The 144,179-nt window shown below is 41.2% G+C and overlaps 8 protein-coding genes and 1 long non-coding RNA gene across 10 annotated transcripts; 2 read left to right on the top strand and 7 right to left on the bottom strand.

The window, feature by feature from the left end:
- Window positions 1–19,051: 19,051 nt before the first annotated feature.
- On the bottom strand, window positions 19,052–29,206 carry tap2a (transporter associated with antigen processing, subunit type a). Its single transcript, XM_083981649.1, has 12 exons — window positions 28,666–29,206; window positions 27,978–28,092; window positions 27,755–27,885; window positions 27,265–27,470; window positions 22,855–23,052; window positions 22,617–22,745; window positions 22,006–22,191; window positions 21,681–21,854; window positions 21,134–21,293; window positions 20,775–20,911; window positions 19,294–19,555; window positions 19,052–19,259 (listed from the first exon to the last, which is right to left on the bottom strand). The coding sequence occupies exons 1-11, from the start codon at window positions 29,171–29,173 to the stop codon at window positions 19,358–19,360; spliced, it is 2,142 nt and encodes a 713-aa protein (XP_083837775.1). The 5' UTR covers window positions 29,174–29,206; the 3' UTR covers window positions 19,052–19,259; window positions 19,294–19,357.
- Window positions 29,207–30,929: 1,723 nt separating this feature from the next.
- On the bottom strand, window positions 30,930–33,097 carry psmb9a (proteasome 20S subunit beta 9a). Its single transcript, XM_083982494.1, has 6 exons — window positions 32,872–33,097; window positions 32,691–32,758; window positions 32,361–32,492; window positions 31,690–31,819; window positions 31,388–31,529; window positions 30,930–31,237 (listed from the first exon to the last, which is right to left on the bottom strand). The coding sequence occupies exons 1-6, from the start codon at window positions 32,920–32,922 to the stop codon at window positions 31,110–31,112; spliced, it is 651 nt and encodes a 216-aa protein (XP_083838620.1). The 5' UTR covers window positions 32,923–33,097; the 3' UTR covers window positions 30,930–31,109.
- A 269-nt stretch (window positions 33,098–33,366) lies between these two features.
- On the bottom strand, window positions 33,367–36,093 carry psmb12 (proteasome 20S subunit beta 12). Its single transcript, XM_083982493.1, has 6 exons — window positions 35,963–36,093; window positions 35,468–35,538; window positions 34,959–35,090; window positions 34,734–34,863; window positions 34,173–34,317; window positions 33,367–33,786 (listed from the first exon to the last, which is right to left on the bottom strand). Exons 1-6 carry the CDS (start codon window positions 36,008–36,010, stop codon window positions 33,659–33,661), a joined length of 654 nt encoding a protein of 217 aa, XP_083838619.1. The 5' UTR covers window positions 36,011–36,093; the 3' UTR covers window positions 33,367–33,658.
- On the top strand, window positions 36,082–38,768 carry psmb13a (proteasome 20S subunit beta 13a). Its single transcript, XM_083982490.1, has 8 exons — window positions 36,082–36,190; window positions 36,416–36,506; window positions 37,008–37,105; window positions 37,531–37,671; window positions 37,819–37,934; window positions 38,026–38,084; window positions 38,268–38,419; window positions 38,568–38,768. Exons 1-8 carry the CDS (start codon window positions 36,129–36,131, stop codon window positions 38,677–38,679), a joined length of 831 nt encoding a protein of 276 aa, XP_083838616.1. The 5' UTR covers window positions 36,082–36,128; the 3' UTR covers window positions 38,680–38,768.
- A 487-nt stretch (window positions 38,769–39,255) lies between these two features.
- On the top strand, window positions 39,256–44,538 carry psmb8a (proteasome 20S subunit beta 8A). The gene is made up of 6 exons (XM_083982755.1): window positions 39,256–39,609; window positions 39,900–40,044; window positions 40,572–40,683; window positions 41,691–41,820; window positions 42,695–42,899; window positions 44,346–44,538. Exons 1-6 carry the CDS (start codon window positions 39,460–39,462, stop codon window positions 44,432–44,434), a joined length of 831 nt encoding a protein of 276 aa, XP_083838881.1. The 5' UTR covers window positions 39,256–39,459; the 3' UTR covers window positions 44,435–44,538.
- Window positions 44,539–45,997: 1,459 nt separating this feature from the next.
- LOC310993554 lies at window positions 45,998–47,540 on the bottom strand. Its single transcript, XR_014595743.1, has 4 exons — window positions 47,409–47,540; window positions 47,280–47,297; window positions 47,066–47,150; window positions 45,998–46,851 (listed from the first exon to the last, which is right to left on the bottom strand). It is a non-coding gene; the product is annotated as an uncharacterized lncRNA (long non-coding RNA).
- A 624-nt stretch (window positions 47,541–48,164) lies between these two features.
- Window positions 48,165–71,615, bottom strand: LOC310993818 (major histocompatibility complex class I-related gene protein-like; the record flags this gene model as incomplete). The annotated part of the gene is made up of 4 exons (XM_083982297.1): window positions 71,449–71,615; window positions 61,830–62,096; window positions 48,781–49,059; window positions 48,165–48,544 (listed from the first exon to the last, which is right to left on the bottom strand). The coding sequence occupies exons 1-4, from the start codon at window positions 71,504–71,506 to the stop codon at window positions 48,165–48,167; spliced, it is 984 nt and encodes a 327-aa protein (XP_083838423.1). The 5' UTR covers window positions 71,507–71,615.
- Window positions 71,616–74,764: 3,149 nt separating this feature from the next.
- Window positions 74,765–111,689, bottom strand: LOC310993989 (major histocompatibility complex class I-related gene protein-like). Of its 2 annotated transcripts, none has more exons than XM_083982487.1 (8): window positions 111,527–111,688; window positions 110,624–110,890; window positions 101,790–102,068; window positions 101,083–101,391; window positions 99,662–99,772; window positions 76,763–76,780; window positions 76,603–76,631; window positions 74,765–75,474 (listed from the first exon to the last, which is right to left on the bottom strand). In XM_083982487.1, exons 1-8 carry the CDS (start codon window positions 111,576–111,578, stop codon window positions 75,454–75,456), a joined length of 1,086 nt encoding a protein of 361 aa, XP_083838613.1. In that variant the 5' UTR covers window positions 111,579–111,688; the 3' UTR covers window positions 74,765–75,453. The 2 variants fall into 2 exon arrangements, with proteins under 2 accessions (XP_083838613.1, XP_083838612.1); XM_083982486.1 differs by lacking the exons at window positions 74,765–75,474; window positions 76,603–76,631; window positions 76,763–76,780 and adding exons at window positions 98,482–98,507; window positions 99,093–99,164; window positions 99,309–99,374 and having other exon boundaries at window positions 111,527–111,689.
- A 7,367-nt stretch (window positions 111,690–119,056) lies between these two features.
- Window positions 119,057–122,843, bottom strand: LOC310993409 (class I histocompatibility antigen, F10 alpha chain-like; the record flags this gene model as incomplete). Its single annotated transcript, XM_083981753.1, has 4 exons — window positions 122,762–122,843; window positions 120,765–121,031; window positions 119,994–120,272; window positions 119,057–119,400 (listed from the first exon to the last, which is right to left on the bottom strand). The coding sequence occupies exons 1-4, from the start codon at window positions 122,811–122,813 to the stop codon at window positions 119,057–119,059; spliced, it is 942 nt and encodes a 313-aa protein (XP_083837879.1). The 5' UTR covers window positions 122,814–122,843.
- Window positions 122,844–144,179: the final 21,336 nt, after the last annotated feature.

Raw genomic sequence — 144,179 nt, forward strand, 5'->3', positions numbered from 1 at the left:
GTGATCTGAAACACAAACTGCACAAATGCAGAAAATATTTGATCATAGGCAAATAATATTAGGCAAATGTTTGATTCTTGTGTTTTATACTGTGCCGAGGGATCAATTCACTGAATAGTGAAAGTGATAGATAATGATAGTGATAGTGATAGTGGACACTGAACTGTGATATCCTGTTTGTTATAGGCTATTGAATTTGTATGACAGGATCTTTTCTACTTAGAGTGGGTTTGGCCATATAGTTTATTGTGAAAAGGTCTTGCGATATTCTTTCTTTTTTAAGGACATTGTGATTTTGTTATGTGGTGGCAAAAAATGTTACTTCATTCAATAAAGAATTAAAGGAGCATTATCGCAAATACAGCAGTAATAGCATAAAATAAGCTGACATATGTAAAAGATGGGTCGGGGGGAGCCATAACTAAATTTACAAAAAAAATCGCCAACAGTATAGTGTCCATGGGGCAAATGCAGCATTTGTCTTTGTTATGATCCAAGCCGGCCCGGCGCTTGCTGCGTTAAAATGCACTCGGAACTCGCAAATCCGACCTCCGAACCGGACAAATATGCAACAGTAAGTAATGTAGCAGTGTTAGGCTGCTCACAGTCACTGAATCGCTGGTAGAACACTTTGTCTCCACGTCCCTGTGTCTTTCTTCAGCTGTCCTCTCAGCGTTATTAAGGAGGAGGACGTTTCAGTTGTTGTTGTCGTTGTTGTGGTTGTGCGCGACGTAGAGCTGCCGCTTCCACTAGCAAGTTTTCTTTTTCCCGCGATTGCACGTTCATTCAGCCTGGTGAGGGAGGAGGAGGGAGGAGGGGGGGGGGGGGGGGGCTAAACGAGGCTCCTCTCTCTCTCTGACAGCTGCCCACTTGTTTATATCTGATAAGCTCCGCCTGGCTCCATCTAGTGGCCGAATTTTGCGATAATACTCCTTTAAAAAGAATATCTTCACACGTCAGCTGTCTTTCTTGAGTTTTAATAAACATTCATGAATGGAGTCACACAAACAAACACAACCGGACAGCAGCACAGTGAGTGAGTGAGTGAGTGAGTGAGTGAGTGAGTGAGTGAGTGAGTGGCCTGAAGATGTTTCCCAGGGCCACAGTCTTATCGTTCCAAAACACATCTAGACAAAATACAACACTACTCTCTCATGGGATTGTCTCCATCCTGAGTCTTCACCTGCTCAACCTCCCCAAGCCCATGTCACTAACTCACAGCTCTGTCTCCACAGGTCAGAAGAACAGCACATATCATTAGAAGAAACAAAAAGCATCCACATAATGTTGTCTACATGTGTTCTCATCAGTTCACACAGAGGTTTCTTACACAACCATATAAGGTGTACTGTTACTTCAAACAGTCTTTGGTTACACAGTCTTGCATAGGCATATACATGAGTTATATCAACATTTCCCATTACAGTTATTTATATCATTTTATAATTTCAATGACCATATGTTCCAATTCTATTAAGTTCTACTGCAAATTAAAGCATGCACAGCAACAATGTAGGCATTACTCTTTGTTTGCATGTGGACAAGTTTGTGCAATCTGGTCAAAAAAAGTCTTTATAGAAGATTAGACATATGTTGTACAATCTTTTGAATGTGCTGCGTTTATTGAAAGTCGTGCGTTTGTGCCTGTGCCCTTTTGATCATTGCACTTTTGTTTTCTTGTCTTATTCAAGGAGTTGTAACTCATCTGCTAATGGTTAAAACTATGACAGGAGGTGTTAGTTATTACCTGTTGCATGGTGTCTAACATCTCCACTTAGTCCACACGACTCTGTGGAAAAAGCAGTAAAAGAAATGAGAAATGTCATTGTTCCTGGAAAGAGATCATCAATCATTTTGGCCATGCAAAACCATAGAGTATGGTTTAACAAAATGCACAGAATCTTCTGTCATGTTATGTTTTGCTGCCGTATCTTTATGAGGAACTGGGCTCTGAGCTCCATCAGGAACAGCCAGACCTTTAAACTTTTTTAATTAGCTTTTAATATATCATTTGTGTGTGCTCTATACTGTTTTCTGTGTTTTATAGGCTACTGTCTCTGCTGTTTTGAACTGAATTACAATATAAATTGCTGTAGCCTATTTTGTATGATGATTTTTAAACTCTCTTTGAGCATTTGAAAAAGCGCTAATAAATAAAAGTTATTATTATACAGGCAGGAGAGCTGGAAGGAAGGAGGGTTGGTGGATTACGTCAGAATCATTCTCCTCTGACTCATCAGCTGTGCTCTACCTCTCTCTCTCTCTCTGTGTGTGTTTTTCTTAGCGCTTGGCTGCACCAGCTTGTCACATGACAACAATCGGCCCAGAAACGGTTGCCAAGGAAGCTCCGTCCCTCACAACGCCTCAGCCCTGAGTCATCGGCTGCCAGAGTTTCTACATAAATGATAGTAAAGATGAAAAACAACTCCAGAATCACACTTTGTTGGCATCAGCCTGGTGTCATGAATAGATGCTCCATATACTGTACAGATTTTGTGAATGTTACGTGTTGTGCGTGGTTGTCATGTTTGTATAACTGTGTCCTATATCGAGGACTCGGCTCATTCACTGGTCCATCGCTGTGTCTGCTGAGTCGTCCTTAGCAACAACAGCTCCTTTGACAACTGATGCAAGCTGCACTTTTCAGACACACAGCAACACTGTGCATGTACAGTTCCTCTTCACTGGTGTTGTGTTGTTGTGTTGCCGTGTCCTGAACATCACACTCTCTTTGAAAAGTTGTCATTGCTTAAGCCTAAGCATTCAGACATTCATGCCTCCAACACACAAACACACACACAGTTAATATGTCAACAATGATGCATTATTAGCTCTACAAAGCTTAAAAACACACATGACCCATAATGTGTGCCTCAATCTGTTATCATCATATTAACACTAAGCATTTAATCCTCAGAAAACACAGATTCCTAAAAGATAGTTGCTTTATGAAAGTCTATTTTCATCACAGCAGCTTTATGTATGCAGTTTTATTACCTGTAGCATTTGAAATACATCAGTCACATGCCTTAGCCTACATCTAAGTAACACTGAAACTAGAAACTAGAAAATGAAGTCAGGAGGAGAAACACCACATACAGCTGTGTGTAGTAAGCCTATGTGTCTTTTAGGAACTGGTTAATTGATTGCATCCTTTCCCAAGGTGGCCATTACTATGTGCTGTGTTTTTTCAGAACAATTCCCATTTAATTTAATTTATTTGTTTATTTGTAACGGGACTCTGCATATTCATGAACATACAAAATGTAAATATGCCAGATTTAGCTCTAAAGATAATTTCCATCTGCAGTCCTGTGGTTCACACTAAAACAACATCAGACAATAAGGACAAAACAAAGCACAACATGGTACACAGACGTTTCCTGTGTTGTGGTATAAACCTGTGAGGAGGCGGAGCTTCTTAGACAAACAGGTTCAGTTCAAGGTGTCTTTTCTGAGACACATCATGACTTGATAAATTATTAAAACACATTTACTATGAGAAATGTTGTATCGAACCATAAAAGGCAAGTCAAGAAACATAGAGACACAGAGCGAAGTCCATTTGAAAGCCAAAGCTCGTGGGCTCACAGTTCCATGAAGGAAACTACCCAAATCCAGGTCAACAACATCTACTTCATTATGTAGTCATGCAAAGTGAGTTGTAAATGTGTGAACCTGAGGAGGAACACTTGGTTATACTCTCAAAACAGGAAGCAGAGAGCAGGAGGTGAAGATTTATTCACCTGAATGGAAACAGACTTTCTCTGGACGTAAAGAGAGTTCAAGAGTAAATCTGTAGAAGTTTCTTTTCTTTTCTTTTCTTTTTTACAGTTTACAATGTGTTTTCCTCATGTGAAAACCTGCACCAGCTGCTCCTCTGAATGCTGAAACAGATAAAATCAACAAAGATGATCACTGACATGAAATGAGATTAACATGCTTCCTAATCCTGTGTGTGTAATCTCTTTGGCAGCATATGTCTCTGGGCCTTCGGCTGCAGCAACTGTTTGTCTTGTGTTCAGGTCAAAATAAAAGAGTGAGACAAAAAAAGAAAGAAAGAGAGAGAGAGAGAGACACGTGTGCATGTGTGTTCCTGCCGGGCTCAGGTGTGAACGTCTCTTCATCCCCCTGTTCCTCTTCCTGTTCATCTCCTCCTGTGTAAAACATCTAACTCAGAAACCGTTGGAAGTCTCTAATCACTGCAGCGTGTCTCTCAAATCCAGCCTGGTCCCTTCATCCTCACAGGAGGAAACACACAGAGAAAACACAGGAGGAAACTGAAGAGGAGCGACTGGTCTTTGTGCATAATTATAAAACATGATTTCACTTTCTGAACATGTTACACAGGTAAATACTGGGCTGGTTTATTACTTTAAGCCTGAGAAAAACCACTAACCCCACACAGTGATTGCATTTCCTAATACTACCAATAAATGTCAAACATTTTATTAAAACCTTTTTAACTAAATGTACACATCAGTCCATTCACGATAGGTGTTTTCACATAATTTCTAAAGTTAGTTAATAGCTTACATTTTAGAGTAAATGTTGGATGCAATCTGGCATCACTCACATTTCTATTTCTTTTTTTAAAGTCTGTGTCATAGGTGAGGTAAGCTGCTGCTGCAGTGTCATCGCTGCTGACGGGTCAAAGTCTTCTTCCCAGAAACAAGATCATCACAAACCTTTTTACTGGAATTAAGATGCTTTTGATGACGGATGATCATGTATTTAGGTATTAGGGCCTAATTTAGCACAGCATTAGAAAAGAACATCTACCCATCTCTATAGATTTTGGTGGCATCGTTTTGACCATAGTAACTGCCAAGAAAAAGACACAATAATTGTGTTGTGCAGGAGCTGAGTGAGCCCTCCACCTCAGTGTGTAACCAGACCATAAACTGTATAAAGAACCAGACTCAACTCCTGGTTTAATGTGCCATCTACTGGCCGCTCCACGTCACTGCCTCTCTGGTTAATCAAATATATTACATTGTGCTGTGTCGTCATCTAGCGGCCACTGGGCTGAACTACGTGACAAAAAAGTTTGCTCCTAGTTTTCACAGTGGAGTTCCTAGACTCTCGGTCATTTCAAATTGATGTGAAAGTTTTGTTTTTACTTCTAATTTGAAGATAAAGGTCTAAAGAACAAATTTGGCTCGAGTGTCAAGATACCAGATTGGAATAAAAAATTAAAAATGCTCAAAAGCGAAATTATTAATCTTTGAGAAATGTCTTAATTTTCACACAATTGCTGTGTAATATTCTTTTTTATTCCCATTTTAGACGAATGCTGAGTGAGGAATCAACTGGAGTTGAAATATTGATGTTTTGAATATTCTGATAGGCTATGGAAAAAAATCAAAGACGGCTGACAATTTCTTTCTTTGTTTCTTTCTTTCTTTGTTTCTTTTTTCTGTTTTTAGGATTATGCTTAATTTATATCCCATTGAGCCTAGAATTGTGATTTGGTGACTATGTTTATGTCACAGTAAATAAAAAATGTCGCTTTATTGCATTGTGTAATTGAGTGTAATTGTCAGATGTTAGAAGTCGCCTCATCAATCTGCAAGATTGCTTGAAAGACACCAAGTCCTGGACTTCCTCTAACTTCCTGCATCTAAATTCAGATGAAACAGAGGTTATTGTGTTTGGACCTAAACATCTCAGAGACACGTTTTCTGATCAGATCGCTACTTTGGATGACATCACCCTGGAGTTAGGAAGAGAGAGCACATCTCTCCCACCTTAGCTTCTCTCCACTGGCTTCCTGTAGGATTTAGAATAGACTTCAAAATCCTTCTGCTGACTTATAAGGCTCTTAATGATAAAGCTCCAACCTATCTGAAAGAACTAATCATTCCTTACTGTCCTACCAGAGCACTCCGCTCCCAGAACGCAGGTCTGTTAGTGACTCCCAGTATCTCTAAAAACAGACTGGGAGGTAGAGCCTTCAGTTACCGGGCTCCTTTACTGTGGAACCAGCTCTCTCCATGGGTCAAAGAGGCAGACACTCTAACTACATTTAAGTCTAGACTTAAGACCTTCCTTTATGACAGGGCTTTTAGTTAGGGCTGGTTCAGGTAGCTCTGAACCATTTTATAGCTACGCTGCTATAGGCTTAGACTGCTGGGGACACATCTGGTTCATGTCATTTCCTCCTTTCCCCTGCTTCCAAACCAGTCTGTCCTCACTCATGAACCAGTCTGCCACCCACTACTCTCATTAAGCCAGCCTGCTCTCCCTGCCGTTCCCGTATATGACCCAGCCTGCACCACCATCGGCTCTCGTTTACAGACCAATTCCATCTCCATGTTTTCCATATTCCATGTTGTAAACTGTTTTCTTACAACATCTATTGCATATCTGTGAGGGATCCCTCCTCTGTTGCTCACCCTGAGCTTTCTCCTGGTTTTCCCTGTTAAAAGGGTTTTCCATGGAGTTTTTCCTCAGTGGATGTGAGGGTCTAAGGACAGAGGATGTTGTTATGATGGGATGTAAAGCCCTTTGAGACAAACAGTGTATACAAATAAACTTGCCTGGCCTTGCCTGTCAAGATCATTTAATTAAAAACAAAAACAAAACAAAACAAACACTATGTTTAAGCAAGGTCTATGATCTGTTTTCTATTTATGTGGATATGTGCCAGTACCAGACAAAATGTTGCTTATGTGGGCAATGTGCTTAAATTAATTACTACTACTGATCCTGAATCCATACATTCCTCCTGGACGATCCAATCAAAAGTTACAACAGTTAACATATCTTGGTAAGGCTGGTGGGGCTTTGGGAACCAGTGACCCCCCCCTAGAGGCCAATTTCTAACCTGCACATCAGAGATTTAATTCAATTCAATTCAACTTTATTTATAAAGTGTATTTCATGCACAAGTCTGACTCAATGGGCTTCACAACAGGTATATAATATAGCTACAAAAAACATTCATAAAAAAATCAATTAGAATTCAATTGGATAATGCAAGTGCAAATAAACAATCATATGTACACACACTTCAACTTGCACATGCATGCGCACACACCCACACACCCACACAACCACACACAACTCAACAGAAGGCTGTCTAAAAAAGATACGTTTTTAATCTGTTTTTAAAAATGGCTACTGATGTGGCATGTCTAACCGTATATGTCCATGTGTCTAACTGTATCAGGCAGGGTGTTACATTTCTGTGGGGCATATACACTAAAAGCTGCCTCCCTTTCTTTAGCCCTTTGAGACAAACTGTTTGTAAAAACGGGCTATACAAATAAAATTGCCTTGCCTTTAGATCTGGTGTTTGATTTGATTTGATTTATTCGGATCCCCATTAGCTGGCAATGCCAAAGCTAATCTTCCTGGGGTCCATACAACATATTTGCAGTGTATCAATGCAATTTATGTCCTATAAATGCAATCGATGTCCAAATACAACATAAAACACACACACACAAAAAAGCAGCGGCACGTAGAATTTACACATCATAATGTCAATACCATAGACTGTAAAAAGAATACATGTCCACATATATATTGGTCACACAATTGTACTGAGATGAAAGCTTGTCCACCATTCACCTCTCCATCAACCTCCACCAGGTCGGGTGGACAGAGCTGATCTTTGACCTTTGACCTGTTTGTCTGGTCTCCTCCTGTCTGTAGCTGAGATGCTGCTGCTCCAGTAGATGATGCTTCATGTCACCACAGAGGGTTTCTATACACTATTTGGTAACACTACATAATACAGCCCGCGACTTAGAGCGTACCTACCGCTCTCTTTCCACATAGGTTGCCCCTTATTTCACACAAGTACTGAGTAACTGCGGCTCACTTCCCCCCTTGTTTCCCCCGTGCATTTACAGTGTAACTAGGCTGCATCTTAGCGCGTAACTCCGGTTAACTTACATCCTGCTTTACACCAACTTCCACACAAGTACAGAGTAACTCTCGCTCACTTCCCTCACGGTTTTACAGTATAACTAGGCTGCGTCTTAGCACGTAACTCCTGTCCTACTTTACACCAAATTACACAGTAACTCTCGCTCACCCCGCCACTATTTCCCTGCATTTTACAGTATAACTAGGCTGTGTCTTAGAGCGTAACTCCCGTACAATTACGTGCTACTTTGCCCGGACTTACAGTGTAACTCCTGGTCATTTCCCACCAATGATTTTAACCAATATTAGAAATTAAATAGTCTACTGTACAATATGAGCACAATAGTTACGATCCATTTTTTTGTTGTCAGCAGGAAAATGTCACCTCTATTCCAGAGATTTATTATTAATTAATTAATTGTATGGTTTGGAATACTGAGAAATTGGTATAGAGCATGGAAATTGGTCAATAACAGGCTGGCTGGTAGCAAACTTACCTCTCTAAAATGCACGAAAGTCTAGTTCTGTCATCCAAGGGCAAAACACAAACTATACAGTAATACATCCACAATAATGAATCATTCAGAGATAGAAAATGTTTTTATTATTTATTCTTTATTAAACAGAAAACACATGACACATCCACATCCATGATCATTCATAAACTTTAATGCAAGTAGATCTTAATTTCCCTGTAAATGAGCACTGTTATCCTGTCCTTAGTGTGCAAATACACTGTAGTTGTCCTGGAGTTACCCAGTAACTACAAGGTAGCGGGCTGTATTATAAAGTATTCTTTGTTATTCCCTCCTTAGTGTGCAAATACAGTCTAGTTGTCCTGCGACTACACTCTAGTTGTCCTGGAGTTACCCAGTAACTACAAGATAGCGGGCTGTATTATAAAGTATTCTTTGTTATTCCCTCCTTAGTGTGCAAATACACTGTAATTGTCCTGCAACTACAATGTAGTTGTCCCGTAGTTACCCAGTAACTACAAGGTAGCGGGCTGTATTATAAAGTATTCTTTGTTATTCCCTCCTTAGTGTGCAAATACACTGTAATTGTCCTGCAACTACACTCTAGTTGTCCTGGAGTTACCCAGTAACTACAAGATAGCGGGCTGTATTATAAAGTATTCTTTGTTATTCCCTCCTTAGTGTGCAAATACACTGTAATTGTCGTGCAACTACACTCTAGTTGTCCTGGAGTTACCCAGTAACTACAAGATAGCGGGCTGTATTATAAAGTATTCTTTGTTATTCCCTCCTTAGTGTGCAAATACACTGTAATTGTCATGCAACTACACTCTAGTTGTCCTGGAGTTACCCAGTACCTTCTACTACAGCTGTAACTACTGTCTAAGTAGAACCAGTAAGTTAGAACACAGTTTGTTTCACGAGATAACATCATCTGAAAGTACAGTAATACAAAGACAAAACTAACTGAAGTGTCCCCGACCCTGACATCATAAAATAACAGATTTCTACTGGCTTTTGTTATTTACATTAAAGTTGAGTTTTGTTCCTTCTGTTATAAACTGTTTAATTTAGTTTTGATCCATCTGTCTGGTCCTTCTAAGTCTAAAATAGTCAGTCAAGTCAGTTTCATCTGACAAAATGTACTTTCTAAGTTAGAAGAGTCAAGTTGAAAAGATTGTTGTGATACTACTATCACACCGGAGTGTGACACTCAGTAATGGAGAATGGATGGGCTCCTCCATAAAAGGTGATCTTGATCTTGATCCAGCTCCTTGGGCCAAAGCAGAGATCAGGGTCATGGGTGGCGTGCCATCTCCCTCGTCAGGCACCATTTTCATGGCATCTCAAAAACCTCACCTGTGTAGAAACATAATTATATATTGTATCATCAACTTCATCACATAAAATGCATCACTGTAAAACAAAGTGAGAAAATTAATAACTTTGAACGGTACAGTTTTTCTCATCATGGAATACTTAATCCCGGTTTTACCTTTCACATCATGAATCATTAGCCTTTTAAACCATAACTTGTGATTTTTAAGCATATAAATCAATTACAAATTATACATATTTTTTTCTTTAACTATTGAGTAATTATTTTAACCATTTAAAAATCTTAAATTTTACAAAATCAATGCTATTACCATACTGTTTCACAACTGTAGGCTGCACCAGTACATTAACTGTTAATATTAGTCTTGACTGTATTCATCATAAGTTAAAGCAGATATCAGTGGAATGTTTTTGTTAATATAAGTCCTAAATAGTCCTATTTTCCGTCAGCAATCACTTACATGAAGTATTTCAGCCTAAACACGAGTCTCTCCGTCACTCTGCTCTGCTGTAACCCGAGGAGAAAATTTTCCTTGTGGGATACAAGTGTTATCCAATGAGGAGAGAGAACGGCATGAAGGGCTGTGTGTGCAGCCAAGGGATGCGCGTGAATGTGGTGACGTAGCACGAGGACCAATTGATGCCTGACAAGGGCGGGGGCTGCTAACTCATGGTGCGTTCAAAGAAACTCGTACTTTGTGTTTTTCCTTCCTGTGAAGTCATACCAGTTCGATCTGGTACGAGTTCACGGGTCGGAAGTTATGAGTGGCCGTTATAGGGAACTTTCACAGACAACAGGATGGTAAAAACACGAGCTACGGGTTACCTGGAACGCTACCAAGTCGTAGTTGTGACTTGAAGCTGTAACTTACGGTTTCAAAAGCCTGCCTTGAACGCAGCATTAGCCGAAACGGCCGTGAAGCTGATATCTGCTTTAACATTCATGACCAACAGTAACGTTAGCTAATGGAGCTAATGTGGACAGTACTAACACAAATACAACCTCAAAGCAAAACAACCGCAGCACTTACAGTTGCCGGTTAGCCTGGTGCAGGGGAAAACACACACTATTATCTTTAGCACAAGCTAACATTGCTAGCTGCGTTAGCATAGCTACTTAACTCACCAAGAGGTTGATAACACGGTGAAACTGCCGTCGCACAGGTCCTGGGTTCATCCCTCTCGTCTCAAGGGGTGTTTGCTCTGTGTTTATATCAACATATCACATCGTAGACATTGCATAATTTCCCTCATTTCTCCACTTCGTCTCCTCCTGTCGTCCCTGCGGCGGTGTCAACAAGCTCCGTCCTCGCTGTGAGGTGGGACTTTCTACCTTCTCAACAGGCAACCAATGACAGGTGAGCAGCTTCTGGTCTGACCAATGACAACAACTACGCTGCTCATCATTGATCACATAAGTTGTCAATCACAGTCACTCACCTTTGACCATCTGTCATTGGTCAGACCAGAAGCTGCTCACCTGTCATTGGTTGCCTGTTGAGAAGGTAGAAAGTCCAACCTCACAGCGAGGACGGAGCTTGTTGACACCGCCGCAGGGACGACAGGAGGAGACGAAGTGGAGAAATGAGGGAAATTATGCAATGTCTACGATGTGATATGTTGATATAAACACAGAGCAAACACCCCGGGAGACGTGAGGGATGAACCGAGGACCTGTGCGACGGCAGTTTCACCGTGTTATCAACCTCTTGGTGAGTTAAGTAGCTATGCTAACGCAGCTAGCAATGTTAGCTTGTGCTAAAGATAATAGTGTGTGTTTTCCCCTGCACCAGGCTAACCGGCAACTGTAAGTGCTGCGGTTTTGCTTTGAGGTTGTATTTGTGTTAGTACTGTACACATTAGCTCCATTAGCTAACGTTACTGTTGGTCATGAATGTTAACTTATGATGAATACAGTCAAGACTAATATTAGCAGTTAATGTACTGGTGCAGCCTACAGTTGTGAAACAGTATGGTAATAGCATTGATTTTGTAAAATTTAAGATTTTTAAATGGTTAAAATAATTACTCAATAGTTAAAGAAAAAAATATGTATAATTTGTAATTGATTTATATGCTTAAAAATCACAAGTTATGGTTTAAAAGGCTAATGATTCATGATGTGAAAGGTAAAACCGGGATTAAGTATTCCATGATGAGAAAAACTGTACCGTTCAAAGTTATTAATTTTCTCACTTTGTTTTACAGTGATGCATTTTATGTGATGAAGTTGATGATACAATATATAATTATGTTTCTACACAGGTGAGGTTTTTGAGATGCCATGAAAATGGTGCCTGACGAGGGAGATGGCACACCACCCATGACCCTGATCTCTGCTTTGGCCCAAGGAGCTGGATCAAGATCAAGATCACCTTTTATGGAGGAGCCCATCCATTCTCCATTACTGAGTGTCACACTCCGGTGTGATAGTAGTATCACAACGATCTTTTCAACTTGACTCTTCTAACTTAGAAAGTACATTTTGTCAGATGAAACTGACTTGACTGACTATTTTAGACTTAGAAGGACCAGACAGATGGATCAAAACTAAATTAAACAGTTTATAACAGAAGGAACAAAACTCAACTTTAATGTAAATAACAAAAGCCAGTAGAAATCTGTTATTTTATGATGTCAGGGTCGGGGACACTTCAGTTAGTTTTGTCTTTGTATTACTGTACTTTCAGATGATGTTATCTCGTGAAACAAACTGTGTTCTAACTTACTGGTTCTACTTAGACAGTAGTTACAGCTGTAGTAGAAGGTACTGGGTAACTCCAGGACAACTAGAGTGTAGTTGCATGACAATTACAGTGTATTTGCACACTAAGGAGGGAATAACAAAGAATACTTTATAATACAGCCCGCTGTCTTGTAGTTACTGGGTAACTCCAGGACAACTAGAGTGTAGTTGCAGGACAATTACAGTGTATTTGCACACTAAGGAGGGAATAACAAAGAATACTTTATAATACAGCCCGCTATCTTGTAGTTACTGGGTAACTCCAGGACAACTAGAGTGTAGTTGCAGGGCAATTACAGTGTATTTGCACACTAAGGAGGGAATAACAAAGAATACTTTATAATACAGCCCGCTGTCTTGTAGGTACTGGGTAACTACGGGACAACTAGAGTGTAGTTGCAGGACAATTACAGTGTATTTGCACACTAAGGAGGGAATAACAAAGAATACTTTATAATACAGCCCGCTACCTTGTAGTTACTGGGTAACTACGGGACAACTACATTGTAGTTGCAGGACAATTACAGTGTATTTGCACACTAAGGAGGGAATAACAAAGAATACTTTATAATACAGCCCGCTACCTTGTAGTTACTGGGTAACTACGGGACAACTACATTGTAGTTGCAGGACAATTACAGTGTATTTGCACACTAAGGAGGGAATAACAAAGAATACTTTATAATACAGCCCGCTACCTTGTAGTTACTGGGTAACTCCAGGACAACTACAGTGTATTTGCACACTAAGGACAGGATAACAGTGCTCATTTACAGGGAAATTAAGATCTACTTGCATTAAAGTTTATGAATGATCATGGATGTGGATGTGTCATGTGTTTTCTGTTTAATAAAGAATAAATAATAAAAACATTTTCTATCTCTGAATGATTCATTATTGTGGATGTATTACTGTATAGTTTGTGTTTTGCCCTTGGATGACAGAACTAGACTTTCGTGCATTTTAGAGAGGTAAGTTTGCTACCAGCCAGCCTGTTATTGACCAATTTCCATGCTCTATACCAATTTCTCAGTATTCCAAACCATACAATTAATTAATTAATAATAAATCTCTGGAATAGAGGTGACATTTTCCTGCTGACAACAAAAAAATGGATTGTAACTATTGTGCTCATATTGTACAGTAGACTATTTAATTTCTAATATTGGTTAAAATCATTGGTGGGAAATGACCAGGAGTTACACTGTAAGTCCGGGCAAAGTAGCACGTAATTGTACGGGAGTTACGCTCTAAGACACAGCCTAGTTATACTGTAAAATGCAGGGAAATAGTGGCGGGGTGAGCGAGAGTTACTGTGTAATTTGGTGTAAAGTAGGACAGGAGTTACGTGCTAAGACGCAGCCTAGTTATACTGTAAAACCGTGAGGGAAGTGAGCGAGAGTTACTCTGTACTTGTGTGGAAGTTGGTGTAAAGCAGGATGTAAGTTAACCGGAGTTACGCGCTAAGATGCAGCCTAGTTACACTGTAAATGCACGGGGGAAACAAGGGGGGAAGTGAGCCGCAGTTACTCAGTACTTGTGTGAAATAAGGGGCAACCTATGTGGAAAGAGAGCGGTAGGTACGCTCTAAGTCGCGGGCTGTATTATGTAGTGTTACCCACTATTTATGCAGTTTTTAAAGTTTTTATGTTCTACATCTGCAGATCAGAGTATGTGTTGTAATAATGACGCATCAGTCGGAGCTAAATGTTTTATGTTGTTGTTGTTTTGTTACTGTCTCATAGTATCACTGTTCTTACATTTAGTATCTCTGTCCTACATAACTTGTTGTACGTCAAATGAACTGTCACTTTGTGGTATGTCATTGCGTTATGTTGGCTTATTGTCTCTATTCTTTCTTCTTTTGTGTCACTGTTGTTGTAGCTATGTGCTTTTATTGTCTATATTCTAATGTTGTACTCCCCCTCTCCCTTCCCCCTTAGGTCTTCACCTCCTACCAGGCCATTGCCTTAATAAGAATGTATTCTTAGCAGTTCTTGCCTGGTAAAATAAAGGTTTACTACTACTACTACATTCACTTCTCATTTGATCCCACTTGGTGGCACTGGAGCTCCATCACTGAGACTTCACCGTGAGGATGCAGCTCAGAAACTGCTTCACCAGACTGGGGGATTTACAGGAAACCACGTGGTGGTCTGGTTTCACCATGAAGCTGTTGCCTAACATGGGCTCATGGGGTGCTGTTGCTCTTCCCATTTCTCTTCACTACAACTCTATTTTAAGTAAATGCCATGTCACCCTCCCTCCCTGCTGCTGCTGACCTGGTGTAACCTCAGTGTGACAAAGGCGTTTGTGGTGGAGAGAGAAGAGTCCTGTGACTGACGCTCAGCTGCTTCTCCCTGTGAACCAACACTTTCATTTCTCTGTTGTAGAAACTAAAACAAGACACGAAGCCTCTGTAGTTCACACGCTCTGCTACTGTAATACAGAGTAGACCTGTATAGAGTTTATACAGTATCATCTGGAGGCTCATCAGTCTTTACTAAAACCAGTTTAAATCCACTCTGTGTCTCTGTGACAGCTCTGTCAGTGGGTTTTTATGTGGCCTCTCCTCTCACGTTCCACTGGTTTCCTATGTGCACACATCACAAGAGCTCTGAAAACACTGATGCATAACAAGACAGTCGATAACCACTTCTCAACCCACTGTGGTTTCTGTTGTGTGTCGGAGTCAATTTCAGCACAGTCTTTTTTTTTATTTTTCTTACTCTGTTTTCACTAGATGTCAGTGAAGAGCAGAGCTGAACGCTGCAGCCTTGAGGCTACCGAGGCTTCTGATAATCCCGGGACTTTCTACCAAACGGCCAGGCTCACCGCTTCCAGGAAATCACATGGTTGCTGATAAAAATGCCGATCACAACCAAACGTGGTGCTGTTGCTCTGTCGTTCAGCTCAGGGCTGTGTGTGTGTGTTTTCTTTTCTTTTCTTTTCTTTTTTCTCAAATCTAATGGGATTTCCCTCCACTGATCATGTGGGTGGGTTTGGGTTTGATCGAATGCTTTTTTGGGGAAACCACACATTAACGGCCTCGTGCCTCAGAAGTGATGAGCGCTGGCCAGGGGAAGTGAGGGGATTCACAGGATCAGTGGGGCTTTACCTGACTATAAAACAATATAAAGTGACTGGTATGTGGTTTCTATCGCCCCAAATAAAACAATATAATATCACGTGACTTATCAATATCAGCTTATTCCTCAAAATCAGATTATTCAGGCTTTTTCATGCAGTTTGTTTGCCCACTCATATTTCAAGCACCAGTCAAACAGAGTGTAATGAGCTGAGGAGAAGCTACATCGGTGTCGTCTTTGCTGCTTCAAGCTGCGTCAGTTCATCTATCACTTTTAGTTTAGAGAGGAGAAGCCACGTGAGTCTGATGTTACAGTGAAGCTGATCTGTTGAGTCTCTCCGTTTCTGGAACAAGCAGCTTCTATGACGCTACACACACTGACCCTCTGTGTTATTGTCTCAGTGTTACACCAGGGACAGGAAATACAATATAAAACACACATTAGGCTTTGATTTTTATTTAGTTACTGCTTTGACCTACTTAAGGTGTGTGTCTTTATTTTATTGTATTGTATGTAACCTTTATTTAACCAGACAGAATCATTAAGAACAAGAGGCACAAGCTTCTTGAAGGGGAGGGGAGAGGGGGCTGTGAAAGAAAAAGGATTGGTTAAAGAACAGTAGCACAAAGCACAACTATACAGACATGTAGCAGGATGTCAGAGACAGCACACAAGCATGCTGGCTATGCAGACAAACAGCAAGAGAGTGATAGGGACAGAAAGGGTTAAACAGCTCTACAGGCAAAGCAGCAAGACAGAGAAATATAACAACACACTACTACTGCAAAGGGTTCTTAGGGAGATTAAATTGAGAGAACATAAAAACAGGGTTAATAGCAAAGATTATTTACAACATCATAACACAAAACATAAAGACAGAGTTATTTGCAACATCATATCACAAATAAGGCCAGCTCCACCATTGCTACCCCCCAGGACAGCGTGGAGCAGGTTGCAAACATGAGGATGTTGAGGAAACTAAACTCCATCCTGAACAACGACAGGCACCGACTCCACGGTTGAGGCCTTCAGACTGAGCTCACACAGCAGCAGGATAATCCCTCCCACATGTAGAACTGAGAGGAACCTCAAGTCTTTTTTACCAGCTGCCATTAGGCTTTTTAACTCACAGTAATCATGTGCATATGCCATTTTGGTTTCTCTTAACTTCTGTAATCATGTGACAGTGTCTCTCCCTCCTTTTTAAAATCTTATTTTAGACCTTGCTACTTTAACTTCTTTTTAAATCGCATTTTAGACCTTGCTGCTCTTATTCACTGACATAAGTTTGTAACGGGTTCTGCAATATTGTGATTATTGTGTATTTTTGTGCATGATGCGTGTTTGTGGTCTTGTGTTGTCTTCCGCTGCTGGTAACATTGTAATTTCCTGCAAAGGATTAATAAAGTATCTTTAACTTTAACTTTAAGGAGCTTAGGCCAACAGCAGCAGGTATGGGCGCTCAACATAGAGTACAGGCAGACTGAGGGAGAGGTTGGACGGTAGGAAAACACTCTGTTTTTACTTTACTTCCTTTACTTTCACTGGAGCAGGTGCAGGAGAGGAGAGTTAGGTAGCCTAGGACACCTGATTTGAATCTTGATCTATTAAAGCCTGATAGAAGGAAAAGATATGACATTTGAAAGGACGTATTTGCTGCAGGTCAACAGCCTCATGTGCCACATTAGTGTTCATGGTTAAAGGCAAACTGTTGCATATCATTATGGCACATGATCAAAAGCTGAGAAATGTAATCTAAGCCTCCACCTCAGTGAGAGAGAGAGCGCCAGAGACCAGAAGATTCTTGGGCGTCGCTTCGTGTTTATCGTTCAGGGTTTGGCTGAGTCAGGCTGCACCGCCACCGAGACAGAAAGTGAAAGAATCAGAGACGGGACTTTCCAGCCCGGCGGCGGTGGTGTGGTGCAGTCTGGTGCTGGACTGGTTATGCAAACAGCACAAACAGCCATAAACACACACACACACACACACACACACACACACACACACACACACACACACACACACACACACACACACACACACACACACACACACACACACACACACACACATGCACATACACAGTGTTGTGTATGTGGGTTCGTGACGATGACTCTGCTCTGGGTGAACACATTAATAAACCCACAGGTTGAGTTCACCGTCTTCTAGTTGCAGCTTAACACCATGTTGTCTGAGCGCTGTCGGACATTTTGTGTCCTGGTTGGTTTTGCCTAAGATGGCTGCTGCTCTGCATCTCTACGTTCACCCCTCCCTCCTCTGTAATCACCACAAACACTGATGGGAAGCAGCCGATGATGAAACAACAGGTTTAGAGACAATGAATAATAACTAATTAATTAGTTCTTCCGGGGGATTTTCACAAGGTTTTAATAACACCAACATCCACAGAGGAGTCAGTTATCTTTAAGTTGATGGTAAATGATCAATATTCATGTAAAGTTGGTGAACATTAACACACACACACACACACACACACAACAATATATACAATGTAATGTGAACTAAGGCCATGCAGGCTAAACCTACACAGACACATGGACTTGATGTTTTGAGTGTGTAGGTTAATGTCTCTCTGCAGCTCAGATTCAGATTCAGATGCAGAGAAAATAAGTTTTTAAAAATCTTGTCGCCATTCGAGACCACGAGGACCGTGCGACCTTAGCCGCCATTTCATGTCTGCAGCGTGGAGAGGAGACGACAAAATGGCGACTTGATGGTGAAACTGAGCCCGATGTGTGTCGATAGAGGGAGTTGGTGTTTTGACAAAGAGCTGCACTTCACTTCACTTCACTTCACCTTTGGTGTTTGTGTGACACATGTCACCAGGCAACTTTCCAAAAAGTTTCACCGCCAAAGAAAAAAGAAAAAAACAAAGTGCAGGTTGTCAGGGACTTTCCAGGTGAAGTCAGACAATAAAACTCCACCTGCTGTGTTTTAATGCAGCACAACAAAATGCAGCCTGACGGCCTGAAACCAGAAATAGAAGAGACACGACGCAGCGATGTGCGATCTGAAAAACCAAAAACCAGTTTGACATATTTGTAATGAATGCTCTAACCGTAGTTATGTTTTAACTTCACTGGTTTCTCTTCTTTCATCCCTCAGGACTCAGAGCTCTGTACTCTGCTTTTTATTATTAAACTGTGTTTAATGATGTCGTAGCTTTTAGAAAAGACTTCCCAACCAACTCATATAGTTTTTTGGTTGTTTTTTTTTACACAACACCACCACACTTGGTCTGAACCTTTTTTTGCACGTTTATTCACTGTTTATGTAATTTGAATGTGAGAGAGAGAATATTACAAGGACTTTATTACATAAAAAGCAGAAGTAACATATCAAGTTAAAGCTTCTCTGATGTGCTGGAGTTAAATGAGGTCATTGACTATGATCCAACATGTTATGATGCTGCTGATCAATATTTGATTTGGAGCAGACGTATAAAACAAACCTTTGGTCTGTCTGATCATAAATAAACTTCAAAGATCAACTGAAGGTTTCAGGTCAAACTTTTATTATTCACAACGACTGAACAAACACAAAATAGAAACATCTACATTAAAATTAACTCAAGTGGTTTAGTTAGTCAACAGTCTTCAAAATAAACAGAACAACTGACCACAGAGTCATGAAGGTGCTTTTTTTTTAATACACAAAAACATTTTTCTTTCTCTTTATATAAAAATCAAAATGTAATATTTACACAGATTCCTGCTTCTTATCCCCCGTTTCCACCAGGTCAGACAGTCATATCACTCCTATCAGACAGTATCTATATATCTATATCAGTCAGTAGTTCCCCTCTCAGCTCAGTTTCCCTCAGTGAAGCGTTTCTCCACCAGTTTGTAGTAACTTCCCTTCAGCTCCATCAGCTGCTGGTGAGTTCCCCGCTCCTCCACTTTGCCCCCGTTCACCACCACGATCTGGTCCGCCCTCTCGATGGTCTTCAGCCTGTGGGCGATGACCAGCAGCGTCTGGTCGGGGCATCGGGCCAGAGCCTGCTGCACCTGGGGGCAGGATGGAGGAGGAAACGTTAAAAAATATATATATATAGTGCAATGAGGTGATGTGTTACGTATAAAAAAATAAAATGAGATGTTAAATATACTCCAGAAAAAAACACATCTTGAATGTAGCGTGTATGAGGGAGAGTTTAAAGGGATAGTTCAACATTTAGTCAAATTGGCCCATTGCCATAACCCCTATAGTCATAGCAGTAGGTTTGTTACCTTTAATTGTTGGTGCAAGCTATTTTTAGAACGGCGGAGCAGAGCCGTGAGCTGCTCAGAGCTACGCTACGGAGGCTCATTATGGGATTTCTTGGTTTCCCTCATCAAACTTAGTTGTTTTAGAGGGAAATGCAGAGACTGTTGATGAAAAACTGTCCCTGAAGGCAACGTGCATCGGCGGTTTTGCATGTATTTCCCTCTAAAACAACTCTGTGTGGTAACGTTGTGTTATTATCTCATAGCGTGGTGAATGTGCAGCTCACAACTTGTCCACCAGAGCGTTGTGGAGTTGTTGGATTGTGTATTTGATGAGTTTGATGAGGGAAACCAAGAAATCCCATAATGAGCCTCCGTAGCGTAGCTCTGAGCAGCTCACGGCTCTGCTCCGCCGTTCTAAAAACAGCTTGCACCGACAATTAAAGGTAACGAACCTACTGCTATGACTATAGGGATTATGGTGATGGGGGAATTTGCCAAAATGTTGAACTATCCCTTTAAAGGAGTAAAAATCAAAGTGAATATGATTCATTCTTTTGTGAGTATGGACAACTTTATCAACAAACTAAATCAGATTAGACAATAAAACCAGATTAGATCCAATTTCTTCTTGTTTGTCATGACTCAGTCTCCGTTTCTACTGAGCACTGAGAGGTTTTTACTCTAAATGTCTCACAGACTTCATTCGCCTCATGCAACAGGTTCTGCAGTGAAACTATGAGCTACATGAAGCTGTGTCCTACTTTATCAGTGTTGACATGTAAATAGCTTTTAAACTGGGTGTTCACAGAAACACATGAGTCATTATTAGTATTTTTTTGTGATGTCTGTCAGTCGTATCTCATTTATCCAACTAGAAACTAGAAAACCTGCAGACGACCATTCAGGGATTAATTGGCAGAGTTCTCAGGTCTTCACATATTAATCACTATTTGTCTTGGTGTAAAAATGACCTGTATGAAACACAGATAGATAGAAGTTGTGTTGAACTGTGCTCTACCTTGTTTTCACTCTCCGTGTCCAGAGAGCTGGTTATCTCGTCCAGAATGAGGACGCTGGGTCGTCTGACCAGAGCGCGAGCGATGGCGATCCGCTGCTTCTCACTCTTAGACAACTGACCACCTCCCTCACCCACCTCTGAGGAATGGATGACATCACAACAATCAGATCAGACCTTTAACATTAAAGGTTTTTAATTAAATGAAAGAAACAAACCAGTGCAAAAGAGGAACAGTCAGCACAAAGCCTTCAATAAATACATGTGTATTTAGGCTTTATTATGCATTATGATTAAAACAGTGTTTGAATAAAAAGTTGTTTCCCATACTTAGGTGTGTAATAGCAGTTGAAACAGTTTACCTGTATCGTAGCCTTTCTCCAGCTGCCTGATGAAGTCGTGGGCGTTGGCATTGCGTGCAGCTTCCTGGATCTCCTCCAATGAGCAGCCAGCGAGGCCGTAGGCGATGTTGTCTCTGACTGAGCCGGAGAAGAGAACAGGGTCCTGGCTCACCACCGCGATCTGTCAAACACACGTTTTATCAGCTTCAATTAATAAATAACCCATGTTACTAAAGTAAAAATCAATTAGATATATGATTAAAACCTGATAATACATGTATTTATCAGACTTTTACTATGTTTTCTCAGTATTCTGAGCTTAAAAATGATTTTTATTCTATTTTGTTGAAGCACCTAAAAAACAAAAAATGCCATTTCTGTTTATTTTTGATGGTCATAAGTCTAAACAGTGATCTGGGAGGAAATACTGAGACTGTTTAAGACTCTCTGCTTCTCTCAAAATAGGATTCTCCTCAAACTGTTTAATGTTCAAGTTGCATTTTAAAATATAAAATGATTAACACCAATTCTTCAGAGCAGAAGCTCCAGCTCCATCACCATGACTGACCTTCTTGTGGAGGTAACGGTGGTCGTAGGATTTCAGTGGTTTGTTGTCCAATAGGATTTCTCCGTCCTGTGGGTCGTAGTATCGCTCCAACAGACTCACACAGGTGCTTTTCCCTTCTCCAGACGGACCCACCAGCGCCGTCATCTGACCCGGCTTCAGCTCCAAGGAGAAATCCTGAATAAGGAGATTAACGATAGTGTAACTGAAGAATCAACATACATTTATGGTAACTTTAAATACTTAAGCTTGTGATTTCCTCCCTCCATGAACAGTCTGAGACCAAAGAACCCGTCCACTCGTCTCCTACCTGTCCCTCAGATCTCACCTGCAGCACTATTTTGTTGTTTGAAGGATAGGAGAAGTTGAGACTGTTGAAGTTGACGCGTCCCGTCAGCTGATCAGGTTTGAGTTTTCCATCTGTGCTGACTTGAGGTTTTCTGTCCAGGTACTCGAACACTTTCCCAGCAGCTCCCACCGAGTTCAGCATGTCCCCAAAGATGTAGATGAGAGTCTGGAGGACAGGCACAGGACAGTTATCTATCTATCTATCTATCTATCTATCTATCTATCTATCTATCTATCTATCTATCTATCTATCTATCTATCTATCTATCTATCTATCTATCTATCTATTATCTATCTATCTATCTATCTATCTATCTATCTATCTATCTATCTATCTATCTATCTATCTATCTATCTATCTATCTATCTATCTATCTATCTATCTATCTATTATCTATCTATCTATTATCTATCTATCTAATCTGAGAGAAAGGCTATGGTCACTCAGATAACCACTCTTTGTCACATGTCACACGTTACAGTAAATCATTTCAACATGCTGCAGAATCTAAACAAAAAACGTGACACCTATCAAGTGAATATTCTGGGATGCAGGTAAGGTTATCTATAAAGTATTTTCACTGATGATACCCTGATGTTCTGCCCAAGGTTTGAATGGTAGAGGATGAAGGAAACAAGACTGCCGGTGCTCATCTGTCCACTCTGGATGAACAGCCTGCCGTAGTACAACACGAAGACCTGCATTCCCAGTTCTGTCAACTACACACACACAAACACACACACATACAAAGGATTAATGTTGTTAATTAAGGTGAAATAAAGAAAAATAATGAACAGCACTTCTTCACACAATAAATGATCTCCTCACCCTTCGTGCGAGCAGGTAAACAGCTCTGACCGTGTCCCGGTGAGTCTTCAGCTTGTGTTTCTTCATCAGCTGGACGTCAAAGCGACAGGCTTCATGTTTTTCTGCGTTAAAGCTCCGTACCACACGAATACCAGACACCACCTCATTCGCTACCTCATTTGACAAAGCCATCGAGTCCTGAACTGCCAGGGACAATCGCTGAGGAGGGAATAACAAACAAGGGAGAACTTTCTCACTCATCTAAATTTGAATGTTCATTTATAGCAGTATCAGACAGAAAATGATCCCTACACTTACAGTATGAGGATAATTTTATCTTTTAAAATTGAAAATTATTGGCAAATTTGCTGAGAAAAAAAATACATTTCCTTTTTGTTTTTGGAGTAATATATGGCTCTGATCAGTACAATCAATAGCTTAAAATGCAGCTTCTGTTTCTGAGAATGTGTCATTAGGGTCCAGAAACGTCCGACCCCAAGCCAGATTTACTCAACTCCAAGGACATGTGCCCCCCCCCTCCTAGGGGGGGCACAATAAGCGTTTACATTTAAAAACTTAAAAAAGTCCTACCAAACCAACGGTTCATGTTACCGTTTTGCAACTTTCACCAAACTGTAGCCCCAATACTGCTGAAACTGCATTACAAATTATGAAGTCCATCATTGCTCAATTGACACCAAACTTGCTACAGAGCATCTTCAGACTGTCCTCCACAAAACTTGTTTCTCAGATTTTTGATTTATCAAAGATTGAGGCTACAGTGCATGAAAACGTTTGACTATAAACAGTACTGTAAACATATAGTCATCCAATTCCTGCTAAATCTTCCTGAAAAAAATTGACAATATTTTAGGGATGTCACGAATACGATTATAGATTTTCTTGGTACGATTATTGTCAGAGAAATAATCATGGTATTACGATTATCACAATTATTATGCATTAATTAATTTCCCAACACTATGTATGTGTAAAACCAAATACAGTCTAAATAATTACGAAGCTATAGTCCTCACTGCAGGCGACCCTGGTTCGAATCCCACACCGAGCGGCCCTATCCTACGTGTCATTCCCCCCCTCTCTGCCTCTGTCTCTCTCTCTCGACTCTCCTGTCAATTAAAGGCAAAAAAGCCCTTAAAAAAAAACATGGTTACAGTAATATGGTGTCAAATTATAGCACCCTGGTGGCTCACCTGGTAGTGTGCTTACCATTTGGTCGCAGTCAGAGCTTAATGTTGCATTTGAAATAACTGAGCAGAGAAATACTTATTCTAATTATAGCTGCTGCGCAGCAATGGGTCGGGTCCGGGCTATTTTTTGGCAAATTTAGGCAAATTCTGAGCAACAAACAGAAGAATAAGAAGACAGGACAGTTGACCTTATAATGTTCAATTTGCACCAGTTGAGGATTGAACCCACAACTTCTAGAACCAAAGACTGTTGTCTATCGCACTGAGCTAATTGACAAGTGGCAGTTCAACAGTGGCTTCACAAATTGAGTAAGCCATTCACTGTTGTGCAGGAAGATTTGAAACCACTGTGAAAAATAAATCAGTTTTTGAGGTCTGGGGCTCTACTTTCGTAAACTAGCACAGGCGGAGCGGATCAGGCCTGCGCTTCGCGTTCGCTTCGCCAACGAGGCGTGTCCAGGAGCAGTTTGCAATTTTCCTTCGAAACGCAGCCGAGCGCATCCCGCCTACTTCCCTCCCACCGGCGCAAATGGCATAGAGGGAGGAGAGAAGGCATGGAGTGGGTTTGACACAGCCGAGTCAGATCTTCACCAATCAAATGAGCTCCTCTCCTCGCCTTTACGTTTGATTTCACCGTGGAAGAGGGAGGCAATTGACTGTCCAGCTCGCAGTGCGCACAAGTCACCAAGACCTCACAGGCAGGTTTCCACAGTTCCAGGCACATTTAAATGCAATTAATAATCACAATAACACCTATTTGAATCAGCACATACACATATCTATATGGATTGTCCCGTCACACTGATGACAGATCAAAGGCTGTCGGCATGCGTAATGGAAACTCAGCCTGACTGAATTAACACAGATGAAAGATGACGATGGATTACTGCTGTGTTGACACTACACACTGCCGTTGCGATTATCTGCTATATTTATGTATTTACTTATTGATTTATTGAGCCGCATCGTCACGCGACCATAACAAATAAAACTGAAAACAAATAAACCATCATCTCTCAACGCAAGTGAGACGGGAGGAAACTGATGTTCTGGTCCGGTCCAAGCTGGCAGTGTCCGGTCGCGCGAACAGACCTCACGGGCTGATGATGCAAAAGTAGTCTGGGAGGGAGGAGGTTGTGATGTTATCCAGGTTTGCTCTGACAGATTGAGAGCTGTTGCCCAGTAAAAAAAAACAAAAAAACAAAACACACACACCCCTTTTCCATTAATAAAGACACTCATATTTAGTAACCTATATTTAAACACGTGTGCACAGATCACAACATAAACAAACAGCTGTGCGTAACGGAGGCATCACGGAGCGTCTCTGTTTTTCTTTTTTCTTTAGAATTTACCTGAGATGGGAGATGTGAATATCTGCTCACTATGGTGCCGAGGCTGATTGTGGTTTGCTGTGAGAGATGATAGTTTATTTGTTTTCAGTTTTATTTGTTATGGTCGCGTGACGATGCGGCGCTGGCACCTAATAAATCAATAAGTAAATAAATAAATAAATAGCTGATCATCTGCAACGGCACAGTGTGTAGTGTCAACACCTGCTCTTGGGACATCCACGGCTGTCCCAGTCCCTCCCTGGTTTCATCTGTGTTCATTCAGTCAGGCTGAGTTTCCATTACGCAAGCCTTTGATCTGCCATCAGTGTGACGGGACAATCTATATAGATATACGTGTATGTGCTGATTCAGATAGGGTTATTGTGATTATTATAATAATAATAATAATTATTATTATTATTATTAATTGCATTTAAATGTGCCTGGAACTGTGGAAATCTGCCTGTGAGGTCTTGGTGACGTGTCTGCACTGCGCGCTGGGCAGTCAAATTGCCACTGCGCTGGCTGCGCTTCGCCTTGCGCTGAGATTAGACCAGGTTGGAGCTGGCGAGCTTTCGGCGCACTCTCCGCGCGGTCTATCGGCAACAAATTGTCACTGCGCCACGGTGAATCTGTCGACACCTCCCCCTGCTGCGCCACCACTCCCATCTCAGCGCACAGCAGTCTGCCAATTTACCGAATCCGCTGCGCACCTTGTTGCACTGGAGGAAAATACCACTGCGCCAGCTGCGTCAGGGCTCGCCTCGCTGCGCCCCCCTGAGTTGCGCCAGGAAAATAGGGCCCCTGGATGTTTAAAATGTCACTCTTACATTGGCTGCAGTTGTTCCCATGAGAGCAGAATTCAAAATGTTCTAGAAAATTCAGTTTTTGAGATAAAATTCTGATATTTGCCAAACTTCATCAACCATGACTAGGGATGCCACGATTACTTGCTTTCACAATTAATTGCGGTATTAAATACCGCAATTAATTTATCGCAAAGATTCCTAAATACTGTCACTTTCAAAAAAAGATTATGTCGGACCCATCTTGACAAATGTGGCGCCAAAGCAAAGGTAAATGCACAGATACTGGTCCAGTTACCTAATGTAACATTGAATTGGTAGGAATTTAAAAGTTTGGATGTCATTTGTAATTAAAAAAAACAAAACAAAAAAAAGATTAAACTAAACTTAAACACTTGGTAAAGATGACAGTTAATTCCCCTGGGGAATATAATTTGTCCTTTATTAACCCATTGAAAGTTACTTAGATACTTAAAGCAGAAGTAAGTGATATTTTTGTGTTAATATAAGTCTTAAATAGTTATATCTTCCGACAGCAATCACTTACATAGAGTGTTTGGTCTGAAACACGGGTCTGTCAGTCACTCTGCTCTGCTCTGAGCCCAGGAGAAAACTTTCCTTGTATCCTACAACCTTTATCCAATGAGGAGAGAGAATGGCATGCAGGGCTGTGTGTGCAGCCAAGGAACGCCGTGAATGTGGTGACGTAGCGACGAGGACTGTTATGGTGCGTTCAAGGAAACTCGTAACTCGTGTTTTTCCGACCTGTGAACTCGTACCAGTTCGATCTGGTACGAGTTCACGGGTCAGAAGTTACGAGTGGCCGTTATAGTGACTTTCACCGGTAAAACAGGTCGGAGAAACACGAGTGGGTTGCCTGGAACGCTACAAAGTCGTAAGTTGTGACTTGAAGCTGTAATTTACGATTTCAAAAGCCTGCCTGGAACGCAGCATTAGCGAAAACGACCGGACCACTTACTTCTGCTTTAAAATATTTTGTGTAAATAATTAGCCTCAACACATGGGGCGGGTGCTCTACCAACTGAGCTAAACACTGCCCCATATTAACCGTGTTTTTACCTGGTAGTGTGCATCGTAGATGTTCTGAATGAGGCCGGTGATGGGCGTCTCCATCAGTACGAAGAACGTGAGCTTCCACGACAGATTCATCATCAGGGAGATCATACCCACCGTCTTAATTAATGTCCTCAGCATCACATTGATATTCAGACACACTGTTCTTCCCATCAGAGTCGTGTCCTTAGACAACCTGGAGGTGATTTCACCTGCACACAAAGTTAATGTAGTTTACCTTCTATCCTGTCCTGTTCTGTCAGGTTTTTCTTTGATATTCACTTCTGAATGGCTTTAATCTGACTATGTCTTTTATCTTATTCTATAGGCTATCATTATGTCCAGCAGTTACATTCGTCTTGTCAATCATGCCTTATCCTGTCCCATTATGTCCTATCATTATACATAGCCTACTGTCCAATCTTGAATAACTTATTTTGTCCTTATACTGCACCATACAATAATAAAACAGCATTGCTGTGTATTAGAGTCTTACCTGTTTTTATGGTCTCAAAGAATCCAATTTCCTGTTTGGTCAAAGCCCCAAACAGCTTGACTTTAATTCTGCATGTGTAGGAATTGATGGCACAAAGTAAGAGACCTCCTCTGCAGCCTGCACACACAGAGCTGAGGAAACAGAGAAACTCAGTTATAGACATCATCAGTGATCCACAGACACATGTTGCTATTGACTGCAGGGAAACAGTGTGCCACCATACCTTCCTACAGAGTACAGCCCCATGAAGAGCAGTGCAGATATAAATTCACTCTGCAGGTACTGACCCCCCAGGATGTCAATGACTCTGCCGGTGTAGAACGGGATGAACATCTCACCTGAGAGACACACACAGGTACATACAGATGAAGATACATCAGACACACAACATCACATTATAGAACAGAATAGAATACTTTATTTGTCACTATACCGATGAACAGTGAAAATATGTGTGGCTCTCAGGGCAGGCGCAGCAGACAGAATTTAAAGTGTTTTGTGCAAAGAGAGTCAGTGCAGTTCAACAGTCCAAAAAGAGTAGGTACTCATGTATTACATGTGTGGTGGGGAGTTGTGGATATTACCGCTCTTGGATTAAAAACTGTTTTTTGATTCTATTTATTTTTGTTTTGATGGCCCTGAACCTCTTACCAGATGACAGAGGTTCAAAGAGAGAGTGTGTCTTTTTAGAGTCTTTTTTGAACAGAACCAGAGTTACAAATTCAATGTTACACATGTTACATAATGTTGATATTCCAAATGTGAGACTCAAAATTTTATTTCCACTGTGTTCATAGCTCATATCTGGACATATTCTGTGATTATCAGTCCATTTTCATAGGATCACTATCATCATCACCACCACCACCACCAGCAGCAGCAACAGCAGCAGCAGCAGCACTTGTACTTACATATAGCAGCCAGTGACAAGAACACGAACCCTCCCAGCATCAGCGGGTAGTCTGGTCTGCAGAACCGGAGGACTCTCATAAACAGCACTCTGGCTTTCTGTTTCTTCTCTCTCCCAGCAGCAGCCTGGTCGCTGTCCGGGACTGTGACCTCCCAGAACAGCGCGGCAGCGGCCGACGCGGCGCTGCAGAGCACCCAGCAGCGGATCCCCAACATGCGGCCACACTGGCTCTGCTCCTGGTGCAGCAGCCTGGTCCCGGTCTGTAGCACCGCGGGCAGCAGACTGTGCACCGCTACAACACGGAGCAGCAGCGGTGTGAGGTGTCCCAGGCTGAGCACACACACCCCGGTCAGAGCAGAGCTCCGCAGAGCCGCGGACACCCAGGGACCGCTGATGTGTCCAAACACACCGCGCGTCACCGCCAAGCCAGACGCGTAAAACAGGGACAGGTCGACACAAAGAGCCAGAGTCAGAGCTGCGACTCTGGTGAAGAGTTTGTTTTCTGCCATTTCCCAGCAGCAGTCGTCCTCGTCTGACCCGCTCCACCGACACAGCGCACTTTTAGTTCTCACACTTTCAGTTTCATTATCTGGCAACAGCAGGGGCTTCCCTGAAACACACACTAGCTACAGATCAACACCAGACACAGATCACTGTGTTTAGACACTGAGGTCACACTGATGAACTGTTTCTAATTTTGAGAACAACAATCACCACCACCACCATCATTGTACCATCATCTTCCTCCTTTTTAAGCCTTTAAGCCACCTTAGCTTAGCTTAAGCTTAAGTGCATGGCTGTATAGCAAAAGAAAGTTAATGTAAATGTGGTCTCACACAAGCTGTGATATTACATGATCAAAATCACATGACATCTCAAATGTCCAATCATAGATTTGGGAGGGAGAGCCTTCAAACCGGAGGCACCCTGTGTGAAGACCACCAAAATGCTAGTTACTTAGGGTTTGGACAAAAATAATGTTAAGGCCATAATTTATTTTAAAAATATATATATATATTGCAATTTTTTGTCAAAATGTGTTTATAATATGTTGATGCATTAAAATATATCTTAATGTGGTGTAACCATTCTCAATATTTAGAATTTTGATCAAAATTTCTACTGTCCCACTTTAGGAAACATGCTTTCCTAATGTGGGACAGTGCTTTTCCAGGTAAAACTAATAGGTTGAACAATAACAATGGTTGTTTACATGGTTTTATTGTTATAATGCATTGTTTTGAATATTTTACAACAAAAGAAAATTATATTTATTAACTGGAAGTGGTCATAATACTGTTAAAGGGGTAAATGGCTCAGAATTTTTTTCTTTCTTGTTTCTAAATCTTGTCTTTTTTGATAATGTTCATGAAAAATGTTTGAGTTTAGAAGTAATCAAAGGATAGCACATTATTGATTAATTAAATTATATTTCAGATCACAGTGGAAAAAAAGAGTAAGGCAATGAGACAAAATCGAACAAATTCACCCTACATATTATCTACATCACTCGTTCATTTACAGTTAGCCTACCTATAACACTGTTTTTATTTTTTACTCTGCAACAGGGGACCAACCAGTCCACTTTATCTTGTCTATAAATCCTATGGTTAAAAATAAAACTATTGTCAAGTGCAGGAAAAGAGGAGAAAAGACCCTTAAATCAGAAGTCAGTGATCCGGTGGTTTTGTCTAACTTCCTGTCAGCAGATGGAGTTAGCAGTCCCCGCCCTCGTCCCTACGTCACCACATTCAGGCGCATCCCTTGGCTGCACACACAGAGAGGACTGCCCCTTTATGCCGTTCTCTCTCCTCATTGGATAAAGGTTGTAGGATACAAGGAAAGTTTTCTCCTGGGCTCAGAGCAGAGCAGAGTGACTGACAGACCCGTGTTTCAGACCAAACACTCTATGTAGGTGATTGCTGTGGGAAGATACAACTATTTAAGACTTAGATTAACACAAAAATATCGCTTACTTCTGCTTTAAGTTGTGAAACAGCTTTGACTTTCACTTTTTGGTGACATGTTTGTTATCAGAGCGAATTCCTCACTCACAGGGGCCAATGATCATGTTCAAGAACAGTTTCTCTTCAAAGGCTTTAAGAAGAAGTTCTGCAGGTTCAGGTAGCCTACTCAAACAAGATGTATTTATTCACTCTGCAACTCATTTGTTTGAGTTCTAATGATGAACCAAAAACTCAACTGTAGCCAATGAGCAGCAGTGTGGATGTGTGTGAGTAAAATAAAAGCTCCATGAACAGGAAGAGAGTTTTTTTCCTTTTATTAAAATGATTAGTAAAAGTTTACAACATCTTCAGTTTATAAACTGAGTTAACAGGTGAGTGAGTCAAATAATGAGCCCTGGATTATGTGAGGGAAACAAATAACTCATTACCCTCCTCACAACAGTGTCTTTACACTACAGATGAAAATGCTAGATATTGATCACTGATCAAAGAATGTAGGTAGGTGATTTCCCAGAATAACTTTCTCCTCTGCACTGTGCTGGTCGATGGTGACCAGGTAGGCCACGCCGCCGCTAGAGCCGTCACGGTTCATGGCCAGAGACAGAGCTGCAGGAGGGAGAAGAGGTGAGAGGAGAAGACTCAGGCTGACTCTTCAGTTCTTATGAGACAAAATGAAATCAGAATAACTGATTCAGAGACAGGACAATGAATACGTTTCACCATCCAACAATCTGTGATAAACCAAAAACAACTTACTGTTGACCACAAACTGTTGACACTCCTCTCTGCTCATGTTCCTGCGATACTCAGCATCAACAAACCCGTAAACATAGGAGCTGCCGGAGCCGCCCACTGCAAAAGGCTGCCTGGTCAGCAGGCCGTTCAGCGTCGCAAACACCTGCAGAGGAACACAGCACATGGTTGAATCAACCATGAACAGACATTTATAACATCAAGCATGTTGGCTTGATTAGACCCTTTATAACATGAGCTCAAGGTCAAACTGAGCAGAAGCTGCAGAACCAGTCATCTCCATGTTTCTCCATGTGTTTCCTGACCTGTCCTCCATCTCTCCGGTCCCAGCCGGCCACGATGAGATGAGCCGACAGCTCCTCTTTGTACTTGTATGAGATGTTCTTCACCAGAGTGGCAGCAGAACGAACCTGAGGGTCCTCACCGATCTCCATACTGACAGAGGGAGACATCACAGAGCAGAATATCTTTTAAAAACTGAAAGACAAAAGCAGCATGCACTGTGTTTTTTGGCACTTTTAAAGGCTGATACATCTATCTATCTTTGCTGGGTTCGGGCGGCTTCTCTGCTCCACTTTGTGCCGTCTCTACTGTTGTGGAGCAGCGCACATGCATTGTCCAGCTTCAGTCCGACTAAGGTGTTTACATGACGGAGAAAATCCAATTCCAATCGCATTATCTGGGTGTCTTAATCGGAGTTCTCCAACTCTGATTTCAGTCGGACTAAGGTGTTTACATGCACTTCAGTTGTCCAGTTATAGTCGGATTAAGGCAATAATTCGTTTTTTTCAAGTGTCATGTAAACGTACTGACAGAGAGAGGACATGCAAACACCACACAGAAAGGCCTCAGTCCTGGCCTGGGGATCTAACGCTGAACCTTCCTGATGTGCTAACCACTGTGCCACCCAAGAATAAATGTTAAAGATGAAAACATAATAATATGAAATTATACCACGAGTCTGTGGCCACTGTACCTGTGGACGTCCAGCTGGTAGTTGACCATCTCTGCGATGGTCTGAGCGTCTGCAGCTGATCCAGACAGAGCACAGTAGATCTTCTCATGGAGAGGAGACAGTTTGTTCATCACCCTGTTCACCACTGATGCTCTGGATGGAGGGATGAGGAGAGGAGGTGTGACTGACAGGTCATCAAGTATTAAAATAAAAGCTCTGACTGGTGTAACGTGGAAACTAACACATAATAGGTCTATAAATACAGTAGGTTACATATACTTCTGTCCAGGTTTATAAAGGTTTATAAATTCTGTCCTACAGGTCCATCAGTGTCAGTCAGCACCAACTCACCCCGCTGACACCCGGGAGTCAGAGCCCAGTACGACTCCTCCATTAAACTCCACGGCGATAATAGTGGTCTGAGGAGGAGAAGACATTCAGAGTCAAGACTTGTTCCGCAGCGGGTCACACAGCATCAGAACCAGGACCAGGACTCTCTGAGACACAGTAAACCTCGTAGACTGCTACTCACCCCGGTTTTCACCTCCTCAGACAACCACTGCGGCTCCGCTTCTCCCAGCATGTTGACGCACCGACACCGACTCTGGATCAGATCTGATCTCTGTCTGGAAAAAACACGGTTGATGTCGTTTCTTTGAGCTCGGAAACTTTCTTTATTCCTACACAGCTGCTGTTTCTGCTGAATCTATTCTACATCCAACATGAGAAAGACTCCATTTTGTTCGAGTTGAGATCGAAATCGAAAGTTAAATGTTCCCTCCTCTGCAGTGAGCAACACACACAGGCGCGCGCGCGCGCACACACACACACACACACACAGGCGCGCGCGCACACAAACAGTTAAGAGGAGAGTGCATCAGGCTTATAAATGCCTCACTCAATAATTGTATGTAAAATAATGAAATGATCATAAATACATTATAACATTTTAATTACTATGACATTTAAATATATATATATTTTGGAGCACAAACCTAAAATAAAGAAGCACAGAGAAATCTTTGGAAAACATTTTGCTTTATTTCACATGTTTCCTTGAGTTAAAAACACATAGAACACACAGAAGAACCTAACTTTATAGTGGGAATGATTTCAGAGGTGATAGTGGACTTTAGTTTGTGTCCAAACATGAAAACACAGACACACGTAATCACAGGTTTTTCATGTGCAGGAACAAACTGCAGATTCACTTCTGACTTGTTCTTCAGGTGAGTTCATGTGTTTGTACATTAGTAATAAAGTTGTTCCTAAATGAACCCACATAATGAACAGCTGCATCACATCCAGGTGAATCTGTGTCACTCATCATGGAACCTGGGCAGCTTGTCTCCAGGGACAACCACATGCTCCGCCCCCGTTGCCGTGATCACCACCAGGTGAGCCACGCCCCCGCTGACGTTGTCTCTGCCCATCGCCAGCGCCAGAGCTGCAGAACAGGAAGAGAGGGATGAGGTGAAGGGAGGGGCGGAGGAGGAGAGACAGGAACAACAGATTGATTATGTTCATTTTGTCTTCTTGACAAACAACAGGCCGGAGAATTAATACACAGTAAAGCTGAGGAAGCACCAACACACAGTTAGTGACTTTTACAACTACTGAACCACCAACAAACATGTCACTGTGTTTAAAACTGGTTTCCTGTAACACTCTGTGTCTTTCAGAGAGGAAAAAAAAGCAACAATAGAGATACTGAATAGTAAGAACATAAACATCCTCTGATTGAACTCTGTCCTCTGGACACGAACATCCTGACTGAACAAAGATAAATGTATTTGAGTTTTTTAAATAAGGAGGAAAATAATGTGTCATTACCGCTGGTGGCGAACTGCAGGCATTCGTCTCTGCTCATGTTGGGTTTGTATTTGGCGTCGACGTAGCCGTAGATGTAGGTGCTGCCTGAGCCGCCGATGGTGACAGGCTGACTGACCAACATCCCCCCCAGAGACACCACGTACACCTGCAGGAGGAGGAGGAGGAGGAGGAGGAGGAGGAGGAGGAGGGAGGGAGGACATTAGAGCTGCAGCTACACAGTCAGGTTGACTTAAGTTAAGATTCCTTTATTTGTCCCACAGTGGGGAAATTTACATTTGTGCAGCAGCAGCAGCAAATAGCAACAGGATAAAAGAGAAAGAAAACAGAGTGAAACAAGAGGAATATAAATAAAAAAAAGTGATTAAAAAAAAAGTGCAGTAGCCTATGTGCAATAGTCCAAGTTTGGAGGGGGGGTTACAGAGAGCAGTGCCTGTTGTGCAGTCTCACAGCTGCAGGGAGGAAGGACCTGCGATACCGCTCCTTCACACACTTGGGGTGAAGGAGTCTATCACTGTGGGAGTTTTCGAGTGAGTAAGACTTATAATGCCTCCTCTGACCGACCTGTGGGCCGTTCTTCTTGTCCCAGCCAGCCGTGATGAAACCGGCCTGCAGCTCATCTTTGTTACTGTAACACAGTTCCTTCAGCACCGACGCTGCTGCTATCACCAGGGGAGGACTCTCCATCTGGACACTAGAGGAGGATCAACAGCAGTATGTGTTAGACATGTATATGTCATTTGTATAACATATAAATGCACTGATGCACTGATAAATGCACTGCTGCACCTGTGTAAGGACAGCTGGAACTTAGCAGCCTTGGTGACGGCCTGAGCGTCCGCTAGAGAACCAGCGATGCAGCAGAAGATCCGGTCATGGACCTGAATCACTTTGTTGATGGTTTTAGACGACACATATTCCCTGAAGAGAGGTAGAGAGTTAACACAAACACACACACACCAGCACCACAACATACCCTCAATAAGATAACAATAAAGGTTCAATACAACTGCAGTATGAAGTAGCTTGGAAAGGAAAAATATATATATATTTTAAAGTTTAACATACAGTAAGTGTTAAATCAGATCAGCAGTATTAATTACTTGATACACACAATGTGAAAAAAACCACTAAAAGTGACTGATTTTTTAAGTTTCTAACACTTGAGGTCAGGAGGAGGTTATACAGTATGTACCTCTGTTTATTTATCATCTTTATCATGTTATGAACCAGCCCCTGTCAGGTTGTATTTAATTAGGCTATAAAACCATCTTAATGTGTTGTCACTACATCCTCACCCTCCAATGGAAGCCCTGGAGTCTGAACCAATCACAACCCCCCCTTCAAAGATGACGGCCAGGATGGTGGTCTGAGGAGGAAAGAGAGAGTTACACGATGTTATAGAAGTCAAACATGACAAGAGAAACAATGATAAACACAGCCTACTCATCCCTGCTCATTCATGCAGACTGAGCAGCGCTATGAATTCTGGGACTTGGAGTTCTGTTAAGGAGGGGGTTTCTCTCTGAAAGTGAAAGTGTAGCCAGTCGTTTTCTTTGTTGAATTATCCTGAATAAACTCGGTTAGATATTATACCTACTCTAATACTAAAACCCCTGGATCGTCGTGTCATATGGTAACTTCACTGTGTTGTTTCTCAGGTCGCCTGTAGCCTGCCCTACATCATCACCTGTTCCTACTCGAAGTCGATTATCGATCACTTTATGCTTAAACAGACTTTGGTTCTGGATCAGTGGTTAAAGACCGGAGTGGACCGGTCCGGATTCACTCACCCCGGTGCTGACTCCTCTGACTTGTGAATCCGTGCAGCGTTTCTCCATTTTTCGCTCCAGAATCGGAAGAGAGGAAGACGAAGTGACGCTCGAGCAGCAGCGACCAGGACGCGCACCAGGACGCGCACAGACGCCGCACGGTGCCAGACCCAGAACCAGATCCAGTATGGCGCTATCAAATGTCTTCGAAACTCCTGCTGCCGGGTTTAATTTCGACAACGCAGCGAGGTATGAGCTTCTGTTAATGACTTCTGATCCTCAGACTGCGTCAGTTCAGTTTAAAATGGAAATGTAACTGTTGGTAACTCTGAGCTTTCATCGGGATCAAAAGTGAAAGTAACTTTTTCTGCGTGTTTATCAGTTAAACAATCAAACACTGTGATGATTACATGTTATTAGACCTATAACTAATATATATTGATCAGCTCTTCTCTTTATCTCCCCTGTCTACAGAAATGCTGCTTTAGAGGGACTACTTGGCGGAGGTACACAGACTCCTAAACCTCTGAAAACAGGTACAACCATAGCAGGAGTGGTGTTCAAGGTGAGTATGGAGCTGACAAAGATACACACACACATACACTGACTTGGATGTTGTAGTGCATGGTCTTAATATGGCACTTGTTTGCATAGCAAGTTTATTTAAAAAGTTTAACTTGTAGAAGGAACAGACCTGTGCAAGTTACCTATGTAATGTAAAGTTTACTGATTTTGGCGTGATGCTGTAACAGTCACCAGATGCTCCACAGCTGTATGTGCATCCAAGGCCTGTCAGCCTGCAAAGGAAAAAATGGCACTGAATGAGTTATTCTGCCTAAATATTAAATCCACCAGATAAAAACATTCCTGTGCATTTGGTAGTTTAAATGTCATTCATTAATTTGAAGTTGTAAAGGTTGTATTCCGGAGCGTCATTGAACACAACACAGGAAGCTTTTTTGCTCAAAGCTTTTTCTAAATATAAATGCACAGTGTAAAATGAGTTTATCATGTTAATCTCACATGTTCATGTTATTTGACTACAACACTGTGTTGTGTTGTGCAGGATGGGGTGGTGCTGGGAGCCGACACCAGAGCAACATCCAGTGAAGTTGTTGCCGACAAGATGTGTGCAAAGATCCACTACATAGCTCCAAACATTTAGTAAGTGTAAGAGGAGTGATGGACTCAACCACAGGAAGAGAAAATTACCTTCAGATAGCCTTACTATTCTCATTATTTTTCCTACATATCCCAGAATGCCCTGCAATGACCCAGTATTAAGTATTGAAGTCTGTCACATAAGAATAGTCACTGCAGTAAAGAAAACAGGTTTACGGTGTCTTTTTGATGTGTGAAAACAGTAACACACAGCTGATTACAGATTTATGCAAACTATCATTGCATTGCATTCTGGGTAGTTGAAGCTAATGTGGTAATGAGGTAAATAAATCACACTGTCTTTTTTTAATCATCATTATTGAACATAGTGACTAAATAAAAAGCCATTGCATTATCTCCTCTAAAATCTTTCCCTCACTTTGCTCTTTGTTTTTCCCTTCATCTGCTCTTCCTCTCTCTCTGTCCAGTTGTTGTGGAGCGGGTACAGCAGCAGACACAGAGAAGACCACCGACCTTCTCTCCTCCAACCTCACCATCTTCTCTCTGAACAGTGGGAGGAACCCTCGCGTCGTCATGGCCGTCAACATCCTGCAGGACATGTTGTACAGGTTTGTGTTTCACTCACACATGTACCTGTGTCTGCAGGTGTGGACGAGCTGCATAGATTCAGATTCATGATTTATTGTCTCCGAGGGGAAATTCATTTTCACAATATTAGTTAATCCTGTAAACTCAACCTCTGCTGTACCACTCAGGTATCACGGGCAGATCGGTGCCAGTCTGATCCTGGGAGGAGTGGACTGCAGTGGGAACCACCTGTACACGGTGGGGCCGTACGGCAGCGTGAACCAGGTGCCTTACCTCGCTATGGGTACGTCATGTAACACTGGTCTGTGTGTTTCTGTGAGGATCAGGTCTTTATGTTGATGTGCTGACGATGACTTTACTTTGTGTTCCTGCAGGATCTGGTGATCTGGCTGCTCTTGGGATTTTAGAGGACGGCTTCAAACCAGATCTGGAGGTAAGATAGTTGTCAGTCATCATCATTTAGACACAAACACAAAATGATTTCACCTACTGTTGGACATCTCTAATTGAGTAATTACAGCACAACAGAGCTGATTGAGTCTCTACAATATGCAAACAGTTGGGAAAATGTTGTAAAAATTTAAATTAATCTCTTCCCTGATGTCTCTGAACTCAGCTGGAGGCGGCGAAGGACTTGGTGCGAGTTGCCATCCACGCCGGCATCATGAACGACCTCGGCTCAGGCAACAACATCGACATCTGTGTCATCACCAGACAGGGAGTGGACTACATCCGACCCTACCAGCACTCAGAGTTCACTGACAGCAGGTACACACACGTCTTCATGAGTTTAGTAAATGATACATATGTGAAGGGAAGAAAGAGTTTTTATGTTGAACCTCAAATCAGTGTGATTAAGCATCATATAGAACATAAAAACATATGATCTAAACTCTCTAACTCTCTGTCTCTGTAGGAAAATAAAGTATAAGTACCGTCCAGGTACGACAGCGGTCCTGACGGAGAAGGTCGTCCCCCTGAAGCTGGAGGTCGTACAGGAGACGGTGCAGCGGATGGACACGGCCTGACCCGGGATGTAGCCTACAGTCACATCACAACATTATCACTGCATCACTATTATTACTTAATATTAAAGACAAGTAGTGAAAAATCTCAACCATCAGTCTGATCATCCTGTTTTCTACTCTGCTGCTATGATTCACTGTTGTGAGGAACAGTCTGTAAAGTTACTGCAGCTACAGTGAGCTGTGAGGTTGGAACATGTTTTTACAATATGGAATAAAAAGTGAAAAAAAAGTATTGCCTCATTCTGTTTGTTTCTTTTAATTCTTGGTATTTAATTTACCTGCAGCCTTTAGCCCTGCAGGTCCTGTGCTGCTTGTTTTTTTCTATATGTATAAAAGTGAAATCTCAGTATGCTCACTGAGCTCTGAATCCTTCCCATAACCTGAGCGCTGCATTTCCGCATGGAGACAGATGATGAGACAAACACAAAGCTTTTCTATTGGTCTATTTGTTTCGAGCCATTTTTCATCTTAACATCACAAAGATTTTATTCCAACTTTATTTTTGATCGATTAACTTTTAATTAAGAAAACAAACGTGTATTTAAGGGGGTAACTGCACATGTGTTTTGTGTTGCTGACCAGTTTTCCGTGTCATTTAAAGAAAAGACTGGAGTGAAGTCGTTTTAAAACTTTCACTTTCGAATTCTTTGTCACGCACAAGGAAATTGTCGTCGACGCTCAGCCGCCTTCGTCTTTTTGTAAAACTCAGACTCAGACACCATAGAACACTATAGATTATAGATTATAGATTATAGATTATAGTTAATCAGTCTATACACCATGGCTCTGTTTGATGTCAGTGGGTTTAAGTCTCTTGCTGAGCTCCGCGCGCAGATTCTTCCATCGGGACAGACGCGGCTCGCCGACCGGACCAGCCACTACACGTTTGGGACCAAGACTCAGGAATTCTCTGTTCCTGTGGGAGCTGATGTGAGTATAAATAATGACTTTATTTAGAAACTTAATCTACAACAGGTCGCTACAGGCAACAGGAGCCGCAGCCTGAAGCGTCAGACGCGGTGGCCGGGTCACTTTACGCGTCTGCTGTTTGCTGTGGTGCGCGTGCTTCCTGTCAGATGTTATTGTGCATTAATCTAAACTACCACGAGTTATTGTCCGAGAATATTAGAAAATTATAAATATTTGACTCATATGTTATCTTATGTGCGTGCACGCTCTCACACGCATGTATACTCTCTAACACCATTGTTCCATTGCAGCCCTCAGGGTTTCTCCAGTCCTGTAACAGTGATGGAGGAGGAGTGTGTATTGAGATGAACCACGGCACCACCACCCTGGCCTTCAAGTTCAGACACGGAGTCATCGTGGCCGTGGACTCCAGAGCCTCAGCTGGACGATACTTAGGTAAAACACACAGATGTGGGGAAGCATGGAGGTTTTATTCTATCAGATAGAAGAACAATACAATGCACACAGAATGCAGTTAACAAACAGGTGTACATGAAAGGGAACCCCAAATAAGCAAAAAGGACCCAGGCAACAGGCATCCTCCCACCCACATATCAGATCAGATCAGAAATTGGTTAGAAAAGGTGAAACTGCTACAAACAGTAGAGCAAAGTGGACTATACAGCACATACATGATTTTCTCTCTTAATACTGTTGGAAAAGCTTCATTATTAGATGTACAGGAAAGCAGGAAGTTATAGAGTTACAGAGTGCTAAAGCCCAGTCACAAGTCAAATCACATCAACACACTGTGCATCCTCTCAGAAAATACCTTCTTATCAACTCAGGGAACAAAGATCTCCAGACTCTGCTCTGTAAAACTGAAGTATCATTAAATATAACCAGGTCAACGGCCCTATAAGATGCTGCTACAGTTCTTCAGTCTTGGTCACTAAACATCTTTTTCCAATGTGTCTCCTCAGCGTCCAACGATGTGAACAAGGTGATAGAGATCAACCCGTACCTGCTGGGCACCATGTCAGGCAGCGCTGCAGACTGTCAGTACTGGGAGAGGCTGCTGGCTAAAGAATGCAGGTCTGTCATACAGTTTTAATGTGGTACCATACATCTGTCAGCTCCTTTTGTTCATTCAGTTTTTCAACATATCTTCATTATCAAATATACTATAATATATGCACATCCAGAGGTTCCACACCTACATGCTCAGACTTTCCCAGTCAGGCCTGATGGTGTTTATGGCTGAAACATTTTATCTAGTTCCTGTTGTGCTGCATCTGTCTTAAAGCAGAAGTAAGTGATATTTTTGTGTTAATATAAGTCTTAAATAGTTGTATCTTCTGACAGCAATCACTTCTATAGAGTGTTTGGTCTGAAACACGGGTCTCTCAGTCCCTCTGCTCTGCTCTGAGCCCAGGAGAAAACATTTATCGTATCCTACAGTTTTTATCCAATGAGGAGAGAGAACGGCATGAAGGGCTGTGTGTGCAGCCAAGGGACGCCGTGAATGTGGTGACGTAGGGACAAGGACTGTTATGGTGCGTTCAAGGAAACTCGTAACTCGTGTTTTTCCGACCTGTGAAGTGGTACCAGTTCGATCTGGTACGAGTTCACGGGTCAGAAGTTACGAGTGGCCGTTATAGTGACTTTCACAGGTAAAACAGGTCGGAGAAACACAAGTGGGTTGCCTGGAACGCTACTAAGTCGTAAGTCGTGACTTGAAGCTGTAATTTACGGTTTCAAAAGCCTGCCTGGAATGCAGCATTAGCCAAAACCACCGGATCGCTTACTTCTGCTTTAAGTAACTCTCAAGGAATTTTCTCAAAAATTTCTCAAGGAAATTTAAATCAAATGTAAGTTGCATTCGATTTAAATTTCCTTGAGATAACTATGACCTGGACAAATGAGAATATTCACAGGCTTTAACCCAGATGAAATAAAACAAAATCAAAAGGTAGTTTCCTTATAAACCCAGGGAGAGGATCATCATAGAACTGTGAGTTGAAACTAAACTGGACAATCATGGCTGACTGATTTTCTTATGATTTGATTTCTTCCCTGGTTTCTTATGATTTCATATCCAGGCTGTACAAGCTGAGGAACAACCACAGGATCTCTGTAGCTGCTGCATCGAAGCTGCTGTGCAACATGATGCTGGGCTACAGAGGCATGGGCCTCTCTGTGGGGAGCATGATCTGTGGATGGGACAAATCTGTGAGTGTGTTGGATAATGATGTTCTGCAACATGTATGTTAGCCTGATGGGTGACTCTGAATTGCCCATAATAGGTATAAACATAAGTGTGTGAGGTTGGTTGTGGCGCATTTCCACCAGCACGGCTCGGCTCGATACGGCTCGGCACGGCTCGGCTCGGCTCGGTTTGGTTGTGTTTCCATTACAACTGAGTATAGTGCCGCTGTGACGTCATTTACACGGCGCCGAGCAACGCTCTAAACTCTGTAAATATATAACTTTAGCAACATTTGAATCATTTTCAGGTGAGAAAGTAGTCGTTTAGATCCCCAACGTGTTGAAAATCTGACAGAATACCAGCTGTTTGCAATTTTGTTTCGACGAAGTCGGCGTTACTAAAGCTAGTCGTAGTGAGCAACGCACTTCCGGTTATTTTCACAAAATAAAATACCTGTTGCCTTTTATCATAAGGAAAGCCATTACGATAGAATTGGTGCTTTTACTTTGTAAACAGGAAGTGAACCTACCCTCGCTGTAGCTAGCTTTAAACCGCCGTTTTGACTGCTCTCGTCCCGTTAACGGCATTTAACCGTTCAATATGCCTTACCGGAGAGTCTTGCCAGCTCTGAGATCGGCCTGGTTCATTGTAAAACATTTATTTACTATGTCCTGGTCTTTACTATGTGGATGATGATAATGTCTTCATGTCCCTCAGGGTCCTGGTCTATGTGGATGATGATAATGTCTCTATGTCCCTCAGGGTCCTGGTCTATGTGGATGATGATAATGTCTTTATGTCCCTCAGGGTCCTGGTCTATGTGGATGATGATAATGTCTTTATGTCCCTCAGGGTCCTGGTCTATGTGGATGATGATAATGTCTTTATGTCCCTCAGGGTCCTGGTCTTTACTATGTGGATGACAACGGGACTCGTCTGTCCGGCCGGATGTTCTCCACCGGCTGTGGGAACAGCTATGCGTACGGCGTGGTGGACAGCGGCTACAGGGAGGACATGACGGTGGAGGAGGCCTACGAGCTGGGACGGCGAGGCATCGCTCACGCTACTCACAGAGACGCCTACTCTGGAGGAGTCGTCAACAGTGAGTCAACAATCTACTTTCTTTGAGTTTTAGTGCTGTTGTGTTTTTCTTTAAAGCATTAAAGCAGAAGTGAGTGATATATTTGTGTTAATCTAAGTCTTAAATAGTTGTATCTTCCGACAGCAATCACTTCTATAGAGTGTTTGGTCTGAAACACGGGTCTGTCAGTCACTCTGCTCTGCTCTGAGCCCAGGAGAAAACTTTTCTCGTATCCTACAATTTTTATCCAATGAGGAGAGAGAATGGCATAAAGGGGCAGTCCTCTCTGTGTGTGCAGCCAAGGGATGCGCCTGAATTAGAGGCTGACACGGGAGTGTTTTTTCAATCCCGTCCCGTCCCGCTCTCGCAAAAAAATTCCCGTCCCGTCCTGTTCCCGTTTTTTTCTATTCATCATGTAAACGATTGTGTTGACAGACAGAGACCCCCCCCCCCCTCCCAGCGCACTGCAGGCTGAGTGACAAAACAACTCATCTACGTCTTGTTTTGTTATTTCAATTAGCGATAATGAACGCCCTCCTCGTCCTTTCTCTCTTTTTCTTTCTTTATTTTCTGCTTGTGTGCATCAGCTGTTTAATGCGAGGTGGAGACGCCGCCGCTGCATCAGCTGACTCCTCTGAGTCTGACTGGCGGAAAACGTTTGCCTACCGGTATGTTGATTTACACAGGTTATAGCTACTCCGCTACGTAGCCATGACAGTGATCCCTGAGGGTGTGAAGTGAAGTGCAGCTGCATCAGTCCACACACTGAACTTCTGGACCGTTTTGAGCGCACCATCCTGGCTTGTGCTTCTTTGAATGTCGCGCTTTGACTCCCGGTCCCGTTCATTCCCGTTTACATTTTTTCCCGTCACGTCCCGATCACGTGATTCAAAATAAATTGACTCCCGAATCACGGGATTCACGCGGGAATCCCGAGAAAATGTCAGCCTCTAGCGTGAATGTGGTGACGTAAGGACGAGGGCGGGGACTGCTAACTCCATCTGCTGACAGGAAGTTAGACAAAACCACCGGATCGCTGACTGATAGCTTTAAACATCAGAGAGTTTTTTTTTTTTAAGTATATATTTTGGCCTTTTTGCCTTTATTGGATAGTACATAGTATAGATAGACAGTAAAGGGGGAGGCAGAGAGAGGGGGAATGACATGCAGGAAAGGTCTGCCTGACGCAGGATTCAAACCGGGGACGCCTGCATTGAGGACTGTAGCCTCTACATGGGGCGGCCGCTTTACCCACTGCGCCACGCACCGCCCCAAACATCAGAGAGTTAAAGTAATGACAACTGATGACAAGAGATGCAGATCTCCATCCCTGTCCCTCCTCATTTCCATCTTCTCTCCTCTCTCTCTACTGTCGCTGAATTTTAAAAAATCATTAAAAGGGGAAAAAACAATTTAACATAAACTGAGTTTTCATCTGTGTGTGTGTGTGTGTGTGTGTGTGTGTAGTGTACCACATGCGGGAGGACGGCTGGATAAAGGTGTGTAAGGAGGACGTGTCCGAGTTGATCCATCGCTACAGGAAGGGAATGTTCTGAGTTTAACGTCACCACTGTGATAATGGTTAAATCACAGGTTTTATTTTCACAGTGATGTAAGTTTTTTATTTTGAATAAGAAATAAAAACATTGTTTTCCAGCTGTGTGTGGGTCATGTCTCAAAGTGTTACTAACAGATCAGAATGTAACATGAATGTAAACTGAAAACAGAACAGGGTCAAACAGTCATTATTAAATAAGTAATAGGCCTATATCTTTTGTCCTGTCTGTCTTCTGTATCAGGTCATCTTAGTCCAGGATGATGATCTTGGTTCACTGTATTAACTGATTTGTATGAACCTGTTGAAATCATCTCAGTACAACACACAGCTCCAAATAAAGTCTGTAGTTTGACTCACTGCTCTGTCCTGTCATGACTCACCTGAACTGATGATGTTTCTGTATCATGTAAAGTGTCAACTACTAAATCCACTGAATTTGAAATAAACATTTTCAGCCACTATTAAAAATATTTTACCCTGTGGATGACATGGAAAATATGAATAATATTCTAGTTATTTACATCTTTGCATCTTTATATATTATTATATGTCACAAACCAATATTTCAGCTCAAGGTCTTTAAAAAACATATTTCATCATTTTTATTTCTATGTTGAGTTGTGGAAAAAGTTTCAAACCTGGGGATTTTGTTTAGATTTTTTGCTGTGTGAATGTGATGACAAACATGCTGGAAGTGCAAAACCAGATGGTAAACAATACTTCAGTATTTGTACATGTTTATGGTCTCCTGTCACATACTGTAGGTTGTCAGTGGTGCACAAAGTAATGGGATTAGCTGAGATGTAGTGTTTCCATGCAGAGTTCATCTCCACAGGTTTCACACATGGAGGAAGTTGTGTTCAGTACAATCAAAAATGTTTTTTACTTTACTAGGCTACTTGTTTTTGACTTAAAAACATAAAATACTAACATATTAAATACAATAAACCTGTATGGTAGGAGAGTGTAAGTCTGTTTCCTGTTGTGTGTGTGTGTCACCTATAGCCATAGGGCAGGAGACAGTTGTGATGTCATCAGTTACCAGGCAGGTTTCAGTGCAGCAGGTTTTTTCAGGTGAAAGTCGAAGCTGCTCTGAGGCTGAATGTGTTGACTGAACAGTGTGAGTGTGAGGAGTGGATCTGCTCATTTTACGTGTGGATCAAACAAAAGACGATCTCTATATACGTATACTGTCTATAACCATCAGGAAAAAAAAACATCAGTCTCAGTTTGTGTCTCTCATCCAACCTGCCATGAAGATCATAGGAAAAAAATAACTCAAACATGACAATATGACACAACTGGAATTATTATCACTGAAAGTTTTGTCTTTTTTCTATTTTCACATTTGCTTTTAAAACTGAAACTATATTTTTATCACCATCCACAAACACAATAATTTAACAAAAAGCTCTTCATCAAAGTCATTACTATAATCTATTTGTCATATGTTGAGTCACATTTCCACTTAAATTCTGTTTTGTTTGTTTTCATAATTTAGTTTTACATTTACAGGTCAGAGCTGTTCACTGTGTTTATCTATCGATCACAAAAACACACATTTAGAATTTCGGGGACTTTATTTAAAGGCAAAACAAAAGTACAAAAGGAGTGAAACAGCAGAGCAACTTCATTTAACATTCATTTTTATATTCACTAATTAATTTAACTCAACACAGGAGCTACTGTTCTTTTTCTAAATGTTGAACTCAGAGAAGAAGTCTCTGAGAAAACATGACGAGCTTCAGAGCCTCAAACGTCCCACAACCTTCAACAAGCTCAGCTACAATATCATGTTCACACACCTCAGATTAAAAGTATTATGAAACAAAAAACAATCAAATCTGGATTCATTAAAGAAAACTTATTGAGACATAAATTATTTATAACTTTATGACAATTTAACATTGTTTTTTTTTTATTCGATCAATTTTGAAGAAATATACAAACAGAATATTTACAAGCCTGGAAAATCTATTTTTGTACTGGTGTTTATGTTTTGTGTGTGTGTGTGTGTGTGTGTGTGTGTGTGTGTGTGTGAATATTTAGATCTGTATCATTGATTTTTATTGAGGAAAACCCGACACCAGAGGCATGAAACTGTAAATACAGAGGTTTTGTTATAGAACTAACTGTCTGTGTGAAGAACAACTGTGATGATTTCATTTGATTTTTCAATATTTAATAGTTCAGAGGACTTTCCAGGTTTCTATATTTAAAGGATCAAATGAACTTTAGTTTATTTTTACCATCTGTGTTGATAAATCTGGGATAATAGGCTAGATGAACTTTGTTTTCCAACCCAAAGACACAGAACTTAAAGAATTTATGATCTGAATGATGAATAATCAGTGAATCCCCAGTTCACAGAGGAGACGGTGGTGACTCTGATCCAGTGTAAAAGTCTCCATGAACCTGAAGAGACAAAGAAAGAATATTAGTATACTAAATGACGTTAGTTAAACAAATATCTGAGTTCACTTCCACAGATCATATTTATACATTCACGGGATCATCTGAACCTGAAACATCCAGGATGCAGTCATTTAAGAATTTACAAACTCAAACTCAAATGTGTCACTTTACAGAGGATGAAGAAACAGTGACAGAAGAACATGAAGTAACTCACTGTGTTCAGGCTGAACTGTTTGTCCTTCAGACAGTTGGAGGAGGATTCAGCATCTCCTTGACCTCTGGGTCTTGTTTAGGCGGAGCTGTAAAGTCAGAAACACTGTTAGCTGATGTTCACTCACATCCTCTCAACTGACAGAAAATATAAAAACATTTTGACTCCACAGAGTTCAATGAGCTCAGAGAAAACACAACAGAGAGGTTTTACTTACGAGATGGAGGACGCTTGGCTGGAATAAAGAAGACACAAATAAACACATGAATGACAGCATACTGATACAGACACACTTCAGCTTTTTGTTTAGATCTTACATTATTATGTTTTAGTTTTAGTTTCTCACCACTTTTCTTTTTGTAGATGAAGAATCCAACGGCACCGATGACGAAAGCGAGAAGGACGACCACAGCAACGACGATGATGATCATAGTAGTGGAGCTCTCTGTTGGAGAAACAACAAACCAATCACAACCTGAGTAGATGAAGGTCAGAGGAGAAACACAGAAAACACTGGACACTTCAGTCTGTTAGACACTATTTGTTTATTCTGTTATCAGCTCTTGTTTTTTTCACTGGTCTGTGAATAATCACAATTACTGACCCTCGTCTGCCTCTGTTGTCTTATACATTTGTTCTCATCCCTGTCTGAACAACGAGACCTTCTGATAACCAGAGTCAACTTCATTCTGAGCTGTGAAACTACCCCGAACACCTGGTCAATAAACCTGAGTCCAACTGATATGTTGACTAAAAAAATCTTCATCTGTTAATTCCTGAAAATGTTCTGCCTAGAATTTAATTTCAAAATGATTTCAGTTAAATTAATTCATGAAGGAGCAAAATTAAATGAAAAACATGAAGTACAAAAATATACAGGACAAGAACTTTAAAACTTAAAATCACTTTTTACTCCTAAAAATTCATCAAAGTAACATGATGATCCTGAGGTGTTGATTTAATACAGATGATATTTAGTAACAGGATGAAAGAAACTGACCAATAGAACAACACAAGGAGAAAGAACATGCCTGAATATAAGAACAAGAGTGAAGAACTAATAAACTAAATCAAATGCGTTTCCCACCTTCATCACTGATTCTTACCACTGGTCTGATCTGTATGAAGAAATTAAAATAACAACACAAGAAAAAATATAAACCAGATGAGTGTGTTTCTTACCTCCACTTGGCTTGAGAATTGCACTTTTCTCCAGTTTGGTGACGATGTCCTCGTTCAGTCCAGAGAGCTGAAACACACAGTCGTAGCTGCTGAAGTCTTCATCTCTGACTGATGAGAGGTGGATGGTCTTCTGGAAGGACCCATCATGGTTGGGGAGGATCTCTCCTTGGTCCACGTCCTCATGAAGCTCCTCTCCATTCTTCCTCCAGAACATGACAGCTTTGTTTGGGTAGAAACCTGTAGCGTGGCAGCTGACTGGAGAGGAGGGAGTCTTCTGGAGGAGAGACACTGAGGGGGGGGCTGGAGAGAGAGAGAGAGAGAGAGAGAGAAGGGTTGGAAAGAGAAGAAGTGAAGAGACAGAGGTGGAAAGAGACAAGGGAAACACTGGTGATAAATGAGAGAAATAATAGGAAAATAAATGTGTAAACAGAGTCAATGTGTGTGTGTGTGCTGGTTCATGTTTATTGTTACAGTTGTTTACAGAGGAACCATGAAGACAGTAGTTGATGAAACATCATCAGGTCATGTGACTCTACCTGTTTTCATCAGAGAGCTGCGTCCATAGTTCAGGTACTTCTTCAACCACTCAGGACACTGCTGGGTCAGGTAGTTCTTGTCCTGTGCGATCCAGCCTTTGTTATTGTCCCACTTGTGTTTGGTGATGACAGCCTGTGATGCTGGAGCGATCCATGTCTCTGTCTTCAGGTCAAAGGCTACAAAGTCTTCTCCATCATAACCATACTGATCATATCCAGTGACCTCCTGAGTCTCATCATCCCACTCACATCCGTACATGTTCTGCCAAATATGGACACCTGAGACAGAGACAGAAGTTTGTTGTAAACAGTCATCAACTCATTAACAGCTACCCCCCCCCCACACACACACAAAATCTTAATTTTAGCTTCTTTTGATTATTCAATTTAAAAAGACAAATTTTCATATTAAAGAAACAATAATGTACTTGTACTTTTTTTTTGCTTGATAAAAGATGTAAATAATTTTTTGATTATTGAAATTGCTCATCTCAATCAATAAACTGATCACATTGTTCAACACTATAAATGTATTATATCAGTGTGTAGTCAAAGTTAATCTGATCTAATGTGTAACTCTATTGTTCATGAACACACACTGAGCTCAGTGACATCAGTTTGTTGTTTATTTCAGCTCAAACCAACAGGGACGGGACATATGGAGAGAGTCAGTCTCTGTGTGTGTGTGTGTGTGTGTGTGTGTGTGTGTGTGTGTGTGTGTGTGTGTGTGTGTGTGTGTGTGTGTGACTCCTGAGACTAATTACCCTGTGGACACTAGGACCATGAGGAAACATTCACTCTGATTCAAAGTCAGAAACATCAACACACACAGTAACTGAGCTGCTCATTGAGTTTCTACTTGTTGTTTCACTCACTCACACACACACACACACACACACACTATGGGGTGAAATCGATATCAAAACAACCGGAAAGACGCGCAGCGGCGTGTGTGTGCACGCATGGTTACTTTGTTACGCGTGCGTGCTGTCATGTTCGTGTTCGAAGGATGAGGCCGTGTTGATAGCAAGTAACTTAGTTTAATGTCTCACGTTCTCAATAACATACATGTGGCTCCATGCAGTCTTGCTCTACTCTGTTATATGGTACGGTAAGCTGACTACTAACCAGTACTGCCGCCTAGCGGTCAAACATGTAATAACATCCAATCATAACATCCCCCCTTTTCTAAGGTAAAATGCATTAACATGAATTATCACATTAGCTGTGTCAGTTATTTCAACCATTTCACATTCAGCATAACTCTGCAACACATAAGCAGTATAAACAGTTTATCAGATTGCATAACTCATCTCTAAGCCAACACTAGACCATTTAGAACACATTCACAACATCAATCAATACACATCTTGTTCAACATCTTCAACATGCATATTGAATTTTCTTTGTTTATAAGTTCAGTCTATCAGGCTTTCTGATTTCTCTTGTGGACCTTCTTAACTCAGGTTCGCTAGGAGTAGGTGTGTGAGAGTCAGTGTTACAGTTCATAGTAGGTGTGGGAGTTACCTGAGATTCACCACAGGTTACACTGAGCTCACCAACAGTCCCTTCAGGAGTCTTTAATAGACTGCGACGATTGCGTCTGAGGATTTGTCCATCATCAGTTTTCACCGTGTACGATCGTGGAGCAACTTCTTGCAGGACAGTTGCTTTTGTACTCCATCCATCAGCATCCTCAATCCTGACTGAGTTGTTGGTAGTCAGTGGAGGGAGATGCTTGGTTGTTCTGTCATAGAATGACTTTTTCATCATTTTCTGTTGTCGTAGCTTATGTTCAATCTTTGAGTGATTCTTTTGCTTTAATTTGTCGTTTTGATGACTCGGCAAAGTTGTTCGTAGCTTCCTCTTCATCAGCAGTTCAGCTGGTGATAGGCCGCACTGAAGAGGTGATGCTCTGTAGCTCAATAAAGCCAGATAGGGATCCGAGTCACTGTCAGCTGCTTTCTTTAGGAGTTGCTTGAGAATGTGAACTCCTTTTTCAGCTTGCCCGTTTGACTGTGCATAGTGTGGGCTTGACGTCACATGCTTGAAATCATATTGCTCTGCAAACTTCTGCCATTCTTTGCTGCTGAAGCAGGGGCCATTGTCGCTCACCACGGTGTGTGGGATGCCATGCCTGGCGAAGATAGATTTAGCATGTGTTATGACACAAGTTGATGTTAAGCTTGTTAGTAGCGCCATCTCAGGGAAGTTTGAGTAGTAATCCATTACCACTAAATAGTCTTTACCTCTGAGATGAAACAAGTCCATTCCTACTTTGTGCCATGGTGCTGTTGGCACCTCAGCTACCACCATAGGCTCTTTGCTCTGCTTGTTCCTGTGTTTCTGGCATGTTTCACATTTACTTATAAGTGTTTCAATGTCTTTGTTCAGTCCGGGCCAGAAAACCGTGTCTCTCGCCCTCCTTTTGCACTTTTCGATGCCGAGATGGCCTTCATGTATCCTGTGCAACATGTCCATTCTCAAAGCCTGTGGAATGACAATCCTGCCCTTTTTCAACAGCAGACCATCCACAGTACTAAGCTCACCTCTGACATGGTAAAATTGTGGACATGAACCAGCTGGCCATCCCTCATCCATGTTCTGCATGACATGCTGTAGCTCAGCATCCTTTGCTGTAGCCTCCGCTATTTGTCTTGACTTTGTGTCAGACACAGGCAGTGTAGCCGACACCATGTTCACATGACACTGTATGTCTTCGTCTGTCGCACTCACACTGTCGCCTGTAGTTGCTCTGGATTAGGGCATCAGCAAGGACTAGGTGTTTACCTGGAGTATATATCAGTTCAAAATCATACCTTTGCATCTTCATCATTAACCGCTGAATCCGTGGAGACATTTCATTCAGATTCTTTTTGATGATGGCGACCAGCGGTCGATGATCAGTTTCGACTGTGAAAGACGGCAGGCCGTACACGTAGCTATGAAACCGCTCCAAACCATACGCCAGTCCCAAACATTCTTTTTCGATCTGAGCGTATCGGCATTCAGTTTTTGTCATAGCCCGAGATGCATAGGCTACCGGTTTCCAGTGCTCACCCTCAGCCTGGAGTAGAACGGCACCAATACCATCTTTGGAAGCATCTGTAGACACTTTTATCCTCTTCGTGTGGTCATAAAATGACAACACAGGTGCTGTGCTCAGTGTGTTCTTGAGTTTTTGCCACTCATGCTCATGTTTCACTGTCCATTTAAACTCACAGTCCCTGTGCAGAAGCTCTCGTATGCATGATGTCTTTGCTGTCAGATTGGGAATGAATTTACCTATGAAATTCACCATCCCCATGATGCGTAGCACCCCTGTCTTGTCTGTGGGCCTTGGCATGTTCTGTATTGCATGTATTTTGTCTTTATCTGGTTGGACACCACGTGCAGACAGCTTGTCTCCCAGGAAGAGGATCTCTTGAACGCCAAACTCACATTTACTCTTGTTGAGTTTCAGTCCATACTTTTGTATGCGCTCCATAACTCTGTTCAGCCTCTCGTTGTGCTCTTGGGCTGTGAACCCCCATATGATGATGTCATCAATGTAGACTCGAACTCCATCCAAGCCCTCGATGATCTGCTCCATCGCTCTGTGAAATATTTCAGGTGCTGACTTGATTCCAAAAGGCAGTCTGAGAAAGCAGTGTCTGCCGAAGGGCGTATTAAAGGTACAGTACTTGGTGCTGCTTTCATCCAGTTTCAGCTGCCAGAAGCCTTGTGAGGCGTCAAGCTTTGTGAAGTAGTTGGCACCTGACATTTCACTGATGATCTCTTCACGTGTAGGTATTTGATAATGTTCACGCTTTATGCTCTCATTTAGGTCTTTAGGGTCCATACATATTCTCAACTCACCATTCTTTTTCTTTGTGATGACCAGTGAGTTGACCCAGTCTGTAGGCTCATTAACCTTTTTGATGACTCCTAGCATGATCATTCTGTCGAGTTCTTTCTTTAGGCAGTCTTTCAGTGGAGCAGGAACTCTGCGTGCTGCATGCACAACTGGATGGGCTCCTTCTTTCAACTGTATTTTATATGTGAAGGGCAAAACACCAAAACCCTTGAAAACATCTGAAAAGTTCTGAACAATTGTGTCCATAGAGTCATTTGTTGGGTTTATGGTTGGGATGATGCGATACACTCTTTTCACAAGCCCCAGTTCTTCACAGGCTCTGTCACCAAGAAGTGATTCACGTCCCTCATTCACAACAAAGAAGAATAGGTGGTGCACTTTTCCTTTAACTGTGACACTCAACCTGCATGTGCCCAAACATTTGATTGGCCGCCCATTGTAGTCTTTCAGTCCAGATTCTCTTCTTTTTATTTGTGGCTTATTTTTCATTGCCTTCACATCACACATGCTTATGAGATTTGCTTTTGCACCAGTGTCCAATCTCATGGTGACTACAGTCCCATTTATCATTAGAGGAGCTATCCCCTTATCTTCTGTAGTGACATCATTTACATTGTCTGGCTTATTTATTTGTTCACTTTCACAATTCACCATTCCAACAAAGAACGTGTCACTTAGATCAGGCTCATCTATTAAGTTTACAGTTTTTTCTTTTTTCCCCTCTTTCCGTTTGGAGAAGCATTGTTTAGCAAAATGATTCTTGCCTTGGCAAGTGGAGCATTGCTTACCAAACGCTGGACACTGTCTAGGCTTGTGCTGTGAGCCGCAGCACTTGCAGTTTATCATCACGTCCTCCTGCTGTGCAGGCCGGGTCTGTGTGCGCCGTCTCCGCTGATACGACACTGCTCCAACCGCTGCCGCGCTGTCGCTCTGCGCCGAGGCGACTGCAGGCATCTCGGTGAACGTCCTCACGTGCCTTTGGGACAGCTCACTGGCCTGGCAGATCTTAATGGCTCCTGCCAGCGTCAGCTCAATCTCCCGTAGTAGCCTCTCTCTGACCTTTTTATCCTCCACGCCGAAAACAATCTGGTCCCGGATCATGGAGTCCTTCAGCATTGCGAAGTTGCAGGACTGCGCCTTTAGCCGCAAGTCCGTCAGGAAGCTATCAAATGGCTCATGCTGCCGCTGTGTACGAGACCGAAACACGTACCTCTCGTACGTCTCGTTCTTCTTCGGAGAACAGTGAGTATCAAACTTGCTAAGCACTACATCCAACTTTTCATTATCTTCAGGACTGTCAAACACGAACGTGTTAAATACTTCTATGGCCTGTGGCCCTGCTATCGTTAGCAGCAGCGCTACCTTTCTTGCTTCTGGCTTTGCCTCGAGTCCCTTAGCAGAAACATATAGGTGAAACCGCTGTTTGAAGGTGCGCCAGTTCTCGTCGACGTTCCCCGTCAGTTTCAAACTTTCCGGTGGTTTTAAATCCATGTCGCCCATTCGAGTTTACTCCTGGTACCATGTCATGTTCGTGTTCCAAGGATGAGGCCGTGTGGATAGCAAGTAACTTAGTTTAATGTCTCACGTTCTCAATAACATACATGTGGCTCCATGCAGTCTTGCTCTACTCCGTTCGTTATATGGTACGGTAAGATGACTACTAACCAGTACTGCCGCCTAGCGGTCAAACATGTAATAACATCCAATCATAACACGTGCGTTGTTACACGCAGGTTGTATTTCACGCGTGACAAAAGCTGCGTACGTATGAAGCAGCGTGTGCACATCTGTCAGTCACTGTTTGACAAATTATGTTACACGTTCACACACACGTGCGGTCGCAGATTTTGTTGCTGCACAGCAGGAAGTTGATCTGCACCATGCGCACCACTCTGCGTAACATGACGTGTAATGTAGTTGGCCTTTTCAGTTTAGTCAACCAGGGGAGGCAGCAGTGAGCCAGACTTTGCCTGCCGGACTGGAAATTCAAAAGAAGAAGAAGAAGCAGAAGGAGAAGGAGAAGGAGAAGAAGGAGGAGAAGAAGGAGAAGGAGAAAGGAAAAGACCCATGAGATAATTATATTATAGACAGGAGGAGGCTCAGTGATGTCATGTCTTTTTATGCTCCATGGTTGACACTGATTCTGCATTGATATTTCAATTTCAACCTTCCTGATGGCTCGACAGTTTTGTTACAGTATCTAGCCTATATAATTATTAATAAAGTGTAAAAAAAAAGTGTGTTGCAGCTATTCAGGTGCACAAACCTAACGCACATCTCCAGCTGTCCCAGCAGTTGTCAATGAACTGATTACGTGCGGGGGGCGTGGTTAACTTACAAATGTTTGTATTAATTTGTGTCTGTGTAGGCCATGTGTAAGCAAAGTAAAAGAAACAGAAACAGAACTCTTTCGTTTTTCCGTTTTAAAACAAAAACAGAATAACGTGGAAAATTAAGTCTTTGACTTTTTTTTATTGTTTTGTTATTATGATATTTGGAAACATCGTTCCACAGCGGCCAGGTCCCGGAGCAACTCTCTCCACACCCCCCACCCCCCGGCCGGAACTCCGTGGTCCATATGCCATCCCTGCACCAGAGTTCCCCGGGTCACGCTGCTGATCCGCCCCGCGGAGCAGGCAGCTCGCAGCGGCCTCTTCCTACAGCGGATCGCTCCCTCCCGGACCGGGGAGCGACGTCGCCGCAGCCGCCACTGTTGCTGTGAGCTGCCTGGTCAGCGGGGCGGAGCAGCAGCGTGACCCGGGGATGGCATCTGGACCACGGTCCACAGCGGCTCAGACGCAAGGTGTGGAGAGAGTGGCTCCGGCCGGCCGCTGTGGCCAGCTGGGACACGGATTATTCTCTCTGTCTTCATTGAACAAATAAATCATGTCATGCAACAGCCTATATATCTGTATCTCGTATTGGATCGACTGCACCATCTACTGGATGAAAATGGAACACAGAACAACTAAGTTACACGTAGTGGTGCACACCGGGCAGATCAACTTCCGGCTGCGCAGCAATAGAGTCTGCGACCGCACGCACGTGTGAACGCGTAACAACATTAGTCAAACAGTGACAGACAGACGTGCACAATCTGCTTCATACGAACGCAGCTTCTTGTCACGCGTGACACAGTTTGCGCACGTCGTTTCCGCGTACGCGTGAGCGCCTGACAAAAATGTTAAATCAGCTTCACGCGAGTGTTAATGTGTGCGTTCGCTGAAAAACGCATGAATGTTACACGTGGTCACGTCCAGTTGATAGGTGCGCACGTAATATGAGACGATTGTACCGGCATACGCACGCACACACACACACACACACACACACACACACACACACACACACACACACACACACACACACACACACACACACACACACACACACAAACAGTCAGTCTGCTGCTCTAAACAACATCAACTGTAAAACTCTTCTGATTATTTGTAGAAAAACTTCAAGTTCAAGTGATTCTGATGTTTGTTCTTGTTTAACTTGAATGTAGAATCTGTGTTAAAGTCTTGTAGAGCAGAGGAGTCACATGGTCTCTGTTTCTGTCCCTCAGACCAGCTGATCCTCCTCCACTGGTTAATAACTAACTAACTAACTAACTAACTAACTAACTAACTAGCTAACTAACTAACTAACTAACTAACTAACTAACTAACTAACTAACTAACTAACTAACTAACTAAATAACTAGCTAACTAACTAACTAACTAACTAACTAACTAACTAAATAACTAGCTAGCTAACTAACTAACTAACTAACTAACTAAATAACTAGCTAACTAACTAACTAACTAACTAACTAACTAACTGTTGTTGTTTTAAACTCTGTCTCCGTCTTCTGTCCTGATGATAACCTGCAGCTGGAAACCAGTGTGTGTGTGTGTGTGTGTGTGTGTGTGTGTGTGTGTGTGTGTGTGTGTGTTCAGGGAGCAGCCATGTTTGACTGGAGGCTCTGAACCAATCAGCAGCTGTTTCCTGCTCCTCAACTTGTTGTAATTATTGATGTGAAATGGATCAGTGGAGACTGATGGAGTCTGACACACAGAGACAAACTGTTGATATGAACTAGTGACTGACACACTGTGGTCAGAGCAGAGGAATAAACCTCTGATGTTCTACTTTACTTTTATACATTTACAGCTCAAACTAAGAATTTCTGTCATTATTAATTATATAACATCAATAAAAATCAATCAGTTGGGGCGGTGCGTGGCGCAGTGGTTAAAGCGGCCGCCCCATGTAGAGGCTACAGTCCTCAACGCAGGCGTCCCTGGTTTGAATCCCGCGTCGGGCAGACCTTTCCTGCATGTCATCCCCCCTCTCTCTTTCCTGTCTATCTCACTGTCTGCTATCAAATAAAGGCAAAAAAGCAAAAAAAATATATACTTAAAAAAAAAAAAAAAATCAATCAGTTCATTGATTACACTGTAACACGTCACAAAGTCATGAAGGTGAAATCTTTACATTTCTCCTTTAATCCACCGACACTCAACACTTCATTCATTTATCATTAACAGTTGATTTTCTGATCATCAGGTTCTGTCAGTGGCTTTTCTGCTGATCAGCTGATCGATTGATCCACTGATCGTTGCAGCTCTAAACACACACACTCTTAGAAGGAGTGTGCTGAACACGTGCACAACGACTGTGTGGTCCTTTCTGCTCCAGATGTGGAGTCTTGAACTCAGACTTCACTGCTTCATTAACCAGCTGTTCATCACTTCACTGCTTCATAACCAACTGTTCATCACTTCACTGCTTCATTAACCAACTGTTCATCACTTCACCGCTTCATAACCAACTGTTCATCACTTCACTGCTTCATTAACCAACTGTTCATCACTTCACTGCTTCATAACCAACTGTTCATCACTTCACTGCTTCATTAACCAACTGTTCATCACTTCACTGCTTCATAACCAACTGTTCATCACTTCACTGCTTCATTAACCAGCTGTTCATCACTTCACTGCTTCATAACCAACTGTTCATCACTTCACTGCTTCATTAACCAGCTGTTCATCACTTCACTGCTTCATAACCAACTGTTCATCACTTCACTGCTTCATTAACCAGCTGTTCATCACTTCACTGCTTCATTAACCAGCTGTTCATCACTTCACTGCTTCATAACCAGCTGTTCATCACTTCACTGCTTCATTAACCAGCTGTTCATCACTTCACTGCTTCATAACCAGCTGTTCATCACTTCACTGCTTCATTAACCAGCTGTTCATCACTTCACTGCTTCATAACCAGCTGTTCATCACTTCACTGCTTCATTAACCAGCTGTTCATCACTTCACTGCTTCATAACCAGCTGTTCATCACTTCACTGCTTCATAACCAGCTGTTCATCACTTCACTGCTTCGTTAACCAGCTGTTCATCACTTCACTGCTTCATAACCAGCTGTTCATCACTTCACCGCTTCATAACCAGCTGTTCATCACTTCACTGCTTCATAACCAGCTGTTCATCACTTCACTGCTTCATTAACCAGCTGTTCATCACTTCACTGCTTCATTAACCAGCTGTTCATCACTTCACTGCTTCATAACCAGCTGTTCATCACTTCACTGCTTCATTAACCAGCTGTTCATCACTTCACTGCTTCATAACCGGCTGTTCATCACTTCACTGCTTCGTTACCAGATGTTTAGTTGGTCTAAAGTTTCTCTGTGAGGTTGCTGTTGGTGATGTGAGGTTCAGTCTGTGAGCTGATGTTCCTCTGCAGTGACCTCTGACCTTCACACTGAGTCTGCTCTGTTTCCTCTTCTCTCTCTGTCTGTGTGTGTGTGTGTCATCAATATCATTAACACTACAGTAACTTGGATTGTCAAAATTCATTAAGCTGCGTTCACACCGGACCTTTTGTTTTTAGAACGAGCGACGAGTTTACATGTTAAGTCAATGCAAACGAGCGATGGAGCGTTTAATCGCCCAGGTGAAAAAACGCTGGGGCTCGGAGCGACAGCGACCGAGCGTCGGAGCGTTTTTTCGCTCGAGTTGCTCCCGTCGCTCGAGATGAGAAATCCCAACTCTCCGGCCGTCAGTCACTCGTCGCTCAGCTCTGATTGGCTGCCGTAATCCCGGTGGTGCCGGTGTAAACAGAGACACATGGCAGTGGGCATGACGCCATCAAAGCGAAAATGTGAGTCTGTGGCTCTGTGCCAAATTGACGAGCGTCTGCACCTGAGCGTCGGAGCGTTTTTTTCGGAGCGATACGAGCGACAGCGACAAAAATAAAAGGTCCGGTGTGAACGCACCTTTAGTGAACTGTATCCAGGTGTTTGCAGTTTATTCTACATGTTATTTATGTCAGAAGTTAAATGGAGATTTCTGAAGAGCAAATTGACCAAATCTGATCTGATCTAATATTAGCCTACAGTAATATCAATAGAGGTAACATTCATATAATGTTGATGCAGCACTGATGCCTATAACAACATATGGGGCAATATTTCTAAGTCTCTAACATGCTGTCAACAGGTGAATTATCTACCTGCACAAAGAAGATGAAGTGTGACTGTTGGTGATTTTGTCAAAGAGTGTTTGTCTTTTTTGTTTCTCTTGGCTTCATTAGTTTGACAACAGGAGTCATAAAAATATATTGAATTGTTATTGTGTGAGAGGAACCTGCTGAACAAGACCAAGACCTGAAACCATGATGATGGTGAGATTCTGATACGAGGGGAGAGGATGTTGTTGTTGTTGTTGAGAGAGAATGTTTGTGTTATACAAATAAACTTGTTTTGTCTCATAATAAATCAAATCTTGATGAGTGTGACTAAACAACACAACTATTGTCCTGTGTGTGTTTAATTTAAAAAGATGGTCAGAGCAACAGCACACTGCAGGTTCTCACACACTTCACTTCAGTCAGATACGTATGTCATTTAGGTGTGTGTGTGTGTGTGTGTGTGTGTGTGTGTGTGTGTGTGTGTGTGTGTGTGTGTGTGTCATTTATTTAATATCCCATTGATGTGTTGGATGTGTGTTGTTAATACAGGTAACTATAACTAAAACAAACTAACTAAAACATTGTGATTCCCACGTACACAGATAGATTCACTCTGAACATTTAAAGCTGCTGATTTGTTGAAACCAGTGATCTGAATAAAACTTTCACAGTTTCCTGTCAGTGTAAATAAACGTCCATGTTACAAGAATCCAACAGAAACATCCTGGTTCCCATTCACTGTTATTAGTTATTCTGATCTCATTTATTGGAGGCAATACATTAATAATCTATTATGGGATGGACTTAAACACAGTGGGCCCTAATTTCTTGGCGCAACTCAGGGTGGCGCAGCGAAGCGAGCCCTGACGCAGCTGGCGAAGTGGTATTTTCCTCCAGTGCAACAAGGTGCGCAGTGGATTCGGTAAATTGGCAGACTGCTGTGCGCTGAGATGGGAGTGGTCGCGCAGCAGGGGGAGGTGTCGACAGATTCGCTGTGGCGCAGTGACAATTTGTTGCCGATAGACCGCGCGGAGAGTGCGCCGAAAGCTCGCCAGCTCCAACCTGGTCTAATCTCAGCGCAAGGCGAAGCGCAGCCAGCGCAGTGGCAATTTGACTGCCCAGCGCGCAGTGCAGACACGTCACCAAGACCTCACAGGCAGATTTCCACACTTCCAGGCACATTTAAATGCAATTAACAATAATAATAATAATAATAATAATAATAATAATCATCATCATCACAATAACCCCTATTTATTGTATCTGAATCAGCACATACACCTATATCTATATAGATTGTCCCGTCACACTGATGGCAGATCAAAGGCTTGCGTAATGGAAACTCAGCCTGACTGAATGAACACAGATGAAACCAGGGAGGGACTGAGACAGCCGTGGATGTCCCAAGAGCAGGTGTTGACACTACACACTGTGCCGTTGCAGATTATCAGCTATTTATTTATTTATTTACTTATTGATTTATTAGGGGCCAGCGCCGCATCGTCACGCGACCATAACAAATAAAACTGAAAACAAATAAACTATCATCTCTCACAGCAAACCACAATCAGGAGGTGCGTAACGGAGGCATCCGCGATGCCTCCGTTACGCACAGCTGTTTGTTTATGTTGTGATCTGTGCACACATGTTTAAATATAGGTTAGATAGATAGATAGATAGATAGATAGATAGACCTTGATAACAAATAACCTCCTCCCTCCCAGACTACTTTTGCATCATCAGCCCGTGAGGTCTGTTCGCGCGACCTGACACTGCCAGCTTGGACCGGACCAGAACATCAGTTTCCTCCCGTCTCACTTGCTCTGACAGATTGAGAGCTGTTGCCCAGTAAAAAAAAAAACAACAACAACACACACACCCCTTTTCCATTAATAAAGACACTCATATTTAGTAACCTATATTTAAACACGTGTGCACAGATCACAACATAAACAAACAGCTGGGCGTAACGAGGCATCGCGGAGCGTCTCTCTTTTTCTTTTTTCTTTAGAATTTACCTGAGAGGGGAGATGTTAATATCTGCTCACTATGATGCCAGGCTGCTTGTGGTTTGCTGTGAGAGATGATAGTTTATTTGTTTTCAGTTTTATTTGTTATGGTCGCGTGACGATGCGGCTCAATAAATCAATAAGTAAATACATAAATATAGCAGATAATCGTGTAGTGTCAACACAGCAGTAATCCATCCTCATCTTTCATCTGTGAAGCCTTTGATCTGTCATCAGTGTGACGGGACAATCGATAATAGATGTTCTGAATGTCTATGCTGTAATCTGTAGGTGCTGATTCAAATCTTCTCTTCCACGGTGAAATCAAACGTCCGCCTTGCGCGCGCGGCGGATTTAAAGGCGAGGAGAGGAGCTCATTTGATTGGTGAAGATCTGACTCGGCTGTGTCAAACCCACTCCACGCCTTCTCTCCTCCCTCTATGCCATTTGCGCCGGTGGGAGGGAAGTAGGCGGGATGCGCTCCGCTGCGTTTCGAAGGAAAATCGCAATCTGCTCCTGACCACTCCCCGTTGGCGAAGCGAAGGCGAGGCGCAGGCCTGATCCACTCCGCCTGCACCTAGTTCACGAAATTAGAGCCCAGTGTGTGTGTGTGTGTGTGTGTGTGCGTGTGTGATACAAGTACACTTGAAATTTAACAAACTATAGTAAACAAACATTTTATAATAAACAGTGAAACATAAACAAACCTCCAGTCTGGTTGAAGCGTTGTTTTACTATGTCAATGCTGCCTTTGAAGGTCTGATGGGCACCAACACAGATCTGGGTCTCCCTCTCCTTGTACTGTGGATCTTCTGCTGTGACTTTGCTCATCCAGTCCTGTTTGAGTTCTGTTTCCTTTGTGATGCTGTCACAGTAATACATTGGGGCGTCATCAACCAGACCAACAGACACATACTCGGGGAAGTTTGGGAGTCCAGAAGAACCAGTGTAGAAATACTTCAGAGAGTGAGTCACTGGAAGAACAATTGAAAAAAAAATGACTTCAGTTTCATCATTAAAGGTTTTTTATTTTAATTAATTTTATTTCTAATCACTCAAATGTGTTCTGAATCAAAAATAACTACACAGACAAGAGTTCCAAAAAATCTCTGCCGTGCAGAAAATAAGATTAAAAATACATTATAGATCAGCACATTTTATTTACTATAGTGATGCACGATATTAAAAATTTCAAAAACTTGAGGAAACGGAAAGAGGAACCTGGAGCACACGAGTCACTGGTGATGCAAATAATTTTAGTGCAGAAACAAGACCAACGTTTCGACGTACAACGTCTTCATCAGGGTCAAATGGTTCTGGTGCGGGCTACAAGGCATTTAAATATCCTCACGACTGTGATTGGTTAAGGAGGGTGGGAGTGCCAGCACCTATCACATGGCCGCATACATCAATTCAGAACCAATCAAAAGTGTTAATTTGTTACACAATATACAACTATACAAACATCAATATAAACAATATTTACACTTTCATTAAGCAATAGATCGGTACGGGCAAATGGCACATAACAAGATCACAACGAAAAAGCAACACGGAACACACAGTAGCCTGATACACAACACATAGGCTATAAGAGACAATTAAAGAAAACATGAGAGACTGAGTTCTTCGTTCAGTCCGAGGGGTTCCACTGTGTTGAGGGTGTAAATCCAAAACGCCTCCCTCCTGAGGAGCTTATTGATAATATCTCCGCCCCTCAAGGAGGGAGACATTTTCTCTATGCCCCAGAAACGCAGAGTCGCAGCGGAGCCGTGGTTTGCCTGCTTGTAATGACGAGCGACTGCGTAGTCCATGTTATTGTTCCGGATAGCTGCTTTATGTTCAGCTATACGGACTTTTAAAGGGCGTTTTGTTTGGCCGATGTACACCATACTGCAGGGGCATTTGAGCATGTAGATGACATGTGTGGTACTGCAATTAATAAAAGAGTTTATGGGGTATTTTTTACCAGTCCGGGGGTGACAGAAGTGTTTAGTGTCAGAGGAGTTAGAGCAGTGCGCGCAGTGACCACATCTGTAGAACCCAGAGGGGGGAGCAGGCAGCCAGGTGGTTCTTTGGGGGGGCGGTGTCATTGTGTGGACCACTCTGTCTCTGAGGGAGCGGGCTTTTCTGAAAGAGACAAGGATCTAACCATCTTCAGAAATGCTGAAGGGGGACTTGAAACTACAATTTATAGGAAACCACTAAGCAGAAACACGCTCCTTAGAGCTGACAGCCATCATCCGCAGAAACTTATCAACAATATTCCAACAGGTCAGTTCTTACGTCTGAAAAGAAACTGCAGCACACAGGATGATTTTAATCTCAAGGCGGTGGAGCTGAGCGAACGCTTCTCGAGCAGAGGCTACAGAGATGACGTCATCCAAGCGGCCTGTCAGCGAGCAATGCGCACTGACAGGTCCCGCCTCCTGCAGAAATCCCAGCGGACGCGCACATCCTCACGCCCATGCTTCTCCACAGAATTCTCCCCCATTGCCGGTCAAATTAAACACACCATAATCAAACACTGGCACATCTTACAAAGTGACCCGGCCCTTAAACACTTGTGTGAAGAACCCCCCCTTGTCTCTTTCAGAAAAGCCCGCTCCCTCAGAGACAGAGTGGTCCACACAATGACACCGCCCCCCCAAAGAACCACCTGGCTGCCTGCTCCCCCCTCTGGGTTCTACAGATGTGGTCACTGCGCGCACTGCTCTAACTCCTCTGACACTAAACACTTCTGTCACCCCCGGACTGGTAAAAAATACCCCATAAACTCTTTTATTAATTGCAGTACCACACATGTCATCTACATGCTCAAATGCCCCTGCAGTATGGTGTACATCGGCCAAACAAAACGCCCTTTAAAAGTCCGTATAGCTGAACATAAAGCAGCTATCTGGAACAATAACATGGACTACGCAGTCGCTCGTCATTACAAGCAGGCAAACCACGGCTCCGCTGCGACTCTGCGTTTCTGGGGCATAGAGAAAATGTCTCCCTCCTTGAGGGGCGGAGATATTATCAATAAGCTCCTCAGGAGGGAGGCGTTTTGGATTTACACCCTCAACACAGTGGAACCCCTCGGACTGAACGAAGAACTCAGTCTCTCATGTTTTCTTTAATTGTCTCTTATAGCCTATGTGTTGTGTATCAGGCTACTGTGTGTTCCGTGTTGCTTTTTCGTTGTGATCTTGTTATGTGCCATTTGCCCGTACCGATCTATTGCTTAATGAAAGTGTAAATATTGTTTATATTGATGTTTGTATAGTTGTATATTGTGTAACAAATTAACACTTTTGATTGGTTCTGAATTGATGTATGCGGCCATGTGATAGGTGCTGGCACTCCCACCCTCCTTAACCAATCACAGTCGTGAGGATATTTAAATGCCTTGTAGCCCGCACCAGAACCATTTGACCCTGATGAAGACGTTGTACGTCGAAACGTTGGTCTTGTTTCTGCACTAAAATTATTTGCATCACCAGTGACTCGTGTGCTCCAGGTTCCTCTTTCCGTTTCCTCAAGTTTTTGGTCCTTCCTGAGAGCACCGACCTCCACCTGTGGAGTGGCTGCAGCGCACAGATACTCCTTCCTTATTTACCACTTCGGAGACCACCCAGGACGTTCTCCCTCTCTGTGCTGCTCGCCTCACTGTGCCATAATGACGAGCATATTTGCTTCAATTAATGAAACCACGAACACACGTTCAGAGACTCTGTCATTCACCGATGAACAAGGTGCAAGCATCATTCTACCGCATTCAACGTTCCTACAAGTGATGGAGAAACCTCAACCATGTACCCTCTCCCTCACTAAAGAACTGGAAGACCTAAAGAAAAGAGATACTCGTCTCCTCTGGCACGCAATTACCCTCTCGGAATACTGGAGGGAAAAACGAATCCCACGGGGCTTACGCCTCAAGAAAACTCCTTCTTTTGGGCTCGATGATGCTGACTTCATGAGTAAATGGGAACAAATACTGAATAAGTGCTCTCTGGACCTGATGCTGCTGATCGTGGAGAAAACCAAGGCAGAAAAAGAAAAAACAGACGCCGACATCAAGTTGCTGGAATCACAGATCGCAGCACAAGTCACCACAGATGAGTACAATACCATCACCAAGAATATTGTAACTTCTCTCAAATCTTTTGAAAAAGAATTGCAGAGCTACAAGCTCAGAAAGTTTGAGAGAGACACTAAAGACTATGCTGATGGGAAAATTTATGAATGGAGAGATGAACGCAAGAATCTCCGTCGTCCCCGCCCTATCCATCGTCGTCCAGCCAATCAACGACTCTCCACATCCCTGAGTGAATACGACTCCTCCCAGACCAGCGACGTCGACAGCCAGCAGAGCCACAAGCCTTTTTTGGCCAACACCAAGTCTCACCGCAGCTGGAGAAGAGGAGGAGGACGAGGCGGAGACGCACGAGGAGGGGCACAAGGGGACGCAGGAGGTGTTCCTCCAGAGTTCCTACGTCGCTCCCAACGCAACCGGAGCAGACAGTGATCAACATCTCTGGGACTGAACTAACCACTGATGAAACACAAGTCTTAAGTAAGGGTTTATCCTTTTGTCCCACTAACACTGTAGATCCTTTTAAATTAAAAGTAGACACATTCAAATTTTTTCGTTGTCTTCAGCTCAAGCACTTTTTTGCTCCCAGATCCAGTGTTTTGTCCCATCATGATGTTGTGATAAGAAACTCCACACCTCATGATACAGACCCACCCAACAGAGAGCTTACACCTTTTAGAAAGAAATCCAATTTTATTCCTCATTCCAACCTCAATCCCTCCATCATAACTTATAGCAATTTGGTAGAAAGAGACATAAGCAACATATGTAAAAAAGCGCAAAACAAGAAGACCAATCTAGCACACGCAGAACTGAAATGTCTTAATGATCTTGAGAAGAGAAAAGATATTATTATTCGCTCTGCTGATAAAGGGGGATCCATTGTGATAATGAGCTTTGAAAAATATGACAATGGGATTAAATCACAACTCAGAGATGTCAACCACTATACATCTCTCAGCCAGAACCCATTATCTGACTATAAATCAGAGATCGATTTGGTCCTTAAACAGAGTGTTACAAGAGGTTGGATAACAGAAAAAGAGCATGAATTCCTTTCAGTGAAACATCCGATCTGTCCGGTATTTTATGGTCTGCCTAAAATTCACAAATCACTACAAAATCCACCTCTCAGACCAATCGTCTCTAGCATTGGCTGTCTCACTGAACCTCTGTCGCAATACCTTGATTTCTTCCTCAAAAAATCAGTGCTAAGTCTCCCCTCCTACCTAGGGGACACTACCGATGTTCTTAACATCCTAGGCACATTTAACAGCGACACGAACTTCAGCCTAGTCACATGTGATGTACAAAGTCTTTATACTTGTATCCCACATGAGGCAGGCTTGGAAGCACTGAAATTCTACTTAAATACACGCGCGGATGCGCTTCCTCCTAATGATTTCTTACTCACTCTGACTGAACTGGTCCTCTCCAGAAACTATTTTCAGTATGCAGGCTCTTACTTTTTACAATAGCAAGGTGTGAGCATGGGTAGTTCCTTTGCACCATCATATGCCTGTTTAACCATGGGGTTTTGGGAAGATAAATTCATTCACAATGCGAATAATAATCTATTCCTCTCTAAGATCTTACTCTGGAAAAGATACATCGATGACATTTTGTTTGTTTGGGCGGGCACAACCCATGAACTTTCTGATTTTTTGATGTACATGAACTCAACCACACAGTATCTGCGTTTTACTATGGAGCACTCTAAGGAGAAATTGAACTTTTTAGATCTAACCATCTTCAGAAATGCTGAAGGGGGACTTGAAACTACAATTTATAGGAAACCACTAAGCAGAAACACGCTCCTTAGAGCTGACAGCCATCATCCGCAGAAACTTATCAACAATATTCCAACAGGTCAGTTCTTACGTCTGAAAAGAAACTGCAGCACACAGGATGATTTTAATCTCAAGGCGGTGGAGCTGAGCGAACGCTTCTCGAGCAGAGGCTACAGAGATGACGTCATCCAAGCGGCCTGTCAGCGAGCAATGCGCACTGACAGGTCCCGCCTCCTGCAGAAATCCCAGCGGACGCGCACATCCTCACGCCCATGCTTCTCCACAGAATTCTCCCCCATTGCCGGTCAAATTAAACACACCATAATCAAACACTGGCACATCTTACAAAGTGACCCGGCCCTTAAACACTTGTGTGAAGAACCCCCCCTTGTCTCTTTCAGAAAAGCCCGCTCCCTCAGAGACAGAGTGGTCCACACAATGACACCGCCCCCCAAAGAACCACCTGGCTGCCTGCTCCCCCCTCTGGGTTCTACAGATGTGGTCACTGCGCGCACTGCTCTAACTCCTCTGACACTAAACACTTCTGTCACCCCCGGACTGGTAAAAAATACCCCATAAACTCTTTTATTAATTGCAGTACCACACATGTCATCTACATGCTCAAATGCCCCTGCAGTATGGTGTACATCGGCCAAACAAAACGCCCTTTAAAAGTCCGTATAGCTGAACATAAAGCAGCTATCCGGAACAATAACATGGACTACGCAGTCGCTCGTCATTACAAGCAGGCAAACCACGGCTCCGCTGCGACTCTGCGTTTCTGGGGCATAGAGAAAATGTCTCCCTCCTTGAGGGGCGGAGATATTATCAATAAGCTCCTCAGGAGGGAGGCGTTTTGGATTTACACCCTCAACACAGTGGAACCCCTCGGACTGAACGAAGAACTCAGTCTCTCATGTTTTCTTTAATTGTCTCTTATAGCCTATGTGTTGTGTATCAGGCTACTGTGTGTTCCGTGTTGCTTTTTCGTTGTGATCTTGTTATGTGCCATTTGCCCGTACCGATCTATTGCTTAATGAAAGTGTAAATATTGTTTATATTGATGTTTGTATAGTTGTATATTGTGTAACAAATTAACACTTTTGATTGGTTCTGAATTGATGTATGCGGCCATGTGATAGGTGCTGGCACTCCCACCCTCCTTAACCAATCACAGTCGTGAGGATATTTAAATGCCTTGTAGCCCGCACCAGAACCATTTGACCCTGATGAAGACGTTGTACGTCGAAACGTTGGTCTTGTTTCTGCACTAAAATTATTTGCATCACCAGTGACTCGTGTGCTCCAGGTTCCTCTTTCCGTTTCCTCAAGTTTTTGGTCCTTCCTGAGAGCACCGACCTCCACCTGTGGAGTGGCTGCAGCGCACAGATACTCCTTCCTTATTAAAAATTTCAACCGATAACCGGTTATTTCCTGCTTCTCATTGCCGATACCAATAGCGATAGCTTCTTCTTTTTTTGGGGGGGGGGGGGCTTTTTTGCCTTTAATGTATAGGAGAGTTGAGAGAGAGACAGGAAATGGGAGGCAGAGAGGGGGAATGACACACAGGATAGGACCGTTCGCTGTGGGATTCGAACCAGGGCCGCCTGCAGTGAGGACTGTAGCCTCACACACCAACTGAGCTAAACACCGCCCCAAATTAATATTTTTATATTTAACATAATCGGCTCTAGCCTATCTAACAAAAGCTCTGGCTCTTCAACTTTTCATTTGTTTTTTTCATGTCATATCACACAAATATTTGTGGTCATTTGCTGTAAATAAAAAACAGCAGCAAAAGACACTAATAGGCCAAACATTTACCATATGAAATTAATAAATTAAAAGCACTGACATAATCAAATCATCAAAACAAAAAGTACATCCCTCAAGAAAATTGTTTAACAGAACTATTACTGGTTTATCTGCAAATAACAAGATTCATATTCAAGTATTTACGCATAAGAAATACATTCAACCTAAAGTGCATGAGGAGGTATATGTACATGCGCGGATATTTTACGACTGTACTATGTACTGTACTGAATGGTCTTCAGATAGAGGCCTTTTATTAATACCTAAAGTCAGAACCAAAACTCATGGTGAAGCAGCGTTTTGTCATTACGGCCCACGACTGTGGAACAGCCTTCCTGAAGACCTGAGAGCAGCTGCAAATGTGGACATTTTTAAGAGCAAAGTTAAAACACATCTTTTTAGCTTGGCTTTTGATTAGATTTTACTTATAGGTTTTACTATTTTATTAGTTTTCCTATCATTTTATTGCATTTATCGATTTTTACTGTTTATTAAATGTTTTTTTTTTTTTTATTATTATTATTTTATTTTATTTTATTCTGTATTCATTTTTACTTTTAATCTTTTTAGTCTTAGCATATTTACGGTATAATTTTAGTTATTTTTTATCATTTCATTTAATTATTTTGTTTTATCCAGTCCCTAGTGTTTCCTCACGGCAAATTGTAGAGTAAGATAGCGCTTCAGTTGCCTTCTTTTAAAGCTTTATAAAGTGTGTGTGTGTGTGTGTGTGTGTGTGTGTGTGTGTGTGTGTGTGTGTGTGTGTGTGTGTGTGTGTGTGTGTGTGTGTGTGCGCGAGTGTATCTGCGTTACTTTGGGTTTTTATCTCTGCTTTGTTTTGTCTGCTTTTATTGTGTAAAGCACTTTGTGCTACATATCTTTTGTATGAAAAGTGCTCTATAAATAAAGTCTGATTGATTGATTGATTGAATGTGTGATTTGCTCCAAGCGACAGTGGTAAAGCAGCTGTATATTAACAGCTGTAGAGCTGTTAATACGTCACATTATTACGTTTTAATATTTTTAGAGAACATCTAACCGTGTAGAGAAAACACACACAGGACTGCTGACTTGTGTCATCAGAACATGCATGTCCTGTGAATTTCATTTCAGAAATCTGGTCACCACTGACGGGATACTCGGCCTGCAAACAATTTTCCCCCATTTCCTCATTAATTGATCGGATTTTTTATCGGATAAAATGTACCTATTGGATCAATAAAATATTACGTAATTTTCCCTCAAATTGGCCGATATTTTATCGGTCCGATAATTATTGTGCATCCCTATTTTATTATTGTTAGAAAATATATATTTCGGTTATTAATTATGAAATGGGACAAATATTTGGGTCATGCAACCATGTAGCTGACTTACATTAATAATAATAATAATAATAATAATAATAATAATAATAATAATAATAATAATAATAATGATAATAAAAATAAAAGCCATTTCTAAAACCCAGTGCCATTTTTTTCTAGTTATGAATATCTAAGTTTGAAGCAGGTTGATTATATTCAGATTTGGTCTCTACCTTTAATCAGAAACCACAATGTCCTTTAAATTGAAGGGGAGATTCAGGTGTCCAGCAGCTCATGAACAGTAATACAAGCACTCAATAATAAATAATAATTGACAGCCTTATTTATAAGCCACTGTCTTAAACTGAAGTGCTACATAGCAAGACAGCAGTGGTTAAGATCTAATAACACATCCACAGTCATTTCAGCTTTAGGTGGAATGGCTTTACGATCACTATAAATCAAACTATAGGACAAAATGACCTTAAAATCTATGTTCAGTAGGTCAGTGGCCAGTGATTGCAGTGCATATGTTTTGTTGTGTAAATTTACTGTCACACTAAAAAGTATTTGCAGACTTTCATGTTGGTTATTTATATTGTTTAGGGGGCAGTTTATTTTGCTGCTTCTCCCTGTATCTGTTCAGTTATGAAAAACTCTCTACAGTTTTTGGTAAATATTGTATGAACGATGTCTGTTTAAGTGACTTGAAAAATACAACAATTCATCATGTTAATAATGTCACTGTCTTCCACTGCTGTCAACAGAGCAGAACGTTGGTTTGCCAACAACGCCATCAACTGATAAGAGGCTGTAATTAACATCAAAAATCTAACACTTTAACTGTAACCTTATTTTAAATGATGATACAGATAAGATGATTTTGACAATTCAGTCAGGATTGAAACGATTTGAACAGATTTGTTTAATTGTAGATAAATACTGTGTCAACATATGTGTAGTTATTAGTAGTAATATAGCCTACTACAATATGATTTTCTTTCTAACACGAGCAACTTGGAGATTAGGCAGATCAAGTGTAGGCTACAATCATACGCTGTTTCAACCACACGTTTGTTCTGTTATGTCGTGTTTCCTTCATTTGTCTGATTTATTGTGAGACTTTAGCGCCTTGTCATTCTGCTTCTACTGATCTTGATGGAAACAAAACAAAAAATAAATAAAAAATAAAATATAATAAAATAGTACTGGTCCGGAAAATAAAAAAGTATGAAGGAAAATCTAAATGTATCTAGCCTACAGTAGGCTACGTAAATAGATCGATCATTTTTCTTTCTTACACAATTTACTAATTTTAAAATGATTAACTCACCTGCCGCCGCTTCGTGTAAAGCTATTCCCACAAAAACCAGGGAAATGAAGGTCTTCATTGTGACCGGGAGGATGGAAATCTTCGACAAACAGTTCACCTACTACCAGAGAACTTCTAATATAGACTGGCTCTGCTGCTGCTGCTTAGAACAGCCGAGAAGAAACTGCGTTTGGAGCGGCTGCGACACAGAACTTCAGTGGCGAAGGCGTGACCTGCCTCCATCTGAGCCAATGAGAATTCAGTATGAGCGTCTACGTCACTTAAATCTAGGTAGAACAGACAGAGTGAGGTTAGGAACGAAAGTGAAAGTTAAAGTGTTGATTTCAGAGGAGACACTGGACCTGAGTTAGTGTGTTCACATTATGATCATAACTTCATCTGCTCAGACCAGTCTTCATGTCTGTGATGAACATCTGGGAGGTCAAAGGTCACTGAGTTACAGATCAGAGACTCTGGAGCTTTTAGAGAGACAGTGTGTTTTATTCATCATGTATTGTTGTTGTTTTCCTATGATATGACTGTCCTGACTTTAAAAACAACATCAAATATAAAAACCAAGAGTTGTTCCAGTGATGTGACAGTAAATGTGGTGAAGAGCTCCCTCCTGTGGATCAAAGCTGCAGCTGATGTTTCTCACTGTGAAGGACAAACCAAATACTAACAAGGGATTTATTCTAAATGATCAGTTTGCTGTCAAATACGGTTATTGAAAGAGATGGATATCTCCTCTTTAAAGTACATTTACACTTAGAGACTGAGTTTTCACTTCTTAGTATAAATAATCAACCTATAACACAGGACAGTGAACATGAAGCAGTAATTTGTTTCATTGTTCTGCTTTTCAAAATGAAAACAAGAGTGAAGGTCAGAGGTCACAAATGTCCCAGTCAAGTGTATTAATCACATTTATTGCATGAACAAAACTATTTACAGTGTGTTTCCTCTTTAACAGAGACACTGAGCTGCTCCTTGTTGCTGAGACCTTGTTTCACAGCAGCAGTGAACATGATCTAAATTTACCTTTTATCAATACTCAAATTTCAATGTTTGAGTGATTAAATCACACACTGTTCCTGTGTTAAACCCTGTGACTCTGCTCCACATGTTTCATCACCTCTGTCGAGTTGTGACTGTTGTGTTCACTGACATCAGGATTTATCAGAGCTGTGTATTTGACACTGATCTTCTCATCGCAGGAAAATGTAGCATCATTTCACTTTTTATACCGCTGCCACTCACCATATTTATTTACTTTCATCAGCTTTTACATCGTCTTGCTTGTCGTTTTATGGTGTTATTTGTGTTTTTATTGATTGTCTGTTTGATTGAATTATTGCCTGAGAGGTCGATGCCTACTGAGATTTGTTGTGCAGCTGAAGAATGACAATAAAGTCTTCTACTAATCTCTACACTCAGACTTGCCTCTGCTCTTTATACTCAGCAACAACACAGACAACTGCAGATACCCAGCTGAACTGTCATTTTATTAAATTTACAGATGACACTCTCCTCCTGTCCCTGTTCTCTGGTCACACAGCATCACAGCTCAGCTCTACAGGACGTTGTGGAGTGGTGTGGAGATCCTGCCTTGAGCTCAACATCAACAAGACCAAACAGATGATATAGTGACTTCTTCTCCCCAGCAGAGACAGATGTCTGAGGCAGTCACTACTCACTACCATCAATAGCCGTGTTTCCACTGCAGGAACTTCGGGGTAATTTTACGGGGCCGGCCCCGTTGGTGCGTGTTTCCACTGCAGGAACCTCCCCCACAGGGCCATTTACAGGAACTTTTACAGGGGCCAACGGAGTACCTACTCCAGGGTAGGTACTCCGTTCGGCCCTGAAAAGCTCCTGGGTGGGGCTCGAGGTTTACCCGGCACTGATTGGCTAAAGCTAGAGCAGCTCTGACGCTACCAGAAAGCACCAAAACAACCGGCATTTTTAAAAGGGGGAGCAGAAGGGGCATTAGCCTAGCAGACACCGCTGTAAACAACAAGAAAACAGCAGGAAGATGTACACAAATGGAGCGACGATGAGGTGCAGGCATTGATTGTAGTCTACGGCACCGAGGAGATTCAGAGGGGGTTTGAGTCATCGCGGCGAAATGAAAATATCAGCGCACCTCGACACACTGGGGATCCATCACGCCGCAAAACAATGCCGTGAAAAGTAAAAAAAAAAAAAAAAAAAACTCAAGCAGGATTACAATCAGCCGCCATGCACACAAACCAGAAACGCGGCTACCGCCTCAGCTCCTTCCATCCTTCTTCGTTGTTGTTATGATTTTTGTGCATGTGTTTGTGACCTGCCTGGGTGACGTCACGGTAGAAACTGTCGCACAGCGGCGACCGAAACTCATGACGTCGCCGCGGGGTCCGACTCTGCAGTGGAAACACGACCACTGAGAGGGCCGAGTGAGAGGACGGTTCCTGTAGAAGTTCCTACCCCCTCCCTTTACCAGGAACTCCTGCAGTGGAAACACGGCTATAGAGAAGCCAGTGGAGGTTGTCTTCTGAGTTTGTCTCCCCACTTTACAACAGCACTACACTAAGCACACTATTTACAGTACTTGTGTGGGTTTTTTTTATCAGTTTGTCGACTGCTGTGTCCGTGTCTGTGACATGTGTAGCCTTCTGAAGTTTCATGTCCATCATGTCCCTGAGCTGATGACAGGAAGTCACCTGAGGACGTCACATGACTTACTGTAGTGCTGGTGTCAGTTTATAAGATTACACACCAAAAAACTGACAAACACAATGTGCCATAATTCACAAACACCAACTGTACAATGTCTTATTATAATTTTACTATATTTAAATATTAACTTGAACAAAAAACTATTATTTATTATTCTGTTTGTGACATTTGCAGTTTCTTCTCTGTCACTTTGTTGCTGTAACACTTTAAATGTCTAACTCTACCTTGTGTGTAAATGACTGGTGTCAAATGTATTGATCACAGAGTTCAGTCAGATGAAGTTGATTAGAAATGTAAGTAGTTAATTAACATCTACGCTGCAGTTTGAAACATAACCACCATCAGCTGAACACCTTCTATAGAATTACAGAAAAACAGACGTGACTCCTGACTGGGTTTCAGAAAAACTTTATTCACCTATAAAACCATAATCTGTAAAAGTTGCAGTAAACATCACTGCATCACACACAACACTGCAAAAACTCAACATTTTACCAAGAATATTTGTCTTATTTCTAGTCAAAACAAATCTCATTAAACTTAAAATAAGACTCATCACATAAAAGTAGTTGGTTTTTAGTGGTCAACACAGCAGTGTGGTTTAGTTGTTTGAAACAAGTGAAAATGATCTAAAAACAAGTTCATTTTTAGGTGAAGAGTCTTATTGTAAGGGGAAAGAGTTTAGTTTTGACTAGAAATGAGACATTTTGACAAGAAATAAGACAAATATTCTTGGAAATGTTTTGAGTTGTTGCAGTGAAGATTGAAGTCAGAGCAGATCCCAGAAAATAATTAAACCCTAAAAAGACACAGAGAGAAATTCAAACAGAACTCAAGAAAACTTTTTTTTTTTTTTTTTTTAAATAATAGATTTAAATCAAACTCTAGATTACAAAATGATTCTTATCTACACATAATTTAAAGCTGGAGTCATTTCTAAATGAAGAACAAGACATAATGTGCTACCATGTGTCCTGACAGAGCTGCAGCTGAGAGACGGTTTCTACGTCATCGTCTGTACAGAGAAATAACTCATCAACAGCAGCAGAACTCACTCTGCTTGGTCAGTGATGAGTTCAGACAGGTGACGTATTGATTATTGATTATTGATTAGCACACGGGGCCGAGGTCACATCCACCTGTTTGTTTACAGACTGAAGCAGAACAACAGCAGGTAAACAGGAAACAACAAACTACAATCAACGCTCATTTGACTAATTAGATTTTCTTGATATTTTGCCTGATGATGTCGTTTAGAAGCAGAAACTCAGGAGTTGATGACGTCATCTTCATCATCATCGATGCTCAGGCTTTTTCACCGGCCTCCTGTCAACAAGAAGGAATATTATTAGGGCCGGGACTTTAATCGAATTAATTAGAGGCTTTGTAATTAATTAATCGCAATTAATCGCATTTTAATCGCATATAAATATTTGACCTGAGAACAGTGAGAAGCATTTTTTTCACATGGATTTTAGTATACCATTGAATGACTGAATACATAAGCTTAAGCATTCAAGGTGGTACTTAACCAAGACCAACAGACTAGGGATGCAAATTATCCATTAATTCATTATTAATATTTGATACATACAGATGAAATGCTCTTTCCTTCCAATACACTATGATGATTACTGTAGTATTTAACTAGGCTACTTAAATCACAGTAGCATAAACTGATTTGTTGAACTCAGCCTGATGTAAACATTAATAAAACTCAGTAACCAATCACACAGCAGCTCCATGTTGTCCCTGTGTGATGTTCAGGGACAGGTCAGGACAGTCTGAAGACAGAGCTCTGAGGGTGAAGTCCTATCATAATGAGATGAGCTGCAGCTGTGACAGTGACAGGTCATAGATATAGCGCTGCAGCTGAGCAATTAGCGCGATATAGCGCATTTAGCGTGCGCCCGTGTCTGTGTATCTATGTGCAGGCAGAGATCAGAGATGGTGTTTTAAATAACCATGCTAGCGTTTCACCAGCTCTCATCTCTGCCAGTCAGCCTCTCAAACTGCCGCCGATTTCAGTCGGACTAAGGTGTTTACATGCACTTCAGTTGTCCAGTTATAGTCGGATTAAGGCAATAATTCGGTTTTTTCAAGTGTCATGTAAACGTACTGAGTGTCAGCGGCTTGTTAAATGATTGTGCTCCAGACTAGTGTAATCAGTACGCCTGAAACTCATCCAGTGAGAAATATTCCGCGGTGCAAAACAAGTGCGATTAAAGTGCGTTAATTTTTTCAACGCGTTAATTTTTGTGTAATTAATTAATCCTAATTAACGCGTTAAAGTCCCGGCCCTAAATATTATATTAACACAGTAATTATAATGATGATATTATATATAAAAGCTGTTAGTTTTTATACAGCTCACTATTAATATATATCTCATTAAATCCAGTGTGTTCAGTGTGGTGAGCTGAGTAAACATGATGAAGAGTTCATTTTACTCACTCGTGACGATGATGATGAAGTGTCTGAAGCTGAGAAGAGAAAAACAGTTTGAGCTTCACTGTCAGACACTGAACTGAGCCACAGGTGACAAAGATTTATTTTATAACTTAATGACTTTTTTCATGTTTCATTATTTCAAAAACTGATTTATGATACTTACTGTTGGCCTGTGTGAAACCTGGAACACACAAAACACAATCAACAGTTATTATCGTCGACAAAAGACAAAACAGTTTCTGTGTCAATATTACAGTTTAATATAACCAGTCTCTGTATTTTGTATTATCACCAGACGGCCAGAAATAAAACCACTGAGCTTATAGGAACATGAACAGAACAACAACAGCACAGATGTGTCTGTCTGTTTCACAGCTGTGAAGTAAAAAATAAAAATAATCGTTCAATCTTCACCTTTTGGTTTTTCATTCTTTTTCTTCCAGAGAAAGTATCCAGCACCACCGGCAGCAACAAGGGCAAGAAGTCCAGCAACAACTCCAACGACAGTAGCAACCGGAAACTCTGAAACAGGACGTTCACACTGTTCATGTCTCGGTTTAACACTAGAACTGCCAACTGCCGTTCTTTGGACGACTTTGATTTTCATTTGTGCATAACTTTATTTAAAAAAAACATTGAAGTCCACCAGTCAGTGACTTTTCCTAAAATGATGTTGGGCAGCACCCCGTTTTGTTAAATACAATCAATATTATTCGGTATGATGGGCAGCTCCACCTGACATATCAAACAAAGAACACTAATGGATGTTGCCGTAAAAGCCTACTTCACGGCCCAGAGTAGCTGTTGTGACAAATGTAACACCTATACAGCACTAATTAATGCTTTATTACAGTTCGTCCAATGAACGACTCATGGCGGTTATAGGTATATAGTGTCCAGCGGCAGTGCTAGTGTTAATCTCAGTCTGTTTAACTTTAACCTTCAGAGGGTTTGAAGACCTGGACCAGAGAAACTAGATCACAACTCTGATGTTTTACCCTGATCTCACTTTTGTTTCTAATGTAACAGATTACTGTTTGATTTACAACATGACATCATCATTATTGACCTGCTGAAAACTGTCTTTACTGACTGTAACAAGTGATCACACCACAGCTTATTAAAGAGGAACTAAACCCCCAAACCACTTTTTTCTGCTGAAAACAAATATATTTGGGTATAAGGTAGTGTTGTCAGTTGATTCTGGTCCAACTTTTGACATTTTAGTCAAAATATTTCAATTTGGTGTATTTTGTAGTAAAAATGTAGAGTGACTGCCCTCTATGGGTTGAAACACGGCTATTACAATCTAATTTTTCTATTGGCTGAGATGGAGGCAGATGACGTTTTGGAGGCAGCTTTCGTCACCGGCCACCAGCTCCCCGACCAATCAGCACCGGCTGCTGCCTGCAGCTAACGGTTGCTAGGCAGTCTAGCTGCTCTGCTGCGGCTAACGGCTGCTAACAGCTGCCTGAACGGGAATCGTTAGTGCGGCCGCCGCTAACGAGCCGTTAACGAGCTAACGAGCCGGCGGATCAGCTGTAGATGCTGTGTCACGGCTCCTAGTAGTGTCCACGCTACTAGTGCTGTTAGAGTCGCTCGTTAGTAGCTCGTTAGCGCTAGCAGAAGTGTCGATGTGTGTTTATTACTTTTTTTTCTCTTTTGTGTGATTTCGCGGGTGTGAATGGGGCGCAGGGGAGGGGGGAGGGGGGAGGGGGGATCGGAGAGTGCTCCTGAGTCCCGCCCATAATCAAGGCATTTTTTGAATTTCAAGCTTAGAGCACGTCATCCAAAACTGAGGGGTTTAGTTCCCCTTTAAAGAACAACAAGAAAAAACGTTATGTTTCACTAACATGAACTCCTCCTCACATGAAGGTAAAATATCTCCATCAGTTCAGAATCAACACTCAGAAAACCCAAAAAACTAAATGTTGAAGGAAAACACATTCGAATTTAATCTATAAAATGAGGTGATGATTTATATGACATTTATAAACTAATGAAAGAGTAAATAAACAGGAAGTGGGGTTATTAGACATTCATGGAAACTAAAGGATTCTGTTTTATTTGTTTCACTTTGTTACGATCAGGAAACATTTTACAGCAAATATAAAGTTACTGAATTGAAATATAGAAAAAATACTTTAAAAAAAATCAGGTTTCATTTCATCTGAACATTTGGAGAAATAAAACTTCTCATTAAAGCTTCAAGTGTCAGAAGAAACTAATCTACATGATGGAATCAATAATTGACCTGGATGAGTAAAATAAGAACACAGACAAAAAAAAACATCCATCACAATTAGATAAAATATAATTTAGATCAAAATAAACTAAACATGTTTCCTACCTCCACCAGCTCCAGGTCTGTTCCTGTTGGTGATAACTGCTCTTAAGTCCAGTTTGGTGACGATGTCGTCCTCCAGTCCAGAGAGCTGAAACACACACTCACAGTTCCCCCAGTCTTCATGTTTGACTGATGAGAGGTGGATGGTCTTCTGGAAGGACCCATCATGGTTGGGGAGGATCTCTCCTTGGTCCACGTCCTCATGAAGCTCCTCTCCATTCTTCCTCCAGAACATGACAGCTTTGTTTGGGTAGAAACCTGTAGCGTGGCAGCTGACTGGAGAGGAGGGGGTCTTCTGGAGGAGGGACACTGAGGGGGGGGCTGGAGGACAGAGAGAGAGAGGAACAGCTTCTAGTTTAGTATAATTCAGTATAAGCTGCTGTAGTTCATGTTTGATGTGTTTTAGATGTCACTCTGACAGTTTAGTTTCTAAATGGCCGATGTGATAAAGAAGAAAAGGAGGAGGTGAAACAGAGAGAAGAAATGTGAGGGGAAGAGATGGGAAGAGAAGAATTGATAAGACAGAGGTAGAAATAGACCAAGGGAAACACTGGTGATAAATGAGAGAAATAATAGAAAAATAAATGTGTAAATGGAGTCAATGTGTGTGTGTGTGTGTGTGTGTGTGTGTGTGTGTGTGTGTGTGTGTGTGTGTGTGTGTGTGTGTGTGTGTGTGTGTGTGTGTGTTGCTTCATGTTTATTGTTACTGTTGTTTACAGAGGAAACATGAAGACTGTAGTTGATGAAACTACATCAGGTGATGTGACTCTACCTGTTTTCATCAGAGAGCTCCTCCCATACTCCACGTACTTCTTCACCCACTCAGGACAAATCTGGGTCAGGTAGTTCTTCTTCCCTGCACAATAAGCTTTGTCATTGTCCCACTTGTGTTTGGTGATGACAGACTGTGGTGTTGGAGCGATCCATGTCTCTGTCTTCAGGTCAAAGGCTATGAAGTCTTCTCCATCATAACCAAACTGCCGAAAACCAGTGACCTCCTGAGTCTCATCGTCCCACTCACATCCGTACATCGTCTGCCAAACATGGACACCTGAGACAGAGACAGATGTTGTTGTAAATAGTCATCAACTCATTAACAGCTACCCCCCCCCCCCCCCCCCATTGCTCTGCTCGATCAATAAACTGATCACACTGTTCAACACTATAAATGCATTATATCAATGTGTTTAGTCGCAGTTAATCTGATCTAATGTGTAACTCTATTGTTCATGAACACACTGAACACACTGAGCTCAGTGACATCAACAGAATTTGTTGTTGTTTATTTCAGCTCAAACCAACAGGGACACGACATAAAACACACACTGATGGAGAGTCAGTCAGTCAGTGTGTGTGTGTGTGTGTGTGTGTGTGTGTGACTCCTGAGACTAATTACCCATTAGGACCATGAGGAAACGTCTCCTCTCCTCATTCACTCTGATTCAAACGGTCGAGTCAGAAACATCAACACACAGTAAACATCACTGAGTTTCTACTTGTTGTTTCACACAGTCTGCTGCCGTCACCTGCTGCTCCAAACAACATACTGTAAAAACTCTTCTGTGATTCTGATGTTTGTTCTTGTTTAAAGCAGAACTCTGCAGGATTTGGGCTGTAATTATTGTGGCTCAGAGACACTGTGATGGTTGAGTGACCTATAATGAGGTGAATGGGGTCTGTGTCTGTGTGTGGCCGTGTTAGCATTAGCAGCCGTGTTAGCGTTAGCTCCGTGTTAGCATTAGCGGCCGTGTTAGCGTTAGCTCCGTGTTATCGTTAGCGCATGGATGTAGCGTTAGCTCCGTGTTGTTAGCGTTAGCTCCGTATTAGCGTTAGCTCCGTGTTAGCAGGGCTTAGCAAACACCGCTCTCTACCTTCAGCAGTAAACACAAGCACGTGTAGGGAGGGGGTGGAGGCGGCGAGTTTTTTTTTTTACGACAGTGACATATGCCTCCCATGGATGTATTATATTAAAGCTATAGAGAGCCGAAGCGGAAGCAGGAAGTAACGGCCCCATGGGTCCTCAAATCGAAAAAAGTCTCCATAGGAATGAACGGGACTGAAAGTTTTATTTCGTGATCCGATTGAATTGTGCCATGACAAAAAAATCTGTCCTCTACCTGTTTAAAACATCACGTTTCATGAAGAGAAATCAGCCGTTTGTTGTAAAACTATTGTAAAATAAAATCCTGAGGAGTCCGTAACCAGAAAGACTACAAGTCGCGTAGGTGACGTCACACACCAACTGCCGCCCTTTCCCGTGTCAGTTGGTGACGTATTTTTTGTGGGACACCAGATCTGTAGTCCGTAGAGCGTCGTCACACAAAATACATTCTTCTGTTGCCGTTTTACGATAAACTGCTGATTTCTCTTCATGAAACGTGATGTTTTAAACAGGTAGAGGACATATTTTTTTGTCATGGCGCAATTCAAACGGATCACGAAATAAAACTTGGACTCCCGTTCATTCGTATGGAGACTTTTTTCGATTTGAGGACTTCCTGCTTCCGCTTCGGCACTCTATGGTCTACGATTTGAAAGAGGATGAGAAAAATTTGAAAAAAGCACCTCTCACACACCCCCACCCCTCCCCTCCGAGCTCGTATGGCCCGCCCCTCGGGACCTCCTCGCGACACGCCCCCCCCCCCCCCCCCCCCCCCTCACAGAGCAGAGCGGAGCAAGCAACAAGCCTGCTGCTGCCTAAACCAAACAGGCTTTGAATGCAGAGTAAAATGTCATATTCACAGACACAACTTCCACAATAAAACCAAAGATTACCTGTTCAACATAAACTCAGCACCGCTGCTGCAGCAGCCTGACCGGGGTCTCTCTGCACCGCGGCGCCGCGGAGCTCCAGCCCCGACTCTTCCTGCTCCTCTCCCCCAGACACAGGACCCTGTCCTGGGTCACCCAGCGCCAAGAGTCTCCCTGTAGCATGAGGCTGTGCTCAGCGCTAGCCTACTAATCGCAGCGGCGCCAGTCCCGATGCCGCCGCTGTGCACCAGCTGCCGGTGATGAGGCGATGTGCCAGTTGCCGTCGTCGCCGTCCCCGGCAACGGGACCGCGGCAACCGCTCGTACGAGCAGCGCCGCCATTAGCAGCCGTTAGCACAGCCTCATGCTACAGGGAGACTCCTCGCGCTGGGTGACCGGCCACAGGGTGCTGTGTCTGGGGAAGAGGAGCAGGAAGACTGGGGCTGGAGCTCCACGGCGCCGCAGTGCAGAGACCCGGTCAGCTGCAGCTGGAAGCGGCTGTGTGTCGGGGAGAGGAGGAAGACCAGGAGCTCAGCAGGGCCGCGGTGTGCAGGGGGCAGAGCACCCCGGTCAGCTGCAGCTGGAAGCGGCTGTGTGTCGGGGAGAGGATCAGGGAGACTCGGCGCGGCACCGGTACCGGTAATAAGGGCAGCAACACATTCTGTGCTTCTGTACTGTGCTTCTCTGAATCCCAGTGGGGCTTTCAGCGGCAGACTGACCGGGGGGGGGTCAGGGGCTGAATTGGTGGGTTCATGTGTCTGTGGCTGAGCAGCTCAGAGCGGTTACAACTACTTGTAGTTTCTAAGCGGAGGGGCTGGGGACGAGGCGGGTCGAGGAGGAGCAGGCGAGACGAGGGGATTGGATGGAGGGTACGAGCCAGTGGGAGTCGGACGGGGCGCGCGGCGCCCATTGGTCAATTTCTATGCAGGCCCACGGCTGATAGACTGAATGGATTTTTTTGGTTCTTTTTGCTATTTATATTGTGTATATCGGACCACAGGACCATAATCGCTGTATAAACAATGTTAATAATAATTACCAATGCTCCAAATCGTAGACCATAGCTTTAACGGTGCCTCCCAGAACTGTGGGGGAGCTCCGGAGAGGGGAAAAAAGAGAAACCAACGAAGGAGCGAGCTATTTCCGGCCGACTTGCATAGTTCTTGTTTAACTTGAATGTAGAATCTGTGTTAAAGTCTTGTAGAGCAGAGGAGTCACATGGTCTCCTGGTTTCTGTCCCTCAGACCAGCTGATCCTCCTCCACTGGTTACTAACTGTTGTTGTTGTTGTTGTTGTTGTTGTAAACTCTGTCTCCAGTGTGTGTGTTCAGGGAGCAGCCATGTTTGACTGGAGGCTCTGAACCAATCAGCAGCTGCTTCCTGCTCCTCAACTAGTTGTAATTATTGATGTGAAATGGATCAGTGGAGACTGATGGAGTCTGACAGACAGAGACAAACTGTTGATATCAACTAGTGACTGACACACTGTGGTCAGAGCAGAGGAATAAACCAGCTGTTCTACTTTACCTTTATACATTTACAGCTCAAACTAAGAATTATTGTCATTATTAATTATATAATATCAATAAAAATCAATCAGTTCATTGATCACACTGCAAAACGTCACAAAGTTGTGAAGGTGAAATCTTTACATTTCTCCTTTAATCCACCGTCTCAACACTTCATTCATTTATCATCAGTTTCTGTCAGTGAATTTTCTGCTGATCAGCTGATCGATTGATCCACTGATTGTTGCAGCTCTACACACACACACACACACACACACACACACACACACACACACACACACACACACACACACTCTTAGAAGGAGTGTGTTGAACACGTGCACAACGACTGTGTGGTCCTTTCTGCTCCAGATGTGGAGTCAGTCTGAACTCAGACTAGGGCTGGGTATTGTTGAGAATCTCACGATTCGATTCGATTTCGATTCATTAGGTCACGATTCGATTCGATATCGATTCGATTCGATATTGATTGAAATGCTTCGATATTGATTCAGTATCAAGCAGAAATACACAAATAAGAGTACCAGATTTTTTTTTTTTAAATAATTATTTGTTTAGTTTCATGCCTTATGAACAGCCATAGTATAACTCATAGCATAACAAAATATGACACTGCTTTAACACTGAACTACAGTGCAGCTAAATTTAAATTAGGCTATGTGTTACTTTCCTCTTGGAAAATAACTCATAACATTTTGAGTAATAAAACAATACAAAACAATATTATTAATAATAGCCTACTGCACAACTGAAAATATTGTAGCGACCCCGCAGTAATGTTCTTGTTATGATGTTTAAGTTCTGTGATTTCTGACTGACTGTCAATGTGTATGGTACGGGCAGGTGGGATGAGAAACTGAGGGGCTGGGGTGAGTGTGAGGAAGACAGAGTCCTGTCTGTGTGTAGGTGAGTGAGTGAGGAGGAGCAGAGGAAGAAGTGAGAGCAGCTGTCAGATAAGTTTGTGTTATGTTGTTGACTTGTCGTCGGGTCTGACGCTACAATATCAATAACAACGTGTGCTTAACACAAGGGGGCAGTTGTCGGTCTGACTTTAGCTTTTTCGCGGCACGGAGAAATGCGCATCTGGTGGCTCAACCTGGTCAGTGGGTGCTTGAGCACCGGAGCACCCACGGAATCGGCGCCTATAAATACAAAATGAATCCCCACATCTGCTTTCAGGTTTGAAGGCGCTGGCTTAACGCTGCTGCTGCTACTCACTCCCATATTGTTATGGTTTGGTCTAGTGCGGCCCCCGTCCGTACAGCGCGAATCACACGAGGGTGTTGCTCGCAGCGCCCCCACTGGCCAGGGGCTTGAATCGATTCAGAAGATTGCTGAATCGATATTGAATTGCAGAGAAAAGAATTGCAATGCATTGCTGAATCGATATTTTTACCCAGCCCTAACTCAGACTGTGTTGGATGAATCCAGATGTTTCAGTCGTGGTTCACTCAGCTGACCTGAGATCTGCTGTCACTTCCTGTCTCACACACTCAGTCATGACGGCTCACATGACTCACACACCTGCTGCCTGTGTGTGTGTGTGTGTGTGTGTGTGTGGTTGCTATGGCAGCAGTCACCAGGTAACAGCAGCACAGTGACAGAGGATCAACATCCAGCTGAAGCTTTTCACTGCTTCATAACCAGCTGTTCATCACTTCACTGCTTCATAACCAGCTGTTCATCACTTCACTGCTTCATAACCAGCTGTTCATCACTTCACTGCTTCGTTAACCAGCTGTTCATCACTTCACTGCTTCATAACCAGCTGTTCATCACTTCACCGCTTCATTAACCAGCTGTTCATCACTTCACTGCTTCATAACCAGCTGTTCATCACTTCACCGCTTCATAAGCAGATGTTCATCACTTCACTGCTTCATAACCAGCTGTTCATCACTTCACTGCTTCATAACCAGCTGTTCATCACTTCACTGCTTCATAACCAGCTGTTCATCACTTCACTGCTTCATAACCAGCTGTTCATCACTTCACTGCTTCGTTAACCAGCTGTTCATCACTTCACTGCTTCATAACCAGCTGTTCATCACTTCACCGCATCGTTAACCAGCTGTTCATCACTTCACTGCTTCATAACCAGCTGTTCATCAGTTCACTGCTTCATTAACCAGCTGTTCATCACTTCACTGCTTCATAACCAGCTGTTCATCACTTCACTGCTTCATAACCAGCTGTTCATCACTTCACTGCTTCATAACCAGCTGTTCATCACTTCACTGCTTCATTAACCAGCTGTTCATCACTTCACTGCTTCATAACCAGCTGTTCATCACTTCACTGCTTCATAACCAGCTGTTCATCACTTCACCGCTTCATTAACCAGCTGTTCATCACTTCACTGCTTCATAACCAGCTGTTCATCACTTCACTGCTTCATTAACCAGCTGTTCATCACTTCACCGCTTCATAACCAGCTGTTCATCACTTCACTGCTTCATTAACCAGCTGTTCATCACTTCACCGCATCGTTAACCAGCTGTTCATCACTTCACTGCTTCATTAACCAGCTGTTCATCACTTCACTGCTTCATAACCAGCTGTTCATCACTTCACTGCTTCATAACCAGATGTTCATCACTTCACTGCTTCATAACCAGCTGTTCATCACTTCACTGCTTCGTTAACCAGCTGTTCATCACTTCACTGCTTCATAACCAGCTGTTCATCACTTCACTGCTTCATTAACCAGCTGTTCATCACTTCACCGCATCGTTAACCAGCTGTTCATCACTTCACTGCTTCATTAACCAGCTGTTCATCACTTCACTGCTTCATAACCAGCTGTTCATCACTTCACTGCTTCATTAACCAGCTGTTCATCACTTCACTGCTTCATAACCAGCTGTTCATCACTTCACTGCTTCATTAACCAGCTGTTCATCACTTCACTGCTTCATAACCAGCTGTTCATCACTTCACTGCTTCATTGTCCAGCTGTTCATCACTTCACCGCTTCATTAACCAGCTGTTCATCACTTCACTGCTTCATTAACCAGCTGTTCATCACTTCACTGCTTCATAACCAGCTGTTCATCACTTCACTGCTTCATTGTCCAGCTGTTCATCACTTCACCGCTTCATTAACCAGCTGTTCATCACTTCACCGCTTCATTGTCCAGATCAGTGTTTCTCAAACTTTTTTCAGTCAGGGCACCTTTCAAAAGTGCATAAAATCTCACAGCACCCCTGTGTAAAATATAATTCAAACTGACACTGCACAGCCTAAATGTAAATGTCCTGTTTATTTAGACGGGACAGTATTACAGTATTTATGCATAGGTGCCTCTGTAGCCTACACACACACACACACGCACACAATAATCTGCAATGTGAGAGGAAGAGAGAAAGGTCTACATGCGCGCAGCGCAGGCACGCGCTCAAATGAATATCCACCGGCGTCTCCGCTCCGTTCTGACTCCGTTACGAACAATCAGAGAATTTCCACCGTGTGTAGGCTACTGCAGAGTGTTTTTATACATCAAACGCACCAGAGTGGGAACAGAGCGGACACAGATCCACTGGAGAGAGGAGGGGGTGACTCACCATCAGTGTGAGACGTGAGCCTGGTAGGACGCATTTTTTTCATAGCGTCCGGTGTCCGGTGGACACGGCCCCTACTGCTCTGAGTACCCGTGACCAACGGCCGTGTCCACGGAGCGGTCTCTTGACGCAGTCAGACGGCACCCCAGGGTGGCGCGGCACCCACTTTGAGAAAGGCTGGTCCAGATGTTTAGATCTAAAGTTTCTCTGTGAGGTCGGTGTTGGTGACGTGAGGTTCAGTCTGTGAGCTGATGTTCCTCTGCAGTGACCTCTGACCTTCACACTGAGTCTGCTCTGTTTCCTCCTCTGTGTGTGTTTCAGTATTAACACTGTTCAGAGTTTTTCATCAGCTCAGATTGAACCTGAAACAGCAGCCAGAGCCTCCAGCTAAAAGCTACTGTAGCCGTCCAGCTGACAGAGACATGATGGAGGTTGAGCTGATGGAAGGATTTTTCCTGAACTCACTGATCAACAGTTCAGTTTCATTTAACCGAGCTGAGTTTATATGTGTTTATATTTCTCACAGTCAGGTGATAATAGTTTTATGGTGCTACTGGTTTTTCTTCAGCCCCAGTGTGTCGACTGTTCACAGCTACAACTTAGACCTGTGTGTGATCAGTTTTAGAGGAGGTTTCATCAATATAATAACTGCTGGAGTATCTTGAGTTGTCACATATTATGTCATATTATGGGTATTGTAATAATAAAGACCTTTGTGTCAATTTACTCACCACCAGTCTGATTGAAACGCTGCATTACAATCAGAACACTTGCTTTGAAGACCTGCTCAGTATTGATGTTTCTCTGGGTCTCACTCTCCCAGTAATCTGCACCTTCATTCTTCTCAATCCAGTCAGTCTTTGGGATCATCTTCTTCAAGTTGCTGTCATAATGCACAAACTCCTGTCCATCTAAGAGTCCAACTTCATTGTGCTCAGGGAATCCATCCAGGCCAGACACACCACTCACAATGTAGGTCATAGAATGTGTCACTGTAACACAAAACAAATTGTCTTGAAATTTCAGTTTTACTCAAATATTTCTTTTTTACATTAAAGCAGAAGTGAGTGATATATTTGTGTTAATATAAGTCTTAAATAGTTGTATCTTCCGACAGCAATCACTTACATAGAGTGTTTGGTCTGAAACACGGGTCTCTCAGTCCCTCTGCTCTGAGCCCAGGAGAAAACATTTATCGTATCCTACAGTTTTTATCCAATGAGGAGAGAGAACGGCATGCAGGGCTGTGTGTGCAGCCAAGGAACGCCGTGAATGTGGTGACGTAGCGACGAGGACTGTTATGGTGCGTTCAAGGAAACTCGTGTTTTTCCGACCGTGAAGTGGTACCAGTTCGATCTGGTACGAGTTCACCGGTCAGAAGTTACGAGTGGCCGTTATAGTGACTTTCACCGGTAAAACAGGTCGGAAAAACACGAGTGGGTTGCCTGGAACGCTACAAAGTCGTAAGTTGTGACTTGAAGCTGTAATTTACGATTTCAAAAGCCTGCCTGGAACGCAGCATTAGCCAAAACGACCGGATCACTCACTTCTGCTTTAAGCACACACACACACACGCACGCACGCACGCACGCACGCACGCACACACACTTTGTGCTCTTGCTTAAAAATGGTCTCTAAAAAAACATCACAAAAAATCAATCAATTAATCAATTTAAAGCAGTACTAAAGAACTTTCAGTTTTGGTTGAGTTTGGCGGCGCCAGTGGCCCAAAGCGGTTGTGTTTTGCCTGAAGGAAAACTCCATTTCCCATGAGCACTAGCGCGTAGCCCCATAAACATCCTGATCTCCTGGTGCATGGAAATTAACATAAGACGTCCAAACTAAGTTTCTGTTACCAGCGGATCATTTCTCAGTAAACACACATACACAATCATTGCTGCTCCCTCCTCGTCGTGACTCGTGAAAGTGAAACTTAAGTGAGAGCCGGGTTCCTACCATGCTCCTCAAAGCTGCTTAGTGCCAGTGAAGGAGATACAGACCCCCTCAGGTCATGACAGAGGTGTCATTCAACCTGTTGTGAGTTGATGAACCATCACAAAAGTTATGAAAATATTATATGAAGGTTGAAAAGTTCCTTAGTGTTGGTTTAAATGTCTTTAAACCACACCTGCAATGCCAATGCTAATAATGGCTAATGATAGCTCTTTTTGGCAAAGTTTTAGGGCAACAAGGCAACTAAGCTTGTTAAAGGTTGACTATGTAGAAATACAAGAACAACAACAGAAAAAGAATTCCAGCAGTCGATTGCCAGACCGTTGCTAGGTAAAACGGGCCGTTGCTAGGGACTCCGCTCTGATCAGAGGACAGCAGAGGAGGAGAGCTAAGCAGGATATTTACCTTATGTTTCATTTTACCGTCATTAACAGCATAATAAATGACATGTAGCTTGTTACAGGGACAGTGGAGGCTCTCTGCCTTCCACACCGCTGCTGCTCAGAGCCTCCGCTGTCACTGCTCTCCTCAAGTTGGAAAAAAAAAAAAAAAAGGAGCTCCGTGGCACCGAAAGTCCGCGACGATAAACGTATGACAGACAAGACTACACAAATACACCCATCCTAACAAGTATATGATAATCCATTGATCCACCGATTGATTATTAAAAAGGCTTGGTTGGAAACAAACGCATCCTACCGGGAGGAGGCAGGAAAACAGCGGAGAACTGAGCCACGTGTCGACTACAGGCAGGTACGAATGTAAACAGAACGTTGACAGAAAGTCATTGTCGACCCCGTCAAAAAAAATAAAAATAATAATTCAGACTAAAAAAAAAAAATTTATGGAAAAGCTATACTTTCATTCTGTACCCCTCTAAAGGCCCCATGGATGTATTATTTTTGAAAAAATATAGCTTTTAATAAATATTCTACATATTCAACCTTTAAGTATACAATATACAGTTTTTTTTTGTTTTTTTTACTTTTTTAATATGAATGACTAAAGTATACAGTTGTCAGTGATGACAGGGAAGAGAAGAGATTTGTCATCTATACTTGTGTATTTACAAATGAGATGAGAAACTCAACCTGTTTGTGTTCTGTGTTCTTACATTTCTACTGTTGCATTGTTTTTTTTGTTTTTTTGTTTAAAAGTAGCCTATATTTTGGGGGCTTTTTACATTTAAATGATTGAATCGTTGAGAAAGACAGGAAACGTGGAGGCAAAGAGAAGGGGAATACCATGCAGCAAAGGGCCACCAGATTGGGGATTCGGACCGGGGGCAGCTGCAGCTAGGACTGTAGCCTCTGCATAAGGGGCGCCTGCTCAACCCCACTGAGCTACTGCATTAGTTTGAACTCTCAGGATTAGGGCTGGGCGATAAAACGATAACGATATATATCGCGATATAACTTTACTCAATAGCAATATGAAACGTGGTCGATAGAAAGTCGATAGGTTTCATTCATTCATGTTTTGAAACAGCCAATGAAAACGAGAGTTGCGCCGCGCTGAACCACTGGCTGAGCCAACCAGGTTAGATTGACACGGCACAGGAAGACTGTACACAGCACAACAACACGTGGTGTGTTTGGGCTGCTGCAGCCTGGCGTCAGCAGCGGGGCATCGCCAGTAAAAAAGAGAGAGAGAATGCGCGTTGCCTCGAAAGAAAAAATGGAGGAGAACTAGGACGAGTGGCCGCGAAAAGACGTGGTACGTCATGTTTACATTAACCCAGATTGATTGAACTCTAATACAGTACTGTAAACAACGCTAAACTTTAACCACGCAGACACCAGGCAGTCGGAGCGGCTCGAGCTCCGGCCGCCGTCACACATCAAAGGGAGCGCAGTCACGGCGTGGCCGCTGCTGCTGCTGCTGCTGCTGCTCACACTGGAGCGACACACAGCAACTGTTGTGCCGACCTAAACACTGGCCACTTGCGAAGCAAGCGCTAACCGCGGCGATTTCTCTTCCTTTTTCTTTTCCAGCCTGGTTTAGGCTGAGAATGATCGCTAATTAGACGGGCCACGTCAGGTCCGGGTTTTAATTTTCACGTCTGTTTATAACTGTAGCAGCAGCAGAGAGATGGAGCAGCTGCTGTATGGGGAGCCTGGCTCTAGTCTGACCTAACTCCTGTCTGATGTAATGTTAAAGAACGCCTGAACAGCGGAGTGATGATGCCTGTAAAAAGACCCAGTGCTGGTATATCAGCACTCATGTATGTCTCTTGTCCAATCAAATTATTTGGTTGAAACTAACTGTATATAATACCAGTTTTATTTATCTGAAACTGTTATTAGGCTACTCATTGCTTTTATATGTTAATCATTACATCTGAAATGTTCAATTTTTGACGAAAAATAAATATTTAAATCAGAAATAACCTTCTGATATCTTCAAATCTCACTTGTGAGTATGATGGAACATTTAGGCTCGACAAAAACAGTGACTTGAGTCCTATCGTGATATATATCGATATCGACTGATATGAAAAAAATTATCGTGATAGGATTTTTTCTCATATCGCCCAGCCCTACTCAGGATCCACTCTATCCACCCACCTCAATGACAGTGGAGTGAGTGTATTAATTACATACAGACAGCTTTACTTCCTCTGTTTTCAGTGGTATTTGGGTAAGTTATTTAGTGTGGTACAGTTTTTTTTTTAAAATGAATAGATAGATCAATAGATCAATTTTAGACCCCAAACTTAATGGCAATTAGAAATCATTAAAGCAGATATCAGTGGAATGTTTTTGTTAATATAAGTCCTAAATAGTCCTATTTTCCGTCAGCAATCACTTACATGAAGTATTTCAGCCTAAACACGAGTCTCTCCGTCACTCTGCTCTGCTGTAACCCGAGGAGAAAATTTTCCTTGTGGGATACAAGTGTTATCCAATGAGGAGAGAGAACGGCATGAAGGGCTGTGTGTGCAGCCAAGGGATGCGCGTGAATGTGGTGACGTAGCACGAGGACCAATTGATGCCTGACAAGGGCGGGGGCTGCTAACTCATGGTGCGTTCAAAGAAACTCGTACTTTGTGTTTTTCCTTCCTGTGAAGTCATACCAGTTCGATCTGGTACGAGTTCACGGGTCGGAAGTTACGAGTGGCCGTTATAGGGAACTTTCACAGACAACAGGATGGTAAAAACACGAGCTACGGGTTACCTGGAACGCTACCAAGTCGTAGTTGTGACTTGAAGCTGTAACTTACGGTTTCAAAAGCCTGCCTTGAACGCAGCATTAGCCGAAACGGCCGTGAAGCTGATATCTACTTTAAGTAAGGATGAATTCAAAGCTAAGTTATAATGTAATTCTCTGGGAAAGCATTGCTGTTGTTAAATTTAAAAAAAATTCTATTACATATATATATAGCCTACTTTTACAATCATTCTGATGATCTCTGGGCTGTGTTAAAATAGGCATTGGCCCTTAAATGAACGCGAGAGGTCGCACCTTCAACCCTGAACAGTAAATATAGGCTACAGGTTTACAACAACGCCACCGTTGTAACTGACACAAATAGAACTAGCCTAAATAAATTTAACGGCCCTGATTAGGAAAAATACTTTTCAGCATTTTTTTAAAGAAACACAATAAGGGTCTTACTTTACATGTTTTTCTAAAATATAGCAGCAAGTCACCAAAAGATCCGACTGATCAATGAGTTGGACAGAATTCGAATTTTGAGATGATGGGATGACTTTGTTTTAGCATCTTTAATAGCCTAGCCTACTCTCCATGGAGGAAGGTCCATAACTATCAAACGACATACATAGGCTAAGCTGCGAGGGGGATAAACTGAAAATAATTAGAGCAATTCTTTTTACAATTAACCTTAATCAAAACACATGACTCACCCGCCGCCGCGCCGTGTAGTCCCACGACGAGAAGAAAGATGAGAGTCTTCATTATGACCGAGAATCTTTATCTCTGAGAGTGCAGGTAATCTGTCCTTCTGTCCAGTCCAACAGTCCAAGAGACACTGAGCTTCTACCTCGATATCCACAGCAAAAGAAAGGAATAATTTAGAGGTGTGAACTTCGCCGTCGACCCGAGCCAATGAGAATTCAGTATGAGCGTCTACGTCACTTATATCTGGGTAGAACAGACAGACTGAGGTTAGGAACGAAAGTGAAAGTTAAAGTTGTAGATTTCAGCCTGTGACAGAGGACAGAGACTGAGAGGAGACTGGACCTGAGTCTGTCAGTGTGTTCACATGGTCATAACTAAACTATTTAACTTCATCTGATCAGAGGTTTTATTCATCATGTTCAGGTTCATGTGACGTGGTGAACATCTGGGACAGACATGGCAGACTGTTGCACTAAGAGCTGGTGTAGCTGCAGATTTTCTTTCAGCAGCAGCACATCAGACTGGACTCATTTAATCAGCTGATCTCAGTCTTCAGACAGTTCACTGGTCAAACTGTCTGATCTTGTTTGGTTGGAACAAAAACCTGCGGCCACACGGCCTTTAATTTACCCAGACCTGGTCTGGGAGTTGAAATTTGTTTCAGTACAAACAACTGAACGTTTACTCTGAGGCTTTTAGGAAGACATCTGTGTTTTATTAATAATATAGTTATTGTTTTATTATGATGTGACTGTCCCTGTTTAGAAACAACTCTGATCAAAATGTGAACATCACATATAAAAACCAACAGGCAACAGCTGTTCCAGTGATGTGACAGTAAATGTGGTGAAGAGCGCCCTCCTGTGGATCAAAGCTGCAGCTGATGTTTCTCACTGTGAAGGACAAACTAAATACTAACAAGGGATTTATTATAATGTTGCTGTTTGCTGTCATATCAGGTTACTAAAAGAGATGGAGAGAAGTATCATATTCTTCTTATTAAAATAATATAATATGTTGTAGAGTTTCAGGCCTGTACATTATTAATGTGGGCTGTTTAATAACAACACAAGACAGTGAACATGAAGCAGTGATTTACTTCAGTGTTTGACTCTGGGATGAAAACGAGAGTGAAAGACCTGAGAGCAGAACGAGTGGTGAAGCTGTTGAAGACAAACCTCAGATCAGCTGCTCTCTGTCCTACAGACCATAAACGCTGCTGAACGCTGCAAAGTCAACTGCTGCAACAACACAAACTGCTGCAACAACACAAACTCAACTCCACTGATGATGAAAACTGATGCTGAGTTTCATTTAGCTGCTGCTGCTGTGACACAGTTCATCATCATCATCACATTAATACACAACCAAACCATCATAAATACGCCAGCCGGGGGTTGACAAAAAACATGAACTTACAGTAAATAAATATGTTGTAAAGTTTACAGAGATCAGACGTTTTAACAGCTTTTTATTCTCACAATCACAGAGGAGGAGATATACTGACCAACATGCAGACAGTTCCAGGAAGTTTGGCTTCTTACCACAACATTTAGATTTATGTATGTAACATTTGGATAAAATAATTAACAAATTAATGATATAAAACTGAGAATTTAGTTTTTTTTATCATATTCAGTGTAGCCAAACAAAACATTTTTCCAGCATAAATCCTGAGGATGTCACCTGACCCACTGTCAGTGAACGCATCACGATGATCCAGGACTGTGAGGTCACACGTTCATCATCAGATCAGGAGAAATTAAAACATCAAATATATTTAGTGTTAAATAATCATCATGGAAAAAAGACTGATTGAAAGAAGAAAACAAAAACAGAACAGAACAAAGCAAAAACAAACAAACAGAGCACAACAGATCAGAAATAAACAACCAAGCTTCCAGAATACAGGACAGCGGCAGCAAACGTGGGATATAATACCTTCTGTCTTTATCCAGCTCCATCAGTGAATCTAGTTAGAGCATAAGTCTCCTCATTAAAACACAACACAACACATCATGTTGATCCAGAATGAGTCTGAGTTCTTCATCTGGGCTTCACAGGGAAAGTCTCAGTTTATCACAGACGACAATGGAAGAGAAAATACAACTCATCTTCAACAGGTCAAGGTCACACAACACACAAGAGCTGCTCTTCTGGTCCTGTAGCCTTGAACATTTATTTATCTACTGAGAAGTGTTTTATGTGATGAATCAACTCTGATCCTGGAATAAATGACAGATTAACTTATTATTCTTTACTGTGTTTCCAGATTCACTTCATTCATGTAAAACACAGTGAACTGCAGGAGCTGCTGTATAATGACGTCTACACAGACACATTTATATTATAATAAGAAATCACATCACATCTTCTTCTTCTTCTGGTTTCTGAGCAGATGTGTGGACGTGTCTGCAGCTGTTTTCACATCTGTTCAGGTTTGACTGAATCAAGACTTTTTATCTGATGTGAGTTTCTGATGTTTTTTGTCTATTAATATTTGATGCCACGTTAAATTACTACATTGATCTATTTTGTTTTAAAGAGGTTTTGCTACAAATGTGACCGGTAATGAAACACAAGTTGCTCTCAGACACTTTTATTTAGTCTGAGTCTCAGAGGTTGGAGACCTGCTGAAGATGTTTTACATGTAACATCAAAAATACTCATTTCATTCATTTATTTGTAACGGGACTGCGTATTCATGAACATCCAAATACACCATGATATGATAGAATACTGATGATACACTGAATTAACTCTCTGGCACATTTTAACTTTCTTTCCTAAATTAAAACACTATTAGGCTATATTATACTATAGTATTTCCTCATTGAGTGAAACCAGATTTTCATTACGTCATTATTTCTAAATTCTTCCTCTGTGAACTAATGAACAGATTCATTACTTCAACTGAATGTTCATGTGCAATCATGTGCTCTATTATTATGATCTAACTGCACCCAGCAGGCCTCAGTTAATAATTATTCAAAACTATTGGTCAATGATGTTAATCTTGCAACAGAGCAGGAAGTTGTGAACAGCGCCACCATCTGACTCATGTTGGTACAGTTAAAATCAGCAGCCTCAGAAACTTGATCTAGGAAAACAAGAGCCTTTGCATTAAAAAGAAAACCCAATCAGATTACTAATTAAGTGTAGAGTAAGTTAATAAATAATGACAGTCATCATCTACAATTGTTTCTGAAACTGATCAAACTTTAAGGATGATTTCAAGAATTAAAAAAAACATAAACTTGTGTAAATCTTTGTCCAGAAAAATTATAAACCCAACTACTGTCACACTGTTGCACATTCACAGAAGACTTTATAAACATCTGGATTTCAGTGAAACACTTACAAATGATAAATTGTCTTCTTTATTGGATTCATTTAATAAAAGCTTCATACAAATAAAATAAAGTTTCTTTATCAATATTGAGACATACGATCTCTTCACCATTCACAGAAAAAGATAAAGCAGAAATATTATACCGATATAAATCATCTTTTATATTCAACACCAAAAGACAGAAATCATGATATAATGCAAAAATGTTTCTTAAAGAACCATAAAACAAAGTCAGAATACAATATTCATTTTCCCCAAACCAAACCACACACACACAAAACTAGGCTCATATCTAGTTTTGTAACTTTGACAAGAAGAGAAAAAGACATATCATCATTATGTACAAGTCAAGGGGATGGAACTGTGGTGGTTTTAGTTTTAATCAATATTTAATTTTTAAACCAGATTAAATCCAAGTTTTAATTTAAACTCTGTTTTAGGATTAAGGATTGCATTTCACCCTCTTGAATTCTTTAGTTTTACCTTTAAACCAAAATCAAATTAGATTATATTGCACTAAAACATTTAAACTCTAATTTAACTTTAAACCCCCAGTGAAGGAGCTTTAAAGAGGAACTAAACCCCCAAACCATTTTTTTCTGCTGAAAACAAATATATTTGGGTATAAGGTAGTGTTGTCAGTTGATTCTGGTCCAACTTTTGACATTTTAGTCAAAATATTTCAACTTGATGTATTTTGTAGTAAAAATGTAGAGTGACTGCCCTCTATGGGTTGAAACACGGCTATTACAATCGAATTTTTCTATTGGCTGAGATGGAGGCAGATGACGGTTTGGAGGCAGCTTTCGTCACCGGCCACCAGCTCCCCGACCAATCAGCACCGGCTGCTGCCTGCTGCTAACGGCTGCTAGGCAGTTTAGCTGCTCTGCTGCGGCTAACGGCTGCTAACAGCTGCCTGAACGGGAATCGTTAGTGCGGCCGCCGCCGGCGCTAACGAGCCGTTAACGAGCTAACGAGCCGTTAACGAGCTAACGAGCCGGCGGATCAGCTGTAGATGCACTGTGTTAGGGCTCCTAGTAGTGTCCACGCTACTAGTGCTGTTAGTAGCTCGTTAGTAGCTCGTTAGCGCTAGCAGAAGTGTCGATGTGTGTTTATTACTTTTTTTTTCTCTTTTGTGTGATTTCGCGGGTGTGAATGGGGCGCAGGGGGGAGGGGGGGTCGGAGAGTGCTCCTGGAGTCCCGCCCATAATCAAGGCATTTTTTGAATTTCAAGCTTAGAGCACGTCATCCAAAACTGAGGGGTTTAGTTCCCCTTTAACTTTTACAGCTGCTGCGTTTTTAGACACTTGGACCAAAATCCATCCATCCATCGTCTACGCCGCCTATAGAGCAGAGTCATGAGGGAGCTGGAGCCAATCCCAGCTGACATAGAGGAGGGGGCGGAGCTCACCTGGACAGGTCACCTATCACAGGGCCACAGGTAGAGATAAACAACACATACACACATTCACACCCAGCGAGAACATGTAAACTCCCCTCGGACGAGCCCCAGGCCGGGGAATCAAACCCAGGACTGTCTCAGTGACAGTACCACTGCTCCACCCTCACCTCAACCAAAATCAAGCTTTTTGTGATTAAGATGATTTTTTTGTCGCAAACACAAACAGTTTTGGATCTGAACATGAAATTGTTACTTAAACATTGCCACCACAGAAATAAAAGGCTGCTATTTGATTTTATCTTCTATGATTTGACCACATTGTTCCTTTAATTAAACTACAACTTTTTCTGAACATGAGTTCCTCTGCTCTACCATAACAAGTATTGTATAGTTATCACCAGTTTTTTATATTTACTGGGTCCTGACATTATACATATGTATTTAACATTAATTTTAATGTGCACACTTATCACTCTTGGTTAATTTGACTTTTAATTTTACTTTACTGAACCAAATTTTATTTGAAATGGAGCAAACATTATCTTGTCTTAATTTAAAACCTGGATTAACTCATATTAAACCTAGTTTGACTAAATTCTAATTGGATCTAATTTTAGATTAAATTTGATCTTGTTGGTGAAATTAATATTTTAGTTTCAAATATTTCTCCACCTCTGTCTGCAGTGAGAGAGATTTTACTAACAGGCTCTAATTTTAAATTGAATCGTCTAATGTTAATAGTTGTATATTTTTTCCACTCTCCTCCCTGTTTCACATTCCTCAGCTGCTAAATGTCAGTCAGCTGATCATTTTATCAGAGCTTCTGTAAACTGCTGCATCTGGACACTGAGAGCTGAGACTGAACCAAAACCAAACCTGAATGTTTGTGTGGAGCTGCAAAATCTGAGATGATGCTTTGATGTATTTTTTATATAAAACAGTGGATTAGACCAGTTTCATTTCACTTTTACCACATCAATAAAAATCTAATTAGTAGTTTTGATGGTGTGTTAGCCCTTTGGAACATGTTTGGATTACAGATTATAAAACATTTTCACTTCTTTTTTAAAGCAGAGAAGGCCTCATAAAATTTAACGTTGCTGATGAAAGAGAGAGAATGAGGAGAGTTCACCTTCCACTTCAATTATTCTCTGTTGGGACAAACAAATAAACAATGATTAACAAAGTGTTGAAATATTCTGAAAAATAAAATATTAAAGGGACAACGAGGAGTTTCTATTTGGCTATAAAAAGTCTGATATTAATGTGGATGAATCTCCGTTACCACTTGTTAATGGTCCATTTTAGATAAATCTATGGTTTTGTCTCTATGGTTATTTTGTTATTATTAGTGGTGGTGGAAATGCTGGGCGAGCCGACCAGCGTTTCTTTACTTTCGGTTTCGTGGCGAGTCATGAGAATAACGCCGCCGAATCTCCGTTCATGGTGGGAACTACGACGGTATGTGATCGTCTTCCAACCTCTGACTTTAATTCTTGATGAATGAAAACATGAGTCTGTCTTGCACCGGTCAAAGAATTTCACGGTGCGGAGGCTCATAAATGTAGTGTGGAAACACTTCACTTTTACAAAACTCCTCATTGTCCCTTTAAATTAGAAATGTGTGAAATCACCTCCACTTAATGTGAATAAGTGGGGTTCACTTTTAAAACAACATGTAGTACAGTACAATGTCTCCTATAAACAGTGGAAGCAGGTGATGTGTAGTTAATTACCTTTCATCAGTGGTGTGTCGCTGCCCACACTCTCTCTGGAGGAACTAGAACTCTGAGAGAACGTGTCTGGCTCTGAAAATAAATAAATTCAACAAAAGTCAAGAAAAGAAAAAACAAAACAAAAGACAGATTTACTGATTACTGTAAGTCCACTTGCAAACTGTAAAGCCAGTGGTAAGTGGGATAAATACAGGTGCAAATAGAGACATTATTTACCTGGTGTTTTGCAGGGTAGACTTTCTGTAGAAGAAATGACAGAACCAGCTGAAGTTTTCTCAAACCCTGAAAAGACAAGTTAATGACAAAGGCAGATATGACAGATGTCCTATATATAGTATATATATGGAGGAGACATATCAAGTAAATCTCCAACTGTCTCTAACGTCTCCTGAGACACACACAAGACATTTTCTTCTTTGTGTAAAACCAGAGGAACTCCTCTGTCTTATTCTGTGCAGTTTTCAGTGGGAACAGGAAGGTTGAATGATATCAGTAATGATAATTTACATTTAACATGTGTTTCTATCATGGCTTAAAATAAAATTTAAAAAAAATCTTTCTTTCTTCACCTTTTGGTTTTTCATTATTTTTCTTCCAGATAAAGAATCCAGCAGCTCCAGCGACCAGGATGAGAAGTCCAGCAACAACAACTCCTCCAGCGACAGCAGCAACTGGGAACTCTGAAACCAGATCAGGACGTTCACACTGTTCATGTCTCTGTTTCATCTCAGTCTGTTTATTAACACAACACAACAACAATTTTTTTTTTAATTAGCTAAATGTACAGACTTCCACTTGTGCCTTCTGCCATATTTCACAGCAAAAAGTCACACAGAAGGACTGACAGTATGTGCCAGTAATGCAGCACAATGCCCATGAAGGAAGGTCAGACGACAAACTTAAATCTGTGCATCACCTGTAAGGATAGTATTGCTAAAAAAAAAAAAAGAGAGAAAGAAAAAAGGACGGCCTGCGCTCTCCAGCCTGTCCAGCTGTCAGAGGATCTGCTGTTCCTCTCTCTTAGCCTGGTGTTTGCACTTATAATAAGAGTTCAACAACAGCTGAAGCAGCGTGTGTGTTTCAGAACATTGACAAGACAATGACAAGAAAAAAAAAACTTCTTCAATCGTCCTCTCAATCGCTGATAGAGGATCGAGTCACAGATGCTCAACAGAGCATTTTAATCTTGTCAGTTAACAGTTATTAATCAGTTAACATGTGTTGGTTATCTCTAAAAAAAAATTAAATGTCCATCCCTATTTGTAGCTACTGTAACATGTTTGATTTACAACATGACATCATAATTATTGACCTGCTGAAAACTGTCGTCTTTACTGAGTGTAGCAGTGATCACACCACAGCTTATTAAAGAACATGATGGAAGAAGAGAAGTGATTAACTTCTCTTCACATGAAGGTAAAATATCTCCATCAGTTCAGAATCAACAGTCATAAAACCCAAAAAAACATTTATTACAAAACATCATATGAAACTTTTGAAGCAGCTGTAAAGTAGAACAGGAAGTGATGAAGTAACTGCAGCTACTGACGACTGGTAGTACTAGTACTAGGACTGGTAATGATTCACATGACATCTAGAAACTAATGACAAGTAAATAAACAGTTAGTGGCATAACATTCTTCATTGAATATCAGTGTTTACACATTTAAAAGAAGAAGGGAATCAAGTTTAATTTAATCTGAACATTTGGAGAAAAAAAGACTTCTCATGAAACATCAGAAAAGACCAAACTAGATGAATAAATTAACAACAGAAACTAAAATAACAAGCACACAGAGACACACACACACACACACACACACACACACACACACACACACACACACACACACACACACACACACACACACACACACACACACACACACACACACACACACACACACACACACACACACACACACAAAATACCATCCATCACAAAGACAAAATATGAATCACATAAAAATGAACTAAATGTGCTTCCTACCTCCAGATTTGCCCCGGTTAGTGAAAACTGCTGCTTTGTCCAGTCTGGTGACGATGTCTTTCTTCAGTCCAGAGAGCTGAAACACACACTTGTAGCTGCTGAAGTCTTCAGGTTTGACTGATGAGAGGTGGATGGTCTTCTGGAAGGAGCCATCATGGTTGGGGAGGATCTCTCCTTGGTCCACGTCCTCATGAAGCTCCTCTCCATTCTTCCTCCAGAACATGACAGCTTTGTTTGGGTAGAAACCTGTAGCGTGGCAGCTGACTGGAGAGGAGGGGGTCTTCTGGAGGAGAGACACGGAGGGGGGGTCTGGAGAGAGGGAGAGAAAAACAGATTCTAGTTTATCATAATTTAGTATAAGCTGCTGTAGTTCCTGTTGGATGTGTTTTGAATGTCACACTCTGACAGTTTAGTTTCTGTATGTCCAGTGTGATAAAGGAGAAATGTTGGAGGTGGGACACAGAAGAACCAGAGATGAAGAGACGGTGAGGAGAGGAGGGAGAGAAGGGCTGGAAAGAGAGATGAATGTTAGATTCATCTCTCTTTCCAGCCCTGTCATTTTTCCTTCATGTTGGAGACATAAAGGAAAAATGACAGATACAGCGTGTGAGTTTGTGTTGGTTCATATTCATTTTGTTACATTTGTTTATGAACAGGAAACATGAAGACAGTTGTTGATGAAACATCATCAGGTGATGTGACTCTACCTGTTCTCATCAGAGAGCTGCGTCCATACTCCACGTACTTCTTCACCCACTCAGGACAAAGCTGGGTCAGGTAGTTCTTGTCCTGTGCGATCCAGCCTTTGTTATTGTCCCACTTGTGTTTGGTGATGAGAGCCTGTGGTTTTGGAGCGGTCCATGTCTCTTCCTTCAGGTCAAAGGCTACAAAGTCTTCTCCATCATAACCATACTGATCATATCCAGTGACCTCCTGAGTCTCATCGTCCCACTCACAGCCGTACATGTTCTGGTACACATGGGCACCTGAGACAGAGACAGAAGTTTGTTGTAAACACAGTTAATCTCAGTCATTAACAGCAGATTCACATCTATAGCAGATACAGACAAACACAACAATATACTGTCAATTTAGCATTTACTGAACTGCACTGAAATCTTCATCTTGCTTCTCTGGTTTGTCACTGATCAGTTATTAAATTGGAAATTACAGTATTTAGACAAATCATATTATATCTGTCAGTGTTTCCCCTAGAATATTTTTGGGCCCGGTGGTAACCAAGGAAAAATCCTAAACAGACGAGGCGTGTGGGACAGCACGCACCCTCTCTATTAAATATGAAAGGAGGCCCACATGGTTCCGACGTTAAGGCTTTTTCCTACTTGTCCTGTCGGGCAAGTACTTCTCAAATCTACTTGCCCCATATAAATTCTTACTTGCCCTGCCTAAGAGGTTTTATCCTGGCTGTGTGGTGCATATTTTCGCTCATGACTTATATCTTACTAAAATCCTTCCTGTTGACTGTATACAACACTACACAACACTTCTTTCTTCAGAAAGCAGTATTTATGATTATTTATAATTGCATTTAAATGGCAACCATTGCAGACATTAAAAATGTTTGAAAATTAACTGCTATTTCACATTATTTGACCAGTAGCAGTTACACCCTCTGTCCCCTATCTGAACAGGTGAGCCACCTGTTTAATGCCCGATCACAGTTGAAATCTTGAACTGAAGGGCCTTTCATGGCCAAAAACATGGACAACATTTTAACAGATAGCTGGCTCCTCCAATCAGATTTTGCATTCACATGCTGCATTGGGCAGTGCCAGTGGACAATTTAGCTTCAGTATTACAGTAATTCAGTATCTAAAAAAAATAATAAGGACCAATTTAAAAAAGCATTTTTAAGATGAAAAGCACCGTCTCCACGTGTGTTTATTGACAACAGGGTTATAACCTAAAAAGGACACGTTAGCTCGTCGGTATGGTAACTAACGGTAACAGGTGACTGTTACTGCGTGCGTCTGCCCCAAGTCTGACACCTCGTCCTGACATACAGCGAGCAAGCGAAGCACATCCGCTGCAGCGACCCAGTTCGATTCCACCAGACAGTCCCTTTGCTCCGCGTCAATCCCTCCTCTCACACTCTCTCTCGCATGACGCGCGTCTATCACCCGCAATATTTTTTCTTTTTCCAAGGCACCGTAGTTTACTTGCTACAAACCTCAACATCCCATAATATGCTCGCACACTCGTATCATTACTAGGCAGCGAAGCAGGTTGACTCGCGTTGCAGACTGTGTTGGATGAATCCAGATGTTTCTGTGTGGTTCACTCAGCTGACCTGAGATCTGCTGTCACTTCCTGCCTCACACACTCGGTCATAACGGTCACATGACTCACACACCTGCTGCCTGTGTCTGTGTGTGTGTGTGTGTGTGTGTGTGTGTGTGTGTGTGTGTGTGGTTGCTATTAGGGATGGGCATGATTAATCGATGATCGATTATTGATCGTTAAGAATTTTATCGATCACAGAAATTTTTTATCGATTTATTATAAGGGATCATGTAGAGGGCAGAGGTTGTCATGGAGAAATAAACCCAAGTTTCATTTTTTCATAACAACCAATAAACTCCATATAAGTATTATTATACAGGCCTATTATTATTATTACACGGTTTAAAAGTGAAATAATTCATTAAATATGACGGGGCGCTTGTGTCGCGGACTCGGTGCAACAGAGACGAGAGCTGTGACTCCGCGGCTCCGCCCGCTCTGATCAGCAGGTTTGGTTTCCAGCTGCAGTGTGGAAGGAGCCTCCACTCTCTCTGTAAGTTACAAGCTACAAGTCATTTATCTAACATCACAACTAGTCCGAAGCTGTTTAACGACGGTTAAAATAAGGTAAATATCCTGCATAGTTAGTTTCTCTTTTCTGTGCCGCGCTGATCAGAGCGCCGCTCCGCCCTGTGTTGGCTACAGAAATAACAATAAAACACAGCTTTCACAGTTTGAAAGTGCTTGTGATTTTTTTTGTACAAGTGCAGCCAAACACGAGGCTGAAGAGAGAGGGACAGCAGAGCTGCTCTGACAGCTCAGCTGCAGGTGAGCCAGGCAGCGCAACGGTGCTTTTTTAAAAAAAATTTTTTTAACCTAAATGATGCCGGCACCGGCACCGTCCCTACAGGTGAAGCACAAGCACACAGACGTCCATGTACGTTGTTGTCTGACCTTCTTCCTTCACGGGGACTGCCCTGGATTACTGGCACACGCCACAGCCGCACACATTTTGTTTTTAATTATTATTAATATTAACGATTAATCGATAATTGATCGTTAATTTTCGCGAAGATCGATCAAAAGGATTTCTTCAAATGCCCATCCCTAGTTGCTATGGCAGCAGTCACCACGTAACAGCAGCACAGTGAGCGGCTCATGAAGCTCAGTGACAGGATCAACATCCAGCTGAAGCTTTTCACTGCTTCATAACCAGCTGTTCATCACTTCACTGCTTCATTAACCAGATGTTCATCACTTCACTGCTTCATAACCAGCTGTTCATCACTTCACTGCTTCAGCTGTTCATCACTTCACCGCTTCGTTAACCAGCTGTTCATCACTTCACTGCTTCAGCTGTTCATCACTTCACCGCTTCGTTAACCAGCTGTTCATCACTTCACCGCTTCGTTAACCAGCTGTTCATCACTTCACTGCTTCGTTAACCAGCTGTTCATCACTTCACTGCTTCATTAACCAGCTGTTCATCACTTCACTGCTTCATAACAAGCTGTTCATCACTTCACTGCTTCATTAACCAGCTGTTCATCACTTCACTGCTTCATAACCAGCTGTTCATCACTTCACTGCTTCATTAACCAGCTGTTCATCACTTCACCGCTTCGTTAACCAGCTGTTCATCACTTCACCGCTTCGTTAACCAGCTGTTCATCACTTCACTGCTTCATAACCAGCTGTTCATCACTTCACTGCTTCATAACCAGCTGTTCATCACTTCACTGCTTCGTTAACCAGCTGTTCATCACTTCACTGCTTCATAACCAGCTGTTCATCACTTCACTGCTTCATAACCAGCTGTTCATCACTTCACTGCTTCGTTAACCAGCTGTTCATCACTTCACCGCTTCGTTAACCAGCTGTTCATCACTTCACCGCTTCATAACCAGCTGTTCATCACTTCACTGCTTCATAACCAGCTGTTCATCACTTCACTGCTTCATAACCAGCTGTTCATCACTTCACTGCTTCATTAACCGGCTGTTCATCACTTCACTGCTTCATTAACCAGCTGTTCATCACTTCACTGCTTCATAACCAGCTGTTCATCACTTCACTGCTTCATAACCAGCTGTTCATCACTTCACTGCTTCATTAACCGGCTGTTCATCACTTCACTGCTTCGTTAACCGGCTGTTCATCACTTCACTGCTTCGTTAACCGGCTGTTCATCACTTCACTGCTTCATTAACCGGCTGTTCATCACTTCACTGCTTCGTTAACCAGCTGTTCATCACTTCACTGCTTCATAACCAGCTGTTCATCACTTCACTGCTTCGTTAACCAGCTGTTCATCACTTCACTGCTTCGTTAACCAGCTGTTCATCACTTCACTGCTTCATAACCAGCTGTTCATCACTTCACTGCTTCGTTAACCAGCTGTTCATCACTTCACCGCTTCGTAACCAGCTGTTCATCACTTCACCGCTTCATAACCAGCTGTTCATCACTTCACTGCTTCGTTAACCAGCTGTTCATCACTTCACTGCTTCGTTAACCAGCTGTTCATCACTTCACTGCTTCGTTAACCAGCTGTTCATCACTTCACTGCTTCATAACCAGCTGTTCATCACTTCATTGCTTCATAACCAGCTGTTCATCACTTCACTGCTTCATAACCAGCTGTTCATCACTTCACTGCTTCATAACCAGCTGTTCATCACTTCACTGCTTCAGCTGTTCATCACTTCACCGCTTCGTTAACCAGCTGTTCATCACTTCACTGCTTCGTTAACCAGCTGTTCATCACTTCACTGCTTCGTTAACCAGCTGTTCATCACTTCACCGCTTCGTTAACCAGCTGTTCATCACTTCACTGCTTCGTTAACCAGCTGTTCATCACTTCACTGCTTCGTTAACCAGCTGTTCATCACTTCACCGCTTCATAACCAGCTGTTCATCACTTCACCGCTTCGTTAACCAGATGTTCATCACTTCACCGCTTCGTTAACCAGATGTTCATCACTTCACTGCTTCATAACCAGCTGTTCATCACTTCACTGCTTCATAACCAGCTGTTCATCACTTCACTGCTTCATTAACCAGCTGTTCATCACTTCACCGCTTCGTTAACCAGCTGTTCATCACTTCACCGCTTCGTTAACCAGCTGTTCATCACTTCACCGCTTCGTTAACCAGCTGTTCATCACTTCACCGCTTCATTAACCAGATGTTCATCACTTCACCGCTTCATAACCAGATGTTCATCACTTCACTGCTTCATAACCAGCTGTTCATCACTTCACTGCTTCATAACCAGCTGTTCATCACTTCACTGCTTCATTAACCAGCTGTTCATCACTTCACCGCTTCGTTAACCAGCTGTTCATCACTTCACCGCTTCGTTAACCAGCTGTTCATCACTTCACCGCTTCGTTAACCAGCTGTTCATCACTTCACCGCTTCGTTAACCAGCTGTTCATCACTTCACCGCTTCGTTAACCAGCTGTTCATCACTTCACCGCTTCATAACCAGCTGTTCATCACTTCACTGCTTCATTAACCGGCTGTTCATCACTTCACTGCTTCATTAACCAGCTGTTCATCACTTCACTGCTTCATAACCAGCTGTTCATCACTTCACTGCTTCATAACCAGCTGTTCATCACTTCACTGCTTCATTAACCGGCTGTTCATCACTTCACTGCTTCGTTAACCGGCTGTTCATCACTTCACTGCTTCGTTAACCGGCTGTTCATCACTTCACTGCTTCATTAACCGGCTGTTCATCACTTCACTGCTTCGTTAACCAGCTGTTCATCACTTCACTGCTTCATAACCAGCTGTTCATCACTTCACTGCTTCGTTAACCAGCTGTTCATCACTTCACTGCTTCGTTAACCAGCTGTTCATCACTTCACTGCTTCATAACCAGCTGTTCATCACTTCACTGCTTCGTTAACCAGCTGTTCATCACTTCACCGCTTCGTAACCAGCTGTTCATCACTTCACCGCTTCATAACCAGCTGTTCATCACTTCACTGCTTCGTTAACCAGCTGTTCATCACTTCACTGCTTCGTTAACCAGCTGTTCATCACTTCACTGCTTCGTTAACCAGCTGTTCATCACTTCACTGCTTCATAACCAGCTGTTCATCACTTCATTGCTTCATAACCAGCTGTTCATCACTTCACTGCTTCATAACCAGCTGTTCATCACTTCACTGCTTCATAACCAGCTGTTCATCACTTCACTGCTTCAGCTGTTCATCACTTCACCGCTTCGTTAACCAGCTGTTCATCACTTCACTGCTTCGTTAACCAGCTGTTCATCACTTCACTGCTTCGTTAACCAGCTGTTCATCACTTCACCGCTTCGTTAACCAGCTGTTCATCACTTCACTGCTTCGTTAACCAGCTGTTCATCACTTCACTGCTTCGTTAACCAGCTGTTCATCACTTCACCGCTTCATAACCAGCTGTTCATCACTTCACCGCTTCGTTAACCAGATGTTCATCACTTCACCGCTTCGTTAACCAGATGTTCATCACTTCACTGCTTCATAACCAGCTGTTCATCACTTCACTGCTTCATAACCAGCTGTTCATCACTTCACTGCTTCATTAACCAGCTGTTCATCACTTCACCGCTTCGTTAACCAGCTGTTCATCACTTCACCGCTTCGTTAACCAGCTGTTCATCACTTCACCGCTTCGTTAACCAGCTGTTCATCACTTCACCGCTTCATTAACCAGATGTTCATCACTTCACCGCTTCATAACCAGATGTTCATCACTTCACTGCTTCATAACCAGCTGTTCATCACTTCACTGCTTCATAACCAGCTGTTCATCACTTCACTGCTTCATTAACCAGCTGTTCATCACTTCACCGCTTCGTTAACCAGCTGTTCATCACTTCACCGCTTCGTTAACCAGCTGTTCATCACTTCACCGCTTCGTTAACCAGCTGTTCATCACTTCACCGCTTCGTTAACCAGCTGTTCATCACTTCACCGCTTCGTTAACCAGCTGTTCATCACTTCACCGCTTCGTTAACCAGCTGTTCATCACTTCACCGCTTCGTTAACCAGCTGTTCATCACTTCACCGCTTCGTTAACCAGCTGTTCATCACTTCACCGCTTCGTTAACCAGCTGTTCATCACTTCACCGCTTCATTAACCAGATGTTCATCACTTCACCGCTTCATAACCAGATGTTCATCACTCCACCGCTTCATAACCAGCTGTTCATCACTTCACTGCTTCATTAACCGGCTGTTCATCACTTCACTGCTTCATTAACCAGCTGTTCATCACTTCACTGCTTCGTTAACCAGATGTTCATCACTTCACTGCTTCGTTAACCAGATGTTCATCACTTCACTGCTTCGTTAACCAGCTGTTCATCACTTCACTGCTTCATTAACCAGCTGTTCATCACTTCACTGCTTCGTTAACCAGATGTTCATCACTTCACTGCTTCGTTAACCAGATGTTCATCACTTCACTGCTTCGTTAACCAGCTGTTCATCACTTCACTGCTTCATAACCAGATGTTCATCACTTCACTGCTTCGTTAACCAGATGTTCATCACTTCACTGCTTCATAACCAGCTGTTCATCACTTCACTGCTTCATTAACCGGCTGTTCATCACTTCACTGCTTCATTAACCAGCTGTTCATCACTTCACTGCTTCGTTAACCAGCTGTTCATCACTTCACTGCTTCATTAACCAGATGTTCATCACTTCACTGCTTCATAACCAGATGTTCATCACTTCACTGCTTCGTTAACCAGATGTTCATCACTTCACTGCTTCATTAACCAGCTGTTCATCACTTCACTGCTTCATTAACCAGCTGTTCATCACTTCACTGCTTCATAACCAGATGTTCATCACTTCACTGCTTCGTTAACCAGATGTTCATCACTTCACTGCTTCATAACCAGCTGTTCATCACTTCACTGCTTCATTAACCGGCTGTTCATCACTTCACTGCTTCATTAACCAGCTGTTCATCACTTCACTGCTTCGTTAACCAGCTGTTCATCACTTCACTGCTTCATAACCAGATGTTTAGTTGGTCTAAAGTTTCTCTGTGAGGTCGGTGTTGGTGACGTGAGGTTCAGTCTGTGAGATGATGTTCCTCTGCAGTGACCTCTGACCTTCACACTGAGTCTGCTCTGTTTCCTCTTCTCTCTCAGTGTGTTTCAGTATTAACATTGTTCATAGTTTTTCATCAGCTCAGATTGAACCTGAAACAGCAGCCGGAGCCTCCAGCTACAAGCTACCGTAGCCGTCCAGCTGACAGAGACATGATGGAGGTTGAGCTGATGTGGAAGGATTTTTACTGAACTCACTGTTTGACACTTCAGTTTGATTTAACTGAGCTGAGTTTATAAGTGTTTATATTTCTCTCAGTCAGGTGATTTTTTTTTTTACTGTGTCACTGGTTTTTCTTCAGCCTCAGTGTGTATCAACTGTACACAGCTAAAATTTGGACCTATGTGTTCACAGAGTTTCATCAATATAATTGTGTTAATTACAAATATATATACAGTAACTTGGATTGTCAAAATTTATAGTGAACTGTATCCAGGTGTTTACAGTTTATTATACATGTTATTTGTGTCAGAAGTTAAATGGAGGTTTCTGAAGAGCAAATTGACCAAATCTGATCTGATCTAATATAAATATCTATAGAGGTAACGATCACATAATGTTGATACACCACTGAGGCCTATAACAACATATGGGCCAACATTTAAAGTCTCTAACATGCTGTCAACAGGTGAATCATCTATCGCACAAAGAAGATGAAGTGTGACTGTTGGTGATTTTGTCAGAGAGTGTTTGTGTTTTTTGTTTCTCTTGGCTTCATTAGTTTGACAACACGAGTCATAAAAATATATTTAATTGTTACTGTGTGAGAGGAACCTGCTGAACAAGACCAAGACCTGAAACCATGATGATGGTGAGATTCTGATACGAGGGGAGAAGATGTTGTTGTTGAGACAGAATGTTAAAATGTGTTATACAAATAAACTTCTGTCTCATAATAATCTGCTTTGTTAAATTCTGTGTGACTAAACGACACAACCATTGCCCTGTGTGTGTTTAATTTAAAAAGATGGTCAGAGCAACAGCACACTGCAGGTTCTCACACACTTCACTTCAGTCATTTTTATCATCTAGGTATGTGGTCTTATAGTGTGTGTGTGTGTGTGTGTGTGTGTGTGTGTGTGTGTGTGTGTGTGTGTGTGTGTGTGTGTGTGTGTGTGTGTGTGTGTGTATTTACTACAACCAGTGAAACAGAACCAACAGATCTACAAACCTCCAGTGTGGTTGAAGCGCTCCTTTACAACGTAAATGTTGACTTTGAAGAGCTGCTGTTGACCCTGAAGGTTTCCAGTCTCCCTCTGCCAGTACTGTGGATCATCTGATGTTGCCTCCTTCATCCAGTCCTGTTTGGGTTCAGCTTTCTGAGTGATGCTGTCATAGTGGATCATCTCAACATCATCAACCAGACCAACAGCCACAAACTCTGGGAAGTTTGGGACTCCAGAGGAACCAGTGAAGAAATACTTCAGAGAGTGGGTCACTGGAAGAAAAAGTTAACAACATGATTTTAGTTTTCAGAATTCATGAACTTAAATTAAAGAACACACAATCAAGACATCTCTTTGAATGTCTTAAAAAATATGGAACAAATGACCAATTTGGTCAAATAGTTACATCGTGCAATCATGTTTTGTGAGAAAACAAAAACACATTGTTAACAGCAAAATGTTTCCTCAAACATTTCCATCAACACAAATGTATCTTTATTCTCTCTTAGTTCTGTTTTCTTCAATTTCTTGTTATTAGCCAACATAAACATTTATCCTGATAAAGCTAGTAAAAGCTGCTATCAGCATATAAATGCTATGTTGCTGTTATTCTCACATTCTAAGTATTTTTCATATATTTAAATTAAAGTCATAATATGTGGAAATTAGAATTTGGTTACAAATTAGTTTACATTTTGTTTAAATACTGAAAAACAGGTTAAGTGATTTAAAATATAATCAAAGATAGTGTGATGTGCAGCCATCAACTAGTGAACGATATTTACATTGCACCAACAAAGCAGGAAGTCAGTAGCTAAGAAAACAGCGCCATCAACTGACTCGTAGGTGTAGTTATTACATCGATTTGTCATTTTACAATCAAACGACTTTTAAAATGTCTAACTCACCTGCCGTGGCTCCGTGTATTCCCACCAGAAACAGAAGAAACAAAGTCTTCATTGTGATCGAGTGAAAAGTGAAGAATAACTGGTGTGTTTCTTTGTCTCCTAGAGGACCGACTGTCCTGCTCCAACTCTGAACACCATCTGAAGAGGCGAAAAACGCAGGCGCGTTCATATCCTCCTCCATCTGAACCAATGAGAATTCAGTCTGAGCGTCTACGTCACTTATATCTAGGTAGAACAGACAGAGTGAGGTTAGGAACGAAAGTGAAAGTTAAAGTTGTAGATTTCAGCCTGTGACAGAGGACAGAGACTGAGAGGAGACTGGACCTGAGTCTGTCAGTGTGTTCACATGGTCATAACTTCATCTGATCAGAGGTTTTATTCATCATGTTCAGGTTCATGTGACGTGATGAACATCTGGGACAGACATGGCAGACTGTTGCACTAAGGGCCGGTGTGGCTGCAGTTTGTCCTTCCAGCCAAGCAGCAGCACAAAATACTTTTGTCATTTAATCAACTGATCTCAGTCTTCAGACAGTTCACTGGTCAAACTGTGTGATAACGTCTGACGGGGCAGCGGCGACGACCGTATTTGTCACTTTTGTATTATTTAATCACTTATTATTTAGTTATTTTTTGTGGTTTAGTTTTGGGGAATACACCTTTAGTTTGTTTATGATATTTAGTATTGATTAAGTTTATTTTGGTACTTGACCATGCTTTTATTTTGAAGGTACTGGGTAGCTGGAGCGCACCGGGTGAGTTTACATATAGGGGTTGGCAGACACAGGTGAGCTAGGCACCTGGGAGGGCAGATGGTTTTTTACCAGGGCAAGAGAGGCGGCAAAGGGCCATTGTTCTTTGTTTGTTTGTTTGCCAATGGAGAATAAACCCAAGAAACTTTCATTTTTTGCCTGGACAATGGACTTTGTTTATCCTGCGTAAATTCACTCCCTAGGTGTCTCAGTGGCCGTTTGATTTGATTTAGTTTCATTATAGTTCAATCCCCGCCCGGGCCCTCTTCACCTTGCCACACCAGGTTATTAAAAGAGATGGAGTGGGGGCGGTGTGTGGCACAGTGGTTAAAGCGGCCGCCCCATGTAGAGGCTACAGTCCTCAACGCAGGCGTCCCCGGTTCGAATCCCGCGTCGGGCAGACCTTTCCTGCATGTCATTCCCCCTTTCCTGTCTATCTCTACTATGGCTATGAAATAAAGGCAAAAAAGCCAAAAAATATACTTAAAAAAAAAAAAAGAGAGATGGAGGGAAGTATCTTATGTTTTTGAGTTTCAGGCCTGTACATTATTAATGTGGGCTGTTTAATAATAACACAACACAAGACAGTGAACATGAAGCAGTGATTTACTTCAGTGTTTGACTCTGGGATGAAAACGAGAGTGAAAGACCTGAGAGCAGAACGAGTGGTGAAGCTGTTGAAGACAAACCTCAGATCAGCTGCTCTCTGTCCTACAGACCATAAACGCTGCTGAACGCTGTAAAGTCAACTGCTGCAACAACACAAACTCAACTCCACTGATGTTTGAAAACTGATGCTGAGTTTCATTTAGTTCATCATCATCATCATCATCATCATCATCATCATCATCATCATTATCCTGCTTCATCATCAGCTGCTGAACAAACAGAGACTGAGCTCAGATCCTCAACAGCTGTCACATCTGGATCCACATTGACTACGAACAGACTCACAGAGCCGAGGCTTTTGTTGGAGACAATGTGGAACCTCTATGGCTAACCACCATTTTTCATGTTTTTTGGGCCTATCCGAAAATCCAGTTATTTTGGAGGGAGGTGTCAACTGAGATAAATAAAATAATAGAGGTGGATTTAGATTTTTCTTTTGTTATTTTATATCTCGGTAAAATTCCAAAAACAGTCTTGCATAAGGACAGGTAGCTACTTGTTGAAGATTCTTCTGGCCAGTGGTAGGAATTAAAGCCATAACCAGAAGGTGGTTGCAACTAGATCCTCCAACACTGATCCAGTGGCACAGGATCATTCACGAAGTTTAGTGTACGGAGAGACTTACTTTTGTTTTAAGACTTCAGTTGGAGAAGTGTATGGAACGCTGGGAAAAATGGATCGAATATGCACCTTGAATAGTGTGACATTTGACTATGATGTATGTATGTGTGATAGAATATTTTGATTTTAACTGTACCACCCATGATGATCTCATGTTCTTTGTACAGTAGATAAATAAAAAGTTTAAAAAATAAATAAATAAAGTGATCTGGTTGATGAAGGCTCTTCTTCCTGCTCCCTCTTTTTTTTAACATCTTTATTGACAACAAGAGTAGATACACAGGACTGAATACAGTTAGAGATGAAATAAGTGTACACAACATTAATACACAACCAAACCATCATAAATATGCCAGGGGTTGACAGCAAGATAGAAAAAACATAAACAATAAATATGTTGTAAAGCTTACAGAGATCAGACAGCTTTTTTATTTTCACAGTCACAGAGGGAGGAGATATACTGACCAACATGCAGACAGTTCTGGGAAGTTTGGCTTCTGACCAGAACATTTAGATTCATGTATGTAACATTTGGATAAAATAATTAAAGCTTCAGTAAGTGATCCGGTGGTTTTGTCTAACTTCCTGTCAGCAGATGGAGTTAGCAGCCCCCGCCCTCGTCATGGATCTATTGGTCCTCGTCCCTACGTCACCACATTCACGCGCATCCCTTGGCTGCACACACAGAGAGGACTGCCCCTTTATGCCGTTCTCTCTCCTCATTGGATAAAGGTTGTAGGATACAAGGAAAGTTTTCTCCTGGGCTCAGAGCAGAGCAGAGTGACTGACAGACCCGTGTTTCAGACCAAACACTCTATAGAAGTGATTGCTGTCGGAAGATACAACTATTTAAGACTTAGATTAACACAAACATTCACCTTACTTCTGCTTTAATAAATTAATCATATAAAACTGAGAATCTAGTTTTTTTTATCATATTCAGTGAAGCCAAACAAAACATTTTTCCAGCATAAATGAAACTGGGGGTAAATATGATCAGTGATGAAGCTCTAGAGTTGTCCGGTGTTGTTGTGTGTGGGCCAGACCAGAATAACTGAACCAAGGAGCAGGAGCTGCTCTCTATACAATAATGTCGGAACAGAGACACATTTATATTATAATGAGAGAAAACATATCACATCATGGTTTCTTTGGACATGTCTGCAGCTGTTTTCACATCTGTTCAGGTTTGACTGAATCAATGAGTTTTATCTGACCTGAGTTTCTGATGTTTTTTGTCTATTAATATTTGATACCACGTTAAATTATTACATTGATCTGTTTTGCTTTAAAGAGGTTTTGATCTAATATGTGAATAAATGTGACCAGTAAAGAAACACAAGTTGCTCTCAGACACTTTTATTTAGTTTGACTCTCTAAGGTTGGAGACCTGCTGAAGATGTTTTACATGTAACATCATCATAAACTCTGACACACCTTAACCTTCTTTTCTAGAATAAAACATTATTATATTATACAGTATTTCCTTATTGAGTGAAACCAGATTTCCATTACGTCATGATTTCTAAATTATTCTTCTGTGAACTAATGAACAGATTCATTACTTTAACTGAATGTTCATGTGCTCTATTATTATGATCTAACTGCATTCAGCCCAGGCCTCAGTTAATAATTATTTAAAATTATTGGTCAATGATGTTAATCTTGCAGCAGAGCAGGAAGTTGTGAACAGCGCCACCATCTGACTCATGTTGGTACAGTTTAAATCTGCAGCCTCAGAAACTAGAAGAGGTTTTAACTGGACACAGATAAACTTAAAAAAATACATCAAGACTTTGGTTAATTTATCTCAAACCATTGATCTGAGAAAACAAGAGAAACTTTCTATTAAAAACTACTCACATTACTAATTAACAATGACTATCATCAAATCATCAAGAAACTTCAGGGACGATTTCAAGATTCAAAAAAGAAACTTGTGTAAATCTTTGTCCAGAATAATTATAAACACTTGACAGTCTACACTACAGTCACACTGTTGTACATCCACAGAGGAGTTGATAAACATCTAATTTCAGTGAAACACTTACAAATGTTAATATGAATTCTTTATTGGATTCAGAAAAGTTTCACATAAATAGAAAGAGAAAGTCCCCACATCCCTTGACCTATTGTTAAAGACAATATCTTTATCATTCACAGAAAAAATTATGTCCTACATATTCATATAAAACATCTCTTGTATTAAACATAAAAAGACAGAAATCATGAAATAAGGTTTCTAAAAGAACCAAAACACAAACATTGACCTATGGCAAAAAGAAGAAAAGTCAACACAACTTTACACACAGTAACTATTCATTTTCCCCGGCCACACACACACCTGGAAAACACATCTTCAGTTGACATAAATGTTTCTAAGTTTAAGTGATTTTGATTTGCATTATCTCAACCGTAACAAAGTTAGACTATCTCTAGAAACACTTGAAAAATTAAAGCTATAATATAATTCAGATCAATAACTAGACCTCGTTATCAATATTAATCAGTGACAAATATAGTCATAAGTGTCACATACCAAGTGTTTGTAACTACTCAGAAGATCAAAAGACAAACTATCATTATGTACATAAAGTCATGTGGATGGAGCTGTGGTGCATTTAGTGTAATTTCTAAATCCTGGTTTCAATTTAAACTCTATTTTGGATTTAGGATTATATTTCTCCCTCATTTTAAACTCTTTAGTTTTTCCTTTAAACCAAGATCAAAGTAAACTGTGTTGCGCTAAATCATTTAAACTCAATTTAAACCGTGATCTTTAACTTTAAAGCAACATTGCCGAGTTTATCGTTTAATGTTTTCCAGACTCATTGCAATGGTAGAAAAATGGTTAATAGGATGAATGAGCCGGGTCGCGTCAGCTGAAACTGCACTACCTATATTTCCCTGTGCGGGTCAGATCAGTGGACCTGGTACCGAGTCCAGACCCGGTCCAGACCGCCCGGTGCCCGTGACACACTGCATCTGACATTTTTAATCTATTTAATCTCATCTTTGCTAAACCAACTTAAATTTGAAATTGAGCAAACAGAGCCTGGATTAATTCTAGAATTCTAGAATTAATTCAGAGAAAAAGAAATTAATCTTTAAAGTGTCAAAGTTCCACTGTGGATTGGGACTTTATTTGATAAGTGACAATGTGAATATAACTTGTGAATGGAGGTTCTACTTGATCCTATAGCTCCATCAGCCTGGTCGATACACTCGTCACTAACCTGCAGCCTAAACATCACCCAAATATGTCTCCACTCTCCACCTCTCAGTCTCTAATTTTAATTTAATCATAATGTTAAAAGTTGTCAAGAAACCCTGCTACTCTCCTCCCTGTTTCACACTCCTCAGCTGCTAAATGTCAGTGAGCTGCTGACTTTATCAGAGCTTCTATAAACTGCTGCATCTGGACACTGAGAGCTGAGACTGATTACAGATACTACTGTAAAACATTTCCACTTCTTTTTTAAAGCAGGAAAATCCTCATCCTCATAACATTGCTGATTCCACAGAGGAGAGTTCAGTTCAACTTCCTCTTCAATTTTCTTTGTCTGTTGGGAAAAATAAATAAACACTGATAAATGAACAGGTTCAAAATGTTTTCAAAAGCCTAAATCTATCAAAATAGAAATGTGTGGAATAACTGCAATTCAATGACCCATGGTGTGAATAAATAAGGTCCACTTTTAAAACAACATGTAGCACAGTTCAATGACTCCTATAAACAGTGGAAGCAGGTGGTGTGTAGTTACTTTTCGTCAGTGGTGTGTCGCTGCCTGCAGTCCCTCTGGAGGAACTAGAACCCTGAGACAAAATGGCCGGCTCTGAAAATAAATAAATTCAACAAAAGTCACAAAAAGGAAAAAATAACATCACAACAGATTAACTGTCCACTTGACATTTACATTGAGTAAATGCTACAATGCAAACTGTAAAGCCAGCAGTAAATGGGATAAATACAGGTGCAAATAGAGACGTATATTACCTGGTGTTTTGCAGTTTAGACTTTCTGTAGAGGAAATGACAGAACCAGCTGAAGTTTTCTCAGGCTCTGAAGAGAATAATCAAGTTAATGACAAAGACAGACATGACAGATTTATATGACGTCATCAACTAAATCTCCAACTGTCTCTAACTTCTCCTGAGACATTTTCTTCTTTGTGTAAAACTAGAGGAACTTCTCCAGTTTTCATTGGGAGCAGCAGGGTTGGGTGATATCAAGTCTCTGTTTAGGCTCTCAAAGACTAAACTGTTAATGAACAATGACAAATGTCTAATGTTTCTAAATCATTCATTGTTTGATGTTTTTCATTCTTATCTTAACATAGACAAACAAAACCTTTCATGCAAATATTTATGATACTTACTGTTGGCAGGTCTGAAGCCTAGAACACAGAAAAGAGTATTAACAGTTAGTATCATTTAGCTACATTTAACATATGTTTCTTTTATTAGAAATTAAAAACCTTTTATTCTTCACCTTTTTGTTTTTCATTATTTTCCTTCCAGGTAAGGACAGCGACACCGGATACAAAACCAGCAACAACAACTCCAACAACAGCAGCAACTAGAACTGAAACCAGATCAGGACGTTCACACTGTTCATGTCTATGTTTAATCATACATTTACATACATGTTTGTTTTTAAATCTTTTTATGTCCCGGTTTTTAACTGTGTGTCTTTGTTTTATACTAAGTATCCTGCTGATTTTACTGTGAAGCACTTTGTGAAACCTTTCTGTGAAAAGTGCTATAGAAATAACTTACTTACATCATAATTATTATTATTATTGACCTGCTGAAAACTGACAACATATTGTCTTTGCTGACTGCAACAGTAAATTATTAAATCAGCTTTGGAGCAGCTGTTAAGTAGAGAAGATTCAGATTCAGCTTTATTTGTCCTTTACAGGAAACTTGTTTTCACCTTTTGTAAAGGAAGTGACTAAAGCTGCTAATGACAGGTGATGATTTATATTAGCCTATAAATCTCTCTGCCCCCTAGCAGCAGCAGATCTCTTTGCTCCGTAGGTGGGTCTAGAAACGAGCCATAGGAACTTTTTGAGTCTCGAACACCGATTGTGTTGACCAATCACAGCGCTCTATCTGTTTAGAGAGTCGTTGGGCGGCTTAACGCCATGACGACATACATTTTAATTGGCTTGTCAGGCTAACGTCATCCTGCTCTTTGCTCTGATTGGTCGTAGCGCTACCCTATTGGTGCAGAGGCAGTTTGAAAGACAGCCTTCATCCCGCCCCCTGGATTGAGCCGAGGTCTACCGCTCGTTGACACACTAGACATGTTAATGATGTAGTCTGGATGGTCAGGATAGATTTATGACATTTAGAAACAAATGAAAAACTAAACAAGGAGTTCTGTTCCTGTAAGCAATAAATGACTCTCAAAAACACACGCACACACAAAATACCACCCATCACAGTATGACAAAATATAAAACAAAGATTAAAGTATAGGCTACTTAATGTGTTTCTTACCTCCATCACCTCCAGATCTGTTCCTGTTGGTGACAACTAGTCTAGAGTCCAGTTTGGTGACGATGTCTTTCTTCAGTCCAAAGAGCTGAAACACACAGTCGTAGCTCCTCCAGTCTTCTGGATTGACTGATGAGATGCTCAAGTTAACAGTCATCTGGAAGGAGCCATCATGGTTGGGGAGGATCTCTCCTTGGTCCACGTCCTCATGAAGCTCCTCTCCATTCTTCCTCCAGAACATGACAGCTTTGTTTGGGTAGAAACCTGTAGCGTGGCAGCTGACTGGAGAGGAGGGAGTCTTCTGGAGGAGAGACACTGAGGGGGGGGCTGGAGAGGGAGCATTGTACCATGCAAATAGATTCGGTCATGAAACATCACTCAGTATTTAAACATTAAGAAACAGAACAGAACAGAAAAAATCAAATACGCCAATAATCAGAATATGAAGTATTCTCTCGGTGATTTCAGAAAAAACATGTGTTTCTTTAACAAGGGAAGAAGTATCTCATCATTCCTTGTATCTTTGTGATCATTATGATGATAGACATGCTCAGTGTGTTTTACATCATGATGGTATTTTTTTCAGCACTGTTGAAATCTAAACAAAAAACTATGACACTGTAGAACCAATATCTGATAATAACAGAGCTTGTAACCACTGAGCAGCCAGTCAGGATCACATACTGGTTCATTTTTATAATTAAATGAAACGGCAATCTCTTACATTTATTTAACTGATAGTATTGCCAACACAACACAGAAGAGATGGATCACATGGTCGACTCACTAACTGGTCCTGACCTTTATCTTCAGCTCCTCTAGTGGTAGGCCTACTATATAGACCAGTGGTCTCTCATAGCAACCAATTAAGCAACAGACATAATGAACATTAAAACCTACATCAGGTCATGTGACTCTACCTGTTTTCATCAGAGAGCTCCTCCCATACTCCACGTACTTCTTCAACCACTCAGGACAAATCTGGGTCAGGTAGTTCTTCTTCCGTGCTGAAAGAGCTCTGTCATGATCCCACTTATGTCTGGTGATGACAGCCTGTGGTTTAGCAGCGAGCCATGTCTTTGTCTTCAGGTCAAAGGCTAAGAAGTCTTCTCCATCATAACCATACTGATGAAAACCAGTAACTTCTCCAGTCTCATCGTCCCACTCACATCCGTACATTAACTGTACAATATGGACACCTGAGACAGAGACAGAGACAACAATAAAACCAGGGTGAGATCCTGCAGTCTGGAGGTAACAGATGAGTTTATACTGTTACCACAGACACAAAAATCACAATCCAAACTGCTGCTACTGGCTTTAAAATAATCTGACTTGATTAGATTATATACACACACACATATACTGTATATATAATCTAATCAAGTGGAGGCAATGTGCTAATGATCAGTGTCAAAGATCCCAGTTCATTACAGGATGTGGAACAATACATCACCAGAGTAAAACAGTGATGTGTGTGTTTCAGTTTGGTCTGTGTGTGAATGAAGAAAAGACTTTGAATTAAACGTTGTCAGCAGATGGAAAACTGGGTTGTTGAGGTTTCTGTCTGTTCTTCAGTATTGTCTATTCAATCTGTAGATGTGTGTTATGTTACAGTACAACTGTTTGCTTTCTCAATAACAAAGACAATGTAAACACATTTACCAGTAAGAAGTAGAACATAAACAAACCTCCAGTTTGACCAAAGCGCTGTTTTACTGTATCAATATTCTCTTTGAAGACCTGCTGAGCTCCCTGAAGCCCTGCAGTCTGGCTCTCCCAGTACTGTGGATCATCTGCTGTGACTTTCTCCATCCAGTCCTGTTTGGGTTCAGCTCGTCTTGTGTTGCTGTCGTAGATGACCATCTGAACATCATCAACCAGACCAACAACCACAAACTCTGGGAAGTTTGGGACTCCAGAAGAAGCAGTGTAGAAATACTTCAGAGAGTGAGTCACTGTTGAACAGTTAAGAATGATATCAGATGAAATGAAATGCAATTAATTCTCTCTGAGGAATACAGTTAAACACACACTATTAAAACAACATCAGACCATAAAATACAATGTTAAAGCAACATTGCGGAGTTTCTGCGGCGGCGGTGGCTATTATCCTATTCCTATCCCATCCTATTAACCATTTTTCTACCATTGCAATGAGTCTGGAAACATTATTTTAAGGCCGATAAACTCCGCAATGTTGCTTTAAGGTTCCCTTATTGTCATTGAATCTATATCCAACCAAAGAATACACAACAAAATTATATTAAACTGTTAAAAAGGAGGTCTCCGCAATAAGGCGGTAACGGTAAGATAAAAAAATGAGAAAAGCATTCACACACACTATTGCACATCCACACACCAAAAGGAATAAATAAATAATAGCGTATCGGGTTTTGCACCAACAATAAAGGCAAGACAAGGCAATTTTATTTGTATAGCCCGTTTTTACAAACAGTTTGTCTCAAAGGGCTTTACATGGCATCACAACAACATCACACTCACAGTGTACAGTTGTTATTTTGTTTTGTTATTCAGTGCAGCGTTTAGTCTGATGGGATAAAAACTGTTGTCTGGTCAGCGGGGTGGAATGAGTAAAACGTCTTCCAGAGCCAGTAGGTGTGAACTGGAGCTCCTCCCATATGAAACACCACAATTTAATTTGATGTTCTTAATGTTTAGACAGTATTGTTTGTTGTCAGTTATACTATATAGCAGTTATGGTCTTGGTTTATACGTAACACTGATGCTATGTTTATTTTCATCATCATGTTCCCTATGGAGCCTATATGAATGTACTGGTTTCCTCATTAATAACTCAATCTTCAATGTAAGTGATGTGATTCTGCTGATGAGACTTGCACAAGGTTCAGGAGGAAGTTTATATAATTTATCAGACTGACCCTGATCCAGACATCTCCTCACCATCACTGCTGAAATAAGTTCTGGGCTCTGACCATAGACTGTAAAAAAAAAAAAAAAAAGGCTCTGACGGGACCTCAGAAGGTGAAATGGATGTCTTTTTAGAATAATCCTGTATTAAATGGGCCATGAAAACATACAACGATTTATTTATGATAGATTCAGGACAAAAAGCAAGGTTGACAATTCAGATTACCCCAAGACAGAAGTATTCAAAGAGTGAGTCGGACCATATTCATAAATAAACTGGTGTTGACCTGTCCGACCTGCACTAGAGGTGTGAAGGCCCCATAATGTATGATATTATCATGATACTTATAAATAAAAGAAATAAAAATAAAGAAATAAATAAAGTCTTGTCACAATATCAAATCAAATCATGTTTACTGTGGATTGGATATGCAATATCCAGAGTATTGCAAGAATACTTTGTGATGCAATGAATTACCTTTTAGCAACTGCAAATTTTGTGAATGAAACACTTCAAAAACATCTAGACAGAAGTTCTCAGTCTGTTTATCTCACTGAGATATTATTTTCTTTATGCTAAATCATGCAGACTGACCAATGCAATCAAAAAAGGTACTCTGATACAAGAACCAGAAGACTGACACTTAGCATCCTTGGATCAATACAATAATACCACATTAAACCACCATGCTGCTTTTTCCACAACCCTAGTTTGGGGCCTCTACTCCTAAACTGTAGCCTATCTGCCTGAAGTCCACAGACGACTTGTCCGTCGGCTTCAAAGCGTTGGACTCACCTGTCGTCGCTGTGTCAATTCCCAGAAAAAACAAAAAGATCACAGCCTTCATCGTTACCAGGATGATCTACTACATCTTCAACAGAGTCTGTTTCACTGTGTCCATCTCCAGAACCGCGACAGACGTCCAAACGCAACCAGCTGTGTCGCTTTGGTCCAAGTTGAAAAGATTCACACAAATCGAAACTTCCTTCATACCGAACTTACTCCAGAAACCACACAGTGACCAGGTCCAACTGCAGCGAGGAGGACAACGAGCTTCTATATTATTATCATTAGATACATTAAAATCACACACGTTTTCTAATCAGTTAGCAGATGAATGACACAGGTTTGACTTCAGGCTGCCCGGCGGTGACCGTGTCCCGGATACGACAGGTGTGAGCAAGGGACCGTGTGCAAAGTGCCACACCAAAGAGAGACAGACCGCTGTTAAAAAAAATCAACTTCACTTATGCAAACTGTAGTCTCACTTCACTTTAGTCAATTGGACTTCCCTGTTTATGATACAACTACAACAGTTCTGAGAAGAAAATTGCTTCACATTTATTAGTAATAGCCTATCTAACCTGATGGTTGTCCTTGGACTCTGCTCAGTGGTGCCTTACTAATAACTGTTGTTGGTTTGGTATTAATAAAGGGTTTATCTTGGAAATATGAGCCTGCAATTCACTGACAGGGCAATAATGGGCCAAAAACAGAGTAATGATGGGGTCAAAGAAAAAGGACAGCAGTGAGGTAAACCCGTAGGCTATAATAATATAAATGGTTTGAAAATGGTAATATGGCGACATTAAAAAAGGGTTATAAGCTACATTTTTGGAATATTGGGCATTGATCATCTTAAAAATCAGATGAAAATCCTTTTAAGTCAATACTGGAAATCAAATGTTATTTGTCTGGAGTAAATGATGCACATTGAAATAATAGTGTTTACCACTGTAGTTAGGTCACTACATGAGATCCTGGAGGGGTAATCAAAGTTACCATGATTCATGATTTAGAGTCATTTCACCTGAAGACACTATGCAGGAGGACAATCAAGCAGTTGGTCCATTGCATATTGTCATATATGCTGAAGTCTCTATGAGCCCTGGCCTGCATGTAAGGAACAGGACAACACAGCTCTCAGCTCTTCAACACACAAAACTAAAACACTGAAATGGAGAAATATGACAACTGAACATCAGTGGTGGAAGAAGTTCTTCAGTAAGTTGTTGTATGTTGTAATGTTGAAATATCCCATTACAAAATGAAAATGCTGCAAGACACTGCACATTTGCTCTTCTCTAATCATAGTTTTTTGTGGAATATTGGATATTGTGGACTTGAACTGATATGACAGTGATATATAATACAATATGACATGTTCTCTATAGCTTTTAATGTGAGGTTGGTGCATTGGTACATGTTGATATGATCTGTTTCCTTCTGCTCTTGTTATGAATTCAAAGTGAAAGCTGCAGAACTGGTTTCATCTCAGTGAAGCTTCTGATGTCTGGATTAAAACTTGTGTGTTGTGTGTCCTCCTGTTTGTGCGATGTGATAAAGTCTCTGTTTGTGTAATAAATGTTCTTCCAGCAGAATAACAACAGTAACTGAACTGAGCTGTTGTTGTAGAGAGGATTTCTGCAGCTCTGTGGTTTAGTAATGTTTCATTATTGATACAGTGTCACACCCACTCAACACAAACACAAGCCGTCATGAGCGCTGCCATTTTGTGACTTCCTTAGTTTGTTGTTATGAAATGGCAGACACACAACAACACCTGGCAGTCGCTGCAGGACAGTGAACATGAAGCAGTGATTTACTTCAGTGTTTGACTCTCAAATGAAAACAAGAGTTTTTTTTTAACATCTTTATTGACAAAAAGAGTAGATACACAAGACTGAATACAGTTAGAGATGAAATAAGTGTATACAACATTAATACACAACCAAACCATCATAAATACGCCAGCCGGGGTTGACAAAAAACATAAACATAAATAAATATTTAGTAAAGTTTACAGAGATCAGACGTTTTAACAGCTTTTTTTACAGAGGGAGGAGATATACTGACCAACATGCAGACAGTTCCAGGAAGTTTGGCTTCTTACCACAACATTTAGATTTATGTATGTAACATTTGGATAAAATTATTAACAAATTTAGTTAGTAGAATTTAGTTTTTTAAATCATATTCAGTGTAGCCAAACAAAACATTTTTCCAGCATAAATGAAACTGGGGGTAAATATGATCAGTGATAAAGCTCCAGAGTGTCTGGTGTTGTTGTGTGTGTGGGCCAGACCATAATAACTGAACCAAGGTTTGGTTGACAGAGACACGGTGGGTCTCCCTGACGTCAACACCGACCTGATTGTTCTTTACTGTGTTTTCAGATTCACTTCATTCATGTAAAACACAGTGAACTGCAGGAGCTGCTGTAGTGACGTCTACACAGACACATTTATATTATAATAAGAAAACACATCACATCTTCTTCTTCTGGTTTCTGAGCAGATGTGTGGACGTGTATCTGCAGCTGTTTTCACATCTGTTCAGGTTTGACTGAATCAAGACTCTGAGTTTATCTGATGTGAGTTTCTGATGTTTTTTGTCTATTAATATTTGTTACCACGTTAAATTATTACATTGATCTGTTTTGTTCTAAAGAGGTTTTGCTACAAATGTGACCGGTAATGAAACACAAGTTGCATGATACACTGAATTAACTCTCTGGCACATTTTAACTTTCTTTCCTAAATTAAAACACTATTAGGCTATATTATACTACAGTACTTCCTCATTGAGTGAAACCAGATTTTCATGATGTCATTATTTCTAAATTCTTCCTCTGTGAACTAACTAACAGATTCATTACTTCAACTGAATGTTCATGTGCAATCATGTGCTCTATTATTATGATCTAACTGCACCCAGCCCAGGCCTCAGTTAATAATTATTCAAAACTATTAGTCAATGATGTTAAATGTTCTTGCAGCAGAGCAGGAAGTTGTGAACAGCGCCACCATTTGACTCATGTTGGTACAGTTTAAATCTGCAGCCTCAGAAACTAGAAGAGGTTTTAACTGGACATAAATAAACTTAGAAACTACATCAAGACTTTGGTTAATTTATCTCTGACAATAGATCTGAGAAAACAAGAGAAACTTTCCATTAACAAAACTACTCACATTACTAATTAAGTTTAAGTTAACTATGACAATCATTTACAAGCTGAAGACGGTTTTCATCAGTTCATCTGGAACAGTTGTGTTTTTGAAGCTGATCAAACTCCAGGGACGATTTCAAGATTCAAAAAAGAAACTTGTGTAAATCTTTGTCCAGAATAATTATAAACCTGATGACAGTCTACACTACAGTCACACTGTGGTACATTCACAGAGGAGTTGATAAACATCTAATTTCAGTGAAACACTTACAAATGTTAATATGAATTCTTTATTGGATTCAGAAAAGTTTCACATAAATAGAAAGAGAAAGTCCCCACATCCCTTGACCTATTGTGAAAGACCATCTCTTTATCATTCACAGAAAGAATAATATCCTACATATACAGTACACACCTTATATTAAACATAAAAAGACAGAAATCATTACAATTACGATTACGAAAACTTTACTCCTGTACTGGAAATTCCTCTTTGGTTTCACCACCATAGACATGTCTCACAACAACAGAACACAATGACACAGTAAAAACATTTCAAAGGATAGAAAAATATATAAAATAGCTGTAACTGTACTTCACACATCACACATTCAAGTACATCATTTCATAAAGCACAGCACAGTACGAACCTGCTGTGGTTTCCTGCAGGAAAACCCTCAGCAAAGTAAAAACAGGAGTAGACAGGGTAGGCTACCTAGCTACCGTGTTCTGATCTTATTTATTGCACTAACAGCTTTTGGGACAAAGGACTTTTTGTAGAGGTTCTTCCTTGACATCGGTCGTCTATACCGCTTCCTCCCTGAAGGCCAAAGCTCAAACTCGCTGAAATAATCATGAAATAAGGTAAAAAAAAAAGAAAACACAAACATTGACCTATGGCAAAAAGAAGAAAAGTCAACACAACTTTACACACAGTAACTATTCATTTTCCCCGGCCACACACACACCTGGAAAATACATCTTCAGCTGACATAAATGTTTCTAAGTTTAAGTGATTTTGATTTGCATTACCTCAACCGTAACAAAGTTAGACTATCTCTAGAAACACTTGAAAAATTAAAGCTATAATATAATTCAGACCAATACCCAGACCTCGTTATCAATATTAATCAGTGACAAATATAGTTGTAAGGCCTCATACCAAGTTTTGTAACTACTCAGAAAAGTAAAAGACATTATCATTATGTACATAAAGTCATGTGGATGGAGCTGTGGTGCGTTTAGTTTAATTTTTAATTTTTAAACCAGATTAAATCCTGGTTTCAGTTTAAACTCTTCTTGGATTTTGGATTCAGGATTATTTTTCTCCCTCATTTTAAACTCTATAGTTTTTCCTTTAAACCAAGATCAAATTATACTGTGTTGCGCTAAAACATTTAAACTCTAATTTAAACTGTGATCTTTAATAAACCACCAGTGAAGGAGCTTTAACTTTTACAGCAGCTGCGTTTTTTAGACACTTGGACCAAAATCCATCCAGCCATCATCTACGCCGCCTATCAGAGCGGACGAGCCCCAGGCCGGGGAATCAAACCCAGGACTGTCTCAGTGACAGTACCACTGCTCCACCCTCACCTCAACCAAAATCAAGCTTTTCTAATATAATTGTAGGAAAGCCTCAACCCACTGGAGTTTTATGATGAAGAAGACATTTTGTCACAAATAAAAACAGTTTAGGATCTGAACAGGAAACTGGACCGTGTGTGGCCACTTCTTCTGAAGGAAAGAAAAACGGAGCTCCTCTGCTGAACCATAATAAATGTTGTTTAGTTTTCTTTTTTATTTACTACGTCCTGACATTCTGCAGATTATTTATAGGTATGCATTTAACTTCAAATTTAATGTGCACACACCTATCACTATTGGTTCATTTAATCTTGTTGGTGAAATTAATCTTTTAGTTTTAAAGTTCCACTGTGGATTGAAACTTTATTTGATGATAAGTGACAATGTGAATCTTGTGAATGGAGCTTCTACCTGATCCTGTAGCAGCTACATCTTCCAGCCTGGTCGATACACTCGTCACCAACCTGCAGCCTAAACATCACTTAAATAAGTCTCCACCTCTGTCTGCAGTGAGAGAGATTTTAGTAACAGACTCTAATTTTAAATTGAATCATCAAATGTTAAAAGTTGTTCATTTTTCTACAGAAACCCTGCTACTCTCCTCCCTGTTTCACACTCCTCAGCTGCTAAATGTCAGTCAGCTGATCATTTTATCAGAGCTTCTGTAAACTGCTGCATCTGGACACTGAGAGCTGAGACTGAACCAAAACCAAACCTGAATGTTTGTGGAGCTGCACAATCTGAGATGATGATTTGATGTATTTTTATAAAACAGTGGATTAGACCAGTTTCATTGCACTTTTACCGCATCAATAAGAATCTAAATTATAGTTTTGATGGTGTGTTAGCCCTTCTGAACATGTCTGGATTACAGATAATAAAACATTTCACTTCTTTTTTTAAAGCAGACAAATCCTCATAAAGTTTAACTCCTCAGTTTCCTCAGAAGAGACTTCACCTTCCACTTCAATTATTCCCTGTTGGGACAAACAAATGAACAATGATAAATGAAGTGTTCAAATATTCTGAAAAATAAAATATTAAAATAGAAATGTGTGAAATCACCACCACTTAATGTGAATAAGTGGGGTTCACTTTGAAAACAACATGTAGTACAGTACAATGACTCCTATAAACAGTGGAAGCAGGTGGTGTGTAGTTACTTTTCATCAGTGGTGTGTCGCTGCCTGCAGTCCCTCTGGAGGAACTAGAAACGCGAGAGAACGTGTCTGGCTCTGAAAATAAATAAATTCAACAAAACAAAAGACAGATTTACTGATTACTATAAGTCCACTTGCAAACTGTAAAGCCAGTGGTAAGTGGGATAAATACTGGTGCAAATAGAGACATTATTTACCTGGTGTTTTGCAGTTTAGACTTTCTGTAGAGGAAATGACAGAACCAGCTGAAGTTTTCTTAAACTCTGAAAAGACAAGTTAATGACAAAGGCAGATATGACAGATTTATATACAGTATATATATGGAGGAGACATATCAAGTAAATCTCCAACTGTCTCCTGAGACACACACAAGACATTGTCTTCTTTGTGTAAAACCAGAGGAACTCCTCTGTCTTATTTACATTTAACATGTGTTTCTATCATGGCTGTAAAATAAAATTTTAAAAAATCTTTTTTTTTCTTCACCTTTTGGTTTTTCATTCCTTTTCCTCCAGATAAAGAATCCAGCAGCTCCAGCGACCAGGATGAGAAGTCCAGCAACTCCTCCAATGACGGCAGCAGCTGGAAACTCTGAAACCAGATCAGGACGTTCACACTGTTCATGTCTCTGTTTCATCTCAGTCTGTTTATTAACACAACTTTAACTTTTGTTTGTAATTGGGGATGCAAATAACAAGAACTTTGATCAATTATACTTTCAGTATTTTCTTTTAAATTAGCTAAATGTACAGACTTCCACTTGTGCCTTCAGCCATATTTCACAGCACAGTTATCTGTAGCGCAATCTGAACTGACACCGGTGGAGCCGTGAACTGGGTGTCTGTGCAAATCACGCGAGATTTGCACAGACACAGGAAGAGCAGTGAACTGAGACACTGGGAGCTTCCGCTACAAACAAGCTTAAAATATAGACTTTTTTTTTTTTTTTTTTGAACAATTCCTCATGTCGGGGCTTCAATACAAGAGGGACATTACATACGAGCAGCATGGAGGTATCTGGATGTTTTTTGGTGTGTCTTTTTGTTACGAAGACAGTTGGTATCCATTCACAATCATTATATGGACATGCACTGCTACGCCGAGACCCCCTGTAACTCAGAGAAGCCACGGAGGACTCTGAAACTTCTCCCAGCCCTTAGTCCACATGAGGGGGAGGAGATAATGAGTAAAATTTGAATTTTGGGTGAACTATCCCTTTAAATAACATGATGGAAGAAGAGAAGTGATGAACTTCTCTTCACATGAAGGTAAAATATCTCCATCAGTTCAGAATCAACAGTCAGAAAACCCAAAAAACATTTATTACAAAACATCATATGAAACTTTTGAAGCAGCTGTAAAGTAGAACAGGAAGTGATGAAGTAACTGCAGCTACTGACGACTGGTAATGATTCACATGACATCTAGAAACTAATGACAAGTAAATAAACAGTTAGTGGGATTACATTCTTCATTGAATATCAGTGTTTACACATTTAGAAGAAGAAGGGAATCAAGTTTAATTTAATCTGAACATTTGGAGAAAAAAAAGAATTCTCATGAAACATCAGAAAAGACAAATCTAGATGACTAAATTAACAACAGAAACTAAAATAACAAGCACACAGAGAAACACACACAAAATACCATCCATCACAAAGACAAAATATGAATCACATAAAAATGAACTAAATGTGTTTCCTACCTCCATATTTTCCCCGGTTAGTGAAAACTGCTGCTTTGTCCAGTTTGGTGACGATGTCGTCCTTCAGTCCAGAGAGCTGAAACACACAGTCGTAGTTCTCCCAGTCTTCAACTTTGACTGATGAGACGTCCAGGTCAACAGTCTTCTGGAAGGAGCCATCATGGTTGGGGAGGATCTCTCCTTGGTCCACGTCCTCATGAAGCTCCTCTCCATTCTTCCTCCAGAACATGACAGCTTTGTTTGGGTAGAAACCTGTAGCGTGGCAGCTGACTGGAGAGGAGGGGGTCTTCTGGAGGAGGGACACTGAGGGGGGATCTGGAGGAGGAGGAGGAGGAGGGTTGGTTATTATCATTCTTATAGCAGTTTAGGAGCTTTTTGTTACTATTGTACCATGCAAATAGATTCAGTCATGAAACACCACTCAGTATAACAAGAGACTAAATTAAAGGTTGTGATTTTCCTTCTGTGCTATAGACAGAAACAGAAAAAAATCAAATACGCCAATAATCAGAATATGAAGCTCAAGTATTCTCTTGGTGATTTCAGAAAAGTGTGTGTTTCTTTAACCAGGGAATAAGGATCTCATCATTCCTTGTATCTTTATGATCATTGTGATGATAGAAATGCTCAGTGTGTTTTCCATCATGATGGTATTTTTTTCAGCACTGTTGAAATTTAAACAAAAACAATGACACTGTAGAACCAATATCTGATAATAACAGACCATGGATCACATGGTCGACTCACTAACTGGTCTTGTACTTTATCTTTAGCTCCTCTAGTGGTAGGCCTACTATATAGACCAGTGGTCTCTCATAGCAACCAATTAAGCAACAGACAAAATGAACATTAAAACCTACATCATGTGACTCTACCTGTTCTCATCAGAGAGCTCCTCCCATACTCCACGTACTTCTTCAACCACTCAGGACAAACATGAGTCAGGTAGTTCATCATCTCTGTTGAAAGAGCTCTGTCATGATCCCACTTCATTTTGGTCCTGAAAGCCTGTTGTGTTGGAGCGATCCATGTCCCTGTCTTCAGGTCAAAGACTAAGAAGTCCTCTCCATCATAACCATACAGATGAAAACCAGTAACTTCTCCAGTCTCATCGTTCCACTCACATCCGTACATTACCTGTATAATATGGACACCTGAGACAGAGACAGAGACAACAATAAAACCAGGGTGAGATCCTGCACAGTCTGGATGAGTTTATCTTTACCACAGAGACAAAATCACAATCCAAACGGCTGTTACTGGCTTTAAATAATCTGACTTGCTTAGATTATACACACACACTTTGACTTTGAAATAAACAGTGTCAACAGATGGAAGACTGGATTGTTGAGGTTTCTGTCTGTTCTTCAGTATTGTCTATTCAATCTGTAGTGTGTTATGCTACAGTACAACTGTTTGCTTTCTCAATAACAAAGACAATGTAAACACATTTACCAGTAAAAATTAGAAAATAAACAAACCTCCAGTTTGACCAAAGCGCTGTTTTGCTATTTCAATATCATCTTTGAAGGTCTGCTGAGCATCCAGCAACTCTAGAGTCTCCCTCTCCCAGTACTGTGGATCATCTGCTGTTGCCTCCTTCATCCAGTCCTGTTTGGGTTCAGCTCGTCTTGTGATGCTGTCGTAGTGGAACACCTGAACATCATCAACCAGACCAACAACCACAAACTCTGGGAAGTTTGGGACTTGAGAGGAACCAGTGCTGAAATACTTCAGAGAGTGAGTCACTGTTGAACAGTTAAGAATGATATCAGATGAAATGCATTTAATTCTCTCTAAGGAATACAGTTCAACACATTACATCAGACCATAAAATACAATGTTAAGGTTCCTTTATTATCATTGTATCCAACCAAATAATTCACAACAAAATTATATTAGACTGTTAAAAAGGAGGTCTCCGTCTCAGTAATAACAAAATAAGGCTAATGGTAAGATAAAAAAAAAAAAGCATTTACACACACTATTGCACATCCACACACCAAAAGGAATAAATAAATAATAGTGTACCAAGTTTTGCACCAACAATAAACACACTCACAGGGGACAGTTGCTATGTTGTTTTGCAGAGTTTAGTATGGTGGGATAAAACCTGTTTAACAGTCTGGTCAGCGGGGTGGGGTGAGTAAAACATCTTCCAGAGCCAGTAGGTGTGACCTGGTTATATACTTAACAATTACTAAACAATTATCCCTCCTAGTCACTTATTCGTTTTTCAAAGTCTTTAGTAAACTCCTGTAAGTGGATGTCAGATGAAGCATTAAACTCCTAAACTGTAGCCTATCTGCCTGAAGTCCACAGACGACTGAATGTCCGCTTTCCATTATAATCCACCGGCTTCAAAGCGTTGGACTGGACTCACCTGTCGTCGCTGTGTCAATTCCCAGAAAAAACAAAAAGATCACAGCCTTCATCGTTACCAGGATGATCTACTACATCTTCAACAGAGTCTGTTTCACTGTGTCCATCTCCAGAACCGCGACAGACGTCCAAACGCAACCAGCTGTGTCGCTTTGGTCCAAGTTGAAAAGATTCACACAAATCGAAACTTCCTTCATACCGAACTTACTCCAGAAACCACACAGTGACCAGGTCCAACTGCAGCGAGGAGGACAACGAGCTTCTATATTATTATCATTAGATACATGAATCACACAAGTTTTCTAATCAGTTAGCAGATGAATGACACTGGTTTAATTCAGGCTGCCCGGCGGTGACCCGGATGTGACAGGTGTGAGCAAGGGACCGTGTGCAAAGTGCCACACCAAAGAGAGACAGACTGCTGTTCAAAAGAAAAATAAAATCTACTTCACCCATGCAAACTGTAGTCTCCCTAACTGCACTTCAGTCAAGTGGACTTCCCTGTTTATGATACAACTACAACAGTTCTGAGAGAAAAATATGGCTTTAAATTGATTAGTAATATATTAGCCTATCTAACCTGATGGTTGTCCTTGGACTCTGCTCAGTGGTGCCTTACTAATAACTGGTGTTGGTGTGGTATTCTAATAAAGGGTTTATCTTGGAAATATGAGCCTGCAATTCACTGACAGGGCAATAATGGGCCAAAAACAGAGTAATGATGGGGTCAAAGAAAAAGGACAGCAGTGAGGTAAACCCGTAGGCTATAATAATATAAATGGTTTGAAAATGGTAATATGGCGACATTAAAAAAGGGTTATAAGCTACATTTTTGGAATATTGGGCATTGATCATCTTAAAAATCAGATGAAAATCCTTTTAAGTCAATACTGGAAATCAAATGTTATTTGTCTGGAGTAAATGATGCACACTGAAATAATAGTGTTTACTTTTACCACTGTAGTTAGGTCACTACATGAGATCCTGGAGGGGTAATCAAAGTTACCATGATTCATGATTTAGAGTCATTTCACCTGAAGACACTATGCAGGAGGACAATCAAGCAGTTGGTCCATTGCATATTGTCATATATGCTGAAGTCTCTATGAGCCCTGGCCTGCATGTAAGGAACAGGACAACACAGATCTCAGCTCTTCAACACACAAAACTAAAACACTGAAATGGAGAAATATGACAACTGAACATCAGTGGTGGAAGAAGTTCTTCAGTAAGTTGTTGTATGTTGTAATGTTGAAATATCCCATTACAAAATTAAAATGCTGCAACACACTGCACATTTGCTCTTCTCTAATCATAGTTTTTTGTGGAATATTGGATATTGTGGACTTGAACTGATATGACAGTGATATATAATACAATATGACATGTTCTCTATAGCTTTTAATGTGAGGTTAGTGCATTGGTACATGTTGATATGAGCTGTTTCCTTCTGCTCTTGTTATGAGTTCAAAGTGAAAGCTGCAGAACTGGTTTCATCTCAATGAAGCTTCTGATGTCTGAATTCAAACTTGTGTGTTGTGTGTCCTCCTGTTTGTCCAGTGTGATAAAGTCTCTGTTTGTGTAATAAATGTTCTTCCAGCAGAATAACAACAGTAACTGAACTGAGCTGTTGCTGTAGAGAGGATTTCTGCAGCTCTGTGGTTTAGTAATGTTTCATTATTGATACAGTGTCACACCCACTCAACACCAAAACAAGCCGTCATGAGCGCTGCCATTTTGTGACTTCCTTAGTTTGTTGTTATGAAATGGCAGACACACAACAACACCTGGCAGTCGCTGCAGGACAGTGAACATGAAGCAGTGATTTACTTCAGTGTTTGACTCTCAAATGAAAACAAGAGTTTTTTTTTAACATCTTTATTGACAACAAGAGTAGATACACAGGACTGAATACAGTTAGAGATGAAATAAGTGTATACAACATTAATACACAACCAAACCATCATAAATACGCCAGGGCTTTACAAAAAACATAAAGTTAAATAAATATTTTGTAAAGTTTACAGAGATCAGACGTTTTAACAACTTTTTATTCTCACAGTCACAGAGGAGGAGATATACTGACCAACATGCAGACAGTTCCAGGGAGTTTGGCTTCTTACCACAACATTTAGATTTATGTATGTAACATTTGGATAAAATAATTAAAGCTATCAGTCAGCGATCCGGTGGTTTTGTCTAACGTCTTGTCAGCCGATGGAGTTAGCAGCCCCCGCCCTCGTCATGGATCTATTGGTCCTCGTCCCTACGTCACCACATTCAGGCGCATCCCTTGGCTGCACACACAGAGAGGACTGCCCCTTTATGCCGTTCTCTCTCCTCATTGGATAAAGGTTGTAGGATACAAGGAAAGTTTTCTCCTGGGCTCAGAGCAGAGCAGAGTGACTGACAGACCCGTGTTTCAGACCAAACACTCTATAAGTGATTGCTGTCGGAAGATACAACTATTTAAGACTTAGATTAACACAAACATTCACCTGACTTCTGCTTTAACAAATTAATCATATAAAACTGAGAATTTAGTTTTTTTATCATATTCAGTGAAGCCAAACAAAACATTTTTCCAGCATAAATGAAACTGGGGGTAAATATGATCAGTGATGAAGCTCTAGAGTGTCTGCTGTTGTTGTGTGTGGGCCAGACCATAATAACTGAACCAAGGTTTGGTTGACAGAGACACGGTGGGTCTCCCTGACGTCAACACCTGAGTTCTTCACCTACAGAGACGTCAGCAGTGAGACAGCGCCCCCTCTAGACCAAGTATGGACCTACTGCTGAACCACCTGAGGATGTCACCTGACCCACTGTCAGTGAACGCACCATGATAATCCAGGACTGTGAGGTCACACGTTCATCAGATCAGAGGAAATGATAAACATCAAATATATCAATATATTTAGTGTTCATCATCATGGAAAACAAACAAACATTTATTTATCTCCTGAGAAATGTTTTTATGTGATGAATCAGCTCTGATCCTGAAATAAATGACAGATGAACTGATTCTTCTTCACTGTGTTTTCAGATTCACTTCATTCATGTAAAACACAGTGAACTGCAGGAGCTGCTGTAGTGACGTCTGCAGAGACACATTTATATTATAATAAGAAAACACATCACATCTTCTTCTTCTTCTGGTGTCTGAGCAGATGTGTGGACGTGTCTGCAGCTGTTTACACATCTGTTCAGGTTTGACTGAATCAAGACTCTGAGTTTATCTGATGTGAGTTTCTGATGTTTTTGTCCTTTGATATTTGATGTCACATTGAATTACATTGGTCTATTTTGCTTTAAAGAGGTTTTGATACAATATGTGAATAAAACACAAACTGCGCAGCACAAACTTTTTTTTAGCCTGACTCTTTGAGGTTGGAGACCTGCTGCAGATGTTTTACATGTAACATCAAAATACTGATGATTTGAACCCTCTATTTAAGCAATATCACACGAGAGGTCGTGCTGTTGTACTGTATATCAGCACGGCTGTGATTCGGTCGTAGGCACACGGCCTCCAGTGTGATGTTGCTTTTATACAACAGTGCTACGAGCGCATTTTAGAACAGTAATAAACTACAAGAGATTATGATTTGTTTGTTTATTTAATCATTTATTTTGCTCCGCCAACAGAAATAGTTCCGCAACTGGAAGGGAGACAAGGCTGTTGCCAGGCAACACATAAACATTTCATACTAGCTTGCTACTAGCTACAAGCTTCTCCACCGAGCTGCTTCCAGTGCTGGTTCTGGTTCTGAGCCCGTGTCTGATCAGCACCGGAGCAACAGGACCAGCGTGAAGATACAGAGACGTTATCGATACCGTATTACATTTGTTTATCATCTATGTAATCAATATAAACACAGTTGAAGCTAAGTAGCTGAGCTACGTGGCTAACAACAGCTAATGCTAATATCAAAACACATCACCGTCAAAACGTAGTTGCCCCCGCGGCGATTTTTTTCCAGCCGTGTTTAGTAGAGATTTATCTCCAATTAGACGGACCAGGTCAGGTCCAGGTTTTAATGTTCAGGTCCGTTTATAACGCCTGATTTCCACCGAGGCCGTCAGCGGCGCGGAACGTCAGCGTCGCGGTTTTGCTCCGTCCTCTGCCCGGTGTTGTGGCCCTACTGGTTTCAAGTTAACTGGTTACAGCTGCAGATGTTTTGCGCTCCCTGAGCAGATTCGTCACAAATTCACAAACATAAACAACATATTACCAGCGAGTTTCAAGCCACAATTCACATCTACCGCGGCGAATATGCTGCTGTGAGTGAGCACTAACAGTTACGTACCAGCCACATGGGAAAAAAAATAAAGTGGAGAAAAAATAATCTTCACATATTTGCGTGGGTCGGGACTCGATCTCGCTTCAGCAAAACCAATTACACCACTAATCACCTGTCTACCTCTGTGAGCCACTCCAGCTCACAGGTGACAGCCGCTTCACTGGATATCAGTCAATTACGTCACTACAGGTAACGTTTTGACTCGAGCTGATCTGAGACAACTGGTTACCATTGAAAATACACAGACAATGCCTCGGTGTTTATTGTTCTCTTTCCTCCAGTCTAATCAACATATTCAGCGCTACACTTCTCTCCGCACAACGCTACGCACCACAACAAAGCCTGTCGTGTTGAGAAAGTGATGAACTAGCTCGGAAATACTGTCAAAATACGCTCAACAATATGTAAACAAAAGCGAAACACTTGAGCCACTGCATGTGTACATGGGTGAAAAACGTACGACTTGCATTTAATCACATTACTGTATTGCGAATGTTTTGTGTACTTACATTTCTTTACACTTCTCTACAGATCTTATTAAACGCAAAGCGTATTTATTGGCGTGCATTAAAAGAAATGTCCATTTAAAGTCGCCGTGGTTCGAGGAAGAGGGGGGTGAAGTTAGCTAAGTCTAGCTGTTTCTGGGCTGCGGTGAATATGATGCGTTCAAGGGACCAGGGCAGCGTCGGACGTGAGTCGATTGTTTGGAAATGATTTATAGAATGGTCTCAATCAATCAATCAATTTGTTTATTTCGGGCATGTCAATTTAAATCATCATCGTCACACTTCATACACGAAATCTAAAGCATCAGACCATTCTATAAATCATTTCCAAACAATCGACTCACGTCCGACGCTGCCCTGGTCCCTTGAACGCATCATATACCGCAGCCCAGAAACAGCTAGACTCAAGAGCTAACTTCACCCCCCTCTTCCTCGAACCACGGCGACTTTAAATGGACATTTCTTTTAATGCACGCCAATAAATACGCTTTGCGTTTTATAAGATCTGTAGAAGTGTAAAGAAATGTAAGTACACAAAACATTCGCAATACAGTTATGTGATTAAATGCAAGTCGTACGTTTTTCACCCATGTACACATGCAGTGGCTCAAGTGTTTCGCTTTTGTTTACATATTGTTGAGCGTATTTTGACAGTATTTCCGAGCTAGTTCATCACTTTCTCAACACGACAGGCTTTGTTGTGGTGCGTAGCGTTGTGCGGAGAGAAGTGTAGCGCTGAATGTGTTGATTAGACTGGAGGAAAAAGAACAATACACCGAGGCATTGTCCGTGTATTTCAAAGGCAAACCGATGGTAACCAGTTGTCTCAGATCAGCTCGAGTCAAAACGTTACCTGTAGTGACGTAATTGACTGATATCCAGTGAAGCGGCTGGCACCTGTGAGCTTGAGTGGCTCACAGAGGTAGACAGGTGGTTAGTGGTGTAATTGGTTTTGCTGAAGCGAGATCGAGTCCCGACCCACGCAAATATGTGAAGATTATTTTTTCTCCACTTTATTTTTTTTCCCATGTGGCTGGTACGTAACTGTTAGTGCTCACTCACAGCAGCATATTCGCCGCGGTAGATGTGAATTGTGGCTTGAAACTCGCTGGTAATATGTTGTGTATGTTTGTGAATTTGTGACGAATCTGCTCAGGGAGCGCAAAACATCTGCATCTGCAACCAGTTAACTTGAAACCAGTAGGGCCACAACACCGGCGTCAATCCCCACCGGACGTGTTACGGCAGCGAAGCGCTGCCTTGCGAGCCAGCCGTATTCACGCGAGAATACGGAACGTACGCGAGATCGTTGCTCTTGATACAGTGTAGAGCGGTTGATATTAACAAAGTGGCGACAGCTTTTGATGTTTCACTATTTTAATTTATTTACAGCTGCGTCACCTTTACTTTGAAAGTCCAGTGGAGCTGGATCAGAACGGAGCGTTTGTACGGAGGGAGAGATCAGCTGATCCGCTGCTGTTTACTTTCTGAGCGTCTCCGCCTCCTCACCCGTTGAGCTGAGCGTCAGGAGCTCATTATAGCCTATATCAGGCTATATATATTTTATTTTATATAGCCTACAGTCAGTCACCACGTTTATACAGTATATGGTCACCACTGAAAGAAGTTGTCCGCTCGCAGCAGGACAGACAATCAGATGGATAATCAGTAAAGTTAATAACTTCACTTAATGTGGCCATGAATAAATTAATTCCAGTGTTTTGCCTGCTGTATATATCAGTGTTGCCCAAACGCAGATCTTGAATAAGTCTCCGCTGTTTTCACATTTAAAAAGGTCTTTGTTGTCTTTGTACAGAGACAATATGAGATTTGCTTGTAGTGCAGCACCTAAAAAAAACCCCACTGTAACCTATTCAGCCTCGCTTCCAATAAAACACACACTCGCGTTATAATTGCGATCAGTGGAATATATAACAATATAAAACACAATTTAAAATGACAGTTGATGTTGCTCTAGTTTATTTAGTTTAAATGGATAAAGCTTCATATAATAGCGCAAGAGCTGTCAGAAAAATTAAAAGCAGCCTCCTCTCGTCGTATTTGCAGCAACACTGTTGCTTCAGACTGCGATCGTGCTTTTTTTATATATATATCGCTCATACTCTCTCCATTAAAACAATTGCACTCCTCTTGGCTGAAATCAGCCCGTTGCGGATCAATTTCGTGCAGAAGTTTAATCATATGACGCCAAATGCCCCCGTGCACGCACAGACCATAAAGATGAGAGCCGGACTTAACAAACCGACTTGAGGTTTTGTTGAGCTGGAAGATGAACACAAAGCCTGGCCATGTTGAGCCTCCTTCGCAGTGCTTCTGCACCTAGTCCAACACAGCTGACTTTTATTCTCCGACGTAATGTTGTTGTGAAGTTAGATGACGTGCATGTTGTGTTTTATTTTGAAAGGGAGCGGAAGTGTTTTACTTTGATACAGTGTCTGACTTCCTGTCTGGTGCGATCGGCTCTGTTGAGCTTGACGCGATTTAGCAACGGGAGCGTCAAAAATAGAAGTGCTACGGATTGATAGCGCTGCGGCGCGGAGAGCCGCGGCTGGGACGCTGCTGAGACGTGTCGCGGCGCTTCCGGTGGACATATTAATATTGATTAGAGTGACGGCTATCGGCAGCGGTGACCGCGACGCTGACGTTCCGCGCCGCTGACGGCCTCGGTGGAAATCAGGCGTTAGCTCCTGTCCAGCTGAACAGCGGAGTGATTATGTCTGTGAAAAGTTTTTTTTTTATTTTTTTTTATTTAGAATTAGAAATACAAATCTTACAAGCAGCAAATTTCAGTATAAAATACATTTTGAAACCGAGCTTAACATGTCAGCATTTCAATAAAGATTTAACACAGTAACAGATGGAACAGGAAAGCCATAAAATAAAAAAAATGAAAATAAAAATAAAAAAGATATATAAAAATTATAATTTGAGGTAAAAATTCAAATAAATAGATATTTCATACAAAAAACATAAATTAAAATTTACAAATATAGGAAATTAGGATCATATACAACATACCTCACATTAGTTTTCTGGGGTCTGATGAAGGGAGAAATCAAATAAATGTTGATATAAACGTTGTGCATTCTTGGACTTAATGTTTTTGAGTGAGTCACAGAAAATAGAGAGCTCTTTTAAGAAAATAGAAAACAATGGGGTTACATTTAGAAATTTACATTTATGAATAAAATATTTAGCCAATATTATGAGGTTATTTAAGAGAAATTCCAGCTTCGAGTCTTTCAAAAAAACACCAAACCTTATGTTACTGTACGTTAATTTTGACAAAGACAGGTTGTTATTCAGAAAACAATGACAAAATGCATTCCAGAATAACATAGAAACATTACAAGAGAAGAAAAGATGTTCTTGTGTTTCAATTTCAGTTTTACAAAATATACATTCATTTAATTCAATATTAAATCTAAGGTGCAATAGTTGTCTAGATGGGTATATCTCATTTATTGTTTTAAAATGCACTTCTTTCGCTTTCGGTGGAATAGAAAATTTCAAAAAGTTACATCTGATTTTTATGCAGGTAGATTGATCAGTACAATAACTTTCCAGCATGAATTTTCTTTTTAAAGGTGAGGGAAAACATTCATTAGATAGTATGGATCTTAGAAAGCGATTTTTACCACATTTCACATCTGAGAAAAGACAATCACGAATAAATAAAGGAAATAGACGAGGTACAGTTGACACATAAAGTAAAGAACCTTTTATAGAAGCAATTAAAGCTTGCGGTATAGCATTAATTAAATCATTGTACACTTTTTGGGAACAATTTATGTTGTACTTATTCCTAAAATCTAGATAATCATATATATTGCCTCTGTAGTCCATTAAATGTTGAATAGACCAAATTCCTTGATCCTGCCATTCTTTCAGGAATACAGACTTTCTTTTTATTCGAATGCATCTGTTGTTCCAGATTGGTGTGTTGTGGGGCGAAAAATTATGCTTAAAAATTAATTTCCAGTAGTGGAGGACCTGTTGGTGGAATTTCGATAACTTGATTGGCAATTTATTAACTTCAAAATCACATTTAAGTAAAAATTCTATACCCCCAAAGTTCAAGAAAATTTTCCTAGGAAGATTAAACCAGATATCCTCACATTGTTTTATAAAATTTTGTAGCCATTTGAGTTTTAGGGAACCATTCATTGGATCAAAATCAATTGCATTCAGCCCACCTTCTTCCAAAGATTTAATGATATCATTTTTTCTAATATAATGATGTCTATTGTTCCATATAAAATTAAAATTGTTTTGATTTATAGTTTTAATTATATTGTCAGGGATGTTTAAAGAATAAGCAGGGTAAATTAACCTTGATAAACCTTCCATTTTTGAGATTAAAACTCTTCCAAAAATAGATAGGTCCCTTTGTAGCCAAATATTCAAAATAGTTTTACTTTTTTTAACATAATCTCCAAAATTAATTTTCTCTCTAATTTTCAAATCTTTGGAAACAGTAATACCTAAATATTTAACTTCATTTTTAATAGGTATATTCTCAATCTGAGTGGAGGGGTGATTATGAATTGCCATCAGTTGGCATTTATTTAAATTCAAGTAAAGGCCGGATGCCTGTGAAAATATAGAAACAATTTTTAGGGCATTTGTAATTTGAGCTTCATTTTTAAGAAACAAGGTTGTATCATCCGCTAATTGAGTTATGATTAATGAATCTCCCATGACATTTAGCGGCATAATGTCCTCACAATTTTTAACCATAATAGCTAACATTTCAGCCGCCATAATAAAGAGAAGGGGAGAAACGGGGCAACCTTGACGTATACCCCTCATGACCTCAAATCTACTGCAAGTGCCAAATGGTAATATCACTGAGCTGTTAATGTTTTTATAAAACATGCTAATAATTTCATTAAAGTTGGTTCCAAAGTCAAAATGATGTAAAGTGTCTAAAATAAATTGGTGTTCAATACTATCAAAAGCTTTGCAGAAATCTAAAAATAAAATAAAACCATTGTCATCAATACAGTCACTATAATCTAATAAATCCAACACTAACCTTATATTGTTATGGATGGAACGACCTTTTAGAAATCCTGATTGTGTTCCACTGATAATCTGAGTTATTCCTTCTTTAAGCCTATTAGCTATTATGTGAGCAAATATTTTATAATCCACGTTGAGTAAAGTGATAGGCCTCAAGTTTTTTAGATATTTCTTGTCCTTATCAGGTTTGGGAATAAGATTTATTAGACCTTGTTTCATCGTGGGTGTTATAGATTTATTCCTACAGCACTCACATATCGCAAAAAAACAATAATTCCTTAATTTCTTCCCAAAAAAATTTATAAAAGTTTGTAGAAAGACCATCTTGTCCTGGTGCTTTCCCTAAAGCCATTTTTTTGATTGCCATATCCAGTTCATATAATTCAATATCTGAATCGCATAAATTCTTGAAATCAGTGCTGATTGTCGGTATATGATGTTTAATACTCTGAAAAAAAGCATCTGATTTTTCTTTAGAAAAATCTGACGAGTATAATTCTTTATAAAATCTATAAACTTCTTCAGATATTTGTTTGGGGTCTATACATTCTACATCATTTATTATTAGTGCATTAGTTGCATTTCTTTCTTGTCTTCTTTTCTCTAAACCACAAAAATATGCAGTGTTTTTCTCTCCCTCCTCTATCCATTTGGCCCTGGATCTTATATATGCTCCTCGTGCTTTCCTCAAGTACAACTGGTCTAGTTTGGATTGTAGATTTATGAATTCATTTCTGTCCGATTCTGTCATAGGTGTCTTCCTACAACATTCATCTATCTTTTGTACCAATAAAAGTTCTTGTTCTCTTATTTCTTGACTTCTTTTTTTCCCAAATTTAATTGAGATTTGTCTAACTTTGTACTTTAAAAACTCCCATCTGTTACAGTATCCACCTATTGTCGTATCAAATTTAATTTCAAGTATCAGATCTTTAATTAATTTGCAGTACTCATCACATTTCACTAAATCAGCATTAAATTTCCAGTGCGTGTTTCTTTTGTTACTGTTATGTGATGGCTGAAGAACAAGAGATAAAAGGCAGTGGTCAGTTAAAGGTGCACCAGACATAGATACCTTGGACACAAAATTTACTAAATCAGGTGTTGATAACCACAGATCAATTCTGGATTTAGCGCTTCCACAGGGTTTTATCCAAGAAAATTGACATGTATCCATATTCTTAGACCTCCAAATATCAATAAATGAGAACACATTACAGAAATCAAGCAAGGTTGTGTTATAATGGTGATTATTAAATTTTGATGGGCATCTATCACGCCAATCATCAGGTGCGATGTTAAAGTCTCCTCCTAACAAAACTAGGTTTGTGTTGTATACATTTTTGTATTCAGTGACAACATCAGAAATTTCTGATAACATAAGCTTATTGAGGTTGATATTGTTATAACCATAAATGTTAACTAATATATTCAGTGAACCCTCAATGTTTAAAACAACAGCTAACCAGTGTCCATTTTCATCCGCTTTGTGTGTAATGACATTCCCAGGACATCGATTAAAACAAAGTGCCACACCTGCAGATCTATTAGTGCCATGGCTGAATAGTATCTTA

The sequence above is a fragment of the Trachurus trachurus genome (assembly GCF_905171665.1).
Source record: "Trachurus trachurus genome assembly, chromosome: 11".
Taxonomy (NCBI): Eukaryota; Metazoa; Chordata; class Actinopteri; order Carangiformes; family Carangidae; genus Trachurus; species Trachurus trachurus.

Excerpts from the sequence above, each read along its gene's own strand:
- tap2a (XM_083981649.1), bottom strand. The coding sequence starts at position 29,173 with ATGGCAGAAAACAAACTCTTCACCAGAGTCGCAGCTCTGACTCTGGCT. Across the intron at positions 28,093-28,665 it reads CTTGTCACTGGCTGCTATAT|GTGAGATGTTCATCCCGTTC; the intron begins GTAAGTACAAGT and ends TGTGTCTCTCAG. Across the intron at positions 27,471-27,754 it reads CTTTGAGACCATAAAAACAG|GTGAAATCACCTCCAGGTTG; the intron begins GTAAGACTCTAA and ends CTTTGTGTGCAG.
- psmb9a (XM_083982494.1), bottom strand. The coding sequence starts at position 32,922 with ATGCTGGGAGAAGCGGAGCCGCAGTGGTTGTCTGAGGAGGTGAAAACC. Across the intron at positions 32,493-32,690 it reads GACTCCCGGGTGTCAGCGGG|AGCATCAGTGGTGAACAGGG; the intron begins GTGAGTTGGTGC and ends CCCTCCATCCAG. Across the intron at positions 31,238-31,387 it reads TCAACAGTTTGTGGTCAACA|CTCTGTCTCTGGCCATGAAC; the intron begins GTAAGTTGTTTT and ends TCCCTCCTGCAG.
- psmb12 (XM_083982493.1), bottom strand. The coding sequence starts at position 36,010 with ATGGAGAAACGCTGCACGGATTCACAAGTCAGAGGAGTCAGCACCGGG. Across the intron at positions 34,864-34,958 it reads TTCCAGCTGTCCTTACACAG|TGTCCAGATGGAGAGTCCTC; the intron begins GTGCAGCAGTGC and ends ATCCTCCTCTAG. Across the intron at positions 34,318-34,733 it reads ACAAGAAGAACGGCCCACAG|GTGTACGTGGTGTCTCTGGG; the intron begins GTCGGTCAGAGG and ends CTCCTCCTGCAG.
- psmb13a (XM_083982490.1), top strand. The coding sequence starts at position 36,129 with ATGGCGCTATCAAATGTCTTCGAAACTCCTGCTGCCGGGTTTAATTTC. Across the intron at positions 36,191-36,415 it reads AATTTCGACAACGCAGCGAG|AAATGCTGCTTTAGAGGGAC; the intron begins GTATGAGCTTCT and ends CCCTGTCTACAG. Across the intron at positions 37,106-37,530 it reads TACATAGCTCCAAACATTTA|TTGTTGTGGAGCGGGTACAG; the intron begins GTAAGTGTAAGA and ends CTCTCTGTCCAG.
- psmb8a (XM_083982755.1), top strand. The coding sequence starts at position 39,460 with ATGGCTCTGTTTGATGTCAGTGGGTTTAAGTCTCTTGCTGAGCTCCGC. Across the intron at positions 41,821-42,694 it reads TCTGTGGATGGGACAAATCT|GGTCCTGGTCTTTACTATGT; the intron begins GTGAGTGTGTTG and ends TATGTCCCTCAG. Across the intron at positions 42,900-44,345 it reads CTCTGGAGGAGTCGTCAACA|TGTACCACATGCGGGAGGAC; the intron begins GTGAGTCAACAA and ends GTGTGTGTGTAG.
- LOC310993989 (XM_083982486.1), bottom strand. The coding sequence starts at position 111,578 with ATGAAGACTTTGTTTCTTCTGTTTCTGGTGGGAATACACGGAGCCACG. Across the intron at positions 102,069-110,623 it reads GCGCTTCAACCACACTGGAG|GTGCCCATGTGTACCAGAAC; the intron begins GTTTGTAGATCT and ends TCTCTGTCTCAG. Across the intron at positions 99,773-101,082 it reads TAACCGGGGCAAATCTGGAG|AGTTCCCAGTTGCTGCTGTC; the intron begins GTAGGAAGCACA and ends ATCTGGTTTCAG.